This window comes from Lepidochelys kempii, chromosome 1, assembly GCF_965140265.1.
Source record: "Lepidochelys kempii isolate rLepKem1 chromosome 1, rLepKem1.hap2, whole genome shotgun sequence".
NCBI lineage: Eukaryota > Metazoa > Chordata > Testudines > Cheloniidae > Lepidochelys > Lepidochelys kempii.
In genome coordinates this window covers 288717031-288861209 of record NC_133256.1, presented here as the reverse complement: position 1 = coordinate 288861209, position 144179 = coordinate 288717031, and the positions used below count along the sequence as shown (strand labels likewise).

Here is a 144179-nt window from a genome sequence, read left to right as displayed (position 1 = left end):
TGGTGGATGGAATAGCACGTCCCCCTCATTTATTTTGTCCACTGTTTAGGCCTAAGATCTGACACCAATTTTGGTTCATTCATTTCAGGTTCCACGTGTTCTGTTTTTTACCAAGCATGATTTTAACATAGTCCTTGAATTATATCTGTGTGGCCTTTTTTGTTTGAACTAATTTAGTCAGTCTGCCTAGTTCTCTTGCACCTGTTTTACATTCATTACCGAAAACAACTTGACCTACTTTCCAGCAACATTTGTTACGATAGATTATTATAACATCTGAACTACCATATATATATATTTTTTTACAATTGAGCTTACAATTAGAGTAAATTTGTAGTCCCAGATGTTATAACACCTCCCTCTCTAGCATCATACCCCATCTGCCCCCATGTCCTATCTCCTCATCCAATCAGCCCCAGGATTTGCTCCCTGTTTTCCTAGCCCCGCCTCTTTCCCCCATATCCTCATTCCCCCACCACATCCTGAACTCCACCCCACTTATCTCCTGTGTTCCTGTCTCCTCCCAGATCCTGGCCCCCCTCATCACCTCATGTCCAGTCTCCAGTATTGTTGTCCTCATTGTTCCACCCATATATTGCATGGAGCCCCCTCCCTTCAGCCTCATGTCAGGGACACCACACACACAGGGTTGTGTGGTGCAGCCAGGGTTGTAGCCAGGTTTGGCAACATAGTTTGTTCCAGTCTGTGTGGTCCAGACTTTCCCTGGTGCCCTTATTTTCAAATTTTTCTCCTATGTGAAGGGCTTCACTCATAGACCCCCAGGCCTCAAAGTATAGGGGCTCCCCACCTTGCTGGGACTTTCACCCCCTGACTCCTGGTGCCTATGTTAAGGAACAGTTAATGCATGCAGGGTGCAGTGTTGTAGAACGGGGTGGCATACTGCGTTCTGCCTAGGGTGGCAGATTGTTTTGAGCAACCTGTGAAAACTGGGCCTTGGGATCCCCCTGTCAGGGAAACTCATTGATACTCAGGCATAGGCACCCACTTCTGCTGGCATTGGTGGGTGCTCAACCCCCATCTGCCCCTGACCCTGCCCTCATTCTGTCCCTGCCCTGCCCCTATTCCAACAAGTCCCCACCTCTTCCCTGTCTCCTCCCCCCCCATCCCTCCCAAGCTTGTTATGCCACAAAATAGCTGTTTTGTGGCGGTAGGCGCTGGGAGGTAGGAGGAGAAGCAGGGACGTGGTGCGCTCAGGGGAGGAGGCAGGGGTGAGGTGGGGCGGGGGGGGGGGGAGCTTGGCACCCACCAATTTTTCCCCATGGGTGTTCCAGCCCCAGAGCATCCACAGAGTCTGCACTTATGCACTCAGCACACCGCTGGGTGCTAGCACCCCCTATGTGGAGGGAAGCAGAAGTTCTATTGCCCCCCTCTTGGTGTCCTGCCTCTGCTCTGCTGAAGCTTCTCTCTCCTCTCCTCTACCCACCTGGCCCAGACCCACCTTGCTGTGCCCAGACTGCTCTGCTTCAGGGAAGGCAAGGAGGAGCCAGCTACCTTGACTGCATGGCCCTCTCTCCCTGCTGTGTGAAAGCAGAGCTTTACTGCAGCAGAACGTAGTGTAGGCAAGCAGCAGCAGCCCCTCCATTCTGAGCCCTTGCCCAGCTGCACCCTATGTCCTCAGTTAGGCCCCCACCCCAGTCATCCCTTAGCTTGCCCTGCCACAAATTCCACAGAGTTTGAGAACCTCTGCTGTTGAATAATGTCTTTTAGGGGTGAGGCCGGGGAAGAGAACCCACAGGCTCTCTGCCAGAAATCTTTGGGCCCCTACCTTCTGGGAAAACACTCCCAATCTAGTTATCTGAACTCTGAGTTTTCACTCACTCCCCTCTCCCTTGACACTGTAATTATGAAGACTGCTCAGTGCTGGTGTTCACCAAACCCTTGAGGTGCCAGTAATGTGCCAGGTGTACCACGACAAGGGTTGCCAATTTTGGTTGGATGTATTCCTGAAGATTTAATCCCATGACATCATCTTTAATTCCTGGAGACTCTAGGCCAATCCTGGAGGGTTAGCAACCCTAACATGACTCAGACAAGCACTGTAGGTGCTTATAGGCAGATAAGCCTTATAGGTGCTGCCCCTGGGGATCCCAATAACCACTCAGACACAGAGGTGAGTGAAAAGGGATTTTACTACTGCTGGCAGGAAAGAGGAAGGCTGCAAATACCCTTAAATACCCTTAAACAGCTACAGTTCGAAGTAAGCCATAGTGGTTCCTGGCTGGGCTTCTCAGGGCAGTGCAATCAAGAGTCAGGGCTGTTGAGGCCCAGTGCTCGGGGTGCCCACTCCAGTCTTTATGCAAGCAACAGTGTGCAGGTTTCCAGGCCAGGGACACTTAGTGGTGTGTCTCCTTGAGGCCCTGCTGCATGGGCACCTTGTCCCATTACTGCTGCTCCCCCATATGTCCCACACAGGCCTGCACCTGGCTGAAGGGTTGCCAACTCTCCAGGATTGTCCTGGAGTCTCCAGGTATAAGATAAATCCTTAATTAAAGCTTATGTCGTGTGATGGAACCTCCAGGAATACATCCAACCAAAATTGGTAACCCTACCTGGCTGTGATGTCTGGCAGTTGCAGCCTGTTCCACACGTGGCTCTGCCTACAGTTCCTGGGGGCTGTTCTCTGCATCTGGCTTCTTGGGGGCTCAGTATTAGCCCTGCTGTGGTTGCTTCCCAAAAGTGCCTCATCTCTTCCTGAGTCAGGGTCCTTCCTCCTAACTAGTCAAGGGAAAGGGAAGTGCAGTGGAAAGAAGGGCTGATGGGAAACGAGGGCTTGGTTATTTCCTGCATCAGGTCCTTTCTCCCTCCTGACCAGGAAGAAGTGGATGTGCAGTGGGGAGGGGTTTGACACTCATAGTCTTCTGCTTAGCAGGTTCATCACAGCACATTCCCATATCTCTTCTCCCAGTGCATTCCTCCTCCTTGACAAACTGGCACATGCTCTGTGCTCTCTCTGTGGGAACAAGCCAGAGCGGGCCTCACTTCCTCCTTATTCTGATTCAGAGCTGAGGTCAGGCTCCTTCTGACTCACAGCGTTCAGATTCCAAGGGATCTGCCCGCAACCATCCCTGTGGCTAAGGACTAGAAAAGTCTCTCTCTTCAGCAGCTCTTTAATCAGCCACTGGAATCACTGGTAAGTAATGTGAGGAACTTCCTCCTCCCATGAGGACTGAACATGTTGCTTTTGAAATGGTCCCAGCTCTTGCTGATTCAGAGAATTGACGAACTGGTGTTGGGAAGTGAGTGCAGGTTTCCTCCCTGACAGCACAGAGCGTTAGCGCTACTCCACCAACAGACTGAACGTGGTTAGGAAATATTTCCGATGACAGATTTGCCAAAAATTCTGGTTTGTTTTAAAGCTGTGCTTATACCACAATTACACAACTTGCCCCAAAGCAAAGAACTTAGGAGTCCCTCAGCTGAATAACACTTGCACCCAAAGTAAAGCCCTTTTATTTGGCTTTTGATTAATCTACCAAGATTCAGTGGGACTAATTACAGGACTACGAGCTGCATGTTGGGCTCATGTCCCTTAGGGGGGAGACAAAGTACATTAGGAAATATGGACATTTATTCTTCCAATTATAAATGCCTTTCACCCATTACAAATCATAGAATCATAGAATCATAGAATATCAGGGTTGGAAGGGACCCCAGAAGGTCATCTAGTCCAACCCCCTGCTCGAAGCAGGACCAATTCCCAGTTAAATCATCCCAGCCAGGGCTTTGTCAAGCCTGACCTTAAAAACCTCTAAGGAAGGAGATTCTACCACCTCCCTAGGTAACGCATTCCAGTGTTTCACCACCCTCTTAGTGAAAAAGTTTTTCCTAATATCCAATCTAAACCTCCCCCACTGCAACTTGAGACCATTACTCCTCGTTCTGTCATCTGCTACCATTGAGAACAGTCTAGAGCCATCCTCTTTGGAACCCCTTTCAGGTAGTTGAAAGCAGCTATCAAATCCCCCCTCATTCTTCTCTTCTGCAGGCTAAACAATCCCAGCTCCCTCAGCCTCTCCTCATAAGTCATGTGTTCTAGACCCCTAATCATTTTTGTTGCCCTTCGCTGGACTCTCTCCAATTTATCCACATCCTTCTTGTAGTGTGGGGCCCAAAACTGGACACAGTACTCCAGATGAGGCCTCACCAATGTCGAATAGAGGGGAACGATCACGTCCCTCGATCTGCTCGCTATGCCCCTACTTATACATCCCAAAATGCCATTGGCCTTCTTGGCAACAAGGGCACACTGCTGACTCATATCCAGCTTCTCGTCCACTGTCACCCCTAGGTCCTTTTCCGCAGAACTGCTGCCTAGCCATTCGGTCCCTAGTCTGTAGCGGTGCATTGGATTCTTCCATCCTAAGTGCAGGACCCTGCACTTATCCTTATTGAACCTCATCAGATTTCTTTTGGCCCAATCCTCCAATTTGTCCAATCTCCTGCCACAACCTCTTCTGGCAATTTTTGGGGAGGGGGGAGGGAGGGGAGAAAAGGGAGGGGGGTTGTATTGGCTGCAACCAATTTTTAAAAATCCTTGTTCAATCCAAAGTGGTTCATCAGGTTTGAAAGTGAATTTTCAACTTGCCAGGCGTGGGTTTGGAAAAAGTCTGCTGAATGTCATTTTTCCACAGTAGACGGTAGTCCAAAAGTTACATGGAATTTGGTATGGTTTAAATAGGCTTTTGAAATGTGAATGCGGAAATGAAGTTTTATTTATCTTTGCTGTGGGTGGCCTCTATGTTCTGGGGTACATTATTAGTAGTAAAACAATCTGAAGGTTGCTGTGCAGCCCCCATAAAATATATACACATGGAATTTATGTAACCCTTCTGCCAGGCTGTGTCAGCAGCAACAAGGGCTAGGTTCAATATCTGGGATCCTCTTAATATTACAAAAGGGAACCAGATTGAGACCCCACCCAGAAGTCCATGAAAACTAAACACCACCCAAGCACCTCTCAGAGGCAATGATTCCCCACTGGCAAACACTGAGTCTGTGTATAACAAAAAACATTTTATTAAAAGGGAGAGGGGAACTCAGTATTAATTTGGGAAAACACTGCAACAGCAATTCAAAACTATGCAAACCATAAGTAAACTCTTGCCCCGCAGTATCTTTGGTAGTGACCTGTGACTCGGTTTCACACTTTGCAGAGTGAAAGTCCTGTGGATGAATATCCCTTGAACACACCTCTCCCCTTTCCCTCTGCTGCACCCCAGGTTGTCTGAATTCAGCAAAGTCCCAGAATTCAGGGTTGCATTCACATGGGTTCAGCTCCCACTCCTGAAGGGGAGGAGGGGCACTGAAGAATGCTGCTAACCACTTTGCTACCACTTCTGCTTCTAGCTGTGATTATGTATTGTGAGGTTCCACCCCATCCCCATTCTTAGTGATTTCACCAGAAAGCAGGTAACCTCATTGCTACATCCTCTGCATTGCTTTTTACTGCACTGCTATCACCACACTGCAGGTAAGGGCCAGCTCTCTAGACATACTCATCTGTGATTTCAGCTCTTATAATCGCTGATTAGCAGAAACAAGGACACTAACTTGAATCTGGTTAGCTGTAGCTTTAAACACTGAAATAGAAGTATTAAATAGTATCTAGAACCCTTTAAACAGCCTCTAAACCAAAGTCTAGATCTTTACCTCTGAGTTCAGTTGAAGTTGGCATCACTACCCCCTGCTTAGCAAGTGAGGTGCAAGTTAGGGTGACCTCCCTTAATTAGGGCCTGCTAAGTACAGTTCTTTTGCCTCCAAAATAACATTTCCTTGCCCCTGAATTCAAGAATAAAGTGAATTTTAACTCAAAACAGCCAAAGCAGGTTGGCAAAGCAGGTTTGTCTGCTGATCACCTGCACAAAGTATGTGTGTCTCTGCAAATATGGTCTGCTCTTGAGGTCTTTCCCCAGTTCATCAAAAGATGGCAGGGGAGAGCTCATCTAGACCTTGGCTTTCAGTTTTACATTCATGGAAGTTCCACATGGAATAGGGGTTCTTTCATTAGCCATCTTAAGAATAAACAGATACTTGCTGTTAAACTTTAGGATGTTGTGCAATCAAGTTTACGTTAACTTCTTTTAGGTATAAACTAAGTTGTGACCAATGGTTTCCAAGGTACCATGAAGTCTTCATCTTCTTGTTTTTTACACGTGAACACCCATATGGAGTATTTTACAGTTTTAAAGCATAAAAAATGGTCTCATTCATCAGAGGCTATTTTGATTTTCATTTTACAATAAATCAATAGGCACATAGCTTTTTGCTGCCCTCATTCACAACTGAGAAACCTTTCATCAGCTTGACTGCTCTGATCTCATTACACTAAATATACTCAGGAGTAGCTAACAATTGTGAGATATATAATTTTATTATTTTAACTATAGTTTTTTCCCCTCTGGACTGAGCAGATTGGCTTCAGCAGCCAGAAAAGTCCCCTCTATCTCCTGAAAGTCCTACAGTACAAAGACCCACAAAAACAACTTGTAATGAGCAATCTTTACAAATAAAGCCAACCAAGTGGGTGCATGTTGTTTTCAGTTTCACTGAAAGTTTCACTGTTTTCAGTGCCACTGTGCCTGATATGCTCGCTTACTATGTTGAGCCAGCAACGGTGGCTATAAACCCCTTCTTCCCTGCCTCCCCCCCCACCCAAAAAAGGTAGAAGGTGGAAAGAAACAATGCTAACTGACAAAAAGAAGTAGCGCTCCCACCCTTCCAAAAAAGGAGAATTATTTTTGGTAGAAAGTAGTCACTGGCATTAACAGCATTTGTTTTTACATCATTGTTCAGCATTACTCTACACAAGGAAAACAGCTTCTGGATCTATGACAGACTAACAGCAACAGAGAAAGACCTTCCTCTGCCCTTCAGCAATAAGAATGTCCTGATCACACAGAATCTGATCACAATAAAAAAAAATCTGATCACCAAAAAAGATTTTTATGGTACAGGGACTGATTTGATTTTGACACAGCTGTGCAAGTGTCAAAATGTGGGATGTGCATTTGCCTAATTTGAAATAGAATTGAGCCTATTAAAGTTTGAATAATCTCTAGTTAGCTCATAATTCTCTCATATTCTGAATCCTCCTGATGTCTCTGTTGCTCTTATACACCCCTATTCCCTACCCCTGATTCTGCAAAGACTTAAGCATGAGACTAAACTGGGACACGTGTTTCATTAGCTTCAAAGTGAAAAAGTCTGCAGGATCTCTGTAGGATTGGGACCCACGTATTTCCTCCCATCCAAACAAGTACACGCTCTTCCAAGCCAAAAATTCAAGCAAAGGTTGAGGTTTATTACTCTACTCTTTTCACTGAAGAATGAGGTTGGTTTCAGGATAACTCATTTTAACTAAGTAGGACAGAAACCCGGTCCACAAATCACTGCCTACGGCGCCAGCATGTGGCTAACTGCACAATGGTTTGAGGAACACTCTGTGGCTCCTGTTGTCTCATTTTCAGGATGAGGCCACTTGAGCAATACTTTAATTTCCCACTAAACTTAATGTTTTTATGCTGAAGAGCACCTTTTGCTGGCTGCCAGACATGTTGTAAACCGATGACTCAAAGTGAGAGCAAAGGAAAAAGGTACAAAACAGAGAAACAACAATGTGTAAGTACCAACATGTCAAGTGCCTCCAGATTCAGGGGAACAATTTTTCTCCTTGCTTATACCTGTGCAATCACCCGAGGGCAGAATTTGACCCACTTTAGCTCCTGGGATTTTTACTGTTGCATTATGCCAAAACTGCCTGCCTTATTGGAATAGGGTCATGCTGGGTCTGCTGTTCAACAAAATACCCATGAACGAAGTCCTGACACCTCTGTCTTATTTCTGCTGATTGATTATTAGTCCTTAGATCAGGCACCATTGGACCTTATGGAAGGTCAGTTGTTAGGAAGTAGCTGACAGTGCCTGTGTCAGGCTGGGAAGAGGAAACAACTGGTATTTACTATTAAGTAAGAGCTGATTTTCACTCATTCCAAGTACTGATCATTGTCCTGTAGTGAGAGAAAGAAAGGAAAAAGCCTGCTACACTCTGGACTTTCTCCTTCTAATGGGAAACACTAAGGTCTGTTTTCCTAAACTTCAGCTATGCTGTAGCCATATGCCATCTAACTAGTCTGCTTGCTGTTGTAAATAGGAAATAAAAATAACCTCCTCTCTGTTTAGGGAAAAGTTGGCAAGACAGGGATTTGGGAAAAAAGAGAGCTTTCCTTCCTTTCATACTTTCATACTTTTCTTCCCCATCCATATGTTGCTCACATGCACATGTGCACCATGAAAGAAACACTTCCCACTCCAGTGAAGGAGCTGAAGTTAATTAGAAATCACCATGGACTTCTTACTTGTAGAGGGGAAGAACTGGAGCTCAGAGTCCTAACTTTTCTCTATATCCTCAGGATTTCTAAACATCCAAGCAAAGGATGGCAAGAAACCCCATTCTCTGCTATTAATTCTCCACAGGTCCCAAATCACTTCAAAGAAAGCAAAAAAAAATTACAGTTTCTGGATATCTCCTGGTCACAGATTGACTTTAGCATCTAACCTAACTGTATTATAACCTCAGGAACATTCAGTCCTGGTCCATAGACTGTGACAACCTATATTTATCATTGTCCTAAGCACTGTACGTGTACTGCCCCCAAGTAACTTACAATCTAAAGCCCTGACTAGGGTTGCCAACTTTCTAATCGCACAAAACCAAACCCTTTGCCCCGCCACCCACTCACTCTATCCCCCTCCCTCCCTCCCTCAGTCGCTTGCTCTCTCCCACCCTCACTCACTTTCACCTGGCTGGGGCAAGGAGTTGGGGTGCGAGAGGGTGTCAGGCTCCAGCTAGGGGTATGGGCTCCAGGGTGGGCCAGAAATGAGTGGGGCTGGGGCAGGTGGTTGGAGTATGGGGGGGACTCTGGCTGGAGGTTTGGGCTCTGCGGTGGAGCTGGGGATGAGGGGTTTGGTGTGCAGGAGGGGGTGTGGGCTCTGGGAAGGAGTTTGAGTGCGAGAGGGGGCTTGGGGCTGGGGCAGGGCAGTGGGATGTGGGAGGGCATGTGGAGTGCAGACTCCAGGAGGGAGCTCAAGGCTGGGGTAGGGGTTTGAGGTAAGGGAGGGGTGAGGAGTGTGGGCTCTGGGAGGCAGTTCTGACCTGGGACAGGGGGTTGGGGTGTGGGCTAAAGTCAGGCAGCGTTTAACTCAAGCAGCTCCCAGTCGGTGGCACGGCAGGGCTAAGGCAGGCTCCCTGCCTGTCCTGGCTCCACATGGCTCCTGGAAGCAGCCGGCATGTCTGGCTCCTAGGCGAAGGGGGCTCTGTGTGCTGCCGGCACCCACAGGTGCCATCTCTGCAGCTCTCATTGGCCACTGTTCTCAGCCAATGGGAGTTGCGGAGCTGGCACTCAGGGTAGGGACAGCGTCCAGAGCCCCTGTGGCCACCCCTGCCCTTAAGAGCCGGCCATGCCGGCCACCTCTGGGAGCCACAGGGAGCCTGCCTTAGCCCCGCTGTGTCGCCAACTGGACTTTTAGTGTCCCGGTAAGTGGTGCTGACTGGAACCACCAGGGTCTCTTTTTGACCAGGCATTCTGGTCGAAAACCAGATGCCTGGCAACCCTAGCCCTGACCATGCAACCATTTGGTCACAAAGGGACTACTTGCATGTGTAAAATTACATGTCTGTCACTTTTTGCAGTGTCAGAGCCTAAAAGAAAAGGAGTACTTGTGGCACCTTAGAGACTAACAAGTACTCCTTTTCTTTTTGTGAATACAGACTAACATGGCTGCTACTCTGAAACAGAGCCTAATAGGTAAGTCAGAGAATGTGAGAAAAGAAGTAATATTACCTCCTTATGCCTGGAGATCTACAGATTAAGTTCCTTGTCCAAAGTCACACGAGAAGGCTGTGACAGAGCCAGGAATCGCACTGGGCGTTTCTGAGTCCAGTGCCTTAACCACAAAGTCCGGTCTCCGTCTCCAGCAGGAATTGTGGCAGCATTTAATTTCCTGAAGAACTTAGTTCTTTTTAGCACACTTTCTCTTTTATAGCTTCTTCTCCATTCTCTGAGCAGATTAAATGTACTGTTCGGCCAACCTCTGGCAAGATTTTTGTGGTTCCTTCTTTTCATGTTAATGTAAAATTTATGTTGCGTAGCAAAGTCATCTTGGATATTTTCTTGTTGTGCTGCAAGGAAACTCACTCATTTTAACCTCTTAGCTCATATGATGATTTTTCTTTAGTTTTGGGGAAACGGCAAATCAGAAGTTTGTACCACTTTGTTCTCAAGGATTTTAGAATACTAACGTGTTTGGGATTTGGGACTTGCCATTGATAAGGAAAGAGTCACAAGGTTACAACCTAATATTCAAATTCTGCAAGCTTAATTGCAGATCTGTAAGTTGTCTCACTGAAGCCAATCAGACTACTTGCAGTATGTAAATTTGGGCATATACATAAGCCTTTGCTAGATTGGGGCCTGAAGCTATAAAGGAGGCATTAAATAGTATGATTTTAAAAAGTATACAACTTTTCTGCTCTTGCAAAATCTGCACAAAACCATAAAAGGAAACCTTTGACTTTACAAACACAAATTCATGTGTTTCAGCATTAAGGCAGTTGTGTTTCATGCTACACACAGACTCTAAGTTGTTGTGTAGACAGGGTCCCTTCCTGGGGTTTGGATTTATTGATACATCTCAAAATAACACAACATTGATGTCAGCCTAAGAAGCTTCCCCTAGGGTTTCTTTCAAAGACCTGTGGCTCAGAAAGCCACCACTTACTTTTCAAATGTGTTAGAACAAATTAGGCCCACATCCAACATGACTCCACCATAAGTAATTGCCTTCAATTTTTTTTATGCAGAATTCTAGTAGATGAGCTGAGGGTGACTCAGCAGACATTCAGGCACAATTTTAGGCATGTCTAGGCTACAGCCACACAGTGATGGCATTGCTGGTGCACTGCTGTAGCGTCATAGTGTAGATGCTTCTTACTTTGATGGAAGGGGTTTTTCTATTGAGGGAGTTAATCCACCTCTCAGAGGCAGTAGCTAGTTTGATGGAAGAATTCTTCCACCAACCTAGCCATGTCTAGGCCAGGGGTTAGGGCAACCTAACTACAGCTCTTGGGGCATGATATTTTTCATAGCCCTGAGTGGTATAGCTAGGTCGATCTAATTTTTAAGTGGAGATCAGGCCTGAATCGGCTACTCCTGTTAAAGGGATCACTTGGATACCACTGAAGACTTGCTTTTAAATTCTATTCTTCCTGTAATTCACTGGATCTTTTATATCTGTATTATTACCCTTTATTGTAAAGTGCAACTTTGTTTTTAGGCATGTAAATGTTTGAATGATTTTTCTTAAAATTGAATTTTTAGTCCCCATCTATAGTGATTTGTGGACTGAATTTTGTGTTGGTATGTTTCACTATTGATGTAAAATTATGGAAAACCAGAATAAAAAAGTTAACAAATTAATCTAACAAATAAGGGCTGCTTGGCAACACCTTCCATGTCATTATAGAATAAATATAGCTGTCTCTTAGGACACTTGTCCTCCTCATATACAGTCAAGAAAAATGTTGTTAGATCTATTCATGTCTTTTAGTAGACCGTTTGCTCTCTCTCCTAGTGAGTAAAGGGATCAGCCCATAAACTTTGTCAGTATTTTCTTTTACTTCATTATTAACTGCTGACACTCCTGTCTCCTCTGTGCTCTTGGGTCTCTTGAGCAAGTATTTGTGATTTCTTTAAAAAACTGTCTGCCTTTTTTGATCTGTTGCTGTCCTGTGTATTTCACAACTCCCTAATATGGATTTCATGTGCCTGATTAGCTGAAGCTATGATAGTTTAAAGCTTCCTGAAAACTGGTTAAATAGTCCGTGGTGAGAGCAGGTGACCCTGTCTTCCTAAGGCTAATGAGTCATTTCTAAGCATATATGGAAATACAGGCTGTTTCCTTCTAATGCATATCTTGATTCTTCTTTTTCTCCATTTTCTTTGTCCATTTCCCTGAATCTTTCTTTCCCTGCTTTGTGCTGTTTCAATCTCTGTCTTTCCTTCCTTGTCTTCCCAGATCACTCATCTCTTCCCACCATCTTATTCTTCTCTCTTGTAACCTAATCAGCACTCTCTCCCTTCTTTCTTATTACTCATCTACCCTAAAACTTTCTTTTTCTCTTCTCCCACCTCTGTTCCCTTTTTCCTGAGTAATGAACCCAGCAGCAAATCCCCAATTGCCAGGCATCCCACTAGGGGCGGTAACATCAGTTAAAGATGAGGCTTGTTTTAAAATGGCTGGACTAATCATTGCAGTGGGCCACACATTCTTAGCTGGAATCATTTGTGAGTAAATCTCAGTAACTCATAATCTGGCACTGAAATAAGCACTTTGTTTAGTCTAGAGCACTAAGCAAACTGGGCCCAACATCCTTTGCTTTCAAGCAGCAGTTGAGCCTTGTTGTATAACTGCAGTTTGCATGCCAGAGGGAGTGCATAGAGGTGCTACATAGATCAAAGTTGCATTCATTAGGGCTTGGCTGTATTAGCTTTAATTAGAAATGTAAGTTTAGAAGACAATACCTCATTTGTAAAATGGAGTGAAGCTAGAGCTTCACCACAGCCAAAAGCAACGTAGCTGCAGTATATTTCCTCCCTTAGTAGCAGTAACTAACCACACTTTTTACAAAAGAAGAAGAATGTAATTCTAAGTTAGCACAACATACTAAGTTATTTAGGTGAAGGTAAAGACAAAGAGAGACCATTCAAGGCTGATACTCTCTGTTTTTGTGTGCTCTGGGGGAGACATGAGGCAACAATGGCCACTAGTCTCAGTGAAAGATGGAATATTCACTTGTATTTTGAATTTCCTGGCTGTCCTCTGGCTCCTTTGCTTCCAAATACAATCAAGCTTGGGTCCCCACTCAAAAAATGTACCTTGACCCAACCTGCCTACCTCATCTCACTCTAGCCTTCTGTCGTAAATATAAAGGGAATGGTAACCACCTTTCTGTATACAGTGCTATAAAATCCCTCCTGGCCAGAGGCAAAACCCTTTCACCTGTAAAGGGTTAAGAAGAGGATAACCTCGCTGGCACCTGGCCCAAAATGACCAATGAGGAGACAAGATACTTTCAAATCTGGAGCGGAACGGGGGAGACAAAGGGTTCTGTCTGTCTGTGTGATGCTTTTGCTGGGAACAGATCAGAAATGCAAGCCTTCCAACCCCTGTTAGGTTAGTAAGTAATCTAGCTAGAAAATGCATTAGATTTTCTTTTGTTTAATGTCTGGTAAAATAAGCTGTGCTGGAGGGAATGTATATTTCTGTTTTTGTATCTTTTTGTAACTTAAGGTTTTGTGCAGAGGGATTCTCTATGTTTTGAATCTGATTACCCTGTAAGATATTTACCATCCTGATTTTACAGAGGTGATTCTTTTACCTTTTCTTTAATTAAATTCTTCTTTTAAGAACCTGATTGATTTTTCATTGTTCTTAAGATCCAAGGGTTTGGGTCTGTGTTCACCTGCACCAATTGGTGAGGATTCTTATCAAGCCTTCCCCAGGAAAGGGAGTGTAGGTCTTGGGGGGATATTTTGGGGGAAGACGTCTCCAAGTGGTCCCTTTCCCTGTTCTTTGTTTAAAACGCTTGGTGGTGGCAGCATGCTGTTCAAGGACAAGGCAAAGTTTGTACCTTGGGGAAGTTTTTAACCTAAGCTGGTAAGAATAAGCTGAGGGGGTCTTTCATGCAGGTCCCCACATCTGTACCCTAGAGTTCAGAGTGGGAAGGAACCTTGACACCTTCATCTCCAAACAAAGTGAATGTGCCATCTACCACAGTTGTCTCGAGTTCCTGTTCTACCATTCCAGCCTGGCTGGATCCCCTCCCATCTGGCTTCCTCCCTCTCCGCTTGGCTGCAACTGTTCTCATTAAGGTTTCCAGGAACCTGTTCCTGGGCATCCAGCTGAAGTCAGTGAGAGCCGTGGCTGCTCAGAACCTCTGAAAATCAGGCCCTAGGTCTCCACTGGCTTGCCTACATTGCACAATGTTACTGTGTTTGGACGCATCTGTGAACCATGGAATTAGATGACATGATTCTGACAATGAACACTGTAAAACTGGATGGATCGTGTTCAGCATTGTGGCAGCTGGTTGTGTGTTAATGCTAAAGTTGAGCACCAAAAAGGGAGGTACCCAGAACTAGAGGCTATTCTCTTCCATGAGAAATGAACCAATACAGTCCAAGAGCATAACTTTAGCTCAAGTCTACAAAAAAGAGTGAGTCCTCTTAAATTCCAGACATTTTTTTAGGTGCATGTACTGAGAAAGGTTGGATGATTTGGGTGGTAGAGATAGTAATTATGTATCCCAAAGTCTGTATCAATGCATGTTGTCATTTAAAAAAAAACCTGTGCTTCGCAGTAATGAGACCACAAGTCAAATTTTTACAGTATAGATACATATATTCTAGACTAAAATAGCAGTCACCGCAAACCACATGTTGACATTTTGCATATAACAGTGTGGTGTACTGTAGCTTTTACATTTTACTCCTTTTCGTCATCTTAAAGATACAGGTTCTCCACAAGTTATTTAAAAGGGACCGAGGAATGAGAGACAAATACAGAGAGAAAAAGAGGAACAACCTTGCACAATGGCAACTAGCACACTAAATCATTTGGCAACAGTAACCTTGAAGGAAAGCTGTGTGCTGGATAAGGGGTCAAGGAAATTCTAGACCTTCTGTACTGTGGTTATAAAGGATCCACATTAGTCATTTTCATTTGGAGGAAGAAAAATGTCCAGTCGCAGGCCTCCTGTACACATAAACATATACTGGTTTCATTAAAGTTGTATTTTTAAACTGATTTAGTTGAACCAGTGTAAAAAGTTGTGTGGACACATAAATATTTGGTTTAAACTTGATATATATCACTTTAGCTTACATTGGGAGATAAACTGATTGGTAAATTTATAAAAACAAGCTAAAGGGATATATATCAAGCTTAAATTGACAAGTGCCAATCAGAAAATTTGTCAACAGTTTTCAGTTGTAAAATACTGTTTGATTAAATTGATTTTTTTTCTCTAAGAATAAATCCTCATTCATAAATCTTTTCATACACATTGATGGATAATTTACTGCACCAATGTGTGTCTAATTTGACCAAATTAAAAGGTGGTGTGATTTGCTTATATTTTGGAACATAAATTTTCAAATTTAAATTTCCAATCCAAGGAGTTTTTTCAGTATCATATCACATAGTGTCTCTTAGTGGGTTTTACTGTTCAATTAAAAGTGTTTTCTTTTTGCAAATGGTTTATTTTGTGGGCTAGAGATATTTGTGTAACTCGGGCAATACAGAACTGAATTTTGTCTGAAGTAAAACACTCAGCCTAATAGTTTTGATAGTAAAATGAAACTTTCTAAAGGGTAGATCACAATGGGTGCTGGAAAAAGCTTTTTCTCCCCTCAGTAACACTCATATGCAGGCAGACTAAATCCTTTCACAGCATTCTTTACTCAGCTGTTTGATGTAGTTCCAGCAACTTCAAACACAGGAGCCATCCAAACTGCTTAAAGTCAAAATGGCTGAGATTCCACTTTCACGGGAACCCAGAATAGCAACAGTGCAGCCTGACGATCATTTTGTAGAACTGGAAGGGAACTGCTGGCTAACGAACTAGACAAGGACCTCCTTCACAAGCCCCCTTTCCAGCAACAGTACTTGAAGCACCTTTCATAGATCTTTAGTAAATCTGCTTCAAACAAACAAGAGAACTCCTGACCAATGTATGCCACTGCTGTGCCAAAAGGAAAATAATTGAAACAGGAGCACGGTGGAAAATATGCCCAGGAAAATTTGCAGATGATACAAAACTACTCAAGATAATTAAGTTCCAGGCAGACTACGAAGAGCTACAAAAGGATCTCACAAAACTGGGTGACTGGGCAACAAAATGGCAGATGAAATTTAATGTTGATAAATGCGAAGTAATGCACATTAGAAAATATAATCCTAACTATACATATACAATGATGGGGTATAAATTAGCTGTTACCACTCAAGAACGAGATCTTGGAGTCATTGTGGATAGTTCTCTGAAAGCATCCCCTCAATGTGCAGCAGCAGTCAAAAAAGCAAACAGAATGTTTGGAATCATCAAGAAAGGGATAGATAATAAGACAGAAAATATCACAGTGCCTCTATATAAATCCGTGGTATGCCCACATCTTGAATACTGCGTGCAGATGTGGTCACCCCAACTCAAAAAAGATATATTGAAATTGGAAAAGGTTCAGAAAAGGGCAACAAAAATGATTAGGGGTATAGAACGGCTTCTGTATGAGGAGAGATTAATAAGACTGGGACTTTTCAGCTTGGAAAAGAGGTGACTAAGGGGGGATATGATAGAGGTCTATAAAATCATGAGTAGTATAGAGAAAGTAAATAAGGAAGTGTTATCTACTCCTTCTCATAATACAAGATCAAGGGGCCACCAAATGTAATTAATAGGTAGCAGGTTTAAAACAAATAAAAGGAAGTATTTTTTCACACAACGCACCATCAACCTCTGGAACTCCTTGCCAGAGGGTGTTGTGAAGGCCAATACTATAACAGGGTTCAAAAGGGAGCTAGATAGATTCATGTAAGATAGGTCCATCAATGGCTATTAGCCAGGATGGGCAGGAATGGTGTTCCTAGCCTCTGTTTGCCAGAAGCTGGGATTGGGTGACAGGGGATGGATCACTTGATGATAACCTCTGTTCATTCCCTTTGAGGCACCTGCCATTGGCCACTGTCAGAGGACAGGATACTGGGCTTGATGGACCTTTGGTCTGACCCAGTATGGCCATTCTTATGTAAACCTCCACAATTCAGACCTCCTTGTAAAGAACCAGCATAGTTATGTCAGAATACTCAAGATTTTGCTAAGGCAGTATGTATTTTCATAGCAGTCCTAACACTTGCTGGCCTATGTGACTGTTCATAAGCCAGCGAGGATAGCTGAGCACTAGTATAACAGGGGTCGTGTACTATGGTCCCCTGACTGTGCACATATGACTACAGTACTAGCAGGACCAATAGAATCAGGCCCTCTGCCGATCCTTCCATATGAATTAACTCAGCCGGATGAGCAGGATTAGTAATGGCTGCATGGCAGAGAGTTCCAGAGTCTAGGTTCTGTCTGTGGGTCAACAGCGTCTCCATGGAATGCAGTTATTGTGGAGAGGTTAGGGTTTCAGCGAGACTGTTAGTTTCTCAGGTAGTGCTCCAGCCTATGGAAGGCTTTGAATATCAGAACAGAGGCCTGGAATTGCACTCTGTATTCAGTTGGGAGCCAGTGCTGAGAACTGAACAAAGAGGTAGCGTGTGCATGGCCACGGGGGTTGCTAAGGAGACAGGCTTTTCTGTTTCATACCAGCTGGAGCTTTTACAGGGTGCGTGGCTTCTTTCACCACAGCCAGGTCTGAGCACAACAGATGGAGCACGGCCTCCAGTTTGTGTGTGTGTGTGTGTGTGTGTGTGTGTGTGTGTGTGTGCACACGCACAGCTGTGGCTCTGAGTATCCAGTGACAGCGAGGAGGCCAAAAGGCTGGGGTCTGACTGAGTGATCTGAAAGCAGATGCCCTCAAAAGAGGGGGATGTTATGGAGAAGGTGAGCTCTTCAAAGCACTCTCCTCTACCCATCTGCATTGCCTCCATTCTTCCTGGGTTCAGTTTCATCCAGGTGCTGATTGCAGCCAGGCATTGAGAAAGCTGAAAGATGGCGCTGTTCACCTTACGTTGTCTGCCTGAGGAGGGGAGACATTCTGTAACTTTTTCAACACCCAAGCAGCTCTAGGTGTGGCACGAACACTGTCATCGGCCCGGCTGCAGGGTATCTTTGTGAGTCTCCGATAGCTGGCCATGTGCTCTGTGACCCACAGATATCTGTGCTGGAACTGGGGGTCCTGGGGGTGCTGCAGCACCCCCTGGGTTGAAGTGGTTTCCATCATATACAGGTTTTACAGTTTGGTTCAGTGACTCTCAGCACCCTTATATTCAAATTGTTCCAGTGCCAATGCCCACAGCCTCAGGAGCAAGCCCTTAGGCACTGAGCACTGAGCGCTATCCTATGGTATCTCATGCATAGTATATTTCCATGAGCACTTGCCCATTATGAAGAATGGAGGATCCCTTTACTAGGGCTTCCAGAAGTTCAGAGGTGTGATTACCCTCGCATGGTGCCTTTCATGGTGACAACAAAAGATTAACCCAGGAGTTCCTCACTTAGCCCCTATGGGCAGTCCAGTGCAAGGGTAAAATGTAGCTCTTCATTGGGCCTCTCCCCACAGCTCTCCCGATTCAAGCTGCAACTACAGCTGGCCCCTGCCGACAATGCCATGTGTTCTCAGCCTTCCAACTCCAGCTCCTTGGATGCCTCCTGCCCAACCTTTCTGTCCTAGCCACTACGAGGCTACTGCCTCCAGCCTGCTATGCTTGCTTTCCTGCAGCCTCTGGCACTTTCCAGAGGCTGTGGCTGGTCTTCTCTGACCTCAGGATATCCTTTCCTTCTCCTGTATGTTAGTGATTCCTTAATTGTCCTTTAGTGGCTGGCTGTTGAACTAGGTAACTGCCCTTCACTGGCTAGATTGTTTGTTAATATCCAGCTCAGCTGGTGTGGAGGGAAAGCACCCAATAATAAACCAGTAGTCTCCTTACAATACACTTCCACAAATCTGTTTAGCCACTAACTTTTCCCTATCATTTGTAATATTATTTTCTGCCAATTCTTATTCCATTTGCATTTATGGCATGACAGTATCTTTGTCAATACTTTCCCACTGCCTTCCAAAATCCCCTGCCTTTTCTTGGAGATGTAGTGCTCAGCTGCTGTTGGAGTTGGCAGTCTTTTCAATGGGATTAGTGTTTGAGGTAGCTTTGGACCAGTTTACATATGATTTTAGGACACTACAACTCATTTCAGTTCATATAGCCCAAGAACGAAGAATGATGGTCTTTCAGGAACACTTCATACTGTGTTGATCTGTCCTGTATTTTTTTTCTGAATAGTTTCATTTTATCCTCATTTAATCCATTTACCACTGATCTGTTTTGTGGTGTGCGCATACTCCAGGTCTCCATCTGGGGCTTGTTGCTTTTTAGTACCATACATACTACTCTAATACCCTGGCATGACTCTCTCGAAGATTTAGTTAAAGCTACGTAGCTGTCTAGCAGTACAAGGTCTGTTCAGTAAGATTGCTGGCTCTTTACACTGATACAAAGCCTTAGGGCTCAGTTGTGGCTTAAAGCAATGTCAGTGGGGTGCTGCCTAAGCTAGAGCTGCTGGAGCCATTTTGTGCCGCGTGCATGCTACTTCCAGGAGAGGAAGGGGTGTGAAGTCATTGTGTTTGCTTGTGTGCTGCTCGCCTCTCACCCCCTCCACCTCTCAGCCCTTTGGTTAGAACAGCTATCATGGAACAGCCCTGGAGCTTGAGGGAGTGTCATTGTACCTTCCCCTGCCCCACTCCCCAGGGTTGCATCAGGTGTCCGGGGGTTGCTGAGGGGGGAATGCTTTCTGCACTCTTTCTCCTTGCATCATCATTCAGTATCTTAGGGCTAGACACATTCATCATAAATCTTGAGTGCATTGCTTCCAGGCTCACAATAGTCTAGCAATATTTTCAGTGTTATGATTTGAGTTAATCAATTATAATAAAATTGTGTTTTTTGCTTCTTTATGTGACATCTGCACTAAGGACTACTGTTAATAGGCAGTTTCTTGTTTTGAGCAGCTAATTTAAAGTATTCCCTTGTGCTTTCCATTACAATTGTAATTGACCTTTAGGTAAAGATCCCCTTTACTAGGTGGCCAATTTTTCCTGGTCCCCAGGTGGTCACCACAAGCAGGCTTCACTGCCGTGAGACATACATCCAATAATCATGGAAAATTTAGCTCATGGGAATGGTAATAGAACATCAAGCCTTTTAATGAGCTCTTGGTTGTTAATTACATTCAGGACTAATCCAATTTCTTGGTGGACAGAAACAACCACCATAGCTGGCACCAGAGTTTGCAATCACAAGAGAATCCAAAACTTCATGGACACAAACAGAACTACCCCCTTCATCCTTAGTGCCTCTAGAGCTGGACTACGGTTGAGTGTAGGAGAAGATGAGGCAGCGTGCATTGCTACTGCTTGTGCTGAACGCTGTTGTGTGGAGAGAGGACTTCAGTCTCTGGAGCTAGCATTTGGCACCTTGCAAGAGAAAACAATTCCCTTTTAAAAGAAAAAGCCCAAATGCAAATTACACAAAACCACCAGTGAGTTTCACAATATCCAGTTTAAGATCTTGTACATTGCATGTGGTTAAACTGGACTCATTAAAGTTAAAATTGTTCAAAACAGTGCATTAATTTTGCTGCTCTTCTGACAGAGTTTGTGGTTCAACACTCTCACTTTCCAGGCTCCAGTGAAATGATTTATGTATAATTTAATGCCTTTCCGCTGCCACGTGGATGAGAGACCCCTTGAACAATCTGCCAAAAAATAAAGGCAGCGCTTGTCTAGAGTAGAACTGAGCTAGGACTGGGAAACCCAATTTGCCGAACTACACAGACACAATTATGTAGCCCACTCTGACCCAGTCTTGGTACCCAGAAGAATGGTTACATGTTTGTGATCTTCATACCCGCAAACATTTCACTTAGCACAAATTCAGCCATTCATTCTGAAATAAGCCCCTGAAAGAGTGCTCTGAATCAGAGCAATAGGGAGAGGCAGAGGCAATCTAGAGGCCAAATGATGTTTTATCTCAATCAGTTGGGGTTGAGTAGAGATCAATTACGTGGGGCATATTCACACACAAATCAGAATTAGTAGTTTTAGCAGGAACCACTGCTTAGACATACACTGTAAACTAGTGTAGATTGCTACTGTTACTGACTGTATATTTACTACTATTATCTTAAACTCACTCTGTAGGTAACAAATTAGATTTATGAAATAACAGAATTTGGAATTAGATAATACAGTGCAGTAGAACATAAACCCCACCGTTACATGTTCCCTTTTCAGTTTCTCAGTTTTCAACATCTGTAAGCCCAAAGTTTGAAGGAAAAGTTCTTGGGATGTTTAGTTATATCTTGAGCAATCCTCTTGTGCAATCTTTGTTTACTGTTTTGAGTTCCAGATTAAATAAAGACATGTATTCCTTGATGTGTTGGTTTCCTGACTGAAGTAGTAAACCCCTGTGCTCCTTTCTGGCTTCCAGTCCCTTTGCTCTCTGACTGTTTCTTGATTGCTGTCACTTCCCTTCAGATACTCGAAGACGCTGTCTCACTTTTGCTACGGCTCACTTCCTCATTTCTTAAGTCTGTTCCTTTGTACGGTTTCTCTTTTTATTTCCTTCACTTTTCATTCTTGCTTTACTTTTCTCACAGTTTTCTAACAATGTTTTTCTACCAATTTCTTAGACTACTTAGAGACTCTTTAGTTATTTAAACTCTTGTTTAGGAGACTAAGTTAAAGGAGACTTCCTTTAACGTCTCCTCTCTTTACCTTATACACTGTCTTTCTTCTTTCGGCACTGTCCCTTTTGTGGCCATCCCTACTGTTCATACCACCTGTCTTTCCCATCTTCCTTGAACTAAACTGTTACCAGGAATACAGCTGAAAGCGTGTCTCTCTCATGATGCAGCTCAGCCACCAAGGTCCCTATCCACTGGCTCCCCACTTACTGCGTCTCTTCTTTTCTGGGGCTGATTGCTGCTCTGCTTGTTATTGGCCTCTCCATCTATCCTCCAGTGCTGAGCAGCCTCCCTCCAGACTCCACCAGCCGTTTCTGCACTGCCTGTTTGGCCTGCTCGCAGCTGCGCTTTTGGGGGGAAAGTTGCTATCAGCTCTCCCTGCCTGCTGGTTTGTTTTCCCCCCAAAAACAGCCTGGGCTCAACTCACCCCACTTCAAATGCCCCAGAGCCCTTCGAGTTCTCCAGACCCATCCTCCAGAGCAGCTTTTGTGAGCTCCCCTTTTAAAATTAAAAATAAGTATTCTCGACATCATGAGGCTGCTTCTAAGCAGCAACTTGTGCTGGTTCCATTGCTTCTCAGACCCAACAGCCTCCAATACAGGTGGGGCATTTCAGCTGGGAAGAATTTGTGAGTGAAAGTGAGTTATTGGCTTCTAAATGGCTCTCAGTTCACACCTCTTCGTCTTAACCCTTTTTAATATTTTTTTCTCCTATGTTGGTCTTTAAACTGAAACAGATGCTGATGTTACAAATGTTGCAAACCCTTGTGATTTTATTGTGACTCTCTCAGTAGCTGACATTTCTCTTAAACCTCCAATTCCTAAAGTCAGATTATGTGAGAATCTCAGCTAAAAAGTACCTTTCTAGCACTTATTGTTGCAGAGAAATGCTTGAAAACTTAAGGGCTCAAAGAATGGGGGCGGGGGGGAAGGAAACCAAAGTTAATTTAAAAATCTTATGTTTTTTTGAGTGTTGTGACACTGGGTGTTTTATCCCAGGCCCACCGGCTCTCTAGGTGACATCCTTTGCTGCTGCATTGAACTGTTGTCCCTGACCAACAGCCTTACTGTTAAAAGACTACAGACTCATAGCTACCACATCCAAGGCCCCTAACTGGAGGGACATACAGCACGCTCATTGGGTACCGGGACTATATAAAACCCCCACCAGGGAGAGGAAGCTGTCTGAGCAACACACCAGTGCCTGCTGATTGCTGCCTCCAGACTGCCCTGCTTTGTTGCCTTGCCCGACTTCACCTCGCTGAGCCAGCCCCTTGGATTGGATCTTTCAGCTGCGGACCCCTCTGAGAACTATGACCATTGCCCAACACTGCCTCTGACACTGATTTACCTCCCAGCTACTCGATCAGCTGCATACACTTGACTACTGCTCTGGACTGCCCACTAGCTCACCTTGGCCACCAAGCATTACATTGGCACTGTCGGTATTGTTTGCCTTTTATCCCACAGCAGACTGGTTAACAAATGGACTGGTATACAAAAAACACATTAGGCTAACGTCAGCCACTAAGGAATTGCATCCACCTCTGCAGTGAACCATGACAGTGGTTTAACAGTGCACAGCGCTACTACCCAATGCTACATGAAAGGATAGAAGAGGAACAATACTGAAACCATACAGAGAATGTAGGTAATTTGAATATAATTGCCTTGGTTGGAATTTGGACAAAGGTACTGGAGTTATTCATAGGGTTTTGGTTTTTTGGTTTTTTTTTTTTTAAAGGCCAGGAGGCACCATTCTGATCATCTAGTCTGACCTCCTTTGTACACAGGCCATAGAACCTCCCCAGTAACTTCTGCATCACACACAACTTCTGTTTGAGCTATAGCATATCTTCTAGAAAGATATCCAGTCTTGATATAAAGACATAACTCACAGAGAATCCATCACATCCCTGGGTATGTTGTTCTAACGGTTAATTACCCTCAACATGTGCCTTAATTCTAGTTTGAATTTGTCTAGATTCAGTTTCCACCCATTGGATCTCATTATGCCTTTTTCTAATGAGCCATCTACTACCAGAGATCTCTTTCTGTAGGTACTGGAAAACCATGATCAAGTCACCTCTTAAACTTCTCTTGAACAAAGTAAATAGAGTGAGACAGTTTCTCACTGTTGTTCAGGTTTTCCAAACCTCACTTTGTTCTTGCTTCTCTTCTCTGAACCCTTTCTGATTAATTTTTTTTTACCTCCAACATTGGAGGCCAGAAGTGGACCTCTTCCTGGAAATAATGCAACACATCTTTAACTGCTTGTGTTTGGGATCTTTATTCTGTAAGCCATCAAAAAACTATCTACATCATCACAATATCATCTTCAGCACCGTATTTGGGGGAAATGGGGAGGGGTCAGTGCTAACTGAAAAGGAAGAGTGCCACCTATTGAATCATCACCACCACCACTTCTTTTTGCAGCAGCTCCGGGTATGTCTACACTCAGAGCTGGGGATGTGAGTCTCAGCTTGAGGAGACATACCCATGCTAACTCTCATCGAGCTACATGCTGGAAATAGAACAGATCAACGGCAGCATCAGGGCCGGATGTATTAGCTGCCCTGAGTACATGCCCATCAGAGTCACTACATGCATACGCAGGGTGACTAGCCTCTCCTGTTGCTTGCACTTCCACAGCTACACTCCATTTTTAGCACACTAGTTCAATGACAAGCTAGCACAGGTATGTCTCCTCAAGCTGGGAATCCTCAAAGTATCGACATACCCCAAGTGTACCAGCACGACTGCGTTAACCTGGTGAGATGTGGCAGGATCACCGCTCAATTCTAGGGCGTAACTAACAGAAGTTGAAAAGTAGCATGAAGTTTGACTGAAGATGCGGGGGCTCAGCAAAGATCCCTCCCAGTCTACAAAAAAGGTCTTGTAAAGGAGAGCGTTTGGGACCCGAAAACGTAAGTGTGTGGAGCAATAGTACACTAGCACTATAGCTGCAATTAATTCCACCTGCAATGCTCCACAGCATTTTTCAATACTGTGCACTTAAGTATTTGTTTAGTAATAACTTTATAGAAATGAAATAGCATTTACCTATTATTATTCTGCATAGGGAGAAGAAGCCTGAAGGGAAAATTTAATAAAGGATTAGGAGGTGGCATAACTAGGGTGATTGAGGCAATACATATTGTAGATAGCTTGCAAGGCTTTTAGTAGTTAGTGGATCCCTCTTCACCTGCTACCGCCCTTCATTTCAATGGGATATTTGCTGGCTTTAGTTTCAGAACCTATTCCAAGCTACCTGACTTGCCCAGAATCGTGCATTTTGTGTGTGAGGCAGAGTAAACATATTTTCTGATTACAACCAGCCTCTCTGCTTTTAATTATTTACTTCTGCCTTCTCTAATTAAAGAACCCAGAGGCCACATGAGGAAGAAATAACATTCATTATGAAAGCAAGCACATTTAAAAACAAATGTTGTGATGAAAGGTTATGGTTAAAGGTTCAGTGAAGCCAGTGTGTCTAGCATTATCTTTTTGCCCCTATTTTTAAACTCTTCCATGAAACATTGGCAATGAATATGCCACTACTATTTATTATACACTTAAGCCTCCACATAATGTTAAATTCAGCTGTTGTAAATCCACTTACAAAGTGAATACGTGTCTAAACATTTAATTAACCATATGCTCTTTTCAGGTATTTTCTACGCTTAATAGAGAGCTGCCTTTGAATTAGCTGTTTGCCTTGTTCATTTGCTACAAAGGAGATTGCTCCCTCTCAAGCAGAACAGACCCATCTGAGTGATCAAAAGCTATTTCAGTCAAAATACAAACCAACAAATTGTTTTCGTATTGTTCCTAAAATCCCTAAGGAAACATCACATTCAAGACATTCTTCAGGCCACGGTTGCTGTTCCTGTTGCCTGTGTGTGGTCTCAAGGTATTCAAACCAGTTGTGGTGCAGTGCACCAGCAGAGGGAAACATAGAGCTGTGTACACTGTTACTCCAGTCTGCAAAGGTTTCCCATAATATACTATCAACGGGGAACTTGGATTGAAGTAATTTTCATTCATGCACATAAGAGATTTTTTCATGTGTTTTGTTTTTTAAATGAACTACAGAAAAGGCGCAAATGGGCTCTTTACCATTTACCTTAAAGGTATCATTTTAATCTCAAAGCAAGAGAATTCAGGATTAAGGTTGAAATGCAGTTTGAACCCTATGTCCTTGATACATTAAGCCCTGATTCTGCAGCACTTATTCACATGATTGAACTCAATGGGACTGTTCCATGCAAAAGTGTTTGCAGGACCAGGGCCTTAGTGGCAATGACTGGGGGAAAGAGGGTGCTTACAGGAAAATCGCATAGAATATTAATAAGGATAAAACCAAGAGGAGTCTCTATAAATTTAATTGTTTTTCTATAGAAATTACTCATAAAGACCATAGAATTTAATAGGTGATATTCTTTCTATAATGGTTTTATTTTCTTAAACCATTCTCTATCGGGGATTTAAATCAATCACACTTTATATAAGATTCCATTGATAAAGGATACATAAATTTATTATATTTTTATAATAAATGTTTAATCAATTGTTTAAAAAATCCAACAGGTCAATAGATTGCCTTGTAATCAGGACTGTGCATATTCTGAGGTACAAGCGACTAAATTCTGCCACAAACATTGCTAAATTCCAGGGCAATGTTAACTTATTGTATCTCCATGGTATACCCTTCATTCCCACCCCCAAGTACACAAACAGGGCTATGGCTCCTAGCTGCAAATACTCGCTGATGTACGATTTGTCCATGATTATTATCAGTGGTGATTATTTTCGATGGTGGAGGCTTTTGCTGTGTTCACCAAACAGCCCAGCAACATGGGCTTCAGCAGTTATGACAATGTGTGGGTGACAAGCTCAAAATCTCTTTCCCTTTCCTTGTCATGTGTGCCAGGGAAGAACGACGCATGGAGTCAGCTTCAGGGGTTCATTTTCTCAACTCAGCAGGCTTTGGCTGCTACTCTATTCTCTAGCCAGCCTGTGTGCCCAGCCTCACTCCCTGACTCCAGCTTTATCACCATCCCTTTCCCCCTGCTTGCTCAGTTCTATAGAAAATAGAGGGAGCATGAACTTGTATTCTAATTCACTCACTCCTGTGGGGAAAGGTGCAGAGCAAGAGTCAGCAACAGCCTGCAGCAAAATAATACATTCTGCAGCAAAAAAGCTGAATTCTGCCACAGCATCACTGAGTCCATGGGGCCAAATGAGTTGAACTGGGCAGGTCACACCTCTCCGGCCATTGCTTTAGGCTCTGTGCAGATGCAGATGGGCATCACTCACTCAGTATATATCTTCAAGATAATTTTTGCAACCGTAAGTGCTAATTTTTTTTTTAAAGAAAATCTGAGATTCTGGAGCACAGTTCTGCAGCTGGGGTGAATTTTGTGGGAAATTTCACAGTTGCAGAATACATGTGGCCCTGTTTATAACCATCTATAGCACACACTATTGCAATCTCTTTACAACATCTATTAATCATTTATTAACCCTTATAGCAATCATCGCTAAATGGTTTATAAAATGTGACCTGTAAGTCTTGATTTTGGAGGAACAATAGTGACTCCATAGTTATCAGGTTCATTGGAAATTTAGTCAGAAGCATTACTTTGACCCTGCGTCTATCTTAGGCCCACCCACAGGCTCTAGTCTCTAAGGTGCCACAAGTACTCCTTTTCTTTTTGCGGATACAGACTAGCACGGCTGCAACTCTGAAACCTGTCAGATCAAAGAGTTTTTTTATATGCACAACTAAAATTGAAAGTAAGTTAGTCAGTTAAGTTTGGTGGATACTCTGAAGAGTCATCACACCATCCCTTCCCAGAATCCATCATTATCATACCACTGTCCATGGGGATGGCCTATGTATTTTTGTGGCTGGGTTAGTGAGCTTGATCCAGCTTCTCCTGATGGCAGAGGCAAAAAAGACCAAACTGAAAGGAGAATCAGCCCAAAGTGATTAGTACTGAAGTAGCAGCCTGTGAACGTTGAAACATAGCAGAGGTCTGATAATTTTTAGGTCTAACTAGGTCAACATTTCAGCTGCATTTCAAACCCAATTAATTCCTTTTGAAGAATAATCTTAGGAGGTGGGGCTTGATCAGCCGTGGGGCACCTTAGCAAGCATGTCAAATAAAAACCAAAGCAATAGACTGACCTGGTAGCAAAATCCTGGTCCTGAAAATTCTCATCTTAAATATGTAAATATAAAGAGAGAGAGAACATTTCTCCTTTGCATCATAGGCTGGTGCAAAGGCAATTCGCAATCAGGCTGAATCATGAGGAGCTTTAATATAACCTATCTTAAAATTGGCATCTTTGGGGGGAGGAAATGGTTGGGGCCCCATTCTCAAGGTGGTCTAGGAGTACCAGAAAGGAATAACTCTCTCTGAAGTAATGGTGGAGACTAACTCCTTGCAATACAACAGCTGCTGGATTTTGCAGTCTTGAAATGGAATTGAGAAACGAAGAATCAGTACATCCATAGCCATAAATATATTTCATAACTTTAATGTTTGAAGCCATAGCAATGAAATATTTGCCTTTTGTTATCTGTTAATTCCCAGGGCTGAAGACTAAACTTGGCAGATCATCAGTTACAAAAGGGAATAAGACATTAAGATAAACAGAAAAGGAGCAGCTGGAGAAGCCTGGCAGAGAACAATCCAGAGCATAGGATACAAGGTGTTCATGCAGTAGCCAAGTTCGTCCTGTAATATCTGGTAATCAGTTGTATGAGAACTGTAGGAAATGCCAGTCCAGTGCTTCGTCAATGCCATGTGTTAAGTTGCCATGTGGGAGAGTTCATTTTGGAAACAAGACTTGGGCAAATTTCCTGACTTCTGTGGATGATGAAAAACACTGAGCTCACTGGATGCGATGGTGCACTAAGTGTAAGCAGCATGGAGCTGCCTCTCAGAATGCCCCTTGCTGGTGGATTAATGGAACCACAGTGGCAACGGCTATGTGTGGTGATTGTTTGGTTCACTGGACAGGCATTCAGTAATACAAATGGAATGTGAAAGCTAAATAGAGTACATCAACACATGATGGGCCTAGTAATAATGGACAAAATATTTAATGTGTGATGAACACTTTTTGGACTTATTGCAGTTGCTGGTGGGAAGAGTTGGCAAGAATATAAATGAAATGGAAACTGCAGAGTTTAGAGTGACAGAAATACATTCAATGGTATATTGTGGACAGGAACAAAAAGTGTAATGAAACCATCAACTTCTTTGTTAGACCTGATTTGTTATCTTAATGAGGCCCCTTGACACCTTTCATGTCCCATTGAAAAAGCTTTGGGGTTTAACTTCAACTTTTGGTGAATTTGATCTAATAATGTTTACTTCATAGTGTAAACATCCCTGCGTTGTGATGCTAGCCCAGTAGTGCCTTGGGTCTGGAGAAGGAGTTCTACCACCAGAGTGTAGGTGGTGAGAGAGAGTCCAGTGTCATGATGGAAGGGCCAGTTTTCTCCTATCCATATTCCAGAGATAAATTTCAGGGCTCTAGGGTGATGCAATAAAGCAAACCTCAGCACACCATGATGCTTACATTTGGTAAACTTATAGAACCATAGAAGTGTAGGACCAGAAGGGACCTCAATAGGTCATAGAATCATAGAATATCAGGGTTGGAAGGGACCTCAGGAGGTCATCTAGTCCAACCCCCTGCTCAAAAGCAGGACCCATCCCCAATTAAATCATCCCAGCCAGGGCTTTGTCAAGCCTGACCTTAAAAACTTCTAAGGAAGGAGATTCCACCACCTCCCTAGGCAACGCATTCCAGTGTTTCACCACCCTCCTAGTGAAAAAGTTTTTCCTAATATCCAACCTAAACCTCCCCCACTGCAACTTGAGACCATTACTCCTTGTCCTGTCCTCTTCCACAACTGAGAATAGTCTAGAACCATCCTCTCTGGAACCACCTCTCAGGTAGTTGAAAGCAGCTATCAAATCCCCCCTCATTCTTCTCTTCCGCAGACTAAACAATCCCAGTTCCCTCAGCCTCTCCTAATAAGTCATGTGTTCCAGACCCCTAGTCATTTTTGTTGCCCTTCGCTGGACTCTTTCCAATTTATCCACATCCTTCTTGTAGTGTGGGGCCCAAAACTGGACACAGTACTCCAGATGAGGCCTCACCAATGTCGAATAGAGGGGGACGATCACGTCCCTTGATCTGCTCGCTATGCCCCTACTTATACATCCCAAAATGCCATTGGCCTTCTTGGCAACAAGGGCACACTGCTGACTCATATCCAGCTTCTCGTCCACAGTCACCCCTAGGTCCTTTTCCGCAGAACTGCTGCCTAGCCATTCGGTCCCTAGTCTGTAGCTGTGCATTGGGTTCTTCCGTCCTAAGTGCAGGACCCTGCACTTATCCTTATTGAACCTCATCAGATTTCTTTTGGCCCACCTAGTCCAGGTCACCTAGTCCAGTCCACCACACTCAAGGCAGGACTAAATAATAACTAGACCATTCCTGACAGGTGTTTGTCTAATCTGTTCTTATAAATTTCTGATGACAGAGATTCCACAACCTCTCTAGGCAATTTGTTCCAGTGCTTAATTACCCTGACAGTTAGGAAGTTTTTCCCAGTGTCCAACCTAAAATGCCCTTGCTGCAATTTAAGCCCATTGCTTCTTGTCCTATCCTCAGAGGTTAAGGAGAACAATTCCCGCCCCCTTCCTTGTAACAACCTTTTCTGTACTTGAAAAATGTTATAATGGTCCCGTCCCCCCCCCCGACTCTTCTCTTCTCCAGACTAAACAAACCCAATTTTTTCAATCTTTCCTCTTAGGCCATGTTTTCTGGACCTTTAATCATTTCTCTTGTTCCTTTCTGGACTTTCTCCAATTTGTCCCCATCTTTCCTGAAATGTAGTACCCAGAACTGGACAGAGTATTACAGTTGAGGCCTTATCAGCATGGAATAGAGTGGTAGAATTACTTCTGTCTTGCTTACAACACTCCTGCTGATATATCCTGGAATGATGTTTGCTTTTTTTGCAACAGTGTTACACTTTTGACTCATATTTAGCTTGTGATCCATTATAATCCCCAGATTCCTTTCTTCAGTACTCCTTCCTAGGCAGTCATTTCCCATTTTGTACATGTGCAATTGATTGGTCATACCCACAATTAGGCTAGTTCAAGGACTTTTTTTAACCATTTGTTCAGTCCCCAATAAACACCATCCAAGATGAGGTTGAAGTTTAACACTTTTTAGGAGCTTGAGATGAAGTCTAGATCTCATCTGGGGATCTTTTTACTGGTGGGGCTCTACCTGCGGTCTTTGGCACCAAGCATGGCAATTTGACCAACTACTTATTGAACTGTGTGAGTCCCTCCAATATGAAATTTTCCTGAAAGCTCAGGTGTTCTTTATTCCATGACAAACAGGTAAATAAACAGTAGAACCCTTGGAAGGACTTTTTAGAAATTGGTCCTTCCACCCATTTTGCCATGGTTATTTATGCCTCTTTCACCTCCAGGTTGGTCTACTGTTTTTTGCACTGCTTGAGGCTGTCCTTGAAGACTACCTGGAAAATTCAACTGGTGCACAATCTTTGCCACCACTTACCTTAGGGTACTTTCTGCAGACAATACATTGAACCCTGTGTTCCAGAAGCTTCACTGGCTTTCAATTTGAGTTCAGTTAATCAATAAAGCCCTTCATGGTTTGGCTCTCATGAATCTAGAAACTGTTTCTTCTTGTGTTTTACCTATGTAGTTGAGATCAGCTGGGAGGCTTATGGTTACCATACCTCAGTGTTTCCTTCTGGGAGTTGGGAAAAGGCATTTTCAGTGGAGAATTTTTGATTCTGCAATTTGTTCCTCCACTCTTGCTTTAATAACAACATCTAGCTCTTCCATAGCCTTTTTCATCAGTAGATCTCAAAGCACTTTACCAAGGAGGGCAGCACTAATTGGGAAATTGAGGCACGGAGTGGGGCAGTTACTTGGCCAAAATCACTCAACAGGCCAATGGCTTTGACAGAACTGGGGTCTGTTGATCTTCAAGACACGCAGAAGAGCCTGTTTTTTTCAGGCTACTTTGAGGGGGAAGGGAGAACTAGTTTTAGAGTGTTTTAAAGTTGACATTCGGTCACAATGAACTTTTCTATGTGTATTTTTAAATGATGTAAATGATTCCACCCAGAGGAGTAGGATAGGTGCATACTATAAATGGAGCAGAGTAATATATTCATAACAAGTCACTTTTAACCAAAACGTCATCTTTTAGTGATTGGACACAAATTGTTTAAAAGTTAGAAATTTCATTCCAAAATAATTGTGTGAAAAAATTCTTGCACTTTTCTTAGTATTTTGAACCAGGTTGATTGGTTGAGATTGGTCACATGGTATGGAGTGTGGTTTCCAGGTTGTTTTAGTCAGCCCCATGTGGCCAGATGAGATAGTGGGAGCCATTTTTTATTCCATTAACTGGAAGAAGGGGCAGCAGTGGAAGATGTGGAGAGCTGTTTTTAGTCCCTTAGAAGACCTTTCAACATCAGCCCTACTTTTGAGTCATCCTGAAGACACCATTTAGGAGGGTGATCTGTGGGAGGATTGAAGGAAGGTTGTTTTGGGAAAGAGGTCACATGGCCTGGTAGGCTCCTGCATAGTTTCATTTTAGAGCTAGTTAAATAATGTTCAAATTTTGAAATGCAAATGAAGCATCCACATTCTGAACTTTTGAGATTTTACCCTTCAATGGACTTGAGCTCTGTAGAGGTTGGTTTGTTGTGCACTCGTATAGGTCACTTGGCTATGGTGAGGCAGCTTTACATTGTGCTTTCATGTGCAATCTGGTTGTGTTATTACTGAGTTATATATATTGTCATAAGAACAAGTAAAATACATTGATGAAGTTGTAGCTGCCAAATATTGCTGACCTACGGACCATATTGTACCATTCTATGACTAATATTTTTTTTAAAAAAGCATAAGAAACAACAGCCATGTATTTTTGCCGACTCTTACCAGTCACATATCCTGAGAAGTTAGGGAAGCAGAAGCTGTGTGATTCTATTCACATATTATTTTAAGGCTTCTCGCTATGAGTGCCTCTTTTCAGTTGCTTACAACTTTGCCAAACTTTAATCATTTGGGCTGAAATTCTCCATGCTGGATGCATACCTCAGGCTGAAAATTTCAGGCAAAATGATTCAGCCATTTCTAAGAATAAGGCAAGGAAAAAAATGTTGTTTTGTTCAAGTTAAAAAATTCTGGTGACCTTTTCTTTGAGAAGTTCTAGCATCCCCTTGGAGCAGGGACATGAAATTTGGCAGGGAACGGCCTTTGTGTCAGTGATGTGCCTTTTGCTGGCCCCATGAAGATCTGCCCAAATCTGGCCAAGGTCTAAGCCTTTGAAAAAATTGCAGTTTGTACATATTCAGTAGAGACTTAGATTTTAACAGCTAAATTCCCCAAAGATTTGGTCTGCACTGAGCAGGACTTTCCCTGCAATTGTATCTCTGGGCTCCTGTGGACTGTCCCAGGTCTGGATCTGGGCACCTAAACTGAGGGCAGGGAGTCTGTGCCTCCTGTCCTCTCACTGATCACCTGCTGGATGCAGGCACCATGGAGGAGAAAGCTGCCAGATTGTAATACAGAGGGAACTCGAGGGCAATGGAAGGGGAAGGGACTGACAAACTAGTGGGAGCGGGAGAGGCTGTAGGAGGAGACAGATCTGATGAGGAGCTGGAGCGCAGACTCTTTATTGAGTGCGGGAGAGGTCATGTGGAAAAAGTAGTATGTAATACTGTATCATAATGAATATGAACAAGGGGAGCGAATTAAGGTTGCACTTTGGTCTGCAATTCTGTTATTTCCTAACTTTTAAGTACTTGACTTTGCAACTGTCAAGGTTCCTCCCCCACTCTGAACTCTAGGGTACAGATGTGGGGACCTGCATGAAAAACCTCCTAAGCTTATCTTTACCAGCTTAGGTCAAAACTTCCCCAAGGTACAAAATATTCCACCCGTTGTCCTTGGATTGGCCGCTACCACCACCAAACTAATACTGGTTACTGGGGAAGAGCTGTTTGGACGCGTCTTTCCCCACAAAATACTTCCCAAAACCTTGCACCCCACTTCCTGGGCAAGGTTTGGTAAAAAGCCTCACCAATTTGCCTAGGTCACTACAGACCCAGACCCTTGGATCTTAAGAACAATGAACAATCCTCCCAACACTTGCACCCCCCCTTTCCTGGGAAATGTTGGATAAAAAGCCTCACCAATTTGCATAGGTGACCACAGACCCAAACCCTTGGATCTGAGAACAATGAAAAAGCATTCAGTTTTCTTACAAGAAGACTTTTAATAAAAATAGAAGTAAATAGAAATAAAGAAATCCCCCCTGTAAAATCAGGATGGTAGATATCTTACAGGGTAATTAGATTAAAAAACATAGAGAACCCCTCTAGGCAAAACCTTAAGTTACAAAAAAGATACACAGACAGAAATAATTATTCTATTCAGCACAATTCTTTTCTCAGCCATTTAAAGAAATCATAATCTAACACATACCTAGCTAGATTACTTACTAAAAGTTCTAAGACTCCATTCCTGGTCTATCCCCAGCAGAAAACCAGCATATGACAGGCATACAGACCCTTTGTTTCTCTCCCTCCTCCTAGCTTTTGAAAGTATCTTGTCTCCTCATTGGTCATTTTGGTCAGGTGCCAGCGAGGTTACCTTTAGCTTCTTAACCCTTTACAGGTGAGAGGAGCTTTCCCCTGGCCAGGAGGGATTTCAAAGGGGTTTACCCTTCCCTTTATATTTATGACAGCAACATTAATAATCTTTTAATGTAGCTTTTTAGTGTGTATGTAATCCTTCTGCCAGGTGGAGTCAGCAGCGACAAGGGCCGGGTTCAAAACTAGGGGTTCCTTTTCAACAATACAATACAGAAACAGCTCGAGCCCCCACCCAGTAACCTGGGATAATTGCACACCTCCCCTTGGGTGCCTGTAAGAAGCAATACTTCCCTTTTCTGAGTGTAGAAAAGAAACTTTTAATAAAAAGGTGGAAAGTAACCCGGCATTAACTTGGGAAAGCACCACAAGCAGGATTCATGAGCATAAAACCATGAGCAAAACCCACACCCCAAAATACATTGGGCAGTCTCTTTTGCACCAGGTTCTTAAGTCCAGCAACCAAAAGTTCCTCCAGTGTGCCCCTCCCATCACTACACCTTATTCACAGTGATTGTCCTTGCTCAGTGAAGACCCAGAGTTCAGAGGTGCATCTGCGTGAATTCACCTGCCACCCTGGGCTAGGGGAAAAACCCCTTGCTTGCTCTGACATCGGCTGCTCTGCCGAGCGCTCCACACCCTCTGGGATGTCTTGTGGTCCCACCATTTCACACAGCTCTCCATGATTTTGTTGGTGGGGAAGCCTCACTGCTAATGCAGACTGGACTGTCTCTTTAATCAGAAATACTGTCACACAGCAAGTCTAATGCTTACACCTGGTTATGAGTGAGTTGCAGCTTGATTGGTGTGAAACAAATGATTCTCAATGGAGCCTTAATTAGCTCTGTAATTACACAGTGGAGCGGTCAAATGGTGTCTGGAGCCCTTAGGCAGGGCCCATCCTCAACTCCACTGAGCCTTGGCTACCTGTCCCCTCCCTAGCAACTGCAGTTCAGTTGAGAGTGAGTCTCTCAATCAGGTCATGCCAAGCACAGTTCTGCTGCCCTTGAGTCACACAACAAGGATAACAATGCTTTATTCCTCCTGCCCCAATAACTAAGTGATTTGTGATCCAATACCAGCCAAAAGTGAGCTTTTGGGCAAAACAGTCCCATGATGCTGCACACACAGGCAGAGTCAACAGCACCGTATTTGGTGGGAGACGGGGCCACGTCCCCAGCTTTTTAACATGAACATAGTCTGGAGAGCAGAGGCCGTGTTGTTCCCTCCCCTCCCCCCGCAAACTGCAAGCCTCAGGCAGGAATGGAGTAACGCCGACAGGGGCTGTGCTTTGTAGCAGGGGATCTGATCATCTTCCTCACTGCAAATGCAGCCCTGCCAGTGCTGCTTCAGTGTTTCTCAAGAGGGGGTCACAGGATGGGTTTTGGGGGGTCACAAGTGCAGGGCTGGCATTAGGGGGTGGCAAGCAGGGCAACTCTCTGAAGCACACATCCATAAGCACTGACTTTTATTTTTCATCAGGGGTACTCAACCCCGGCTCCACCTGAGGTCCTGACCCCACTCTGCCCCTTCCCCTGAGGTCCCTCTCTTTCTCAACCTCTTCCCAGATGCACTCTGCCCCCTCCCCTGAGGTTCCCACCGCTCGCTGCTCTCTACCCTCCCCCAAGCATCTCCCCTAGCCTCTGAACAGCTGATTGGTACTGCTGCAGATCAGCTGTGGCTGGTGGGTGTTGAATTTCTGTGGGTGCTTCAGCCCCAGAGCACCCATAGAATCGGTGCCTATGCCCACTCCACAGGGGGTCCCTTGAAGCTAAGTTACATGCTTCAGCCCCAGGCGGCAGGGTTCGGGCTTCAGACCCTTGAAAGGTACAGTAGTGGGGAAAAGGTTGAGAACCACTGCTCTAGTGCAAGGGTATGTCTACACTATGAAATTAGGTCGAATTTATAGAAGTCGTTTTTTTAGAAATCGGTTTTATATATTCGAGTGTGTGTGTCCCCACAGAAAATGCTCTAAGTGCATTAAGTGCATTAACTCGGCGGAGCGCTTCCACAGTACCGAGGCTAGAGTCGACTTCCGGAGCGTTGCACTGTGGGTAGCTATCCCACAGTTCCCGCAGTCTCCGCTGCCCATTGGAATTCTGGGTTGAGATCCCAATGCCTGATGGGGCTAAAACATTGTCGCGGGTGGTTCTGGATACATATTGTCAGGCCCCCGTTCCCTCCCTCCCTCTGTGAAAGCAAGGGAAGACAGTCGTTTCGTGCCTTTTTTCCTGAGTTACCTGCGCAGATGCCATACCACGGCAAGCATGGAGCCTGCTCAGCTCACGGTCACTGTATGTCTCCTGGGTGCTGGCAGACATGGTACTGCATTGCTACACAGCAGCAGCAACTCATTGCCTTGGGGCAGCAGACAGTGCAATAGAACCATCTTATGGTGAGCAGGCAGGTGTTATGGATTGCTAGCAGTCCTATTGCATCATCTTCTACTGGGCAGGCAAGAGATGAGGATGGCTAGCAGTCCTATTGTACCATCTTCTGCCGAGCAGCCATGAGATGTGGATGACATGCAGTCCTTCTGCACCGTCTGCTGCCAGCCAAAGATGTAAAAGATAGATGGAGTGGATCAAAACAAGAAATAGACCAGATTTGTTTTGTACTCATTTGCAAACCCCCCCCCCCCCGTCTAGGGGACTCATTCCTCTAGGTCACACTGCAGTCACTCACAGAGAAGGTGCAGTGAGGTAAATCTAGCCGTGTATCAATCAGAGGCCAGACTAACCTCCTTGTTCCAATAAGGACAATAACTTAGGTGCACCATTTCTTATTGGAACCCTCCGTGAAGTCCTGCCTGAAATACTCCTTGATGTAAAGACACCCCCTTTGTTGATTTTAGCTCCCTGTAAGCCAACCCTGTAAGCCATGTCGTCAGTTGCCCCTCCCTGTGTCAGAGCAACGGCAAACAATCGTGTATCTGAGTTGAGAGTGCTGTCCAGAGCAGTCACAATGGAGCACTCTGGGATGGCTCCCGGAGGCCAATACCGTCAAATTGTTTTCCACAGTACCCCAAATTCGACCCGGCAAGGCCGATTTAAGCGCTAATCCACTTGTCAGGGGTGGAGTAAGGAAATCGATTTTAAGAGCCCTTTAAGTCGAAATAAAGGGCTTCATCGTGTGGACAGGTGCAGGTTTACATCGATTTAAAGCGGCTAAATTCGACCTAAAGTCCTAGTGTAGACCAGGGCCTAGTAAACTTTATGCTGCAGTCCCTTTCTGTCTCCATGAGCTGTGGGATTTAGGGCAGTAGAGATGGTGAGGCTTTTAGAGCTGACAGAACAATTACAGCTAGCTAAAGATCTATTTCATTGCTGAATCACTGTAAGCTGATGTGAACTCAATCAGCATTGTTGAGCCCATGATATGGCAATTTGTACCTCACTTTCCTGTGGTACTGTGCTCTCTTGTGTGCGCTCTTTCTGGTGCTCATGGGCTGAACTGAATCCAAATGCCTCACTATGAAATACAGAGTCAAATCCGATTCCAGCTCCAAATTTCATGACTCTAGGCTGTACATATGGGTGTCTTATTAGAATTCAAGTGCCGGTTTGTGTTCATTGCTGCCCAGACACACAAGACACAGTGTCTGCCCCATGGAACTAACAATCCAGTGCAGACATAAACACAGCATCTAAGGCACTGCATAGGAATGTGTGTACCTTGGTAGGTATGCTAGAAATCACTGAAAAATCAAATCCCAAGAGATGGATTTGTGTGACTCCACCATGATCCTGGCCTCTGAAGACATATCTGGCGAAGGATTAAAGCACACTCTTTTATATCGATTATTTATACACACAGTAAAGGTTGATCCCAGCCAGAAATGTACAGTACTCTTTTTAAACTGAAGATTGTGATGTTTTATTTTAAAAAAATAAAGCCTGGGCTTTCTGAACTTCGGAAAGTCACAGAGGTAAGTAATAAATCTGCTCCAAACTGCACTCAAAGTGCCCTTTGGAAAACATGCAGTACTCTTAAACAACCCATTTGTTCTATGCATAATTTAGCTTTGCATAAGAAATTAGTTCTAAGGCACTGCAGGCATTTCACTGCTGACTGCACACTTTTAAAGTCCGCGCACAAATTCAGCAGCCCATGGCTTGTTAAAAGCCTTCCGGTATCTGATGATACAGTTAATTGGGATGGGCATAGCGCTGCGCACATTTTCAATTAGCATTCCATTTTCGTTTCTGTCTGAATATTTTGGCTGTGTTCTAAAGTTTGCATAAAGGTGTCTGGCACCGATGCCTACCCCCCCGAGAATAAGGAGTGTGCGATCAGCAGAGCTTGAACAAAATCTTACTGCTGAAAGCCACACGCAAATCTCTGGGCCGATAGATTAGCAGCCACTCTGACAGCAAAGGCTGCAATAAAAAAAAAAAAAAGACTTGTGACTCATTTCATTTTAAAACTTGTTCTTTTAACTCGTTGCCTTTTCATAATGGCCATAAAACTTTTTTTTAAAAATATCTTGCGGGGACAATTCCATTGCTTAAGAGGTTGTTGATGTTCTAACAATGTTCTTGAGGTTTGGCATTAGCCCAGCACAGCATGGCACATACCCTTTGGTGTCTCTTTGCCTAGCCAAATATGAAATTATACTAGCAGCATAACACCTTGGGGGTTTAACTCACAGCGCAGATCAAAGCTCTTCTAGCTGATGGAGCTGGGTTGAAATTTTTGCAAGAGTTGGGAAGAGTAAAATCTGAGACAACACAGTCAATCCAAGCAGAGCCTTGGAAATAAATGACACATTGACCCAGGGGGTGAAATTTCTCTCTGCTATAGCTCCATTAAAGTTAAAGGAGTTACACTGGGAATGGATGTGATCCTAGCTTTATAAATAGAGCCTGTAGGTAAGAATTTCTTCAGTACTGGACAAACACTATAGACTAGGGTAGCTTGAGAGGTGAAAGGGATGGGAGAAAACAAATCTATGCAGGAGAGACAAAGCAGCAGCAAATGACTAAATAGGAATAGCCGGAGTTACATTTCAGCTTGAATCCTACAGGCACAGGATCAGCTGGAACAGTTTTGGAGGTTTTATTACCTTCTTCGTAGCTCAGAATCCTTTATTCCTTGAAATGCAGCCAAAGCTGGAAAGAAAACAATGGGAAGACACACATACACAGTATGAACAAAATATACCAGGTTCTGGCAGACTGTCTCCTAATACCAGAAACAGCCTGAGCACACCTGTTGTAGATTGAGGTGCAGTCTCATTCTTTGCTATGATTGAAAGCTTAAGAAGGTTGCTTTGTGAGAGGCAATCAAATTATAGTGATAATTCACTTTTCTGACATAAACATTCTGCTCTGAGAGTGAGAGAAGGCCCAGTTTATCCTTGGTTTAACTCCGTTAGCTTCAAAGGAGTCACACCCGGATGAATTCAGCCCAATAAAATTAAAATAGACCAGAGGGACCAGAAAAAGATGAGACTATTAATAGAGGTTTAAAATTGCAAAACAAAATAACTACAGTAGAGCCTCAGAGTTACGAACACTTTGGGATTGGAGGTTGGGCATAACTCTGAAATGTCTGTAACTCTGAATACGTTATGGTTGTTCTTTCAAAAGTTTACAACTAAACATTGACTTAATGCAGCTGTGAAACTTTACTATGCAGAAGAAAAATGCTATTTTTAACCACCTTAATTTAAATGAAATGAGCACAGAAACTGTTTCCTTACCTTGTCAAATCTTTTCCTTTATTTTTTTAGTTGTTTATGTTTAACACAGTACTGCACTGTATCTGCTTGCTGTTTTGTCTCTGCTGCTGCCTGATTGGTATTTCTAGTTACAAATGAGGGGCGTGATTGACTGGTCAGTTCATAACTCTGGTGTTTGTAACTCTGAGGTTCTACTGTAATCACAAACTTTATTTAAAGTACAAATCATAGAATCATAGAATCATAGAATATCAGGGTTGGAAGGGACCCCAGAAGGTCATCTAGTCCAACCCCCTGCTCAAAGCAGGACCAATTCCCAGTTAAATCATCCCAGCCAGGGCTTTGTCAAGCCTGACCTTAAAAACCTCTAAGGAAGGAGATTCTACCACCTCCCTAGGTAACGCATTCCAGTGTTTCACCACCCTCTTAGTGAAAAAGTTTTTCCTAATATCCAATCTAAACCTCCCCCACTGCAACTTGAGACCATTACTCCTCGTTCTGTCATCTGCTACCATTGAGAACAGTCTAGAGCCATCCTCTTTGGAACCCCCTTTCAGGTAGTTGAAAGCAGCTATCAAATCCCCCCTCATTCTTCTCTTCTGCAGGCTAAACAATCCCAGCTCCCTCAGCCTCTCCTCATAACTCATGTGTTCCAGTCCCCTAATCATTTTTGTTGCCCTTCGCTGGACTCTCTCCAATTAAGCACATAGTCTTTGTTGTGAGTGGAATTCACCTTGTGCAGAGGGCCAGCACATGCCCTGTGCATCTCTTAAGCCCTATTTTAAGGGTTTAAGTGAATCTTAAGAGGTGCTATCTATCCACAATTGAGTTAGGACAGGAAAAGCAATTTTCGGACAGTGGGGGATTCTGTATCATATTGAAAAAGACAGTCAAGCAAAACTCACAAGTTTTGTTGAGATCACTTTGTATAGAATGTAGACATGTTAGGGCAACAGTATAAAATTTGTCACTTAGCCATCACCATACCATAGAAACAGGCAAGTGAGACTATTTTTTTAAAAAGGTACTAAAACAAAAGTTACAATATTAGTTCATCCCAGACTGAAGCATCAGTATTTTGGTTCCCCAGGGACGGTGATGCTAGCCTGTTATCTCATCTTTGCTTTGGGACTCCACAGAATGCTAATGCCAATGATCTATTTTTCTGCTTTGTCTCCTACTATAGGAGTTGAATGTTTTCACTGCTCTGATTTTATCTTCCCTGACGCTACCAAGGAGATACTAGGTTGCCCACTGTGAATAGGATAGTCTTGTTCAAAAGCGGGTGACTCAACCACCATTCCCGAGTTATAAACTACACAGTACTGGAGAGAGTGTCAAATAATCATTCATGGAACTCATACCACAAAGACAGAGAGCTGTGGGTGTCTGAGAGCCATTCAAACTCCTCCCACATATCTTGTTTCTATTTTGTTTCAAACTCTGAGCAGCCAGTATGACTGTAATGAGAGGAAGGGTGGCCCTGTGGGCAGGGGTGGCGAGTTGTATGGGCCCATGGTTCCCGGGCTCCAGCAATATTCAGGGCCCGGGGGCCCGGCTCCACCAATGTTTGGGGCCAGGTCTCTCCCCCGGCCCTGCCTGCCGCCCCCCCCCCACCTCCCCAGAGTGTCCCCCAGCCCCACTTGCTGCCCCCGCGCGCCTCCCCCGGGTCCTGGAGCGACCCCTGCCTCCCCCCTGTAGCTCCACGCTGGCTCTGCTCTGCTGGCTCCCGGCATGAACTGCCGCCGCAGGGTTCTAGTGCCCTCACATCCAGCTTGCCCTTCCCTGCCCCTGCCCCTGCCCTTCTGCCTCAGACCCTTCCTTTTGACGGCGGGACCCTTCACCAGCACAGGGCCCCCCCCGCCCACATTCACTACTCCTGCCCCACACTGGACAAGGGGCGCCCCATCTCCAGCCGCCAGTGAGGCTACAGTGAAGGGCAGCAGCAGGGGAGGAGGCGCACACGTGGTGGCAACCCCACCCCGGCACCCACCACAGAGGAGGCAAGGGGGCTTCCTGGACCTGAGAGGGGCCCTAGGAGCATGTGCAGTGACAATGGTGTGGGGTGAGTGTGCTGCTGGGGATGGGGGGCCCCCTCCCCCAGAGCTCACTGCTGCTGGTGGGGAGAGGTCTGAGGGGAGTCCTCCACTCTGGCCCCAGCCCCGGGGCAGCCTGCCTCCACCCCAAACTCATCCCCAGCCCTGCCCCACCCCAGAGCCTGCACCCCTAGCCAGAGCCCTCATCCCCCTGCACCCCAACCCTCTGCTCCAGCCCTGAGCCTCTCCAACACCCAAACCCCTCATCCCCAGCTGCAGACGGACCCCTCACCCCCCTGCACCCCAACCCTCTGCCCCAGCCCTGAGCCCCGTCCTGCATCATGAACCCCTCATCCCCAGCCCCACCACAACCCTCACCCCTGAACCCCCTCCCTCCGCACCCCCTCCCATCCCCAAACTCCATCCCAGAGCCCTCACCCCCACCCGCTGCCCCAGCCCGGAGCCTGCACCCAGCAACCAAACTCCCTCCCAGAGCCTGCACCCTGCACCCCTCCTGCACCCCAATCCCCTGCCCCAGCCCAGAGCCTGCAGCCCAGACCTCTACCCCCAACCCAAACTCCCTCCCAGAGCCTTAGGCAGGTGGGGGTGGGGGCAGAGTTGCGGGGGGAGCGGGTTCTGGGCACCACCAAAATTTCTACAAACCTGCCACCCCTGCCTGTGGGTAGGGTGTTGACTGGAGACTTGGGTTTGAGTCTCTACTTTGCCACAGACTTTGTGTTACCTTAGTTTGTCTGGGCCTTAATTCCCCATCTCTAAAATAGGGATAGAAGTACTTCCTTCTGTGACCTACCCTAGCACCCCCATATTTACCAGGTGATATGATTATGATATGTTTTATGCACAGTATGCCTTGTTAGGTATCATTCTAAAAGTCTTCATCTGTTAAACATTAATATCCTGTTGGATTGTACGTGCTGTCGTTGTATCTGAAGTTATGAATATTAAATATTGACTATGTACCATGATATAAATGTGTTTGCTCCTGGAGTGACACCCACAAGGCAGTTTGCATCCAGTCTAGCCAGCACATTGTGGATGAACCATTCAAAGTAATGGCCCATTAAGAAACACAATAGGCCATAGAAGAAGCTTATCCTCGCCGGATGGGCTTTCCTGGGGACACTTCAGCCAGTCTATGAATAATGGCTGCTAAGACTTCTTGAAGCATGCAAGGGTATGTGACTAGATCATGTAATATTGGACACTATCTTGTGCTTGTATTTTTCCACAAACTCTGCTGGGGACTTTGCTTGGAAGAATGAAATTTCCTCCACATGGAAGAAGCTATAAAAGGGACATCATCACAGGGCTTCACTCCCCCTACAACACAACACCTGGAAACACCTTAGGAACAAAGACTGAACTGGAGAAGGGGGTCTGAGGCGGGAAAGAAAGAATTCCAGCCTGTGTATGGAAGAGTAGTGGACTGTTTCTACCATCAGGGTGAGACACTACTTAATTCAAATCCTGTCTAGTTTATAGAACTTACATTGCAGTTTTGTTTTGTTTCTTAGGTAATCTACTTTCAGCTGTACATTTATTACTTATAATCTCTTAAAATCTATCTTTCTGTAGTTAATACATCTGTTTTATATTTTTTACCTAAAATAGTGTGTTGTTTGAAGTACAAAAGGGAAATCTGCTCAGGAACAGGGGCTGGTGCATTGTCCTCTCCACATCGGGGAACGGATGGACTGGGTAATAAATGTATACTTGTCAGGCTTTTGACCAGGACAAAATAGTATAGTTCTGAGGTCCTAGGCTGGGGAGCTGTGTGGGACTGGCTGGAGCCTCTCTATTGTTGGCTCATGAATAGCTAGTGAAAGCATTCATGTACCTGCAGCTGGGTGTGTCCCTGTTAGTGTATGGCTGTGTAAGTGCAAGTCCTGGAGAGGACTGCAGCTTGTCACAGTCTCACAGTGTGAGGGGGACCCAGACTGGTATGCCAGAGGGCTCAGCGGTACCCCAGTTCCAGGTTGCACCTCGGGGAAGTCCATCACACCTCCCTGCTCATAGGGGTGTTGTGAAGGTGAATATATCAAAGATACATTAAAGATATATTTGACAGTACTGGGGACCTATTAGTCCCTTAGATAAATGTGCTTTGCTGCTTAAAGCTTCCTAGTGTGGAGCTGTTGATTTGAAAATGAAATGGTTGAAATGCAGTAGCTCAGCCCTCTCCCAAACTTTGCCTGTTCCTCAAGAAATAAGATTTTTTGGTCTGCCCAGGAGGCTGGCTAAGATTTGTAAAGCTACCTGTGCCTTTTGGACACCTCATTGTTATTCATTTTAATGGCAGTTGTGTCCGAATATCTTAGGGAAACGCAACCATCTCTTGTAATTTTTTTGAATGCTAAGTCAATCCAGATTAGGTATCTATAGAACTTGGATCATTTCTCTTCCACACTTTAAAGATGGGGGCTATGGCAGCTAGAACACAAACACCTGCGTTAACTAGCTGTGTCTCTGACAGAGGAAAATAATTATTCATGGTCAGACATGCACCAGTTTGGTTAAAAATGGAAATAATTATACAGGAGTGAGCCTCATCTGCTGCTTTGCAGTTAATTTACAATCAGTTTGTGTAGGGTTTCCCTGAAGGCAACAGTGCAAAAAGGCACTGTACTCATAAGGATGAAAGTGTTTTTACAGCCCAGTGGCTATCTCTGGCCAAATGGACACATCTGTCTCTTAGCTCAGTATATTCTTGGATAGAGAAGATCAGACTCTTGATGAACAGCAGGGCATAACGGGATGATAATGCAGATGTTTTAAATATGAAGCAATTTACTGGAGACACCTTTTAGTGAATATCTCCCATTTTTCAATTTCCAAGACTGTATTGCAGGCCGAGATTTTGGAGTGGAGACATAAAGGTGTAAAGTTCCAAGGAAGTAGTAGCTTGAATCCCACATCACTGTTGTAAATGCACTAGCTTACATTTTTTGGCAATGCTACCAACTACAAATCTTTCCCAAATGTTATTAAAACATCGGTCCCTTTTTCTGAATGTATGTCTTAATTAATTCAGTTCTTTGGTGTTTTTTTAATTGATTTTCTCATACATGCACTTTCTACCCCCCAAAGATAATGGAAGAGATTTTTAATAATTTCTTGTCTACTGACAAAATTGTTTCCATCGCCCCAATAGAATTCTTCTATAGGGATTCCAGGTGATTTAGTGGAACTACTGGTGACAGACAAGCTGATAAGCTGCAGACTGCCGCTGCTAAATTTAGCCAACAAATGTCAGATATCTTTAAAAAAACAGGAGTACTTGTGGCACGTTAGCGACTAACAACTTTATTTGAGCATAAGCTTTCATGGGCTATAGCCCACTTCATCGATGCATAGAATGGAACATATAGCAAGAAGATATATATACATACAGAGAACATGAAAAGGTGGAAGTTGCCACACCAACTCTAAGAGGCTAATTAATTAAGATGAGCTATTATCAGCAGGAGATAAACCGGACAGTCTCTACGCAAAAGAATAAATGGACACAAATCTGACATCAGGAATCATAACGTTCAAAAACCAGTAAGAGAACACTTCAACCTCTCTGGTCACTCAGTAACAGACTTAAAGGTGGCAATTTTGCAACAGAAAAGCTTCAAGAACCGGCTCCAACAAAAACTGCTGAACTAGAATTAATTTGCAAACTTGATACCATTAACTTGAGCTTGAATAGAGACTGGGAGTGGCTGGGTCATTGCACAAATTGAATCTATTTCCCCATGTTAAGTATCCTCACACTTTCTTGTCAACTGTCTGAAATGGGCCATCTTGATTATCACTTCAAAAAATTTTTTCCTCCTGCTGATAATAGCTCATCTTAATTAATTAGCATCTTAGAGTTGGTATGGCAACTTCCACCTTTTCATGTTCTCTGTATGTATATATATCTTATTATATGTTCCATTCTATGCATCCAATGAAATGAGCTGTAGCCCATGAAAGCTTATGCTCTAATAAATTTATTAGTCTCTAAGGTGCCACAAATACTCCTGTTCTTTTTGCGGACACAGACTAACACGGCTGCTAGTCTGAAAGATAGCTTTTATTTTCCTTTGGGTTCCCAAAATCTCATAATTTTGATACATGGAAATGTTTTTGGATATGCACCATAGAAATCCTTCTAAAAAAACATTGCAGCCTCAGGTCTTAACTTTAAGAGGAAGTGTGTTATGGGCTGTATGAAATAGAATATGTCAGAGGCTGGCTTTGTGTTAATGTTGTCAAAGGTTATGCGTACATATTTGCATGTGAGTGATTTCTTTTAGTTAGGAACTATTTTGTGGTACTGTACACACACTGGACGACGTTGAGAACTTTTCTTGGGTAACAATCATGCTCCATTTATGGTGAATGACTTTTCCACTAGCACAAGGCACTGGTGAAATTCAAAAAAGGAGCACTTAATGCTTTGGGAGCAACAGCAAAAGTGTTTCAGTCTGAAGTAATAAGTGTTCATCATTTTTATGAACATAATTTATAGGAGCTCTTTAGCAACTGCACTGAAAATGCCCATGGCTGAAATGCCAGGATGGTTCTTTTGGTTAGTAGTAATTCAACACTTTTAAAATTCTCCTTTTCAAAAGCTGCACATCTGGGGAGGGCGGGGGGGGGGGGGGGGGAGTGGGGCCTGGCCATGGCCGTGTCATAAACAGCAGACTCACGTGTTCATTGCATTTACAGTTTCTTGCCCATTTCACCTGGGAATGCATCTATCATTCCAACCCTCTGGGCAGTTTTCAGATCACCACTTCTATATGAAAAATGGGCCTGTCACTAAAGTGTTCCCTTCATTCTCACAAACGTCACATTCCTACCACCCCCTTGCCCATAGATACATACATACCTCTAGCATTCGCCACCCACCCCCAGCTAAAGAGCAGGAAGTCAAAATTCAGTTTTAGACAACTGAACGTTTTAGGAGCCAGTGTCTTACAAACCAGCTGGGCTGGAACTGGTTGCATTAGTATCAATCTTTTAACTTTATTTTTAGGGTTCTTACTTAAGTGGCGCCCGTGCTTTGTACTGTGCAAGATGCAGGTAACGACATGAGGCCAGATTTGTAAAGGTGTTTCAGGTACCTAAAGATGCAGTAGCTGCCTAGTCGATTTTTTCCAAAAGCGCCCAGTTGGAATCAATAGGAGTTTGCCCTGGCCTCTTTTTAAACGCCTACCAAGCACCAATCTGCATCTTTAGGCAGCTAAGTAAATACCTTTGCAAATCTGGCCCATAAGCCTTGCCCCGATGAGATTACAACCTAAAACAGAGAAAAATACCCTGGGAGACTCAGCTGGCTTAGCATGCATGTCTGTATGAGGAGGTGATGGGGTGATGTTGACGTGAGGTTACAGTTGTGATCCCCACAGGACAAATGGATTTCCGCAGGGATCTGAGTCAAGCATTGGAGGCAGCTAGACACACTGGGTGACAGGTTATTCCATGCAAGAAAGGTGGCATGGACTGAAGAACTAGGACATGAGTGGGAGACTGGCATCACAGAAGTTAGGATGCGATGAGAGAAGCAGAGACGTAGGTGGGGGTTTGATTGGGCTGAGTCTTCAAGACATGGATGACATACTCAGCTGTGATTTGGCAGGCAAGGGGGGAGCTGCGGAGGGGGCTGAGGAGCGGGAGTAGTGTGTTTACTACCACTCATTTCTAATGCTGTGGTGCTTATTTGGCTTAGCCCTGGTACGTCACAAGATCCTGGACTTTGAAACTGCAGTAGCATTATCTATAGAAAGCTATTTTACATACTCTTTAGCTGTTTCTTTTATTTAGTAGTTTCTCTTCCTCTCAGGGCTGTGCAGCTGGACTTGTGGTGCAATGAAATCTGAATGTGTAGGTAGCAGGCTATGACAGATAGGGTCACTGGTTTGTTTTTTATTAAAGCTCTCGCAACTAGTTCTAAAACAGGTTTTCTGTCAAATGTGTGGAATATACCACATGCACAATGGCATGATGTGGAATGAAGGGTCTTATTTGTAATTGCTGGGGACGACCTGGTGAAATGTAGGAGTTGGAACTCGTTCCATCAACAGCTTTTTACCCTGTTATACCCTAACACAGTCTACGTACCATAGACGTTGTGTAGACAAGTGCAAAACCTAATAAAACCTTAAATCTGGACTTAAATTCTTTAATTAAACTTGCACAGAATAATTTTTTCACTATAGACTACTTAAATGAAGAGGAAAAAACATTTTAATTGTCTAGGTACTTTTCATGTTCCTTTAATCTGTACTTTTACAATTTCCATGGCAAGTTCATGAGTCAGGTGTGATACTAAACTCTCTCCTCTAAAACCTTATTTTTAGGCCCTGATGACCTTGCAGCAGCAACATATGCCCTGGGGTCACGAGGCTGTTAGCCATCTGTTGCAGCTTGTTCAGAATAGAGCAGCAGGGTTTAACCAATCATGGTGTCCTTTCCCTCTGCCTTCACACAAGTTATCTAAGACGTGAGGGACTGGCTTTAAACTGGTAGTGCTGATTGTTAAAGCACTGCTTATAAGTCCCGCTATAGGACCGCCTCCTAGAGCTTTGATCTGGTAGGAATTTGTGTTTGGACACCACTTGCCGCTCAGTCTTTCTTCACTTCGTTAAAAAAAGCCTCAGATCATTTCCCCAAAACATTCCCTCCCCCCGGGCAATGACCACTGTTGTGCTCGACATTATCACTTTCCTCTCCCACTCTACTTCCCATCTTTTGGTCTGTTTTGAATTTTAAGAGGGTGGCTTATGAAAAGCCCAGGACTGAATGGCAGCAGAGCCTGCACTCTGCTCTCACCCCCCACAGCTGGGCGCTCTAGCTCTGGCTGAGGCTAACACAGACTGGCAGGGCACTAGGGGAATTTTGTACTGTCTGTACCTCTTTCGTACAGTGGCCAGCTTTTTAAAAGGAACATTTATGTCACCACAGTCAGTAGCCTCCAGGAAGTGGGGAGGTCTTCCGGCTGCTCTGGAGCCAAGGCTGTATGCCATGGGGAGAGTTTGCCTTGCAGAGGAGTTTACAGATACATCCCTGTTCATAGCAGGATTACAGTCTAAGGGACTAGCCGGCAAGGAGTTCCGTCTGTGTTCCTGCAGCTAGAGGGTGGGTTGAGGTGTGCACACATGGCCATGTGCCTTTAGCGGCTCTCTGTTGCTGTTGAGAGCTCTGGCATCACATCAGCATGGTGGGGAAGTTCTTCTGCAGTGGGAACTGGAGTACTGCATCTTTTCCTATGCCCAGCTGCTCTGCTCTTTACCTTTATGCACATGAGGATAGCCATACTGGGTCAGACCAAAGGTCCATCTAGCCCAGTATCCTGTCTTCCAACAGTGGCCAGTGCCAGAGGCTTCAGAGGCAATGAACAGAACAGGGCAATTAGTGAGTCATCCATCCCCTGTTGTCCAGTCCCAGCTTCTACTAATCAGAGGTTTAGGGACACCTAGAGCATGGGGTTGCTTCGTTGACCATGGTGGCTAATAGCCATTGATCGATCTGTTCTCCATGAACTTATCTAATTCTTTTTTTAACACAGTTATACTTTTGGCCTTCACAACATCCCCTGGCAATGAGTTCCACAGGTTGACTGTGTGAAGCAGTACTTCCTTATGTTTGTGTGAAACCTGCTGCCTGGTTATTTCTTAGGGTGACCCCTGGTTATGTGAAGAGTAAATCACACTTCCTTATTCACTTTCTCCACACTGTTCATGATTTTTTACACCGCTGTGATAGCCCCCACTTAGTTGTCTCTTTTCTAATGTGAACAGTCCCAGTCTTTTTAATCTCGGTTCATAGGGAAGCTGTTTTATACCCCTAATTATTTTTGTTGCCCTTTCTGCACTGCTACTGTTGTACATGTTTTTTCTGTTCTCCATCTCCAGCAGGCTACACTCTGTGTCAAGAAGTGTGAAACTGATTTTTGACACCCTATATATTACTAGGCAGGAGGAGTTAACTCATGAAGACGGACAATAAATGGGCCTGATCCTACAGTCCTTACTCATCCATGTACAGGAGTGTTGCCTAAGTAAGAGCTGCTATAGTTCTTCCATCATGAATCAATCCCTCCTGTCTGTTAATCTTAGCCTCTAATGTACCGACATCTTTTTCAGACGTTCAGGTGCGCAGAACAAAGGCAGTACAGAGAGGTACTGTGCCTATGTTTCATATGATTCTGTATGTATACAGCCCCAAATGGCATTGTTTTGTAACTATCTCACATTGCAAGCTCTCTGATGAGCCAGGGGCATATAACGAGGCACCCATGTCTTGCTCACTTTTTGAGCACAACAGAATACGTGGGCCTAGTCTCTTAACAAAGAGGTGTCATCAGGGACGAACCATTTACTCATAAGTTGCCCATCCTAAAGGAAACTGAAGTACAAATTAAAGCTGCCCAAGTGTTTATATCCAGACCCTGTGCTTGCAAGGTAGAGCACTAATTATGATCCCAACAAGCTAAATCTGTATTGGTATTTCTATTCTACTGGGCCAGATCCCCATTTACACTAAGGCCCCTTTACGCTGCCAGCGTGATGCAAAGGGACCTTAATGTTAATGAGACTCACGCCCTATTGTTTTTATTAACACATGGATCTTTGGGACATGATCACGGCCTATGCGGTTAAGCTCTGTATACCACGCATGTGTGTGATGTAGAGAGGAAGGGAGAGAATAGATATCTGTTCATTTGTTTCCAATTTAAAACAAAAACACTATCCTGTAACCATAAACAAGGAGAGAAGCACATGGCAAACACAGTGATCTTAAACCCACTTCCCTGAGCAGCGTTTATACTTAGTTCCTGAAAATCCATGGCGTGTAGTAATTGCACGGACCAGTGTTCAGCATCCATAGTTTGCAGTGCAGGGAGATAACATGAACATTCTCTTGAGAGATCCTGTGAAATTATTGTGGAATCTGCCATTTGTTGCCATCTCCTCCTTTCCAAATGCAAAAATGTGCTCTTTTGAAGTATTTTTATAAGCCCCAGGGTAAAATACTATCTGTCAGGGATGATGTACCAATATCTGGGGAGGGGGAAATCAGTGAAAAAAGAAGAGTTGGGGTGATTTCTCTATTTTTTAGAAGTGGCATCCAACTGCCCTAGAGCTCACATCCCTTCAACATGTCACTAGTGAAATTATAACAGACCACGCCCTCAAAAAACTAAAGCAGCATCTTTATTTTGTACATAACCATCAGTATAAAAAGTTTATTACATAAGAGCTGTTTTGTTTACAATATATTATATTGCTTCAAGCCAATGCAAAAAGTTCATACATTATAGTTCTACTTTGTTTACAATATATTATATTGTTCAAATGACATAGTGTATATTTAATACAGAGCACTGCAAAATTGTTATGACCTACGATATTGTTGTATTGAGGTTTTTTTTAAATTAGGAAACTTTTTTGTAATTGTTCTAAGTACATGATAGTAACAATGCAAAACCAACCCTGACTGTTGCTTAGGCAAACTCTCTAATCATCAGACCAACCCAGGGCAGCTTCTACAAAATGCTTCACTTGGATATTGTTTCATTTTTGGAAAATATTTGCAGCTACATAATCAAAAAGGAAAGTTTAAACATTACTGAAATATAGTACAAAACACTGTCCAAAGCACTGAAACAAGAAGCCTATATAATCGTGCTAAAGAAGGATTTATAAAACTTAAAAGGAATAGTAAATATCAGCTCAGTGGTTTATAATGAAGCTAATAAAATTCAGGCCAGTAATCTTAACTGTAATGAACAGCATTTTAACATTCAACACATGAAAGGTTAATGAAGGCTATGAACTTTGTGTAACATAAAACGTTTCAGATGTTTGAGTTCACCAGATATAATTGGATTCGGGTGGAACATGCCTCTCTTCAGCCTTTTTAGGTGAAGGCGTGTGCTGTCTGTGCTTGGGGTCTGTCGGCCTCAGGGCACTCATAATGCTGGCTCCATACCCTGAAAAATTGAGAAAGAAACTACAAAAGCAGACTCCTGGTTCACTGTTAACATTTCAAACTAAAGAAGTTTTTCCCATGGGAATGTAGGGAATTTTAATACACATCACACAGGTCCCCACAGGAAAAAATGGGTGCCATAAGACAAAAAGTTAATCGCGACAGGATGCCGGCTCTCTGGCTTTTACCGTAAGGCTTCCTTATCACAGAATCACTGCACTACAAGTATACTTAGGGCTATGATACTGTGCTAGAGTCACACATGAACAACTCATGTTTGATGGACAGAGAGTCAAAGGCTGCCATTAGAGGTGAGCTTTAAAGTGGTATTATTGGTTTGCTGGGCATAAAAATCTCGGTGGAGAACGTGTGTTAATTATGTGCACTTTACTTCGTTTTAAAGCCAAATACAAAGAAAACGAGAATGGCAGCAACAAACACCCAGAAAAATAAATTAAGGATTTGAGATTCTTTGTTACTTTTTATCCCAGTTTCAGTATCAGTATCAGTGTTGTAACTGCAAAAAGAAAAGGAGTACTTGTGGCACCTTAAAGACTATCAAATTGATTAGAGTTGTAACTATTTGTTTACAGTTTCATTTACAAATCTAATTACAAAACCTCAAGAGGACATGACTTAAAAACTGAATTTCAGGTTTGCTTTATTTTTTTACCACTTCTCTTTAAGAATACTGTTGTACTGAGAAGCCATTTGTTCCAACTGCGCCTGTAACTTTTAAATCAGTGGTGCGAAAACTTTTCCTGTTGTGACCCGCCCCCCCTTACCAGTAATGGAATCTGTCCATGCCCCCTCCTCCATTACAGCACAGCTGGCTCAGCAGAGGAGCTTGGGCTGAAGGCATAGCATGGGGCTGAACTGGGGATGAAGGAGGATGTGAAACTACAGGCGGAGCTGGCCTGGGGGCAGAGCAGGGCTGGGTGGTGCTCCCTCCCCGCCTTCTGTGGGGGCTGGCCCGGGCCCTGCTCTCCACCCCTCTGAACGTTCCTCAGCACTCCCTAGGGGGTGTGCCCCACAGTTTGGGGACCACAGGTTTAAATTGTGGGGATTATTTTAATCTTTGTTTTATAGCCATTGACTTTCACAGCCAATGAAGTCACCCCGGAAGTAGCTACATTTTTTCTTTCTTTGAAATTAAACGTGAGTCTGACTGAGAGATACTTGGTTTTATTTGCAGAGTAAAATGAACTCAAGCACAAAGGGCCCTATGCACAGGGCCGCCCAGAGGATTCAGGGGGCCTGGTGTCTTTGGTGGAGGGGTCCTTCTGCTCCAGGTCTTCAGGGCAATTTGGCACCCCCCCGCCACCGAATTGCTGCCGAAGACCCAGAGCGGAAGACGTGGCGGCAGGTCCTTCACTCTGGGTTTGTTCGGCGGCACTGAAGGACCTGCTGCCGAAAACTCTCGTGGGGGCCCGGGGCAAATTGCCCCACTTACCCCACCCCACCCCCCCAGGCGGCCCTTCTTATGCATAGCTTCAGTAAGTTCTACTTAGGCTCGTAATACAGAGGTGAATTCTACCCAGGTGGCCCCCCCGATGACTGCAAAAGGTGTTTTGCCTAACTAAGAACTGCAGGACTACTGCCAGTCTTTAAACCAACGTATTTATTAACGAGGACTTCAAAGCCCTTGGAGCCGACACTAATGTGCGAATACAGAATCCTTGTACCATGCAGGCATGGTACACATTTTGTGCTGCTCTGGGAGCAGTAAAATGTACGTGTATTGACAATGCAAAAATGCTCCCTTGCTAGCTGGTAGGTTAACTTTACAGATGTGTTACAAAAAGATGGCATTAAAATGGATATTGATTTCCAGATACTTGATTTTTAGCTATACTGTGTCTGTTGTACGTGTTGAAGAATTTATTCTTTTGTCGGTGAATGGCATAGTTAGGGAAACAAATATACAATCCGACATCTTCTAAACTGATTCCCAAAGCCTTAATTTTAAACCATAACTCATTCCTGTCAGAGTATGTTTTTGCTTTATAAAAACACTCAGTTATTCTCGGATACATTTTAACATGCACACCTTTCTCTACCCAATGGATCACAGACATAGATTCATAGATATTTAGGTCAGAAGGGACCATTATGATCATCTAGTCAACATTATTTACAATTATTTTAGTTCAATTTGTACTATCATGTACAATGTCTGATGAATTTATTAAGCATATGGCATTAAAAATAAATTGTTCTGAAATTTTCATTTTTACTATATAATAATAAGGAGCAGCTTATACTCGTAACAAATATGCTAATTTTTTCTCTGCCACTTTTCAAATTAACTACTGATAGCAAACTAATAATGTTTACAGCAAACGTATATCTTATGAATGGTTGTATCAAAAAGCTTTCAATACTTCAATTTGTTACTGTTATAGTACTGTGTTTTATGATGTGTAAGGCTGAATTGGAATTTGTCACCTGGATCTAAATTGCTATTTCAAGTCATTTTATAACTTCTTGTTATTGGGAATAGAGTGTATATTAAATATGGAGATCTTGAGGATAAATTCATTCCTGGTTTAACTCCACTGAAGTCATCAGTTGCCTACACGTTGCACTAGGTGTCAAATGGATCAGCAAGCGGAAAACAATTAAATTATCATTTTCAACAAATGTAACATTGAGATCAACACATTTTGGAACCGTTAAGTCTGGTGTAAAAAAAAAAAAAAGTCAATTAACACCCCTACACACACCTAAATTTTAACCTGCTTTAAAGTTGGCTGAAAATTGGAGGGAAGATTTTGCCAAAACTTTGTCTATTTCTCTGAAATTTTGAAAAAATCCAATCAGCTCTAAACCCCTATGTAATATATTTTTATTTACAGAAATGTCTATCCAATGTTCTGAAAGCCTGATCCAAAGCCCCACTGATGTCAATGGGAATCATGTTGTTAGAGTATAATGTGTGCACAGCAGATAGAGCAGGGCGCACTTTCCAAGATTCTCATTGACTTCAGTGGGGTTTGAATCAGTCTCACCGCATGGGCAGAACATAAATTAGGTCACCTAGAAATTTTCTCTGTACCAAATTTTAGAATTCCCAATAGGCAAAAAAGTGAGGTTAATCACTGTAGAGTAGTTTTGAATTGTTTTATTCCTTTTTTGTAATTAATATACAGTTCAACAAAAAGTTTAAGTATTGAAAATGTTTGGGATAATTATTTTTATGCATACATTTAAAAAAAATTAAAGGATTATTAACTAAGGAGAGTGTTTTGTTTCTAGTGATTGTGTAGTAGCTTTGAGCCAGCCATTTATAGATGCAAGATGATCTGTGAAAAGCTCCGGTATGGATTCTCAGAGCTTTGTTCTCACTTACTTTTGTTGCAATGTCTTCCATGCCAGCCTTCTTTGCATTGACATTTGTTAGGTTCCACACAGGTTCCATATGATCCACAACCAGGTTCACAGACAGCTGTAATCAAGTGAGAACATGAATTCAACGTCCTTACATTTCACTCTGAGATAAAGTTATAGTTGCTTTCCCTGCTATTCTTTAGAATGTTAGTTTTGGCATGGCCAAGGCCGCTAGCAGTAAATCTATATTTTAAATTGACTGTGCAGAATTCTGAAAATAACTTGCCCCACTACTGAAATAAGGCCTTATTTAACTCCCTTATGTTGGTGCAAATCAGGAGTAACTCTATTGAAGTCAATGAAGACAGTAAGGGAGAGAAGAATCAGGCCCATAATATTTACATTCATGAAAAGGTAGATTTTCAGTGGTATTTTGAAATACCATAGAATTGAAATGTTATTATCCAGAAACACTTGCTTATTATACTGATGTGTTACTGCTTTAAAGAAACTCATACTATTGAAAGGTTTGGTGGTGGTTTTTTAGAAGTTTTGTTTTACAACCACCCCCATAACTTCAATAAATGAAGCATGTCCACAAAGTAAATTAACCTGAGCTACCCTGGCAACACATAGTTAGTGCTGATGTTGAGTAATAAGATACTGTATTGCTATCACAATGATCTTATAACAAGGATTGATTGAGTAGAGTTAGTACTTACGCTTTGAACACAGATCTCCTTGGTAACCTTTGGAGCACTTACATTTATTTTTACCAGTACATTTACCTCCATTTCTACACGGCTGTTGGCATTTGCCTAGAAATAGGAAACATGAAAACAATGGCCTTAGTACTCCACTTATACAAAAATAATTACAGGGAGAGGGAGGAAGATAACTGTTTTAAAAACACACTTTGTGTTTGAAATATTCATTGGCTCATATTGTTAAAAAGTCTTGTGTGTACGCAGTAGATCCTGTAGGGGGGCACTTTCTTATGGGCATGGGAAGTCTAGTTTTCCAAAGATTTATATGCATGCTTAAGCAGCTTGAAAATTGGGCTAGAACTGGGCATGGCCTCTGAGTGTCTACACAGACTTTGGCTACACTCATAGCACTGGGATTTTGAAGAGGGAATTCAGTGTGCCCTCTATGAGTACTGCCCATTTCTCTGTACCATCCTAGGGCAGCTTCAGCATAGTGTCACTGTCATCATTTTTCAGCTAGCTGCAAGGAATATGACCTCAGGGTCCAGGCAGCTGAGCACAAATGGAAGAAAGAGGGGAGGGATGTTAGGGCTTTCCTTAACAACAGGATGCTCCAGAACTGAACAAATGTTGCAAGTATTTGCAGGAAATAAATAGGTTGGCTGGGCCTGTCACCTTACAGTCAGAACCCTGTGTGCTCTGTAGATGCTGTAGAATTTGCTGCAGGATCCATTCCATGCTGCAATTTACTGCTCCAGAAACCAAGCTTTCGTTTAAAAAATGGTTCTAGCTTTCATGGTTGTGAAGAAAAGCTTGAAAATGTGAACTGAATGTAACCAAGGCAGTGACATCTACCTGAGTCTGCAGACAGCCTGAAACTTGAGTTAAAATAGCCATGAAGACATGGCACCCTGACTTTTAACTTAGGCTTTAACACAAGCTGCTAACCCATCGGGCAGCCTGGGTTGCACTTGAGTTGTTAACCTAAGTTAAAAGCTGAGTTGCCATGTTTTCATTGCTATTTTAACCTAAATTAGCCAGCACGGGTTAGCTAATCCAAGTGAAGAACACACCCTTTTTTGCAGTGTAGACATACCTGCAGATTAACTGTGGGCTAAAATGTCTTCTTGGAATGGAACAAAAGCTAAATGCTATGTGCTGTGCTATGCACAGATCTGTTAGTGGAAGAGAAAGTAAGATTGGGAAATGGAAAAAGAACAGCTCAGCTGGTGCAAGGAGGAGAAGAAATAAAAAAGAAAATTACTACTCGCCCGTCTCAGACTGAAACAGTAATTAGAGACAATGTATAACTACAGTAAGAAGAAACCCGAAGGACTTGGAGAATGCTTGTTAGTATTGCAAATTACGGTTAGTACATTTCCCACGAGTTTTAGAGAGGGACTCAGCTATTAAAGGATCTCTCAAAATGTTTAAACAATATAAAGGGGGGGGGGACCCACTCTGCAATCCTCTGAAGATGGCTTTCTGCCTAATGCAAAGGTTTTCTTCCCCTGTTTATTCTGAAACCTCCATGACTGAATGTAGCTGGCTCTGGATCTAAGGAAATGGAATGAGATTTGTTTCTCCTCTGATGTTAGAAGCCTGGTCTAGCATTTCTTTTTAGTCTCCCACTGTTGCACTAGTACTGGTGCAGTGCAGTCAGCCTGGCAGCAGCCATCGGCATTTCAACAGCCATGGCCCTGATCCCAGAAAGACCTAGGCATGTGCATAACTCTACTTGCTCCTAACTGAAGTCAATGAATTTTCAAGTTAGTTCTTAACATGTTTTGATCCTTTTTTCTTTATATAGGAATTGATTTACTACCTGGATTTCCATCTAAGTCAATGGGACTACTCATGTGAGTAAACCTGCATGTGTACCTAAGTCTCTGCAGGAGTAGGGCCCATCTCACCTACACCTGCCCTGGGTAAGGTTAAATGACACTGTGGTTAAAAATTCCAGAGGCTGGTCTACACTAGAGTTGCTCTTGCGGCTACCAGTGGTCCAGATGCACTAATGATAGTGCACCAGAAGGAGATTAAGAGAAGGGCTAGTTTCATCACAACCTTAAAGGAGCAAGCAAGATACACTTTTAAAACAAAAAAAGGAATGAAGACTGAGGAGTGTCCTACTTGTGATTCGTCTTTCAGGTAGATCCAGATTTGGCAGGTGCCTTGCTATATAACTTGAATATTGTGCTTTTAGAAAGACCTATTTTTTTTTAAGATGTTGCCACAGCAATGACAGATTACATGAGATCTGATTTCCAGCCTACAAGCGGGAGGTTTTAGAATACAGAGGAATTTAGTTTCTTATACCATGTTAGTGTCGGTTTAAATGGAATAGCTTTATTTACACGTTCTATACTACGGCTCAGTATATGAATTACAAAATAAAACATAAGCCACTGACAAAAAGTATGAACTGCTCACACTTTGGGTCAAGCTTGGATTATATTCATGTGATAAATTCCATCAAGGTCAATCTTTTCTCAAATGAGGGAAGGAAGGAGAGAGTGCCAAGGTGTCACATTCAGACTTGATGTAAGCAGATGCAAATGCAGTGGAAATCAATGGAGTTGTACCTGCTTACACAGCTCTGAGTTTGGCCCATAAAATTAGAATGAGAGGAAAGACACTTATACCATAACAGTGTTGAAAGACCACTTGTTCATTTGGGTAACAATAATAAAACTTCATGCTTCCCACTGACTTTGATTTTAATGAGATAAAAGCTGCTAGAAAACAATCTGTACAGCATATAAAGATAGAAGAATGTTTTGTAGATTACCCCGCCTATCTACATGCGAATACTGTGCCAAATTTAAGTCTTAACACATTCTGATTCTTTTTTCATTGTATAGTAATTGACTTATTACTATCTTCTGTTACTGCACTGTTTGCTGGACCTTATTTCCATCTGTATATTGAGATGATGAGTTAAATTTCACGTCTGTTGGAGATCTACTGATTTGCTTGTCTGTCTATACTGATGTTAAGCATTCAAAGAAAAAAAATCTTACAAATATAAGGCCAAACTCTATTCCCCTAACTCATGTGCATAGTTCCAATGAAGTCATTGAGATTACCTGCATGAGTAAGGCAAGAAAGATGCAGCACTGAATGTTGTTAGAAGGATACAATGCAAAAAGTATAAGCTGTGTGTATGTTTTCAAAACCAAAACCCTGGCACTCCATCCCAGCATGGGTCGCTACTAAATTAATCTAATTTAACAGAGCTGTGAGAAAACTCTTATCTTAGGCTAAGCTAATGTTTGACAGCTGGTGTCCCAGTTTTGTCCCAGGCTAGCTGCTCTCCACCTGCACCTTTACACAGAACAGTTAAATTGACTAAAGACTGAAATATTTTGAACGGCTTTGATGCTAAACATCTGAAAACAGCAAGTCTATTGATGTTTGTGACAAGAAGTTTTCAAGCTGCCATGTGAATGTAACTTAATACTTTCAACTGAAGCTGACACCCCGTACAGTCCTATGTCCCTTTCCCCCAATACCAATTAATATTTCAAGCTCCATACTCTGCTTTTAGAATCTAGAGGCTCAGTTCTAATCTCACATGAAGGAGTGTAAATTGCTGTAGACCTGGCACATGCATATGGTGTTGACTGAGCGCTCATGTAACAAGAGTTGCTGCTAAACTCATGGATTTGTTTGAAAAAACAAACAAACAGAAAACGAGATGATCAAACAATGAATTGATACTCATCAGCTGTGAAGATCGCAAACACAGGCCTGGCTCACTCTTAGAGGGTTTGAGAACCCCAGCAGTTTGAGAACCCCAGCTGCCAGTCAGCACAGAAATGTGTCACTTGATCTTCCAGCTACTGTAACCGGAATAATCTTGGTTTAAGTGAAACAATGTAAAGCTGAGACTCACTAATTTCACAACGGTTTCCCTCGAGTCCTGAAGGACAAATGCATTTTCCTAGATAGAAGCAGGTTCCTCCATTAAAACAGGTTGTTGTGCAGTTAGCTGAAGGACATAAAACAAAAAATTAAATTATATGTCTAATGTAAAATTATTTCTACTCTAACCACTTTTTACCGATGAAGCACTTGTCTGAGAGGTTGGAGACCCCCGTTCAAATCCCTTATCATCATCAGGCAGAGTGGGAATTGAACCAGGGTGTCTCACATCAGAAGTGAGTATCCTAAACACTAGGCTAAGGATTATAACTGAGGTCATCTCTGTTTTGTGTAGAGGTAGATGTGCTCAGATCATGCCTGCCTGACAGGGCCCTGCAGGTGAGATAGGTGGGGAATGCTTAGGTAGTGCTTGGCATGAGAGAGGCATTTGGATGCCTGCCCAAAGCAGCAGTGCGTGCACTCAGTCGCAGAAACCTAGACACCTAGGGAACTTTTACAGCAAATGTTTAGATGTCTGGTGAGTCGGGGTGTCTACAGGGCTAGGAGGCAGCTGAGCAGCAGTTTGTGGATCACAGTGGTACCTAAATCTAGGGTTTAGGCATCTAAGAACCTTTGGGGATCTGGGCCAAACTCCTTTACTAAGGACTAAATACATACCAAGCCAAATGGATTCTGTAAGCACAAGGGACTATAATGGCATATCTATCTGCAGAATGTGGATCTAAAACGCTTCCTTTAAAACATGACTTTGTTACAAAGCTCATTGAAGACCTAATGAATTTACTAACTGAACATTTTGTATAGTTTTGTGTTCTTACACCTTCTGTGTAATGGACTATTCAGATACATTTCAGTAGGAAACTTTGTATTTTTTAAATATCCAGCATTTCTGGGACTGTGAACGTCATACTTCCTTTACTGTTTTTTATTGATACACTAACGTCATTATAACAAAAAATATTAAATGGAGTAAGTTACTTATTTTTTAATCTGTCTGGATGCAACAAGTTAATGCATCAACCTTTCATCTAAGAAAACCAAGGTCCAAATCCTTCACTTCCCTTCCCCCAAGTCACAAATGAAAATGAATTTGCTGGCCACTCCCATGGTCCTTCAGTGAGCCAACTAAGGAGGTAATGGTTGTGTACATTATATATTATTCATTTTGTGTACATGAGTGTTCAAAAGTGAATGTAAGCTGCACCTACCATCTGCTGGCTTATACATGTGTAATTTGCACTACAATGAAAGTCACGTCTGAGTTTTGGCCATGTTTGTTCGTATCTTAACATTAGCACGATCATGTGAAGAGGCCCAGGAATGAAGTAGCAGATATGTACTAGGCTGGATATAAAGTGCTGTAGTCATAAAATTCTGTTAATATTGTGATGTGGAGGATGTAGATAGACACAGAAAGTATCACAGGTGTACATATAAGGTCAGACAACATAAACAAATGTCTGAGGGGACACTAGCATACATAGTTCTCGTCAGGATCTCTGCAGCACTGTACCATACAGCCAAGAATACCTTATGACTAGGGTCCTACCAAATTTGCGGCCATGAAAAATGCATCACAGACCATGAAATCTGGTCTCCCCCCATAGAAATTGGTCTTTTGTGTACTTTTACCCATGGGGGTGGGTATAATAGGCCAGGGGAGGCTCTGCCTCTCCTGGCACTGCCATGGCTGCTGGACCACTAGTTGCAGGGTTTTGGGGGGGAAGTTTTTTTATTTATTATGCCCCAGGCAAGTTCCGGGTGGCTGAGGAGGTAGTAGGTGCTATTCAGAGTCTCAGTTTCATCAGTCATCTCCCTGGACTCCAGAGAGATGACTGATGAACCCAGCAAGCTGAGTAGCAACTACTGCCCCCTCAGCCACCCCAGAACCTGCACGGGGCAAATCAAAAGCTTCTTCTGGACCAGAGATGCTTTTCCTTGGGCAGCTTGGAGCCTGGGAGGGGAGGTGCAGTACGGCTGCAGCTCGTCCAAGACTCCTCTGGGCAGCGGGAAGGGGGGCTCGGGGCTTTGGGTGGCCCAGGGCTCCAGCCGTTGGGGGGGGGGGCGTTTGTGGGTGGAAGGGGCAGAGCTGGGGTTAGGCTCCCCAAAGGAGGGCGCCACATGCCGCCCATGCTTTTACCCTATACTACACAGATTTTATGGGGGAGACCACTGTTTCTCAAATTGGGGGTCCTGACCCAAAAGGGAGTTGTGAGGGGGCAGTCACAAGGTTATTTTAGGGGGGTTGCGGTATTGCTGCCCTTATCTGCGCTGCCTTCAGAGCTGGGCGGCTGGAGAGCAGCAGCTGATGGCCGGGCACCCAGCTCTGAAGGCAGCGCCCTGCCAGCAGCAGCGCAGAAGTAAAGGTGGCAATACCACACCATGTCACCCTTACTTCTGCACTGCTGCCTTCTGAGCTGGGTGGCCGGAGAGTGGCGGCTGCTGACTGAGGGCCCAGCTCTGCAGTCAGCAGCACAGAAGTAAGGGTGGCAATACCATACCAGGCCATCCTTACTTCTGCGCTGCTGCTGGAGGTGGCTCTGCCTTCAGAGCTGGGCTCCCGGCCAGCGGCCGCCGCCCTCCAGCTGCCCAGCTCTGTAGCAGCAGTGCAGAAGTAAGGGTAGCAGTACCACAACCCTGCTACAATAACCTTGCGACACCACCGCCCCCCAACTCCTTTTTGGGTCAGGATCCCTACAATTACAACACCGTGACATTTCAGATTTAAATAGCTGAAATCTTGACATTTATGATTTTTAAAATCCTGTGGCCATGAAACTGACCAAAATGAACCATGGGACAGGGAGCATAAAGGTAGCAGCAGCTGGTGGATTACAATTCAACTGCTTTTTATTCTATACTGTTACCTTTATCACAGTTGACGCCATAGAATCCAGGAGGGCAGATGCACAAATCAGGTGTGACACAGAGACCACCATTCATGCAGCGGGATGCACACAGAGCTAATTTGATGAGAGTGAAAGAGAACAAAATGCTGGCATGAGGGAGAGATGACCACGCCAAAATTTGCGACAGGATTTTATATAACAAATATTTTAAAAAATCAGTAATAAGCACGAATAGTAGTTTTCAAACAACACTTTTCCTCCTTCTGCTGAGTATAACAAGTCAGCTTTGCAACATAAAATAGCTAATGCGGAAAGATGTTTCATAATTATGCTTATAGATTATAGTGGTTGAAATAACACTACAAGAAATTGAAGATGGACTTTAGTGTTCGTCTTACTTAATCTGAACACTGAGAGCAAAAATTGTCCCTTATCCCGATTATTCCCAAACTGAGGACTGAAAATAGCCAATTTGGACTCACTGAAATATTTCAGTTGTGTGGGTATGGAATTGGTCAGGGGTTCAGTTCTTTGTACCTATGGATCTTGGGACATCTGTCAAGGCCAGGGCCATCGGTACAGCAGTCCTGTGCCTCCACGTTGCCTTGAAGCTCCCACAGCAGCTTGGCTTTTTCAGGTGGTGTGCTCTCATACAGCCTCCCCAGCTACTGTTGCTACCCCACCCAGCCCTTGAGGAGGAATGTCAGGGAGCAGAGTTTTACTTCATGGTTGGCCAGTATTAACTTACCCAGGGAATGCCTGCAAGGCTGAGTGAGAGATGTCTTGTGACTGGCTTCTGCCCTCTACTGAGACTCTACAGAGCACCCATGCAAGGGCCTTCCCCAGGGTTGGGAAGAAGGAGGAAGCATGTACAAGAGCTAGTGTACTCATCATCTAATCCACAGTCCCATCCCTCTCACTGCCCAAATGAGCTATTATTGGCTCCCCTTCACTTATGGAAAGAGAAGGGAGAATCTACCCAAAAACATTTTCCCTCTCCATTGTCAGTCTGCTTGAGACACAGCTGTGGCATCCTAATTAGATACTAACTTCAGATAACAAATGCAAAACAACAAGAACACTATTCTTGATTTTCCAGCTAGTCTTCATTAGCAGAAGAATTCCATTTAATCTCTTGCCAGACGGATTGTTTGTGATTAAGTGTCTCTTAATTGTTGGTCAATTTCATGTTTAATATATCCTTTAGAGAGCAGATATTTTTCTTTAGAAGTTGGCATTTTCATTAAGCAATTCATGTTTTCATTAGCTCTGGGGTCATAAACGATAATTTTCTTGTGTTTGGATTTAATATTTTACAGATATCTAGCAACATGAGAGAGCCTCAAGGAAAGGCCATTTACGCTATTGAGAGAGAGAGAGATTTCAGTGCGGTGACTGCTCTTTTTCAGAAGGACTGTAGTAAAGAAAACAACTGAGGGTATTTTTAAAGTTACCTTTCTCACAATGAGGCCCATAAAATCCATCTGGACATTCACAGACATGCCTTTCATTGCAAAAACCTCCATTTCTGCACCTGCCTGGACATTCAGCTTCATGAAAAACAAGAACATTGTTAATCAGATATTACATACTTCAGTTAGCACTCCACTTTCAACAGCATCGATACAGTCTATTGACAGAAGTGCAAAAATAACTGGATAGCAACTTTTATTGAGGTGAGTATCAAGATTTAACGAACAGAGCCGTAAATGCTGACTGAGATGGAAGCTCAGGTAAAAATCACTCTCTTTGTTAATCTACAAATACAGGTTGCATCATATGATCGACTGCACTCTTGAAAGTACCTGTGATAGTGTTCTGCCACTCTGTGCTGGTCAACAGACTAATGAATAATGTGGCCTGTCTGCAAAACCCACTATCTTAAACTGCCTGGAATAGGTAGCCAATACAGATCCTGGAGCACTGGTGTCATGCTCCTAGTTAGATATACTGTTTACCTAGCAGACTCATCTTCAGTTTTTTGGCTTGATTTAAGGTGTGACCCGAGGCAGAGTGCATTACATTACTCTACTGTTGGATGTGTACGAACTGAAAGACTCAATCTCCACACTGCGCAAAGATGAAGGGGAGGACGCATTCCTGCCCACTGATCCCATATCATCATTCAACCGTTAGTCACATCCCAAATCTCTACCCAACAGTGACTAAGGCATTTGACAACAGTGGAAGAGAAACATATCTGGGCATCATCAGCATTCTAAAAAACATGACAGCCCATGCCTCTTCACTATCAACTGCCCCATATCCACATTGAACAAGAGGTGGGAGAAATTGGAACCCTATGGAACCCCTCCCCCGAAATGAACCCTCAGGGCAAAAGAGCAATTGGTCCAAAACACCTGCTGAGATCTCTCAGACAAAAACAAAGGTACTGAGTGGCAGCCATGTCTACTTCCACTGGAGCAAGCCAATAGCACCTCATGAGCAGTGGTACCAAAATCAGCATCTAGCTCTAACAGTATCTGTCTGGTCATCTACTATTCATCCATCACCAGGAGGGAATTATCTACCAACCTCTTTGCCAAACCTTGTTCTGTAACCAAAATGGCAAAGTTCAAAGAGCTCTGAGGTAGACAGATAATCTGAGAATCGCCTCGCCACAATATTTTAAATCAAGATTAGAAGATGAGCTTCTTGACAGTAATTGGCTAGATTGTTCGTATCAAGTGAATTGTTTGTGTGTAATAATCATAAAACAGCTTCCTTAATTGACAATGTCTGTCAACAATGGCCCCAATTCTTCTCTATTTTTGTCTTTACCAGAAAGTGGTACAATGCATCAGGCTGATGCTGGAAAGATGTACCACCAACCATTGATGCAATCCAACTCCTGCATGGAATTAAGTTGAGTCCAAAGTTTAAATATTTGCAGTGTTTACAGATAATATTTTTCTTTTGCTGCAAACTGTAGAATGTAGAATGTTTGTAAATTTAGATGCGCCAGCTTGCATGGGGCAATTCTGCAGGCCACAGATATTACAAACTGTAATTCACACTAATTCTCCCACCCACAATTTTAGTCAGTTGGTATGTGTAATCATCTGAAAGTATACAGATTAACTCTTAAACAAATTTCTCTACAGAAATCATAAGAGATGGCTAAACAGAACTACAAGCAAATATGGCAAGCTGTCATGATTATTAATCATTTTCTGCCTTGGGTTACATCTCTACAATCCCTTTGAAGTCAATAGGGTACCATGGGTAAACCTGAGAATAGAGACAATGGAACAAATTCTGCTTCGAAAGGCTCTGTATGTTGTGCAGAAGTGAAGTTCTGGACCACCAGACAAAAGCAAGTGAACTGGAACTGGAGAAGAAGAAAAGGTAAAGACTGAGATTCACTTATATAAGCTGCAAATATAGGAAGCAAAATGTATTGCTATAAACGTAAAGCTATCTGAAGCAGTAGTAATAAACATAAAGACATTTTGTTTTAGTTTGTTCCAGTGCTGTACTCTAGGATCCTTTCTGGAAATGTACTTCCCTTTGTGCCCAAATGCAGAGCTGCTATTCATTACAGAAAATGCGTGCTTAAATAAATGCCATTTCAAATAGAAAAATGGAAAAATATTATTTTTTGTGTGACCATCTCTTAGCCACTACAAAGCCTCCCCTTACCACAAAATTGCTCCCTGGCTTTTCCTACTTCCTCTAGCCATGGGCTGGCCAGGAATAGCTGAAAACCATGATCGAGGGCCAGGCAACAGGGAATATGAGCCTCATGGCTGCATGACAAGCTTCATTGTTTCCTCTTTTCTTTCCATGGAGGACTTTAAAAACACAACCAAACCAAAAAACTTTTCTGAACCAACCTACCAGGGAGAACATCTCCATCTCTCCCTACAGCCGTCACAAAATGCTGCTATGTCCTTAAATTAAGCACAAAAATGAGAGGCTCACCCTCAGATCACTGCATATGGGCTGAAAGACACTGGCATGATAGAACTCCTCTCTTGCATGCCCCTGGAGTTTGGAGACTTGCCCCTGCAATGTGCCCTTCTCCCATAGGCTCAGTGAGTGAAGGACCAAAATGATCATTCAACCTCAATCCACTGGGCCAACCTAAAGCTAAAACTGCATCTCTGCAAATTGATGGCGATAATAGTAAATGGTAGCACATAAAATATGGCTTGGATGAAAGCTGGATGGGCTAGAGAGAGTTCCAAACTCATAGAAAGAAGTATTTCCCCAAAATACATATAGGTTGGAGCCTTACAGTCTCTATCAGGCAGGTCACTACTACACTTCATCCAAACTTTATTAAAAACTTAATAGCTTTAAGTAGAAATAAAAATTAAAAGTTCTAAAATGCTTCTGAACACTGCTGTATTTGCATCAAACACAGACACTGCTCTGTGTGTGTGTGTATATAAGACTTGCATTTTAAATCCCATTAAGCTTCCCATCTTCCTCTCTGCCTATTTCTTGCCCATCCCCACCCCCATTTTCTCTCAGCTAATTGGCAGAAGTGAGGCTTCAAAGGAGAAGGCCACCTCTTCTCTGCTGTTAAGCAATTGTGGGGTTTCAAAGAATAAACAGCTTTTGCTCCTGCTGCTTGTTCTTTGAAGCCCTGCCATTGCCAATTAGTTAGGAGAAAAGGGGGTGGGGAAGTAAATGGGAGACAAGGAAAGAAGACGTAAGGGAGTTAATAACAATCTCACTCGCTGTATACAAACTGTGTCGTGTTAATTTGATACAACTTCAGACAATATCTGATAACTGCACAATCTTGGAAGCTAATCTTTTAAACGTTTTCTGTAGCCTCAAAATTTGTGTCAAAAACACTCTCCAAAAAAACTATTAACTTTGGGTTAATGTTTCATAAGTGTATTTACATTGTTTCCACCCCAAATAAATGACTTCTAAGGGTGATACACTCCTGGGTGCCCTGTTGTCAGCCAATATAACTTTTGATTACATTTTCGTCAGTACACCCCAGGCGTGTGTATATTGGCTGATAAGCAAAAACCTTGAACTCAGAAAGGGCTCAATTCTGCCTCCCTTAGTCACAAAGTAGTATTTTAATATGCAAATGACCCTACTGAAATGAAATGTTTGACCTCCATAGTAAGGTACTTACTCAATATGAGTAAGGTACTTACTCAATATGAGTAAGAGTGGGAGAATTTGCACAGCAGTGATGTCCATTCAAATATCTCTGTGTACTTTACAAATATTAACTAAGCCTCATGGCACCGCTGTGATGTAGGTGAGTTGTGTTATATCCATTTTATAGACAGCTGTACTGAGAAACAGAGAGGTGACAGACAACATTTTCCAAAGTGGTCACTGACTTTGGCTATGTCAACTTTTGGATGCCCAGTTTGGGATTTCCAGAGGTTTGAGCAACTGCAGTTCTCACTGACTTCAAATGGAGTTGAAGGTACTCAGCACTTCTGAAAATGAGGCCCAAGTTGGAGACCCAAAAATCAGGGTACCCCAACTTAGCAGCCACTTTTGAAAACATTAGCCTATCTATATCAGTGGTCTGTGGAGAGCAGGTTGGTGACATGGTGCTAATTCTCCTTGTTTCCACCTGGTGAATCACATTAATAAGAAACTTAAAACTTTACTAATATTTGTTTCCCCTGGGAGCCATTTCTATAGTCACACAGAGATGCTGTGTGATTATGAATGGGAAGAGATGTGTCATCAAGACGATCTTTCTTGTGAGATGTAGTTCAAACTATGAAAAAAGTTTAAGAACTCTTTGGCCTAAACTGCCAGCAAATCCATGGCAGAGCCAGAACAACAACCTATGAATGGTGACTCTCGCTTCAATCTGTGTAACCCCAATATTGCTGTTATGTGTGTCTGTATTGGAAATGAGACTTGAGCAATTTAACCAACACAGACTAATGCTGTCAGATCACCATGGCTTACCTTGCTGACATGTTTTAAAGAAGATGGCATTTTGGGGTGTTTGGAGAATTACATTGCCTTCTGAATTCATTATGATCACAGTAACTTCAAACGCCGCTACTCCATCTTGTTTTCCAAGGCATGGAAATCCAACCTGAACGACTAAAAAGAAAAAAAATATATAAATATTTAAACCTTAATATATTGTAACCCCACGATAGTCTTCAAACCATGATTTGAGGACTCCAGTAACTCAGCCAGAGGTTAGGGGTTTATTACAGGAGTGGGTGGGTGAGATTCTGTGGCCCGCAGTGTGCAGAAAGGCAGACTAGATGATCCCAATGGTCCCCTGTGGCCTTAAAGTCTATGAGTCTAAGACATTACATCTCTCTGATATCTGTTATTTGTGAAAACTAGCAGGTACAGACTATGTTGATAACACTCAGACAAAACCACTTCTACTTGTACTCCAAAGTAGTTAGTCTTGTAAAGCAGACTAGGGGTAACATTTTCAACAGTACCTAACTGACTTCTGTGCCTAACTTACTCTCATTTTTCAGAAGTGACGTAGGCACAGATTCTCAGAAGTATTTAGGTTCCTAATTCCCATTAATTTAAATGGGAGTTAAGTGCCTAAATACCTAGGGCCATGTCTACATTGAAACTGGGATCAAGTCTCCCAGCCCAGGTAGACAGACTCGCACTAGCAGGGCTTGAAATAGTGCCCTAAAAATAGCCATGTGAACATTACAACTCTTGGCACCTGAGCTCAGAACCAGGGGGTTAGGAGAGTTTGAGAATCCGAACTGCTGCCCAAGCTGCAACCTCCACAGTGCTATTTTTAGTGGGCTAGCTCTAGTCCCACTGGTGCGAGTCTGTCTCCATGAGCTGGGAGACTCACTCTCAGCTGCAGTGTAGATGTGCCCTAAGACCTATTGAGACTCAGGCTCCTAAGTAACTTTTTAAAATGGGATTTACTCCCTTTTGAAAATTTTATCCTAGATATAGTCTGTTCTTATGGACACTGCCATTGATATTTAAATAAATAATATTTAAATAACTGTCTTTAATAAAAGCTTGTTATGTGAAGTGATGGAAGGATAGCACACTTAGTAAATAAGATAACCAATGAAAATATTTTAAAGACTAGAGAGACACCACTTTGACAGAACTCCTTGAGTGTCCTAAATGTGATGGATAGTTGGAGATTTTCACACTCTTCTTGGAGGGCCAACATTTTTGAACTACAAAGAGTCTAAGTAAGTAATTAAAGGCAGTAAATCTGCAGTATTTTAATGAGGAGGAAGGCCTGGTATCCCAGAGCCTTGGAATGAAGTTATGCGATTGTCACAACTGATCTTAAATAATCTTCAGATGAATCGATTATCTCCTCTCTTCATGATTGGCTCCTCCTTGCTCCTTTATAAATTGGATACAGCTATCTGTGATTATTCACTCATTTCCCCTAAATTTGGTCTGAGACTTCAGAGCAAAATATTGAGCTAATAGCTTTGTATTTTGTTTGTTTTAAATTGGTTGCCATAAACATTTTTTTGTAAATAATAGGTGGGCAATTTTTGTTGTTTGTTGTGTTACTTCTATATACCATAAAGAGTCTCAAATGCAAGTTGTGTATATAATATAAAAATACACACAGTTTATTACTAAAACTTATTCTGCATCTGACAGATCTACCATAGCTGAGGGACTGTTAACATTTTCATTATACAATCTGTTTTTACTTTTATATTGACCTCTTTAAAAGACTATTTAAAAAAACAGATAGCCCTGCAGTAAGTGGAAAACTCATGCTGTGGATTAAAAACAGTTTAACTGCAGTGAATAATTTAAATATTAGTGAACATTTGCTTCTCTCAGTGCAAAGTGTAGTAAATAATGCAGTGCTCAAGAGAATGGTATTAGGAAAAATGTCATTTAATGTTTTATCTTAAGTAATAGCTTAGAGAAAAGTAGAGGTGAAATTTGGTGATGCCACTATGGGCCAAAGCTTGGATCCATTATTAATGACAAATCTCCTGTTGAGTTGAATGGAATCAAGATTTGATCCTAAATTACTTCAGCCTGTGGATTTAAATAAATAGATTCATAGAGTTTAATGCCAGAAGGTAGCATTGGACTATCTAGCCTGACCTCCCGTTTATCACAGAACATTAAATTTCACCCAGTTACTGCCTGTTAAGTGGTTTGATTAAGGCATAACTTCTGTTTGGCTAAAGCATATCTTCCAGAAAGGCTCCAGTTTTACTTGAAGGTATCAAGAGATGGAAAATCCACCTTTTCCCTTGGTAGTTTGTTCCTATAGCTAACTACCCTCACTGTAAAAATCTTTCCCTAGTTCCTAATATGAATGTCTGGCTTCAGCTTGAAGCCATTAGTTCTTGTTATGACTTTCTCTGCTAGTTTAAAGAGCCCTTTAGAACCCGGTATTATCTCTCTGTGACGATACTTATGCAATGTAATCAGGTCACCTCTCAATCTTCTTGTTGATAAACTAAAGAAATGGAACTCTTTAAGTCTCTCACTGTGAGGCATTTTCTCCAACCCTTGATTCATTTTATTTCGTGAGACTGTGTGTAATGATGCCAACATCTTAGGAGCCGAATGTGTAGTAGCCATGAGATTTTGGGCTGGGATTTTCAAAACAGCCTAAGGGAGTTAGACCCCAACTTCTTTGAATTTCAATGAGATTTGGGCAGCTAATTCCCTTACACTCCTTTGGAAATCTTGGCCTCAATTGATTTCAACAAGAATCATCTTGCTAAACCCCCACTCTGTTTGGCTGAAGTAGCAGCTAATCTTCACCTACCTTACTTCCTTCTCACCTGCCTCCCTCTGCTCTGCTATTTCTCTCTGCTCTTCCCCCCTCTCTTGTGCCTACTAAGATTGAGAGGCACCAGAGAGAAATCAGCCTATCTTTAGTGCCCTTTTCTGCTTCTCCCTCTTAACATAATCTACTACAATCCTTTTTGGCTGAATTGCTGTAAAAATTTTACTTTAAAAATATTATTAAAATTTGGCTTTTAATAATAATTTCATTGTTTGTTGACACACACAGCTACAGAAAACTGATTCAGTGACACCTAATTTGCCCACATTATATCAGATTTGTAGAAGTAATTCACAATACACACAACAGACATATAAATTAGCAAATTAAGAGCAGACAACTGAACATTACTTTATAGGATGCATTTATTTAGCCAGGGCTTAGCTAATTTAGATCTGCTTGCAAACTTCATTTAAAAAACCCTTCATACTAGCAGCTCACTGTTAATTACTGTACATGCTGCCAAACTGATTAGTAATCACTGTTAAATATCACATGCATTGTAGCACCAAGCATGACTTAACTATGGCTTACTATACAGTGCATATACTAAGTACAATTATGTGTCTGCACATGCTCACCATATATAAACACGGTTTACAGGTCCATATTAGTCTTGGAACTCACTTATCCGAACTACAAATAAGTTAAAATCATGTTCATATTAGTGAGACCTCCAATCATGATAGTTACTAGTGCTCTTTATTGAACTATGAAAGTTCATCCCTGGTAACCTTACAACAGTGCAGCATAGCTCTTCATGAAGATAGTCAGAGCTGATCATTTGATTCAGCCTTTCAAAATGTTTAAGAATCAGTGAGGCAACCCAGTTTATGTATCAATGATGCAGACTGGCAGAGCCTTCTGCATATTTCACCTCATTTTTAATGTAAAACTGTTTATTATACAAAGTAATTTTACAGAAACAGCCCTGCAGTTTGTACTTTATTGGTACTTTTGAGATGATAGAAGGCAAACACTTTAATAATCATTAAAGATCAGGAGCTTTTGTGTTATCAGACAATTTGATAAACTGATACAAAGGGTGCTCAGTATAAGCACAAAAATGCATGTCACAGATACATACAAATCAAAAATTACCTTCATGTTTAATAAGAACATGGCACCACTTATGCTTATTTTGCACCTTTTTATATCAGTTTCTTTACTTATGTGTGTGTTAAACTTGGGTGTAATCTCTTTGTTTTACAAGTGATTATACTGCAGTAATTATGGTACAGTAGGTTACAACACTCTGCTGTTCATCAAAATATAGTTTTCAATGTAGCTCACTCAATACATAGCACATGCTGATATGAGTTACTTATGTTACATTCCAGACGCCATGGAAAGGCCATATTGCTGTCAACATGACATCACTTTAACACCACTATCGTTTTCAAAATACTGTAAACTGAAGATTAACTACAAATATTCTAAATGTATACTACAAAAAATAGCCAGAACCAGTCAAAGGCATTTTGCTGCCCTATGTAAACTTCAGTGTGTGCCTTACGTCCTGCCATAAACTCTCAGGCCATTCTCTCTCACTTGGCTCCATTTCTTACTATGCCCCTGCCATGATGAGGCCTTCCCTCTCCCCATTTCTTTCCCTCCTTTTTCTGAGATCTGTCTCCCTCTCACCAATTCCCTTCTCCCTTTCTCTGCTCCACTTAGCACTCTCTGCTGTTGGGAGATGTCAAAGTTCTGCTCCTTTAAACAGGCAGCTACTTAGTCCCAGATCCTCAAAGGTATTTAGGCACCTAACTCCCAGTGAAATGAAAGTACCGCCAGTCATAATAATGTTGTTTTAACCAAGAAAAAGCTGTGTTTTATCCAGAAGTAAAATCTTAAATTACCCAAGAGTGTTATCAGTTTTAAAAATATTTTTTTAAATGTGCATTAATGATTTTGCTTAGTTTCTCTTCTTCTTTCCCCAGAAAGGCATTGGTTTATCCCAAAGCTCTGCTTCATATGTTTCCCGTATTTGTTTCTTTAGGCTCTGCCTTTTCCATGCATTGAAAAATAGACTTTGGGCTAATCTTTCAGAGGTCCTTGAACACTTTTTGGACCATCACTGATGTATGGTCCAATTATGTTAGTTGCCTAATAGTAACTTCAATGAATAGGGCGATAAAGGATATCATTGTGGGCAAGATTGTGGCATGGTCTAGCTACAGTTTTTGTACTACTATAGCTATGTTGGTGAGGGTTGTGATTTTTTTTAACTGAATAGTTGTATCAGTGCAACCCATATTGTGAATGCAGTTATACCGGTACGAAGGTGCTTACATCAGTTTAGCCTGAATTTACTATACTGGCAAAACTATGTCCACGCTAAGAGGACTGTAAAGCTTTAACTATACCAGTATAGTTAAACAGCACAACTTTTTTGTGTAGACAGTCCACCGTGGGTGGATGCTACTTGCTACATCAAAGTAAAAACTTTCAGTGCCAGCCTCCACTAAGATTTTACGTTGAGATTGCCATCTTGAGGTTAGCTATCTCAATTTAAAAACACAATTATTTTTTGCAGTGAAGACATAGTGTGAGCAGTACCTTATTCCAAAAGTATTCCTATTGATTTCAATGATACTATCATTGGGTGAGGTACTACTCAGCATGAGTAAGGATATCAGAATCTGACTCTAGGTGGTCAAGTCTGGCATATACTTGCTGGGGATAGGGAAAAAAAGGTGTAATCTCTTTGGTCTGCAGACTAGAAAAAGAGGTGAAGTTAGATTGGGGTTACCGAAGAAATATTAACTTCATACAATTTAACAGCACTGCAGTACGCAAGTGAAGTCAGTCAACTATAGGATGATAGGCTGACTTATCTCAATAACACTGCCCACTTACTGGAAGGCTCTTCCAGTTTTGCTGGTGTTTTAAGATGCACCTTATCCTACAAGAACTTTGGAATATCATGTTTGTTTCATGTACCTCTGCACAGAGTAGGTTGACCAGACAGCAAATTTGAAAAATCGAGATGGGGGTGGGGGTAATAGGAGCCTATATAAAAAAAAGACCCAAAAATCAGGCCTGTCCCTATAAAATTGGGACATCTGGTCACCCTAGCACAGACACAAGGAATCTAATTTACCACTAGAGCTGGTAATTATTTTCAATCTAAAAGAATTGATCAAAGAATGCACTTTTCCAATCTTAAAATTTAATTGATTTTTTTTTATTTTTATCTTTTATTAATATTGAATTGACAACACCATCAAAATGTTTCCTTTATTGCCTTTCACTTTCAAAATAGGCAAATTAAAACCTTTTTTTTTTTTTTTTATAATTTTAACTTTTTTTTTTACAAAAATTCCACAATGTGACTAAGTTGAAAAAAGGGGGAAATCCCTGTTTTCTCCTCCATTTTCCCGTTTCTTTGACTTTTTTTGTTTTTTGCTACTGTATAAGTTATAATTGGTCATCTTAGTCCTTTAGTGAGTTAAACAAAACCAAAATTAAAAATAATTTTTGAAAATTAAAAAGCAAAAATTCTGCTCAATTTTTATAATCATGAAAATTTTTGAAAAACAAAGTCAGTCTGTTTTAATGTTTTTGTCTACTGTACACTCACTTTGCACAGATCTAAAATGACCATATGAAGTAAAATGCAGTAAAATTAGTTCCGATATGCACTTATAATGTCCACATACTTTAAGCATTGACTATTATTTCACTACTACTACTATTACCCAGATGTTGTCAACTAAGAGGAAATAATAATGCCTTCATAAAAATTTTGAACTGCAGTAATGCTTCATATAAATGAATTTTATGTATCAAACTTTGGACCAACTCCTGCTAGCCTACTTCCATGAATAGGAGTAACAAGATTTGGCTCAAAGAAGAAAAATAACTAAAAGGGGCTGTTCATTAGATTTTTAGTAATGTAGTAAGGTAAAGTGATTTCATATTATTTACATGGAACAAGTGTTCAGCATTATAACAAACATTTCCTTGATGCTAAAATTTACAGTACAATTTATGATATGGTATTTACCCTTTTAACAACTTGCTTTAGAATGTATTGTTTTCCAGAAACATTATATTTATAACATGAACAACACAAACCTGATGCTTTGTGAGGAACTGTTCCAAGTAGGGGGATATTTATGGTTGGATCAGCCATTATGCCTTTATCCAGTGAGCGCAAGGACAGGAACTCATAAAAGTACTCAGCCTACAACAAAATGCATTGAAAGTAAATGTTTGTTAATTGCAGTCACTGGAGCAACTATTCAGCATATAGTCCAAAGTGGAACAACAGCACACTTTCAACTTTCACACCATATTTTTTTTTTAAAAAAATGTGTCTTTGTTTAAACATAATATTCAACGGGACAAATATTCATCTGAAAATTGGCATAGGACAAACCTTTAAGCTTGAGGCAGCCCAATCGCAAGGAAAGTTGCATACTTCCTTTTGCTGCACTTTGAAAGGAAGTGAATAAATATCCTAGTGGGGCTAATCTACATTCTGCAGGCAAAGCCGATATAGCTATAGCGGCATATCTATATTGGAAGAGCTCCCTAGTTCAGACTCAGCGTACGCTGACAGAATTCTTACTGCGTCTACACTGGCGCTTTGGCTGGCATAGCTATGTCTGCTAGGGGGTGTGGTTTTCTCACACACATTTCATAGTTATGCTGACAACATTTTACAGGGTAGACCTGGCCATGGTAATCACATTTTACATAACTAGCACCTTTCATTCCAAGGGATCACAAAGTGCTGTACAAACGATGGGCTAATTCTTGAAGTCCTTTCTCAGGAAAAACTCGGACTGAAGTCCTGATACAGCCACTTAGCTCCACTGCGGCAGCACAAAGAGGCCATAAAGCTGCCCTAATTGGACAGCTGGGGATTCCCCCACAAAGCTGGATTTACACCATATTCTACTGGCCTCCACAGTAGAGAGGGTGTGTTGTGGGTGTGCCCAGTAGGAGCTGGCCTGGATGGAGTACTGCTCTGCACTGCTGTCCATGCCACCTTAATTCACGCTCTTGTGCATATGCATTATGATGGTGTTTTTAATTATATGATCACATACTATTCTCTCTACAGGACACCTGCCTCATTCAGTGAATGGGCAGTCATTCAATATTTATTTATATCTTCCTCATTCAATGTGTGACCCCAACCTTATTTACCGTACACCATTCAAGCCCTACACTGAACACAGAATTAGTAATTTCCTCCTGGGTGTTTCAGTGGTGCCCTCACCACAGTATGTGAGTGCATCAAACATTAATGAATTTATTTTCATACACCATCCCTGTTTCGCAGCTAGGGAACTGAGGCACAGAGCGATTAAAGCAAAGGTGTCAAAAGTGCCCACTCATTTTGGGTGCCTAATTTGTGAGGCCTAAAACCTGATTTTTCAAAGTAGATAACATGATATAGTGCTCTACATGTTCAAAACACAGCTTCCATTGACTTCAGTGGCACCTGTGAATGCTCAGTCACTCTGCAACTCTTGCCCCCAGAAAATGGGCATCCAGAAAATCCCAGCACCACACAAGAACTCTGGGCCAATTAATGGGAATTAGATGCCTAACCTGTTTAGATGCTTTTGAATATCCAGATACCCACCTATTTGCATCTTTAGGCACCTAGGCAGGGATCTACAAAGGTACTTAGGGACCTAAGTCCCCTTTTTAGGCACCATTGATTCACAAAACTTCTGCTTGGCTGCCAGTGAAGCCTGTAGGTGCCTATACTTCCTTGGCACCCAAGTTTTGTAGGAAGAGCTCCCTGGGCGCCTACATATCTGCCTCTGGGCACACACATTATTGCCTCTCTCCAGGTGTCTGGACACCTGTCTCCCACATAAGCCTCAGTGCAATTCATGAACTGGAGGAAGATAGGCATTCTTCTGCCTAACTTGCCTGCAGGACCCAATCGGGTAGGCATGCTTAGAGGTCACCTAACTCTACACAAAATGAGAGTTGGGAGGAAAGGAAGAACTCCCTGATAACCATTGGGCAGAAGGTTAGGCTACTCACAAGGCATGTGGGAGCTCACCGCTTCAAGTCCCCCCTCTCCCTGATGATGAGAAGGGATTTGAGTAGGGATCTGCCATCTCTCAAGTGAATTTCCTAATCACTGTGCTATACAATCACTCACTCTTTCTCTGGTCCAATTAATATTTAATTATTCAATTATTACTTAAAAGGGAAAAATTTCTGTAGGAGAGATTGAAGGAGACACACATCAGAATATCCCAGAGTCCAGGCGTTAACACACTAACCTGACAGGCTGAGTGTGACCATGTAATTATTCCCTTTTTGGATCCAGGTCCTACATACCTTAGAAAAATCTGTCCCACTGTGGCAGAGGAGGGACATAATCCAATTCTTAAGGGCACCATTCAATTGCCTTAACCATGAGACTGTCCTTTCTCTCCCTGGAGTCCCCTCCCTCATTCACTAAATCCCTTCAACTTCTGCAACAAATGCACAGGTGTCATAAAAATAAAGGGAAGGGTAACCACCTTTCTGTATACAGTGCTATAAAATCCCTCCTGGCCAGAGGCAGAACCCATTCACCAGTAAAGGGTTAAGAAGCTAAGATAACCTCGCTGGCACCTGGCCAAAATGACCAATGAGGAGACAATATACTTTCAAAGCCGGAGAGGGGGAGAAACAAAGGGTCTGTCTATCTATGTGATGCTTTTGCCGGGAACAAATCAGGAATGCAGAGTCAGAACTTCTGTAAAGTTAGTAAGTAATCTAGCTAGAAATGCATTAGATTTCCTTTTGTTTAATGACTGGTAAAATACGCTGTGCTGAATGGAATGTATATTCCTAAAAAGAAAAGGAGTACTTGTGGCACCTTAGAGACTAACCAGTTTATTTGAGCATAAGCTTTCGTGAGCATCGGTTGCATCCGATGAAGTGAGCTGTAGTCTCTAAGATGCCACAAGTACTCCCTTTCTTTTTGCAAATACAGACTAACACGGCTGTTACTCTGAAACCATGTATATTCCTGTTTTTGTGTCTTTTTGTAACTTAAGGTTTTGCCTAGAGGGATTCTCTATGTTTTGAATCTGATTACCTTGTAAGGTATTTACCATCCTGATTTTACAGAGGTGATTCTTTTACCTTTTCTTTAATTAAAATTCTTCTTTTAAGAACCTGATTGATTTTTCATTGTTCTTAAGATCCAAGGGTTTGGGTCTGTGTTCACCTATACAAATTGGTGAAAATTATTATCAAGCCTTCCCCAGGAAAGGGGGTGTAGGGCTTGGGGGGATATTTTGGGGAAAGACGTCTCCAAATGGGCTCTTTCCCTGTTCTTTGTTTAACACGCTTGGTGGTGGCAGCATAGGGTTCAAGGACAAGGCAAAGTTTGTACCTTGGGGAAGGTTTTAACCTAAGCTGGTAAGAAAAAGCTTCGGGGGTCTTTCATGCACGTACCCACATCTGTACCCTAGAGTTCAGAGTGGGGAAGGAAACTTGACATGGTGGCAGAGCGATGGGATCATTCTGAGATTTTTTTGGGGATCATTTTGAGATTTTTTTAGATCATTTTGAACCAGAAGCACAGCGGGATTTTAAAAGGTTTTGTAAAAGAGGATTGCAGCTGTAAATTCTGTGTCTCTGTGTGGGGGACAGAGCAGCAGGCATAACAAAGGGATTCTTCTTTTTTGAGCTGGAGTTTTCTCTACCTAAAGGCAGGGTAGTTAACCTCCTGCAGGGAAATTCACAAGTTTTTCACAGACCTGAAGAGGTTGTTTTTTTAAGCTCAGAGCAGCTAGAGGGTTTTCTGTCTATCTGCCTGGAGACAGAGGTGTTAATTGTTTTTTTTTTTTTAAAGGATTTTTCTGTAGGCTGAGAATAGCTATCAGAGAACATAGGTATCACATTACAGCACAGCAAAATTTTACAAGCCAGGTTTTTTGGTTTTATTTTGTGGTTTTCTTTCTAACTCTCGGATGTAAAGTTAGTTTAAAAACAGAGAGGCTAGGATGTCAGAAACCAAGGCACAACACAAACTGGAGTTAACCAGACTGAAGGCAGTGAAAGAGGCAGAAAAAGCCCAAGAGGCTGCCCATAGGAGAGCTATGGAGGCAAAGGAAAAAGAACTGGAGGCAAGGGAAAAAGAACTGGAGGAGAAGGAAAAAGAGAGGAAGCATGCACAGGAGATGGAGAAGGCAAAGGCTCAGCAGAATATACCAGATAACTCTAATAATCCTTACCCAACAATCCACAAATGGGAGCGACTATGTCCATAGTATAATGAATCCAGTGATATTGCTGAATATTTTCGCACCTTTGAGAGACTGTGCACACTCCATAAAATTCCTGAAGCTCAAAAGATAACCACATTGGTCACAAAATTGCCTGGAAGGGCTCTGGACGTATTCAATAAGATGCCTATTGATGAGGCTTCTAACTATAATAAATTAAAGGATTTGGTTTTAAAGCAATTTCAAGTTACACCTGAAACTTAGAGAGTAAAATTTAGAGCCCTTAAGAGAGGACCTGGACTAAGTAATGTGGCTTATATAAACCAGATGAAGGATCTGTTAGATAAATGGGTCAAAGGAAGGGGTGTAACTAGCTTTGAAGGAATGTGTGATTTGATGACTCAGGAGCAATTCCTGAATATGTCCAAGGAGGATACAAAACAGTGTTTATGGGATAAGAAAATGGACTCAGCAGAAAGTCTTGCTTCTTATGCTGATCAATACGAGCAGTCCCAGACCGCCAGAGAGGCAGGGCAAACCGGAACAAAACGGGTGGAGGGAGGAGAGAGAAACAACCCTGGTCACAGTTGGAGTGGATACCAGAAGGGACAACCTCAGACCACACCCTACTACCGGGGGCAGCCCAAGGCTGCAGCTACACCCCAAGGAACACTCCAGACACCTTATCATCCTGCCACACCATTCTCCAGCAACCCACCTTGCCCCAGTGATCTGTCAGCTGGACGATGTTTTAAATGTAACGAGCCGGGACATGTAAAGGCCAAGAACCCCAACAGATTACAGTTCCTTGCACCGGAATCACACCAGAGGTCCTCGGGCCCAGATACCTCCCAGACACCCTCGGAACGGAGGGAAACTGTGAATGTGGGTGGGAAGAAGTTCACCGCGTGGAGGGACACAGGAGCACAAGTGTCGGCTATCCATGCTTCCTTAGTGGACCCCAATTTAATCGACCCAGAGGTCCAAGTGACGATTCAACCCTTCAAGTCAAACTCTTTTGACTTGCCTACAGCCAAGTTGCCGGTCCAGTACAAGGGCTGGGTCAGGAACATGGACTTTTGCAGTCTATGATGGTTATCCCATCCCCATGCTGTTGGGGGAAGACTTGGCCAATCATGTGAAGCTAGCCAAGAGGGTGGGAATGGTCACCCGCAGCCAGGCTAAACAAGCTGTCACACCTAGCTCTATTTCGGAAACTTCTACCAGGACCTGGTCAGAGGTGATGGAACCAGACCCCATGCCAACGTCCGCAAAAGCAGTAGTGGATCCAGTCCCAGAGACCCAGACAGAGCCAGCCCCCGAACTGAAACTGGCAAAGCAACCAGCACCAGAACCATTGCCAGCACTGAGTCCAGCGCTTGCAACCCCAACACCAGAGGGCCCACCGAACCTGCACCAGGAGCAGCCGATAACCCTACGCAAGAGGCTCAGCCGGAGCCTGAATCCCAACATAGTGCACCAGCGGAGAGCGGTTCACAGTCAACAGAACCAGCCCCATCACCTGCATCGCTTCCAGAGGGACCAAGCTTAGGTCCACAATCCAATGAGGAACTGATGTCTCCAGCATCAAGGGAACAGTTCCAAATGGAACAGGAAGCAGATGAAAGCCTCCAGAGAGCTTGGACGGCGGCATGGAGCAACCCACCGCCTCTCAGCTTTTCTAATCGATCCAGGTTTGTTGTATAAAGAGGACTTTTATACAAGGAAACTCTTTCTGGTAGACACCAGGAAGACTGGCATCCTCAGAGACAGTTGGTAGTTCCAACTAAGTACCGGGTAAAGCTATTAAGCTTAGCCCATGATCATCCTAGTGGCCATGCTGGGGTGAACAGAACCAAAGACGATTTGGGAAAGTCATTCCAGTGGGAGGGAATGGGCAAGGATGTTTCTACCTATGTCCGGTCTTGTGAGGTGTGCCAGAGAGTGGGAAAACCACAAGACCAGGTCAAAGCCCCTCTCCAACCACTCCCCATCATTGCAGTTCCATTTCAGCAAGTAGCTGTGGGTATTCTAGGTCCTTTTCCAAAAAAGACACCCAGAGGAAAGCAGTACATACTGACTTTCATGAATTTTGCCACCTGATGGCCGGAAGCAGTAGCTCTAAGCAACACCAGGGCTAAAAGTGTGTGCCAGGCACTAGCAGACATTTTTGCCAGGGTAGGTTGGCCCTCTGACATCCTCACAGATGCAGGAACTAATTTCCTGGCAGGAACTATGGAAGCTCATGGGGTGAATCACTTGGTTACCACTCCTTACTACCATCAAACAAATGGCCTGGTGGAGAAGTTTAATGGAACTTTGGGGGCCATGATATGTAAATTTGTAAATGAGCATTTCAATGATTGGGACCTAGTGCTGCAGCAGTTGCTTTTTGCCTACAGAGCTGTACCACATCCCAGTTTAGGGTTTTCACCATTTGAACTTGTATATGGCCGCAAGGTTAAGGGGCCATTACAGTTGGTGAAGCAACAATGGGAGGGGTTTACACCTTCTCCAGGAACTAACATTCTGGACGTTGTAACCAACCTACAAAACACCCTCTGAACCTCTTTAGCCCTTGCTAAAGAAAACCTACAGGATGCTCAAAAAGAGCAAAAAGCCTGATATGATAAACATGCCAGAGAGCATTCCTTCAGAGTAGGGGACCAGGTCATGGTCTTAAAGGCACTCCAGGCCCATAAAAAGGAAGCGTCATGGGAAGGGCCATTCACGGTCCAAGAGTGCCTGGGAGCTGTTAATTATCTCATAGCATTTCCCACCTCCAACCAAAAGCCTAAGGTATACCATATTAATTCTCTAAAGCCCTTTTATTCCAGAGAATTAAAGGTTTGTCAGTTTACAGCCCAGGGAGGAGATGACGCTGAGTGGCCTGAAGGTGTCTACTACGAAGGGAAAAGTGCTGGTCGCGTGGATGAGGTGTTTCTCTCCATGACCCTTGGGCGTATGCAGCGACAGCAGATCAAGGAGCTGTGCACTAGCTACGCACCGACATTCTCAGCCACCGCAGGACTGACTGAACGGGCATACCACTCCATTGACACAGGTATTGCTCATCCAATTAAAGCCCAACCTTACCGGGTGTCTCCTGAAGCTAAAACTGCTACAGAATGGGAGATCCAGGGTATGCTACAGATGGGTGTAATCCGCCTCTATGGCAGTGCATGGGCCTCCCCAGTGGTTCTAGTTCCCAAACCAGATGGGGAGATATTTTTTTGCGTGGACTACCATAAGCTAAATGCTGTAACTCGCCCGAACAACTATCCAATGCCATGCACAGATGAACTATTGGAGAAACTGGGACAGGCCCAGTTCATCTCTACCTTGGATTTAACCAAGGAGTACTGGCACATACCGCTAGATGAATCTGCCAAGGAAAGGTCAGCCTTCTCTACATATGTCAGGCTGTATGAATTTAATGTGCTCTCTTTCGGGCTACGGAATGCACCCGCCACCTTCCAAAGACTTGTAGATGGTCTCCTAGCAGGATTAGGAGAATATGCAGTCGCCTACCTTGATGATGTGGCCATATTTTCGGATTCCTGGGCAGAACGCCTGGAACATCTACAAAAAGTCTTTGAGCGCATAAGGGAGGCAGGACTAACTGTTAAGGCTAAGAAGTGTCAAATAGGCCTCAACAGAGTGACTTACCTTGGACACCAGGTGGGTCAAGGAACTATCAACCCCCTACAGGCCAAAGTGGATGCTATCCAAAAGTGGCCTGTCCCAAAGTCAAAGAAACAGGTCCAATCGTTCTTTGGCTTGGCCGGATATTACAGGTGATTTGCACCGCAATACAGCCAAATCGCTGCCCCACTGACAGACCTAACCAAAAAGAAACAGCCAAATGCCATTCAGTGGACTGAAGAGTGTCAGAAGGCCTTTAACCAGCTTAAAGTGACACTCATGTCTGACCCTGTGCTAAGGGCCCCAGACTTTGACAAACCGTTCCTAGTAACCACAGATGCATCTGAGCGTGGTGTGGGAGCAGTTTTAATGCAGGAAGGACCGGATCAAGAATTCCACCCTGTGGTGTTTCTCAGCAAGAAGCTGTCTGAGAGGGAAAGCAGCTGGTCAGTCAGTGAAAAAGAATGTTACGCCATTGTCTACGCTCTGGAAAAGCTACGCCCATATGTTTGGGGACGGCGTTTCCACCTGCAAACCGACCATGCTGCGCTACAGTGGCTTCATACTGCCACGGGAAACAACACAGAAAACTTATTCCGTGGAGTTTAGCTCTCCAAGATTTTGATTTCGACATACAACACATCGCAGGAGCTTCTAACAAAGTGGCTGATGTACTCTCCCGTGAAAGTTTCCCAGAATCAACTGGTTAAAATCGTCCTTGAGATGTGAAAAATATTGTTAGTCTTTATATACTTGGTAGTATATTTAGAGGTGCATGTGTCTTATTAACTCTGTTTTTATCTAGAGCTCCAGGAAGAAATCACAGCCAGCGTTTCTCCCTATCTGTGATTTGGGGGGGGGCGTGTCATAAACATAAAGGGAAGGGTAAACACCTTTAAATCCCTCCTGGCCAGAGGAAAAACCCTTTCACCTGTAAAGGGTTAAGAAGCTAAGGTAACCTCGCTGGCACCTGACCAAAATGACCAATGAGGAGACAAGATACTTTCAAAGCTGGAGGGGGGGGGGGAAACAAAGACTTCTCTCTGTCTGTGTGATGCTTCTGCTGGGACCAGAGCAGGAACGCAGGTCAGAATGCCTGTAAAGAGTTAGTAAGCAATCTAGTTAGATATGCGTTAGATTCTGTTTTGTTTAAATGGCTGATAAAATAAGTTGTGCTGAATGGAATGTATATTCCTGTTTTTGTGTCTTTTTGTAACTTAAGGTTTTGCCTAGAGGGATTCTCTGTGTTTTGAATCTGATTACCCTGTAAGGTATTTACCATCTTGATTTTACAGAGGTGATTCTTTTACTTTTTCTTTGATTAAAATTCTTCTTTTAAGAACCTGATTGCTTTTCATTGTTCTTAAGATCCAAGGGTTTGGGTCTGTGTTCACCTATGCAAATTGCTGAGGATTTTTATCAAGCCTTCCCCAGGAAAGGGGGTGTAGTGCTTGGGGGGATTTTGGAGGGGTAGACGTTTCCAAGTGGGCACTTCCCCTGTTGTTATTGTTAGACACTTTGGTGGTGGCAGCATTTAACCTAAGCTGGTAAGAATAAGCTAGTAAGAATAAGCTTAGGGGGTCTTTCATGCAGGTCCCCACATCTGTACCCAAGAGCTCGGAGTGGGGAAGGAACCTTGACAGCATGTCACTCACAACAGAGGGGGGACTTCCTTCCCGGACCAGAAGATCACTGTAAGGGAAGGCAAAATGCCCATTTTGATCCTGGGAGATGCTGTCTACCCCTTAATGCCTTGGCTTATGAAGCCATTCATGGGGCACCTTGACAGCAGCAAGGAGCGGTTCAACAACAGGCTGAGCAAGTGCAGAATCACTGTTGAGTGTGCTTTTGGATGTTTAAAGGCCCGCTGGCACTGCCTATATGGGAGGCTGGACCTGGCTGATGACAATATTCCTATGCTTATAGCCGCATGCTGTACGCTTCATAACATTTGTGAAGGGAAGCGGGAAAGCTTCACTCAGGGCTGGACCGCTGGGGCTCAGCACTAGGAGGCTGGATATGAGCAGCCAGAGACCAGGGCTATTAGAGGGGAGCAGCGCAGGACCATAAGGATCAGGGATGCCTTGAGGCAGCAATCTGAAGCTAAAAGCCGCTAATATCTGTTGCTATGCTCAGGAATGCAGTGCTTGTAATGCTAGGAGGGGATTGTGATTGGTGCAGACGATGCACTATGAAGGTTTAAGAAAACTGCCTGCTGGTGCAAGAGAACCGTTCTGATCTGAGACATCAGAGCCTGGATGGATATGACTGGGAAATGAATGACACGGTGTCTCATGGCCACAGGCTTCTGAACCCGGTACTCTGATTGAGACAGGCTTCTGTGGAGGTTGGTATCTAAGGCCTTGTCTACACTGGCAAGTTTCTGCGCAGTAAAGCAGCTTTCTGCATTGTAACTCCTGAGGTGTACACCCTGCCAAGCCACTTAGTGCGCAGAAACTGCACAGCTGCAGCACTGTAAAAAAAAAAAAAAAAAAATCACCCCAACGAAAGGCATACAGCTTTCTCCACTGGGGCTACAGCACCACAGCGCTACGATTGGCCTCCAGGAGGTGTCCCACAACTCCTGTTCTCGCCTCTCTGTTCATTGGTTTGAACTCTACTGCCCTGCCCTTGGGTGACCAACTGTGAGTGCCACCCCTTAAATTCCTTGGGAATTTTCAAAGTCCCCTTCCTGTTTGCTCAGTGATGTATGCAGTGGTCTCAGCATATCTTTCCACATGGCCAGGCCTGCTCCACGCACCAGGCGATCCCCTGCTTGGAGCAATGCCGAGCTACTGGACCTCATCGGCATTTGGGGAGAGGAGGCTGTCCAGTCCCAGCTGCGCTCCAGCTGTAGGAATTATGATACCTATGGACAGATTTCACATTGCATGACAGAAAAGGGCCATGACCGGGACACACTGCAGTGCAGGGTCAACATGAAGGAGCTGTGGAACACCAACCATGAGGCGTGGGAGGCAAACTGCCGCTCTGGTGCTGCACCCACGAACTGCCAGTTCTACAAAGAGCTGGACGTGATACTCGGTGGTGAACCCACCTCCACTGCGAAGGCCACTGTGGATACTTCGGTGGCTTGTGTGCCAGTTGAGAGTGGACTGAGCCAGGAGGAGGAAATCTTGGATGAGGATGTGGAAGGGGAGGGGGACCCAGAGGCAAAGGATGACTTGGAGGTCAGAGATGCATGCAGCCGGGAGCTCTTCTCTACCCTGGAAGAGGCTAGCCAGTCACAGCTGTTGGAGCTTGGAGAAGTGCAAACAGGAGAGGAGGCCCCTGGTAAGTGGCTTTGATTTTGGGAATCATTTTGGGAATCAGTGAAGCGAGTTGTTTGGGGCAGGAGGATTGAAGAAAGCAAGCTTGTGTCTGTATGATGTTCGTACCACCACATGCCTAGTCTGAGCAGCGGAATGGGGTGTTGATTGACTCCCTCATTTCACGGGAATCTGCCTCAGAGATCTCCACGAAACTCTCATGGAGATACTGGGCAATCCACTGACGCAGGTTCTTTGGCAATCCACTGCCGCAGGTTCTTTGGCAGAGCTGCTTTGTTTCTTGCCCCATTAAGGGTAACTTTCCCACACTGCTCTGCCATCATGAGGGGAGAGACCATTGCTGCACACAGGCGAGCTGCATAAGGGCCAGGGCGGAAGCCTCAATCTTGGAGAAGACCCTCCCTTGATTCCCTGCTCACCCTCAGCAAAAAGATATCTTCCATAATGAACACAGCTTGTGGAAAATGTGGGGACAGTAATGATTATAAAGCCCCCCTTACAGTGCTGGCTGTCCAGAAGAGTCACGTGCCCAGTGTATGGAAAAGTCCTGGAACACTGATTTCCCCTGCCCCTGCAGTTACTCACCATTTTGGGGGTCTTGTGGCTCATGTATGCTTGCCTGGGGTCAGCCAGTTAGTGATAGGTATATGAACAGTGGCTGTGTTTTAAATCACTGAATCAGCGGGTCTGTGTGTTGCAAACAATACTGCTTCTGTCAAATGTTGCATTTTGGCTTCACAGAGATGACCTTGGGAGCCCAGCCTCCCTCTTCGTTATCGCCAGCTGAACGGCTGCACAGAATTAGAAAGCGCCCAGGAAGAACTAAAGAGGACTTCCTGCGTGATGTCATGATGCACTCCGTAGCTGAAAAACAAGAACTGAAGGAGTGGCAGAACAGCGAGAAGAGGGACCGAAAGGAGAATGTGGCGCGCCAGAACGAAGCCACGGAGCGGTTCTTAAAAGTTATGGAGCGTCAAGCGGACACGCTCCAGGCACTGCTAGCACTGCAAACCGAGCAGCTCCGCGCCCGCCCTCCCCTGCAGCCGCTGTCGCTAAACTCTTTCCCATTCGCCCCACAAACACCGCCAACACACTCTTATAAATCTCCTGTTTCCAGTCTGTACCCGCTGCATTCCACTCCTCCCCCGTCACAGTCCAGCCCTGCGGACTCCCAGTACCCACTGCACTCAATGCCCCTCCCTCTGCAGTTTAGCCCTGCACTGTACTCCACAGGAGAAGGTTGTATATGATACCTGGACATACACAAATCTTTAACCGTCCTGGGACCCCACCTCCTCTCGGGACCCTCCCTTCCCTCATCCCCCTGAGTGGTGATGTGTTATTTTGTTTGTCTCTCTCCTCCGGTTGTTGTTTTTTAATAAAATTGTTTTGGTTTGAAAACAATCTTTATTCCATTACTTGAAAGCAAACAGAGCCCTGCAAAGCAACAGGCAATTTTCTTAAACCTTCATAGTGCATCGTCTGCACCAATCACAATCCCCTCCTAGCATTACAAGCACTGCATTCCTGAGCATAGCAACAGATATTAGCGGCTTTTAGCTTCAGATTGCTGCCTCAAGGCATCCCTGATCCTTATGGCCTTGCGCTGCTCCCCTCTAATAGCCCTGGTCTCTGGCTGCTCATATCCAGCCTCCTAGTGCTGAGCCCCAGCGGTCCAGCCCTGAGTGAAGCTTTCCCGCTTCCCTTCACAAATGTTATGAAGCGTACAGCATGCGGCTATAAGCATAGGAATATTGTCATCAGCCAGGTCCAGCCTCCCATATAGGCAGTGCCAGCGGGCCTTTAAACATCCAAAAGCACACTCAACAGTGATTCTGCACTTGCTCAGCCTGTTGTTGAACCGCTCCTTGCTGCTGTCAAGGTGCCCCATGAATGGCTTCATAAGCCACGGCATTAAGGGGTAGACAGCATCTCCCAGGATCAAAATGGGCATTTCGCCTTCCCTTACAGTGATCTTCTGGTCCGGGAAGGAAGTCCCTGCTTGCAGCTTCCTGCACAGGCCAGTGTTCCAACAGACGTGTACGTCATGCACCTTTCTGGACCAGCCTGCATTAATGTCTATGAAACACCTACAATGATCCACAAGCGCCTGGAGAACCATTGAGAAATACCCCTTGCAATTAATGTACTCAGTGGCTAGGTGGTCTGGTGCTAGAATTGGAATATGCATGCCATCTATTGACCCTCTGCAGTTAGGGGAGCCCATTTGTGCAAAGCCATCCACAATGTCACGCACATTGCCCAGAGTCACAGTCTTTCAGAGCAGGATGTGATTAATGGCCCTGCACACTTCCATCAACGCGAATCCAACGGTCAACTTTCCCACGCCGAACTGGTTAGCGACCGATCTGTAGCAGTCTGGAGTAGCTGGCTTCCAGAGTGCAGTCGCCACGCACTTCTCCAGTGACAGGGCAGCTCTCATTCTCGTGTCCTTGTGCCGCGCGGCTGGGGCGAGCTCATCACACAGTCCCATGAACGTGGCTTTCCTCATCTGAAAGTTTTGCAGCCACTGCTAGTCATCCCAGATGTGCATGACCATGTGATCCCACCACTCAGTGCTTGTTTCCTGAGCCCAAGAGCAGCGTTCCACTGTGGTCAGCACCTCCGTGAACGCCACAAGCAATCTTGTGTTGTAGCTACTACACGGGATGAGATCAATGTCGAATTGCTCTTGCCTTTGCCGTTTAAGGAATAACTCCACTGCCACTCACGACATGTTAAAGAGAGCGAGCAGCATATTGGTCAACAGTGCAGGATCCATCTTCCATGAAGCACAGCTTTTTAGATCCACGTTTGTGATGTAGGATCTCCAAAGAGAGTCTTGTGGTGTAGGTAAAAATAAGTGACCTGATTTTTTTGCCTTTTGCACCTAGGTAACTTCATGGATTTACCCTGGTGTGTGAGGGAGGAATCAGACTCAGAGTTGTATGCAAGATGCTGGCTCCTCAGATGGCACTGCCTGAAGCAGGCAGAACTTGTGCCTGTTTAGGAAATGTACATTCCGTATTCCAGGCAGCATAAGAACAACTCCTCCCCTTGAGCGTCCCCAGCTATGTAGCCACGTGGCTACCATATATTAGGCTTATTTTTCAGATAAATGAAAAATCCAAATCCACAATCTCGCACCCAGACATGTGGGATCTGATTCTTCACTAGTTTAGAGCATTATAGATTGAGAATAACTTCAATGAAGTCAATAGGGTTCCACTTGTGCATAGAAAGTATACGTGAGAGTAGAATCAGGCCTTCTGTAAGGAACGTTTAGCGGTCAGAAATGACTGAAGGGATTACCCTGATTCATAAATGCCATTTTTTAAAATTCCCAGATTATTCCTCAAAAAGGGCTTCAGAACATCAAAGGATCCCAATTACTTACACACAATGTGTGTGTGTATGTGGGGGGGGGGGATATATCATTTAAAGGAGTGTGACATCTCTCTCAAAAAAAAAATGAGAAACCTTTCCCTGTTGTATGTGCATGACACTGAACTGAAAGGTGTGTTGCATGTTGGTGGTCTAGCTGACAATCATGCCATGTGCTGTGTAATCCTTTGTTGCAAAGTGTTGCAGTACAGATTGGACAGGTATACTATATTACTGGGTTACGCGCATTTGGAGACTGAAAAAGGTATGGCGGGAGCTTTGCAGTGAGGAAATCCACCAGTCAGGCTATGCCTTTTCTGAGCTGTGAAGCTGCTATGGTGCATAGGAGAGGACCTCTCTCTTGTGCATTTGATCCGAGGAACGTGTGCACTAGTAAGTCCAGTGTGCCTTAAGTGTCATTTAAAATGGTGCATACAGTAAAGTGGCTCCCTCATGTGGATTCTATAAAATGTACCAGAGAATGGATCATTCGAGTACATGTTAGGAGCTCTATTGTTGAGAAGGGTACTATACACCTTACTCTATTTGAGTTTATTGTAAAGTTGTGCAGGACTCTCCTGAAGACCTTCCAAAGTGTGCAAAAAATGGGCTCCTTCCTGTGGACTTCCTACTGTGGGTGGGAGAAGAGCACTCCATAGTCCAAACCCTAGTACACAGATGATCTGTAGTGCTGCCTTTTTGCAGTCACTCCTGCTGCTTCGGGGCTGCCAAAATCCACACACATGCTGCACCCCCCAAATACACACACATCCTTGTCCTCCTTAGCCTATGCATTATCTATTGTGTATTCCTCCCACTCAATGTAGAAAGTCTGAAATACGATTGTAAGCTGTGCATTCCAGGGGCCTGGCTTTTCTGCTTGTTCTGCCAAGTGTCTACCACACTTTTGACACTATAAAAGTCATTAGTTAATTATCTCTATTCTGGTAGTGCCCAGAGGCCCCAATCAGGAAGCAGGGCACCATTGTGCTAGGCCCTGTACACATCATAATGAAAAGATGGTCTTTGCCCAACAAAGCCTACAATCCAAGTTAACTGAATAGGATGACAGAAAATCTTTTAATACCATGTATAGTGCTAAAAAAGAAAACCCTTCAACCATGTGGGATCAGTACTTTGAAATTTGCAAAAAAATCTGTATCCGTATCAGTATTTGACAGCAAATGTTGCATCCAATATTGATGTACATTAGGCCCAACTAATAAACATGCCTGGAGTTGCACAGTGCAGCATTAACAATACAGTTACTCAAGTATAATGCCTCCCCCCCCCGCCCCCCGGGGGAAAGGTGGGACACATCTTTGCATGTTTCAGTCTCCTATTTCAGGTTGGAGGGTGTTTTCTTGACTGAAAGTCTGCAATCTAAAAAACTAAACCAGAGATTTATAAGGCTCATATAGAGGATGGTACATCTACTGATACAGGACACATTTTTTGTGTTGAAAATACTCCTGCCACTACCAGTTCCCACATTTCAAAATATGGAGTTAATCACACAACATGGATAACTAGCACATCTACAATAACACCAGACTGTAGTTATGGGAATGTGGACCCTTTTAGCTTAAGATACTTTGTAAGAGTATAAGAAACTAACTTCTAGAGCAGAAGTGAAGAGATAATTATATTTCATTTTGTTATTCGGCTTTCAGATGCAGAGATCAAATTCTGCTCTGTGGTAAGTAGGTACAACTCCCATTGTAACTGGCTGAATCTGGTCCCCGAACGCTCTCTTCAAAAAGAAAGATGAATGGGAACAAACTGTTCTTTGACTCATGTAAAATACCTCCTCAGTATTTCATTATTTCAGTTTATTACCAAGCTGTTAAATAACTGCTCATGTTGTCAGAAGATTCTCACAGTGCATTTATGACCTTTTCATAATTTGCCATTTAATTAATTTAATTAATTTAATAAATTTACAGAATTTGGTTACATGTTACCGGAGAAACTATTTCGCTGTCCAGAAAAAGAGCTGTCAGCATTTCCTTTCAAAGATCTCTTTTCAAAGTTCAACACTTTAAATGCTTTAAAAATTGGAGTTTTAGAAATGAATAAAAATGTAATTTTATCTGTGTAGGCATACCATAATATGAGTGCCTGAGTTGACATCAGGTCTATGAATTATAAGATATACATGATTGCAAATGATTGGCAGGGCAAGTAAAAATGGTCAGTTAACTAAACAAGATATTCACATAGATACAACACAATTGTGAGTTACATCAAGGGGTAGTATAATGCTCAAAGGGAACCAACGAGTGAAGCTTGAGTGGTTTGTGATGTCATGAAGTCCTATAATTTATATTCACAAGACAGGTGGTGCAGTGTAAGCTTCTGCATTCTCTCACAACCCTGACCAGAAAGGGAGGACTCTAGTAATGAAAGGGTACATGAAGGAAGGATCACAGACTGCAATCACAGAAATTTGATCATGCTCACCTAATCCTAACAGATGTGCTCTAGGCAAATCTAGAAGAAGGCCAAAAAACACTCAACCCCCACCCCCCCAAAACAAAAAACACAAAACACAGCCCTACACAAACCAAAACCCAGGGTGGAAAATTCTTTCCCCATTCCAGATTTGGCTATCTGGTGCTTGTGAGCACAGAGCATCCATAGGTAAACAACTTGCAGGCATAAGTGAATTATTTCCATCCTCGGAGAGATCCCAGAGTGTGATGCTGGGCAACTGTTCATCCTCCTTGAGGGCCCTCATGTGGGATCTTGCATATCTTGTCACTCACGTCTATTCAATGTCAGACCATATGGGGAAACAGACTTTAGGAGGAAGTGACATCAGCGTACCGATCTCTTTTTTCACCAAACTTAATTTTTAATTTTATTTCCCAGTGCCTGGCTCAGCAAGAGACCTGAATGAATATGAACTAGCTGAGAATCAAACTTGAAAAGACCAGACCAACATTTACTGAACTTTTAAAAGGAATTGGCTCAGGTGGTGTCTGTACCGTTATTGAAAGTGTCCAGCATGCTTGAATTTTGCCTAAATGGTTTGCAATCTAAGATTCCTGTTCGATACGTCACTACTCCTAGATTTTCAGGTAGTGATGGTAGTCCATGGTGCATTTCATCTTCTACAACTGACCAAAAGTTTGTGTGACCTCTCCAGTTATCTATGCCTTTGTCACCTTTAGACAGACTACTGTTGTGCACTCTAGTTAGAGCTATTTTTGATGGTCACTCAAAATTGTCATCTGGTCCAGAATGTACCTGCCCACTTCCAGAGATGAGCGGGTCATTATAAGCACATAATACCAGTGCTCAAATCTCTGAATTGGCTCCCTGTTCTCTTTAAAAGCCCTTAATAGTCTCCAAACTAATAGACATAGCCAACGGTAGTACTTGAGGGTGGTTGGAATTCTCTAGCTAATGATTTCTGTGGTTGAACTCTCAGGCCTGGTAGCAGGTCTTCTCATTAGAGAGCCCCCGTTTGGGGAATGTGTTGCCTTTGGCCAGAATTTGAATTTGTCAGGCTTGATGTCAGGCTTATTTATTTCCTTTAGCATTTGGTTGTTTTTTTTTTTAAACTTTAGAGTTAGTTGTTTATCTCAGCGAATGGTTATTCTGTGAATGTTTGCTAGAAACAGTCAAGAAAGTGGTATTTTTAGTTTTAATGTTATAATTTATTATGGGTAGCATATATACATTTTATCTTTTTAATATGTTTTTTCTAATTAGAGCGCTCAGCAGCTATGGCAGTAAGTGCTAGAGAAATCAATAAATAATTGTCCGTTTCCCCCTCTCCCCCACATATCCTAGTAAGTTGGATTCTACCAGTACCTCCAGAGACAAAAGTCCAAATGGCGAGTATCATATGGGTTTAAAAACGACCAAACAAAACAAAGTAAACTTTCACATTTAACCTATACTTGGGATGGGGTGAGGGGAGAGATCAGAAGCGTCCACATGTTTTCTTGTTGCTTAGTTGAAACAGGTCTTTACCCAAGTCTTTGTGATTCCATTTTTCGTGTTTAAACACTTCAATAAGATTCACTACAACAGCCTCTTCTCCAAGCTAAATAGACTGTGGAAATTTAACTCCCACAACGATCTTTTGATGAGCTTAGTAGCTCTTCTCTGAAACATCTCCACAAAGTATATATTATGGAATTAAATATTTACCCAAAATTGGGTGCAGCAGTCTTAGGCTTAAATTGCCGCAAGGGAGATTTAGGTTAGATATTAGGAAAAACCTCCTAATTGTAAGGTTAGTGGGACCCCCTCACCATGGAATTATACAATGGCATAACTTTGCTTGTTTTGTTTATGATACTCCTTCAGATGCACCCTTCGATTAGCTTCTTTGCTGCAAATGAATGAGGCATTTCCATATTCATACTACCGATAACTTGAATCCTTATGTTTTTCACTGATATAATGTGGGTGCAAACCTGGCTTGAAAACCATACTCAGAGAGCAGTTATCAACAGTTCACAATCTAACTGGAAGGGCATATCGAGTGGTTCTATTCAATATCTTCATCAATGATTTGGATAATGGCCTTGAGAATACACTTGTAAAGTTTGTAGATGATACCAACCTGGAAGTTGCAAGCACTTTGAGGGACAGGATTAGAATTCAAAACGATCCTGACAATCTGGAGAAATGGTCTGAATTAAACAGGATCAAATTCAATAAGGACAAATGCAAAGTACTACACTTAGGAAGGACTACTCAATTGCATAAATACAAAATGGGAAATGACTGCCTAGAAAGGAGCACTGTAGAAAAAGGATCTGGGGGTTATAGTGGATCACAAACTCAATATGAGTCAACAATGTAATACTGTTGCAACAACAACAACAAAAAGCAAACATCATTCTGGAATGTACTAGCAGGAATGTTGTAGCAAAATATGGGAAGTAACTCTTCCACTCCTCTCAGCACTGATGAGGCCTCAACTGGAGTACTGTGTCGAGTTCTGGGCACCAGAAAGATCTGGACAAATTGGAGAAAATCCAGAGGAGAGCAACAAAAATGATTAAAGGTCTAGAAAACATGACCTATGAGGAAAGATTGAAAAAATTGAGTTTGTTTAGTCTGGAGAAGAGAAGACTGGGGGCGACCATCTATGATCACAGTTCAATGTACAGACTGGTTGGCAGGTAAATTTCCTGCCTGCTTTAAGACACGGTCCACATGCCTCTTTTTCCTTGGAGTATGACTCGTTAACAAACTAAACTGTAAGATAACAAAAGTCCATTCCAAGTCTTCTCTTCAGGCTTCGCTGCTTGCAGGGGCCTACTTCAGTGTTGTTCAGTCCACACCTCTGGTCCTCTCTGTCTCAGACCCAACACTTCCTTATCACTTCAGCCCACTTCCTTACCAGTTCCTCTTTTTATATTCTTTTCCTATTCCTTTCACTGTCTATATATCTATATATAATAGTGTGACTTCCATTTTGAAGGATCTAAAAGCACTTTACAAAATGAAATATAAATTATGTTCTTGTCACAAGGTGATACTAGCCCTTTCAGAAGCTGACCCCAATTAGATTTATGAGAGGGCATCTGGGTCCTAGAGGAATGAGACTGGGAGAAGAGAGACCAGGAGACTGAGAGGAGCCAGAGACAGGAAGCAGCAGGTGAGAGCTGGCAAGAGTGGCTTGGGAGAGAGCTACAGGAGACCTAGCAGAAAGAGCTGAGTCCTGAGGAGAGCTGGAACAGAACTGCTGGTGAGAACTGACCAAAGCTGGGACCCCGATTGTGGGGTGGTCTTTGGAGTGGAACACCGCAGGGAGACGTGGGGTGAAGACCTGAGAGGAGGAGGCCCATAACAAGGGGTTAGTCCTAGTGAGGGGTTCCTTGAACAGTGGTAGGACTCAGAGGTAGAGAAGCCTCAGTAGTGGAACACTGTGGGAAGATCTATTGCAGGAGACCCGACTTGATTTTGCTATGTGCTCTGAAGACTAACAGATTCAGGCTCTGTCTGATCAATTGCAAGACACAGTTTGAGTGTCAGAGGCCCTTCAGAGAGAACATCCTGCCAGTAGCATCTTCCTCTTTAAACCAGGGGACTGTCAGTTCAAGCACCTCAGCTAGCAAGGTACTGCATGAAGAGAGAAGGATCTCAAACCACAGGGATTTATAGAGTCAGACTTCTACTGCTTTATGAAACTAGCTGAACCCGGCTCACCATGCCAGTCCCTCTCTCCAGCACTCCCATCCAGTCACCAGCCGTGGGTCCTCAGCCCTCATATTTATGTACACTAAATTACAAAAAGGAAATTCAGACACACAAAACCGTTAGCTCAGTTGTCTCAAGTGCAATTTCCCACAAAAACACAAACACTAAAAGGAAGGAAGTTGTAAGTTAAGGTAACAACTGCATTCACTACTGAAACCAGTCTTCAGTTATTAGCCCATCACTATCATGATGGTGCTGGTACCCAGCAATAAAACCAAGTAATACCCACTATAACATACTCACTTTCTGTACAACAGTACTATGGTGCACACATCAAGGAACTGAACTTAACCCACACGGTAATGCACCACTTTCTAGTACTACCTCATTAAGTAATGTAATCACCATGCCAGTTCCCAGGACAAATTATTATCTGAGAATGACAAACTTGGCATCTGCACAAACCAAATGGAGAAAAAATACAAAGCTGCCGATCACATACGCAGAGTAACTTATCAAAAACATAATCAACTTCTATTTACCCTATGACTTTTGAAAAAGTCCGATCAACTGTGTAATATGCAGCACCAAGCCAAACCATCCCCTAATACTGGTGAAATGTACACATACACATTGTTTCAGATGTCTATTTATAATGTCATACAACAAAACACATTTAGAGGTCTGAGGTAAGTTTGGGCAATGCAATGTGATTTTTCAGTACTTGGAGTGCATTGTTGGCGATAGTATGGTTGAATTTAAGGGTTTTAATTCTCTACTATGTCCGGGCTGTACTCAGATGTAACGGTGAGTGGTTGCTGCAGCAAGCCATTTGTGGTTCCCTGGACCTTGGTGAGCCACTATCAGCAGAAGCTAGTGCAGCAAGGGCCCTACAGTGATTTCTGTGACTAGCAACCCTTACACCAGCAGAGGATCAGGCATAGAGGAGCTTGGCTCCACTACGCCCCAACTCCATACCCAACGTGTCCTCTCCTCCCCAGGTTTAAGTTCATTTTGTGCTGCATTCTTGGTGTACCAAAGAATCTACTCAAATTGTGTTAGAGGGCATACGTGTTTTGAAACCAGGGAGTTACACTGCTGTTAAGGTGGTATAACGCAACGGAGAATCAGGCCCCCGATGTTGGTGTCTTCAGTAACTTAGACTTTCCAGAAGCAGATGATCTTCAAACCATGGGCTTGATTCTCCTCTCACCCTCACTGTTTTTACATCAGTATAACTGCATTTCTTTCCATAGAGTTATTCCTGATTGTCACAAGTGTAGGTGTAACACCGACAGACCCCAGTCATCAGCGGGTGGGATTGAACCTGGGGCCTCTGGAGCTTAGTGCATGAGCCTCTACTGCATGAGCTAAAGCCAACCGGCTGTTAGTTAAGGCTGTAGAGCAAACTCATTTTATCTCTCTCATTTTATCAGTGCCACTAGATGGGACAGAACACCACACCCAGGAGGTGTGCAGGTTACATAGGCAAGATCAGAATCAGGCCCCAGGTCATCTTCCAGCTTTTTTCACTTCAGTGTAGGGCCCCACAAAAGTTAGGCCCCACTTCGGTATGGCCCTTCTTTCAAGCTTGGCTCACCCTCTGAGCTGGAACTGAAACCCAACTTCCTTTGCCTCAGATCCATTTCCAGTTGCCCCACAAACCATTTTTCCTGTCTTCAGCCAACTACCCATTCCAGAACTTCCACTCCTCAAAGTCTAGCTATACAGGAATGCTCTGCAGGGAGTACCCAGCAACTCCTGAGGTCATCTCCAGAATATCCCAGTGGTTTACGGACCAGCTATAGCATATGCACATCACAAAACCCACCACTGTACTGGCATTGATTCCCCCACCCCCATACCTTGTTGGTAGTCTTAGAAACAAAACCAAGGATTGAAGGGGCATAAAGAATGAATTGCAAGAGGTGCTCCCTCTAGAACACAGCTGAACCAGGTCAGCAGGGGAAAGTGAGGAAGTTCACATTATTATATTGTGTACACTGTACTGTACTATTATGTGGCTAAACACAAGATTAGTGCTCCAGGCTGTCAATCTAAAAGGATAAACTTAAAAAAAAGAACATCAGTATGGTTATGGTTTCCCTGAAGAGAATCAGGAAATACGAGTTTGATCCTATAAGGAGCTGGGTGCCCTTAACTCCCATTGATGCCAGCAGTGTACATTCTGTGGGGGAGGAGACAATTCAGCATTTCGTAGGAGACACTCTGCACATTGCAGAATTGGGCCCTATAAAAGCATCACCCCAAAAATTAACATCAGTAGATCTTCCTCAGACTAACTACAGAAATAAAATAAGGCGTCCTTCACTAACCCAATGGGATTTTCTACCTCCAAAAAAGAATGTCTACATGAAATTTGTATCCTCACCCTGATTTGTATAATAGGCAGGAAACGTAACAGACTTTATGTGATCTTTCAAATCCACTTAAAGCATGGAAGTGGTAGATAACAGTTGCGTAGAATGGTGAAAACATTTTTCAAACTACTGTAAAAAGAAAACTCAGGTGGCTTTGAAAACTCATTACTCCTAACTAAGGTAGGCACAACATTAGAAATAAAACTGACCGAATGTAATGTAAACATTGTTAATATGACCTAATATTTTATCATTTCAAAAAATGTAGGTCAAATAACAGATCTATGCATAGCCTATGTGAGAATGGGGCCCCAGGTATGTGTTTTAAATGTACATAAGATGCTTTGATAGGAATACTGTCAACACAAATTTGATCTGAAATTTAAATATTACAAAAATAAAATTTGCGCAATGCCTAGGGCCAAAACAAATGTTTTAATGCATTGATTGTTTTTACTGGAAACAATTCTTATTATACAAATCATTCCATTGCACTGTTTGCAACCCTAACTTTACAGCATTCAGAACCTAAAAGGGAAACTGATTATAAACCAATGTGAAATTGATATAATTCATTTTCCAAGTTGAGAGCACTGTAAAAATAAATAAACACAATAAGTAGTGAAAAGTAAATTGGGGTCTAAAATTCAAAGGTGTAGTTAGTAACCTAAGGAGAGATCTGTTTTTTTTCCAGTATATCATTTTAAAGTTTGGTGTCCCTTTAATTCCAGTGTTTGTCAACAGCTAGTTCTGTAAAAACATTGAAAGTTTTATTACTTCCGCTTTTTTATTCAAAGCACATCTCTGTTTTGCTTTTAGAAATATTTGTAAAGAAAAGAATAAGCACTGAAAATTCCAGTGAAGGGTTTATTTTCCACAACTTTACACTGCTGTGTAAAAAGTGTAATTGTGTAGTTTACATACATGCCATGTAAATTACTATGGAAACCAGATGTAGCTTATAAGGTGCCTTGTAAGTCATTTCTACTGAGCAATAAAGCCTTTTTTTTTTTTTTAGCTAAACTTTGAGAGACTTACTGCTGTTTTCTATCAGCAGATAGAACAGATGGCTGGCACATGCATGCTTTACTAAATGAAGTGGGATCTCTATAGTATTACTCTTTGATCCCTGGTGGCATGTCTACAACACCAAGATGCAAAATACCACAGCAGAATAGAATCTAAATATTAAAGGTTTGGAGCTGTGCTTTTGATACAAAACCCCTCTTTTTAAAAATCATGCCCACAGTATGTAAACATATTCACATTTCACATTGAAATTGTGGTACAGAGGTCAGAAAACAAGGTATTTCCTCTGTTTGCTGACATGAAACCACAGTGAAGGTACTACTGTAAATCCCAAGAGTCCAAAGTTTTGCAACCACATTTATCATAACTTCCAAAACAGTCATAATTGCATTAGAAAAAAATGTGACCTGTACACCTTAGGTCATTTTAGAAATAATAAAAATTGCTGCTGTAATTGCTATGTACAAATGAGGTGTCTATGTATGTTCAGAGATTCCTCTGAAATACTATTTGAACTGAAATCCACCATCTTTTGTTTTTCCTTTATTTTATCAGTGGTTTTGTAATATTTAAATGTGTTTCTCCCATTATGCCAATAATAGTATATAAAAAGGAGTCTATTCACCTTCCTGAGGGAGGGAGGAAGCACCTAAATCTTTTAACATAGTCACATGTTTTCTTATTCCTTCATTCTGAGCCAGATTCTGATCTCAGTCACACAAGTATAAATATAAAGTAATTCCAATGAAGTGGGTTCAGTTATTTTTGGATTTACCCCCATGTCGATGAGATCAGAATCAGCCTCTCTGAGTTGTAATTTTATCTCCTTTCCTAACCCTCCTTTTGCAAAACAGAAGGTATGTTGAAAAACATCATAGAGTGACATGCTCCCCAACTCGCCATACAGACTGGACACTGCTGCTGCAACATTCACAGTTACTGGTAACTGTTGGAGCAAAAAAACCCAACTTGTTTTTGATCTTGACTCTTCTTCTGCCCACTGAATTAATCAGACACTTATTTTGTTTTTATGATCCACTACTTACCGCCCATTCACTGACAAAGCCTTTGCTTTATGTTGATTCTGATCCTGCAAACACTCACATCTATGCTTAATTTTACTACCAAAGCAGTCCCGCTGAAATCAGGGGGACTACACCCATTAGTAGAGTTAAGCATATGCATACGTGTTTGAAGGTTTGGAGCCTATATCCCCCTCATATATTGCTAAATACTGCTGAAGTGCTATTACCAACTGCATGCTCTAGGACTTTCCTCAAGTGGGCAAACTAAAACATGTTGCAGCATAAATTAGCACACTCGGGACTATTTTTCTCCAAATTAGGAAGGCTCTGCACACACATCCCCCAACATCGAGAAGAGAATAGACCCACAAGTCACTTATACCTTGTTTTGCAAAAATCTGCGGGACATAAAAATGAAGCAACACCAGTGACTTCTAGTGGTTACACAGATGTATGCAATGTATAATATTATCCAGTGGGAACTTTTTTTTTTTTAAACACAGAACATCTGTACAACATTCTGAAGTACAATTTTTCTGCACATAAAACTACAGCTGTTATGAAGTTTACACAGCATAGGTAATACTGGGTGGAATTTTAATAAATAAGGTCCCTATCCTTCGATGGACTGAGCAGCTTAGTACCTGTGGCTCCTCTTGACCTCACTGGGTATTGAGGGTACTCACAACCTTCAAGTATCAGACTCTTAATTTAGTTCTCCCTCCCACAAAATTTGCCATAATTTTTGAAGTCCCTTATTTCCAATGAGTTGCTCAAGAATTAAAAGAAACAAACATTTTTCATTTATTAATGAAAATAACTTTAACAGTTCCTACATAAAAGAGATTTTTTTTCCCATATAGAAATAACAGAAATGTCCAACTGCAAAGATCACAATATTATAACTAGGGCATTTACATTTAGTATCTTTGTTCATCACTTCTAAACCAATTTACACAATTTATTGTGTAAACCAATAACCAATTTATTGTTCATTTCAATAAGTAATTAAGGTCTGACGGGAAGCTGACCTACCCAGCCATGCAGGACTATGAGGGGTTTCCAGACTCCAGGGCAGATTCTCCACTGCCCTGCACCTTGTGTCATCATTACAGCTGTGCAAAGTAGACATAAAACACTTCCATTCTAATGTGTTAGTGTTTTACACCCACATTGCATAGGTGTAAATTGGAATGCAAGCTGCATGGTAGCAGAGAATTGGCTCAAACAGTTGACGCTCCTGGGACATAGGAGCTGCACAATAGTGTATGTATGGTTTCTAAGATCTGCTAGATCTGCAGGGGGACTAGCACATATTAGAAACCATGCATATGGTACTGTGTAGTTCATATGTCCCAGGAACTCTGGAACTCCCCAAGACCTCCTGCATAGCTCTGAGGCAAAACCATCTGGGTATAAGGACCACGAGAAGTCCAAAGACACATCATGGAATACATGTAGCTGCAGTTCTGGCAAGTAGAGGACCATGATGTGCTAATGAACAGCTATTAGATAAGAGGCAGTCTACTATTTATGGTTAATATATTTTTCTGAATAGCAAGAGTACTGGTATTTTTTTCTTGTCAGTGTTATCAAAAAGCTAAGGAAATTCTCAGACAAAAACTAAGGCTGAGTAAAGGTTTCAAACACAAAGTACTTACGTGGAGTGTGCAAGGGACATTTGTAAAAGCACTTACATTTAAAATAAAAAGAAAACATTTGAAAATGTGAATTTAAAGTAACAACTTTTTTCAAATGTTGGAAAAATGGAGTTCTGTTACCACAAACAACTTTAATTTTGTCCTTTTAGCATTGCCATTAAGTTAAATTAGGTGCATGTACATGTTATTTCAAAATTATTATTCTTATTTATTTGTTTTACCATAGCGCCTAAGAACCCTAGTCATGGACCAGGACCCCAGTGTGCTAGACGCAATACAGTGCTAATTAATATCGGTGCTTTGATTATGGACCGTCAAGATCTAGGGCAATCTTATTCTGGCTCCAACCCCTTTACACCAGGTAAAAACAGTATATAGAGATTGTCAAAAAGCCCTGGTTCCCACCAGGGGAAGATATCCTTAGCACAGAAACTGTGGAAGACAGACGTAAGGCTGGCCTCCAAGAACCTACTGGTACAGGAAGGGCATGTTGGGGATGGGCCACAACACACACTACTGTGGAGATTCCAGGGAGCACTGCAGAACCAGAGGGCAATCCAGAGAGGCTGCCAGAACTTAGACACGCTCCCCAGGCAGTTATACCAGGGGCCTCGCCAGCCCCTGGAACAGCCCAGGATTGGGAAGACATGAAGCTGGCTTAAAGTCATCATAGTCACTTCTGTCTGGCCTATGAGTTAGAACTCCTCACCTAATCTGCACTGATACATCATGTTTAAATATCCACAGCACTTGAAACAAACAGCTCAGATATACATACTCTGTATGCACAGGATGGAGGTGGATAGGGGCAGTTAGTTGTAAGTGGTTACTAAACAGGATTATATGTTTTCCACCAAATGAATAGCCTATGTTATTTTTAGCATTTATTTGACTCATGACTGAAAGCTAACACTTCTTTAGAAACAGGAGTGAGGCAGAGTTAAGGTTTTTTATAGTACTTTAGCTCCATATATTATTTTTTCCAATCATTTTTGTTTTACCTTACCTTAAAAATTCCAGAATTAAGGTTTGTGTTTTTAAAACATCAACATTTTTCTCCTTAAATAATTGCTATGTCTTATGCTTAACTAAATCCTTCCATTCATCTTAATTTTTTTACCTGAAGTATGTAATAATCAACTATGCCAATCGGTTTCTGTAGAAATTAAACTCCTTCTATAGTTCTGATCTGATTTTGACATGGGAGATATTCAAATAGCATTTCTGTGTAGATGTACAGCCATTGAAAGTGTAGATTAATTATTTTTTTAATTTTAAAATATTTAAGCATGTCAAAGCAGTTTTAACTAATATGATTTCAGTAATAAATTAAAGAGGAAGAGGAATGATTTATTGAGCAGCTTTGTCACAGTTCAAATGGGATTTGATCCTGCAAGGTGGTGAATACTCTGACCCCAATCCAGTAGAGATGTTAAACACATGCTTAACTTTAAGCACGTGAGCAGTGCCATGCATTTCAAATGTTACAATCACAGCTTCCAACAAACTGGTCACTGGGTTGCAGAAGAGGGGACTTAGAGCAGAAAAGAAAAAAGAGGAGAGGGAAAAGGACTTGGGTTCTCTCTAATGTTTCAGTCCCACTACCCAGTAAGACATTTGTCCCCCATGGACATCAGTACAATCTTGTGTGTCCTAGGACATGTTAACTACAGCTAGTTACTTAAATAGCACTCTGTGGTATAACTTTTGTTTTCTATATAACTATAGATACAAACAGAACTCCTGTGACCTCAGTCCCCATACAAGTGACTTTGCTTCTCTGTGCCTCAGTCCTCCTCTGTAAAATGGGGATGAAAGCACTTCCCTACCTCACAGGAGTGTTGTGACGATGAATATATTAAAGAGCACAAAGCATTCAGATACTATGGTAATGGGGCAATATAAGTACCTAACATAGATAGAAGGGTATGACAGCTGCTGTAAGAGATTTCCTGAATCATAAATGATCATTTTGCAAAAAAATGTTTCTAACCAATTGAAAACTCGCATAGTTATAAAGTTGACCAAACTATAACCAAAATATTCACTGAATATTTTGAAAAGTACATGATTTTTTACTGAGTATTCTCTTGTATAAAATGCATAGACTGCTTTTTTTTTTAAAAAAAGTTGTTTTATTTAGAATTCTTTTCTGTTAAGCTGAATATGTTTCCGTATCCATGATAACCTTAGATCAACACGATGCAGTGTTATGCAAATTTTACATATTTATCAGTCTTTCAAACTGTGAATGAAAGTATGTCATACCTTCTTATCTTTTCAGTAAAAAAAATGTGATAGAGAATTGTGGGCTCAATAGATTGCAACATTGCATAGTTTTGCCATTATACTTTGTAGAAATAGATCTAGGCAACACAGCTCCCATTTTAACACAACTATGCATATTGAAACAGCGTGTGTGTGTTTAATAAATGAGTCATAGTGGAGCTCCATATGCTAAAACCTTATGCTTTTTAAAAAAATAAAATAACAAAATTGTATCCACATTATGGACTGTTGGGCTGTAAAATTTCATTTAAGGCTAGCTAATGTCTTCCTCATGAGCTTGTGTTGTCTAACCATGCTCATCTTGTTGGTTCTTTTATCCTTAGTTTATCAGCAAAGAAAGCATACCCTCCTTCTTAAAATCCCATTTTAAAATTTACTTCTTCCAAGAATTTTCCTTATGATAATTTCCACATCAATAATGTGTCCACAGCCCTTCCATGTTACCCCATGTTTTATGTTGTCTGAATTAAATTATAAACTCTTTGGGTTAGGGACAGTGTTTCATTCTGACTTTTTTTTTTTTTAACATGATACATTTTCCATGCTAGATAAATAATTCCTATAACAGGTGATTCTAAATCAAGGGTTCATTCTTTACTGTCTTTTTGGCACATATCAGAAATAGTTTGCTAAAATATTCTAAAAACTAAATATTTGCCTCTGCTGAACATATTTCAAGAGGGTTTTTTTTTCTTCTTCCAAGCTCAGTCTGTACCTACCCTTCCTGTTGCTTGCCAGGTAAAATTCATAGAGTGGATATTGACTGGAATAGCTGGCATCCTCTGCTGGGCTTTTCTGAAATCATGAGTGAATGGGGCCATTTTCCCCTCTGAAACAATCAGAATATCCTCTTCAAAGCCTGTAAAATAAAAATATACAGACTAGAAAAAGAGGGAAATGAAGCAGGATTCTCATGTATGATGAAAACCATTTACTGTAGAGAATGTTTATTCTCGCTATCACCTACTTCTTGGGAAGACTAACCACTGGGATAAACTTTCCCTTATCCTGGGATAAACTTTCCCTTTCAATACTGTTTGAACCACCTAAAGTTTCCACTGGCACTTCGGTGTTCACGGATAAACCACAGAGCTCAAGTGCATCTTTCTGGAGGGCGACGCCTTGCAGCAGGAGCCCCACTAGTACAGGTTAACAAACTGCTTGGAGAAGTTTCAGAGTAGCAGCCGTGTCAGTCTGTATCCGCAAAAAGAAAAGGAGGACTTGTGGCACCTTAGAGACTAACCCATTTATTTGAGCATGAGCTTTCCTGAGCTACGGCTCACTCACTGAAGCCTCTAAGCAGGGCGATTTCACGGGGCTGGAAAACACGTTGCTGAAGCACCTCCAGGGAGCCACTGACTGGAGCAAAGAGCCGGTGCTCATGCGAGGGGCGTAGAGCCCCAACTTACCTATCAGGACTCTGGCTTGATGAGCCTCAATCCACATGTAGAGAGTGTCCTCTTGCCGCTGCGCTGCCCGCGCCGGCGGAGCCCAGAGGCTCAGGATGCTGCAGAGCCCGAGCGCCGAGCAGAGGGCGCTCGGACCGGCCATGCTGCCGCTGCCGCTGCCGCTGCCGCTCCGAAAGGCGCCGGGCGCTCCCTCGCGCTGCCGTGCCCTGGCCCTCGCCCTGGCCCGCGCGCACACGCCGCGGCTCTCCGCGCCGACTGGCTCCGGCAGCGCCGGGCGGGCTGCCTGGCTGGCCGCGGGGGGTGGGCTCGCCCGCTGGCAGCCGCGAGCGGGGCTGGGAGTCGGGCTGAGCGCGGCTGCGGGGGGACGTGCCTGGGGCAAGGCACCGGCACCCAGCGCTGCCGCGGAGCCCCGCTAGGAGGCGCCGGGAGCAGGGAAGCGAGGCCGGGCTGGCCGCGCGGCTCCGCCAGAGGGGGCCGGAGGAGCCCGCCGGGTCCCGCCCTTGCTCGCCCTCGCTTCCCGGTGCTCGGCAGGGAGGCGAGGGGAGACGTGGGGAAGGAGCTGGGTGCCGGCGTGGAGCGGGTGTGGGAGGCGCAGGTGGGGGAGGATCTGGGGATGGAGGCGCAGGTGGGAGAAACTGGGGAGGGGGGGTCCAGGGAGACTTAGGTGGGGGATCAGTGGCAGGTAGATACCTGGGTGGGGTGAGTAGAGGGGCTAATGGAGGGGTGGGTGTATTGAGTGCTGGGCCTGGGGTGAGTATAAAGGTAATGGAGCAGGAGGGGTGTGTGGGGGACAGTGGGTGGGGCTGAGCACAGGGGGTGATGGAGCAGGAGGGGTGTGTGGGGGACAGTGGGTGGGGCTGAGCACAGGGGGTGATGGAGCAGGAGGGGTGTGTGGGGGACAGTGGGTGGGGCTGAGCACAGGGGGTGATGGAGCAGGAGGGGTGTGTGGGGGACAGTGGGTGGGGCTGAGCACAGGGGGTGATGGAGCAGGAGGGGTGTGTGGGGGACAGTGGGTGGGGCTGAGCACAGGGGGTGATGGAGCAGGAGGGGTGTGTGGGGGACAGTGGGTGGGGGTGAGCACAGGGGGTGATGGAGCAGGAGGGGTGTGTGGGGGACAGTGGGTGGGGGTGAGCACAGGGGGTGATGGAGCAGGAGGGGTGTGTGGGGGACAGTGGGTGGGGCTGAGCACAGGGGGTGATGGAGCAGGAGGGGTGTGTGGGGGACAGTGGGTGGGGGTGAGCACAGGGGGTGATGGAGCAGGAGGGGTGTGTGGGGGACAGTGGGTGGGGGTGAGCACAGGGGGTGATGGAGCAGGAGGGGTGTGTGGGGGACAGTGGGTGGGGGTGAGCACAGGGGGTGATGGAGCAGGAGGGGTGTGTGGGGGACAGTGGGTGGGGCTGAGCACAGGGGGTGATGGAGCAGGAGGGGTGTGTGGGGGACAGTGGGTGGGGGTGAGCACAGGGGGTGATGGAGCAGGAGGGGTGTGTGGGGGACAGTGGGTGGGGCTGAGCACAGGGGGTGATGGAGCAGGAGGGGTGTGTGGGGGACAGTGGGTGGGGGTGAGCACAGGGGGTGATGGAGCAGGAGGGGTGTGTGGGGGACAGTGGGTGGGGGTGAGCACAGGGGGTGATGGAGCAGGAGGGGTGTGTGGGGGACAGTGGGTGGGGCTGAGCACAGGGGGTGATGGAGCAGGAGGGGTGTGTGGGGGACAGTGGGTGGGGCTGAGCACAGGGGGTGATGGAGCAGGAGGGGTGTGTGGGGGACAGTGGGTGGGGGTGAGCACAGGGGGTGATGGAGCAGGAGGGGTGTGTGGGGGACAGTGGGTGGGGGTGAGCACAGGGGGTGATGGAGCAGGAGGGGTGTGTGGGGGACAGTGGGTGGGGGTGAGCACAGGGGGTGATGGAGCAGGAGGGGTGTGTGGGGGACAGTGGGTGGGGGTGAGCACAGGGGGTGATGGAGCAGGAGGGGTGTGTGGGGGACAGTGGGTGGGGCTGAGCACAGGGGGTGATGGAGCAGGAGGGGTGTGTGGGGGACAGTGGGTGGGGCTGAGCACAGGGGGTGATGGAGCAGGAGGGGTGTGTGGGGGACAGTGGGTGGGGCTGAGCACAGGGGGTGATGGAGCAGGAGGGGTGTGTGGGGGACAGTGGGTGGGGGTGAGCACAGGGGGTGATGGAGCAGGAGGGGTGTGTGGGGGACAGTGGGTGGGGGTGAGCACAGGGGGTGATGGAGCAGGAGGGGTGTGTGGGGGACAGTGGGTGGGGCTGAGCACAGGGGGTGATGGAGCAGGAGGGGTGTGTGGGGGACAGTGGGTGGGGGTGAGCACAGGGGGTGATGGAGCAGGAGGGGTGTGTGGGGGACAGTGGGTGGGGGTGAGCACAGGGGGTGATGGAGCAGGAGGGGTGTGTGGGGGACAGTGGGTGGGGGTGAGCACAGGGGGTGATGGAGCAGGAGGGGTGTGTGGGGGACAGTGGGTGGGGCTGAGCACAGGGGGTGATGGAGCAGGAGGGGTGTGTGGGGGACAGTGGGTGGGGCTGAGCACAGGGGGTGATGGAGCAGGAGGGGTGTGTGGGGGACAGTGGGTGGGGGTGAGCACAGGGGGTGATGGAGCAGGAGGGGTGTGTGGGGGACAGTGGGTGGGGCTGAGCACAGGGGGTGATGGAGCAGGAGGGGTGTGTGGGGGACAGTGGGTGGGGGTGAGCACAGGGGGTGATGGAGCAGGAGGGGTGTGTGGGGGACAGTGGGTGGGGGTGAGCACAGGGGGTGATGGAGCAGGAGGGGTGTGTGGGGGACAGTGGGTGGGGGTGAGCACAGGGGGTGATGGAGCAGGAGGGGTGTGTGGGGGACAGTGGGTGGGGGTGAGCACAGGGGGTGATGGAGCAGGAGGGGTGTGTGGGGGACAGTGGGTGGGGGTGAGCACAGGGGGTGATGGAGCAGGAGGGGTGTGTGGGGGACAGTGGGTGGGGGTGAGCACAGGGGGTGATGGAGCAGGAGGGGTGTGTGGGGGACAGTGGGTGGGGGTGAGCACAGGGGGTGATGGAGCAGGAGGGGTGTGTGGGGGACAGTGGGTGGGGGTGAGCACAGGGGGTGATGGAGCAGGAGGGGTGTGTGGGGGACAGTGGGTGGGGGTGAGCACAGGGGGTGATGGAGCAGGAGGGGTGTGTGGGGGACAGTGGGTGGGGGTGAGCACAGGGGGTGATGGAGCAGGAGGGGTGTGTGGGGGACAGTGGGTGGGGGTGAGCACAGGGGGTGATGGAGCAGGAGGGGTGTGTGGGGGACAGTGGGTGGGGGTGAGCACAGGGGGTGATGGAGCAGGAGGGGTGTGTGGGGGACAGTGGGTGGGGGTGAGCACAGGGGGTGATGGAGCAGGAGGGGTGTGTGGGGGACAGTGGGTGGGGCTGAGCACAGGGGGTGATGGAGCAGGAGGGGTGTGTGGGGGACAGTGGGTGGGGGTGAGCACAGGGGGTGATGGAGCAGGAGGGGTGTGTGGGGGACAGTGGGTGGGGCTGAGCACAGGGGGTGATGGAGCAGGAGGGGTGTGTGGGGGACAGTGGGTGGGGGTGAGCACAGGGGGTGATGGAGCAGGAGGGGTGTGTGGGGGACAGTGGGTGGGGCTGAGCACAGGGGGTGATGGAGCAGGAGGGGTGTGTGGGGGACAGTGGGTGGGGGTGAGCACAGGGGTGATGGAGCAGGAGGGGTGTGTGGGGGACAGTGGGTGGGGGTGAGCACAGGGGGTGATGGAGCAGGAGGGGTGTGTGGGGGACAGTGGGTGGGGGTGAGCACAGGGGGTGATGGAGCAGGAGGGGTGTGTGGGGGACAGTGGGTGGGGCTGAGCACAGGGGTGATGGAGCAGGAGGGGTGTGTGGGGGACAGTGGGTGGGGGTGAGCACAGGGGGTGATGGAGCAGGAGGGGTGTGTGGGGGACAGTGGGTGGGGCTGAGCACAGGGGGTGATGGAGCAGGAGGGGTGTGTGGGGGACAGTGGGTGGGGGTGAGCACAGGGGGTGATGGAGCAGGAGGGGTGTGTGGGGGACAGTGGGTGGGGGTGAGCACAGGGGGTGATGGAGCAGGAGGGGTGTGTGGGGGACAGTGGGTGGGGGTGAGCACAGGGGGTGATGGAGCAGGAGGGGTGTGTGGGGGACAGTGGGTGGGGCTGAGCACAGGGGGTGATGGAGCAGGAGGGGTGTGTGGGGGACAGTGGGTGGGGGTGAGCACAGGGGGTGATGGAGCAGGAGGGGTGTGTGGGGGACAGTGGGTGGGGCTGAGCACAGGGGGTGATGGAGCAGGAGGGTGTGTGGGGGACAGTGGGTGGGGGTGAGCACAGGGGGTGATGGAGCAGGAGGGGTGTGTGGGGGACAGTGGGTGGGGGTGAGCACAGGGGGTGATGGAGCAGGAGGGGTGTGTGGGGGACAGTGGGTGGGGGTGAGCACAGGGGGTGATGGAGCAGGAGGGGTGTGTGGGGGACAGTGGGTGGGGGTGAGCACAGGGGGTGATGGAGCAGGAGGGGTGTGTGGGGGACAGTGGGTGGGGGCTGAGCACAGGGGGTGATGGAGCAGGAGGGGTGTGTGGGGGACAGTGGGTGGGGGTGAGCACAGGGGGTGATGGAGCAGGAGGGGTGTGTGGGGGACAGTGGGTGGGGTGAGCACAGGGGGTGATGGAGCAGGAGGGGTGTGTGGGGGACAGTGGGTGGGGGTGAGCACAGGGGGTGATGGAGCAGGAGGGGTGTGTGGGGGACAGTGGGTGGGGGTGAGCACAGGGGGTGATGGAGCAGGAGGGGTGTGTGGGGGACAGTGGGTGGGGGTGAGCACAGGGGGTGATGGAGCAGGAGGGGTGTGTGGGGGACAGTGGGTGGGGGTGAGCACAGGGGGTGATGGAGCAGGAGGGGTGTGTGGGGGACAGTGGGTGGGGGTGAGCACAGGGGGTGATGGAGCAGGAGGGGTGTGTGGGGGACAGTGGGTGGGGGTGAGCACAGGGGGTGATGGAGCAGGAGGGGTGTGTGGGGGACAGTGGGTGGGGGTGAGCACAGGGGGTGATGGAGCAGGAGGGGTGTGTGGGGGACAGTGGGTGGGGGTGAGCACAGGGGGTGATGGAGCAGGAGGGGTGTGTGGGGGACAGTGGGTGGGGCTGAGCACAGGGGGTGATGGAGCAGGAGGGGTGTGTGGGGGACAGTGGGTGGGGGTGAGCACAGGGGGTGATGGAGCAGGAGGGGTGTGTGGGGGACAGTGGGTGGGGGCTGAGCACAGGGGGTGATGGAGCAGGAGGGGTGTGTGGGGGACAGTGGGTGGGGGTGAGCACAGGGGGTGATGGAGCAGGAGGGGTGTGTGGGGGACAGTGGGTGGGGGTGAGCACAGGGGGTGATGGAGCAGGAGGGGTGTGTGGGGGACAGTGGGTGGGGGTGAGCACAGGGGGTGATGGAGCAGGAGGGGTGTGTGGGGGACAGTGGGTGGGGGTGAGCACAGGGGGTGATGGAGCAGGAGGGGTGTGTGGGGGACAGTGGGTGGGGCTGAGCACAGGGGGTGATGGAGCAGGAGGGGTGTGTGGGGGACAGTGGGTGGGGCTGAGCACAGGGGGTGATGGAGCAGGAGGGGTGTGTGGGGGACAGTGGGTGGGGGTGAGCACAGGGGGTGATGGAGCAGGAGGGGTGTGGTGTATTGAGGACACAGGCTGGGGGTGAGTACCGGGGGGATAATGGAGCAGGAGGGGTGTGTGGGGGACAGTGGGTGGGGGTGAGCACAGGGGGTGATGGAGCAGGAGGGGTGTGTGGGGGACAGTGGGTGGGGCTGAGCACAGGGGGTGATGGAGCAGGAGGGGTGTGTGGGGGACAGTGGGTGGGGGTGAGCACAGGGGGTGATGGAGCAGGAGGGGTGTGTGGGGGACAGTGGGTGGGGGTGAGCACAGGGGGTGATGGAGCAGGAGGGGTGTGTGGGGGACAGTGGGTGGGGGTGAGCACAGGGGGTGATGGAGCAGGAGGGGTGTGTGGGGGACAGTGGGTGGGGGTGAGCACAGGGGGTGATGGAGCAGGAGGGGTGTGTGGGGGACAGTGGGTGGGGGTGAGCACAGGGGGTGATGGAGCAGGAGGGGTGTGTGGGGGACAGTGGGTGGGGCTGAGCACAGGGGGTGATGGAGCAGGAGGGGTGTGTGGGGGACAGTGGGTGGGGGTGAGCACAGGGGGTGATGGAGCAGGAGGGGTGTGTGGGGGACAGTGGGTGGGGGTGAGCACAGGGGGTGATGGAGCAGGAGGGGTGTGTGGGGGACAGTGGGTGGGGCTGAGCACAGGGGGTGATGGAGCAGGAGGGGTGTGTGGGGGACAGTGGGTGGGGGTGAGCACAGGGGGTGATGGAGCAGGAGGGGTGTGTGGGGGACAGTGGGTGGGGGTGAGCACAGGGGGTGATGGAGCAGGAGGGGTGTGTGGGGGACAGTGGGTGGGGGTGAGCACAGGGGGTGATGGAGCAGGAGGGGTGTGTGGGGGACAGTGGGTGGGGGTGAGCACAGGGGGTGATGGAGCAGGAGGGGTGTGTGGGGGACAGTGGGTGGGGGTGAGCACAGGGGGTGATGGAGCAGGAGGGGTGTGTGGGGGACAGTGGGTGGGGGTGAGCACAGGGGGTGATGGAGCAGGAGGGGTGTGTGGGGGACAGTGGGTGGGGCTGAGCACAGGGGGTGATGGAGCAGGAGGGGTGTGTGGGGGACAGTGGGTGGGGGTGAGCACAGGGGGTGATGGAGCAGGAGGGGTGTGTGGGGGACAGTGGGTGGGGGTGAGCACAGGGGGTGATGGAGCAGGAGGGGTGTGTGGGGGGACAGTGGGTGGGGCTGAGCACAGGGGGTGATGGAGCAGGAGGGGTGTGTGGGGGACAGTGGGTGGGGGTGAGCACAGGGGGTGATGGAGCAGGAGGGGTGTGTGTATTGAGGACACAGGCTGGGGGTGAGTACCGGGGGGATAATGGAGCAGGAGGGGTGTGTGGGGGACAGTGGGTGGGGGTGAGCACAGGGGGTGATGGAGCAGGAGGGGTGTGTGGGGGACAGTGGGTGGGGCTGAGCACAGGGGGTGATGGAGCAGGAGGGGTGTGTGGGGGACAGTGGGTGGGGGTGAGCACAGGGGGTGATGGAGCAGGAGGGGTGTGTGGGGGACAGTGGGTGGGGCTGAGCACAGGGGGTGATGGAGCAGGAGGGGTGTGTGGGGGACAGTGGGTGGGGGTGAGCACAGGGGGTGATGGAGCAGGAGGGGTGTGTGGGGGACAGTGGGTGGGGGTGAGCACAGGGGGTGATGGAGCAGGAGGGGTGTGTGGGGGACAGTGGGTGGGGGTGAGCACAGGGGGTGATGGAGCAGGAGGGGTGTGTGGGGGACAGTGGGTGGGGGTGAGCACAGGGGGTGATGGAGCAGGAGGGGTGTGTGGGGGACAGTGGGTGGGGCTGAGCACAGGGGGTGATGGAGCAGGAGGGGTGTGTGGGGGACAGTGGGTGGGGGTGAGCACAGGGGGTGATGGAGCAGGAGGGGTGTGTGGGGGACAGTGGGTGGGGCTGAGCACAGGGGGTGATGGAGCAGGAGGGGTGTGTGGGGGACAGTGGGTGGGGGGTGAGCACAGGGGGTGATGGAGCAGGAGGGGTGTGTGGGGGACAGTGGGTGGGGGTGAGCACAGGGGGTGATGGAGCAGGAGGGGTGTGTGGGGGACAGTGGGTGGGGGTGAGCACAGGGGGTGATGGAGCAGGAGGGGTGTGTGGGGGACAGTGGGTGGGGGTGAGCACAGGGGTGATGGAGCAGGAGGGGTGTGTGTGGGGGACAGTGGGTGGGGGTGAGCACAGGGGGTGATGGAGCAGGAGGGGTGTGTGGGGGACAGTGGGTGGGGCTGAGCACAGGGGGTGATGGAGCAGGAGGGGTGTGTGGGGGACAGTGGGTGGGGGTGAGCACAGGGGGTGATGGAGCAGGAGGGGTGTGTGGGGGACAGTGGGTGGGGCTGAGCACAGGGGGTGATGGAGCAGGAGGGGTGTGTGGGGGACAGTGGGTGGGGGTGAGCACAGGGGGTGATGGAGCAGGAGGGGTGTGTGGGGGACAGTGGGTGGGGCTGAGCACAGGGGGTGATGGAGCAGGAGGGGTGTGTGGGGGACAGTGGGTGGGGGTGAGCACAGGGGGTGATGGAGCAGGAGGGGTGTGTGGGGGACAGTGGGTGGGGGTGAGCACAGGGGGTGATGGAGCAGGAGGGGTGTGTGGGGGACAGTGGGTGGGGGTGAGCACAGGGGGTGATGGAGCAGGAGGGGTGTGTGGGGGACAGTGGGTGGGGGTGAGCACAGGGGGTGATGGAGCAGGAGGGGTGTGTGGGGGACAGTGGGTGGGGGTGAGCACAGGGGGTGATGGAGCAGGAGGGGTGTGTGGGGGACAGTGGGTGGGGCTGAGCACAGGGGGTGATGGAGCAGGAGGGGTGTGTGGGGGACAGTGGGTGGGGGTGAGCACAGGGGGTGATGGAGCAGGAGGGGTGTGTGGGGGACAGTGGGTGGGGCTGAGCACAGGGGGTGATGGAGCAGGAGGGGTGTGTGGGGGGACAGTGGGTGGGGGTGAGCACAGGGGGTGATGGAGCAGGAGGGGTGTGTGGGGGACAGTGGGTGGGGCTGAGCACAGGGGGTGATGGAGCAGGAGGGGTGTGTGGGGGGACAGTGGGTGGGGGTGAGCACAGGGGGTGATGGAGCAGGAGGGGTGTGTGGGGGACAGTGGGTGGGGCTGAGCACAGGGGGTGATGGAGCAGGAGGGGTGTGTGGGGGACAGTGGGTGGGGGTGAGCACAGGGGGTGATGGAGCAGGAGGGGTGTGTGGGGGACAGTGGGTGGGGGTGAGCACAGGGGGTGATGGAGCAGGAGGGGTGTGTGGGGGACAGTGGGTGGGGGTGAGCACAGGGGGTGATGGAGCAGGAGGGGTGTGTGGGGGACAGTGGGTGGGGGTGAGCACAGGGGGTGATGGAGCAGGAGGGGTGTGTGGGGGACAGTGGGTGGGGCTGAGCACAGGGGGTGATGGAGCAGGAGGGGTGTGTGGGGGACAGTGGGTGGGGCTGAGCACAGGGGGTGATGGAGCAGGAGGGGTGTGTGGGGGACAGTGGGTGGGGGTGAGCACAGGGGGTGATGGAGCAGGAGGGGTGTGTGTGTATTGAGGACACAGGCTGGGGGTGAGTACCGGGGGGATAATGGAGCAGGAGGGGTGTGTGGGGACAGTGGGTGGGGGTGAGCACAGGGGGTGATGGAGCAGGAGGGGTGTGTGGGGGACAGTGGGTGGGGCTGAGCACAGGGGGTGATGGAGCAGGAGGGGTGTGTGGGGGACAGTGGGTGGGGGTGAGCACAGGGGGTGATGGAGCAGGAGGGGTGTGTGGGGGACAGTGGGTGGGGGTGAGCACAGGGGGTGATGGAGCAGGAGGGGTGTGTGGGGGACAGTGGGTGGGGGTGAGCACAGGGGGTGATGGAGCAGGAGGGGTGTGTGGGGGACAGTGGGTGGGGCTGAGCACAGGGGGTGATGGAGCAGGAGGGGTGTGTGGGGGACAGTGGGTGGGGGTGAGCACAGGGGGTGATGGAGCAGGAGGGGTGTGTGTGTATTGAGGACACAGGCTGGGGGTGAGTACCGGGGGGATAATGGAGCAGGAGGGGTGTGTGGGGGACAGTGGGTGGGGGTGAGCACAGGGGGTGATGGAGCAGGAGGGGTGTGTGGGGGACAGTGGGTGGGGGTGAGCACAGGGGGTGATGGAGCAGGAGGGGTGTGTGGGGGACAGTGGGTGGGGCTGAGCACAGGGGGTGATGGAGCAGGAGGGGTGTGTGGGGGACAGTGGGTGGGGGTGAGCACAGGGGGTGATGGAGCAGGAGGGGTGTGTGGGGGACAGTGGGTGGGGCTGAGCACAGGGGGTGATGGAGCAGGAGGGGTGTGTGGGGGACAGTGGGTGGGGGTGAGCACAGGGGTGATGGAGCAGGAGGGGTGTGTGGGGGACAGTGGGTGGGGCTGAGCACAGGGGGTGATGGAGCAGGAGGGGTGTGTGGGGGACAGTGGGTGGGGTGAGCACAGGGGGTGATGGAGCAGGAGGGGTGTGTGGGGGACAGTGGGTGGGGCTGAGCACAGGGGGTGATGGAGCAGGAGGGGTGTGTGGGGGACAGTGGGTGGGGCTGAGCACAGGGGGTGATGGAGCAGGAGGGGTGTGTGGGGGACAGTGGGTGGGGGTGAGCACAGGGGTGATGGAGCAGGAGGGGTGTGTGTGTATTGAGGACACAGGCTGGGGGTGAGTACCGGGGGGATAATGGAGCAGGAGGGGTGTGTGAGACACGGGGCAGGGTGAGCACAGGGGGTAACAGAACAGGATGGGGTGTATTGAAGACTGGGGGCAAGGGTGAGTACAGGGGGTAATGGAGCAGGTGGAGAGTGAGTGGACACAGGGCGGGTGAGTACAGGGAATAATGGAGCAGGGTGGAGTGTTCAGGGGACATGGTGGGGATGAGTACAGGGAGTAATGGAGTGGGTGGGGTGTGGAGGGGACACAGGGTGGGGATGAGTACAGGGGGTAATGGAGCAGGCGCATAGGGGCTGGAACACCTGTACAAGATTTAGAGTTTGGTTGAATGGCTCTCAGCACCCACACTATACAAATTGTTCCAGCACCCCTGAGCAGGTGTGTTGGAAACACGGCTTAATGATCTCTGTACAGCGAGGTGTGTGGTGGAGCGAGTTGCCCTTTCTTAGCACATGGTGGTACGCTGCTGGGGTCAGTGTTGAGGTACACACTGCCCAGTGTTCATTCAGTGTGTGTTCTAGGACACACCATCTAACCCTGTGTCTTTGTGCAAGGCTCCCAGTCCCTCTGGCTCCCGGGACTTGTAGTGAGTGAGTGGACACTGGGTGAGGTGGCTGGGGTTAGTGAAAGGTCCTGTACACACAGAAGCTGCTGCAGCCCAGGCTGCCTCCTGGCTTGTGGCTCAGCCTTACCCAAATCGTATTTACCAACAGTGCACCATGTAGTTTCATCTGACGTTGAAGTTTCCCCACCACTTTGTTTCCGTAACCCCTTTTTTAGCAAAGTACAGTAGCACGTGCCCTACCTAGCCCTTCCTTCAAGAGGACTTTGCTCTGCGGGCTAAAGACAAAGAATGATGCAGTTTACAAATATTTTAAATAATCAGTCCTCTGATACCAGCAGCCCTTTGCTTTACCAACTGACACCTACTCTGCATGCATTTGATTGTGGCTTTACTCAACCTGTACCCTGGAAGCCAATTTGCACTGCTACCTCCTACAGTGCCTACCCCCTTTAAAGTCAGTGGGGTTCTGCACATGCCCATTATTAGTGCCTTTGGTCATAAGGAATTTAGGGCAGGCATTTTGTCTCATGCACCTGGAAAGTGTGGTGTGCATTTATGATGCTATATATTATCAAATTTTTATAATTTGCATTGCAGTAGTACTTAAAAGTCCCTTGTTAATAAGATAAATATAATTAAAATAGGCAATTCTGAAAAATCATGACTCCTTGCAATAAGGAATTTTCTAAATGCACATTGACAATACACTAAATTTAGGTTTAGTATTGGAGAAATGGGAACCAAACGACATGTGTGTGCAATTGGGCAGCGCCAGTGGCACGTGGGCCTTCAGCAGAGCCGTGTGCTCCAGTGAACCTTTCCCTGAACCCAACAAAGGCAAAGTGCCAGCTTGCTATAGCAGCCTTCTAACTACATAAGCTAGTGACTTGTGAGTACAAGCATTACAGGGTTTTCTTTGCTTTGGCATACGGATGCATTGGTGAATCTGGGACAAATACCACTAAGGAGCAATCAAGCTCTATCTTGCACTTGGACAAATGATATAGTGTAATGGATGCTTTTTGAAAATATCAAAGTAATGTTGCAATTTACATAGAAATCATAACTAACAGACAAACTAAATACAGCAGGTCAAAAATTTCTATTAAAATGTTTTAAATGAAAAACAGACTTTTTAAACCAATTTTTCACAGAATACTTTTTTCCCTAATGTTTTTGTTTTGTTGTGGGTTTTTTAATGAAAAGCTGAAAGCCAAACATTTTGGTTTTCAAGAGTTAGAAACTGACCTTTGGGGGAAAGGGAAGGGTTGTTTGTTGTAAAAAAAAAAAAAAGGTTTCCAGATATAATTTTTAAAAAATATTATCAAAAATATTCTTGGAAAATACTATTTTCCAGCCAGGTTTATAATTATGATTAAACATACTTTCAAAACTCAGTTCTTAGTATCATGGAAAGCAATGACAAATCAGATGTGCATCAAGACAGAGCTTTACAAGAATGACATATTGTGTATCAGCTGGTGCAAATACTCTGCAAAAAAAAAGACATTGTATTCATTTGTCTTTATGTGTGGAATATGTATATTGATATCTGGATTAATAATATTAATTTTTTTAAAGAGTTTTGCTTTAGAATGGCAACCAACCTGTAATTTATAGGAGACTAGGAGGAAACTTTCTCTGGGGGAAGATTATCCCATAAGTGCCTACTGTGGTATTTCTTTCATCATTTGTGACACATTTGATCCTGGAATAGAAAGAGCACTGCTCTAATCCAGTATGGTAGTTCCAATGTATATTTCCTACCTTATTTCTGTAATTTTGACTGAATGTCTTTTAAATTTGTCAGAATATATTCAGTATACTATTTATTACATCTCAGAATTACCCATACAAGTATATTTGGTTTTTAAAAACAGAAACTAATAGATGTACTCTTACTCTGAATTTTCCATGGTTTTACATTTTTGCTTGAAGATGCTTTCAGAATAAAGGTGAATAAACTAAATGCAGCATTATAGTTCACCATAATTTTAATGTTGGCCTGCTTTAAAACTACTCTATATGTTTTTAGAATATTTAATCTTAATTTTCACAAATTATGACCATTGACATCCAAGGATTTTGTAAAATAACCGAAGCATGGATAGTATTCCTCTCCCCTTCTTTTGCACCTACCATTTTAACAGGATTTTGTAATAACAAAAGCTCTCAGTGCAAGGAGGCCCTCTACAGGCTGAGGACTGAATCTTCTTCCAAAAGTTTAGTGAAGGATAACAAACACATCAAATCATGACAAAACAAAACAAAAATCATTTTTATTGGGGGTTTCTGGAAGATGGTTATATTCTCTTTAGCAGCAGAAACTTTTCATACTGTTTTTTTTAACAATGGTGACAGTAGCCCACTGGCGTCTGAGCATGGCTTCTCCTTTTTGTGTCTGACCCCAGCTAGACAGCCCCAGAAGTTCCATTTTTTTCTGTTTATTTTCCTTGTACACAGCTATGTTACCATCCTACTCCTTTGGCCTGGAAAGCTGAAAATCTGTCTTCCCTGAACCCAGTGCCAATAGCATTCTTTGAAGAAGGTGTTCATGCAAAAAACAGCCTTCGTTTTTCTTTAAACGCCAAATCAGACAGCTAAAGAATAACCCCTCCATGGCTGTGGTTTTTCAGGAATCTTTTCCACAATCAGCATGGTGATACATATACAGCCATTATTTGACTATATTGGGGGACAGTAAGTGTTTCTGGGGGGACCAGAAGGAGGGGCCAGCTGGCACAAGTTAGAGCAGCACCCCTCCACAATCCCCCACATAACCAGGTCACAGAGATCTTTTGAATCTTCTATAGCTTAACACCAACATCGTGAATTGCACCAAGAAACTTACTGAAAGCCACTGCAGATCCTAAAACAGTGGTATAATGTGCTCCCAACATGAAAGTCCGATTAGTGAGCAGATAGCTGCATACTGCACTAGTTTAAGTTTCTCAGTAGTCTCAAGGTATTGAGTGCCTTACAGTAATCTGCAGCAGTGGCTCTTAACCTTTCCAGACTACTGTACCCCTTTCAGGAGGCTGATTTGTCTTGCGTACCCCAAGATTTACATCACTTAAAAACTACTTGCTTACAAAATCAGACATAAAAATACAAGTGTCAGAGCACACTATTACTGAAAAATTGCTCACTTTCTTATTTTTACCATATATTATAAAATCAGTCAATTAGAATATAAATACTGTATTTACATTTCAGTGTATAGTATATAGAGCAGTATAAACAAGTCATTGCCTGTATGAAATTTTAGTTGGTACTGACTTCGCTAGTGCTTTCTACGTAGCCTGTTGTAAAACAAGGCAAATATCTAGATGAGTTGATGTACCCCTTGAAAGACCTCTGCATACCCCTGGTTGAGAACCACTGATCTACTGTCTTGAGACGACAAAGGTGTGGAAAATTGTGGTAAAGTACACATAAAAAGCAAAACAAAAAACAAAAAAACCAACCCAATTCTCACCACATGCAGGTGAAAAAAGTGCCCTTAGCTACAGCACCCAAGAGCAGCCCAGGATGTAACAGCACAACTAAGTTGCTTACCAGTGTTACAAATTGTGGGTACATTCATTTGGTGGGGGTGCTAATATAAGTTTTGTCAGTTCTTCCATCTGTTGATATATGTTACATGGCACTGTCCAAAAAGACAGTGAATAGATGCCAATTCAGTGTTTCCGTTCTGGCATAGTTCTAAGCACTATACTAGTTACGCTTCTCCAGCAAGAATCTAATTATCCCTCTTAAAACTTGTTAAAACATGAGACCTGGTACTTTATGGATCACTCCTTCAGCGATTAAATAGGACTTAATTCCAACAGATAACCCTGTAAATATCTTTCAACAAGTGTGGAGCAAGAACTGTTGGCTTTAGGGAGACAAGCTTTCTAATAGAATATTGTAGGTGTCATATGAATTTGCCAAAGTAAGCAATTATAATTCAGGAGGCAGCACAGCACTCGCAACAGCCTACATCTATGATGAGTTCTATTAACTAATCTGTTAAGGATATAGGCAGACTGAAGATAAACTCAGATGCTGTACTCTCTCAAATAGCAATACAATGTGTGGCATCCTCTCTCCCTGAGCCTGTGGGGAAGGGTTATCTCAATAAAAATCAATATTCTGCCTAGGCTCCTCTACATTCCAAGCAGTCTAGCTGTATAATCCCTCCATTTTAGAAAATATAATAATATCATTTAAAAGACTCAAAATCCCCAAGGGGATCCCAGACCTACAAAATTGTTATGATGTTCTCATCATGTCAGAGATATCAAACCATTTCCAGCATTCTAATACCTTTATACACACATGGGTGGAAATTGAATGTGTATTAATGTAGCCAATTTTCCCTGCGGGTCCACTCAGTTTCTCTTTTTCTCCAGTGGAGAAAAACAAGTCGGCTGCATGAAGGGTCTGGGCTATCCTAGCAAAGAGGTATCAATTTCATCCTTGCCATCATGCAAGAGCATCTATTTGGGGCAATCCAGACTTGCAGATTGAGAACAAACCTATAATTTGGAGCACTGGCTGAGCAGGGGGATCATATGGATTTCTTAATTAGTCAGTGATGAGCACTTTGGCCCTTTCTAATGCTAAAGTAATATTCTGACCTGCAGCTGTCAGTGAAGTGGCAGTACATAAAACTGAAGGCATGTCTATGCAGCCCTGAAGTTTAGGTAATTACTGTGAACTCAGAACCTTTATGTTCATACCTCAGTGCCCACATGGGGGAGTTACAGCTCAGCTCTTTGGTGCACACTGCTATTCACACCCAGAAGGTCTGAACTACAGGGCAATATAGATAGACATGCCTAGGGCTTAAATTCTCATAGAGTATTTCCCAGAGCTCCTCTATTATCCCCTTCCCCCCCAACATCATGAAAACTGCAGGGCAGTTGAAAATATTTACCAGAGTTCTGCTCCAGACAGCTCCAGCTGAATTTAAGCACTGGACATGCCCTTAGACCAGGGGTCGGCAACCTTTCAGAAGTGGTATGCCAAGTCTTCATTTATTCACTTTAAGGTTTCGCGTAAATAAAACCTTATATTTATATAAATAATGTAATACATTTTAATGATTTTAGAAGGTCTCTATAAGTCTATATTTTATATAACTAAACTATTGTCCTATGTAACGTAAACAAGGTTTTCAAAATGTTTAAGAAGCTTCATTTAAAATTAAATTAAAATGCTGATCTTATGCCACCGGCCTGCTCAGCCCGCTGCTGGCCTGGGATTCAGTTCACCTAGGTCGGCAGCGGGCTGAGTGGGGCCTGCGGCTGGGACCCTGGTTGGCAAGGGGCCAGCAGCCAGAACCTCAGACTGGCAGTGGGCTGAGCAGGGCTGGCGGCCGGGACCCCAGACTAGCAGTGGGCTGAGCGGCTCAGCCTGCTGCCACTCAGCCCGCTGCCAGTCTGGGGTTCTGTCCACCGGCTCCTGCCAGCCAGGGTCCCGGCTGCCGGCCCTGCTCAGCCCGCTGCCGGTCTGGGATCCCGGCCCTGCCCACATAGAGTGGGTACCTACCTTCTTCCTGGTTCTAGCCCATTCTCTTCCTCTCTCTCTGCACTGAGCTGAGGGTGGGAGTGCACTGAGCACAGGGCTGGGGATGAAGGAGCAGGCTGGGGGTTGGGGTGTAGGGTCTGGCCAGGAGCTAGAATGAGGGAAGGGGCTTAGGGTTGGGGCAGGAGGTTTGGGTGTGGAGCATTTACCTGGGAAGCTCCCATTTGGTGCAAGGGGTGCAGGTGGGAATGTGGGTGATGCAAGAGTCAGGGCATGGGGTGTGGGGGGCAGGGGGTTTGGGGGGGTGCTGGAGTCAGGGCTGGGGTCGTGGGGGGTGCAGGGGTCAGGGCAGGAGGCTGGGGTATGTGGAAGGTGCAGGGGTCCGGGCAGAGGGCTGGGGGTGTGTAAGGGGGGTGCAGGGGTCCGGGCAGAGGGCTGGGGGTGTGTGAGTGGGGTGCAGGGGTCAGGGCAGAGGGCTGAGGGTGTGGGCTAGGGTCCTGGGGTTGCTCCCAGCCCCCTGCCCAGAGCGGCTCATGGCAGGGGGCTGGAGGGGATATGCCCTGATTCCACCCCCTTCCCCAAGGCCCCGTTCCCACCTCTTCTCCGCCTCCTCCCCAGAGCAGCAAGCGGCTCCCTTGCAAGGGCCATCAGCTGATCCGAGGCAGGGAGGGAGAGGAGGAGGGGCAGGAACCCAGCATGCTGGGGGAAGAGGTGGGGGAGAGGGAAGCTTGCTTGCCCTGCAGCAGCAGCCGGCAGGACCAAGCTTCTTCACCCTGTCCCTGCTGGGGGGCGGAGAAGAGCAGGTCGAGGTGGGCAGGAATTTTAATGGCATGCTACTGCCTGCCGGGGTCCCGGCCTGGGTTCGTCAGCTGGCTGAGTGGGGCTGGCGGCCGGGACCTGGCAGGCAGCAGCATGCCATTAAAAATTGGCTCGCGTGCCGTCTTTGGCCCTCGTGCCATAGATTGCCGACCCCTGCCTTAGACCCTTGCTAATATAGTGATTTGGTCTGGATTCCCCAGATTCCCTGTTAGAAGCCCCAGAACTACTGGGACCTTAGAAATATTTCATAAACTCTTCAGGCCCATGTCCACAATGTCTACTTTGTTAAGGAAGAGGAACTCCATTTGTCTGGCGTTCTCTGTGAAAGCATGGGATGGGATTTATCAAAGCCCTTTAAAGAATCCCAGTGGCAGAGCATATTATGTAATATTAACAATGCTTCTGTGCATCTGAGGTTATGCTTGATACAGCAAGAGATTTTATTCAAAATGCATTGGACACCACTGAGGTTGCACAAAATAAAAGGCCTTTATCCTCTCATGTTTGTTGGCCCTGTACCAAAGAAAAAGGAACTCTGATGCATATGCTATGGGACTGTCCAACAGGCAGACATCTGTGGAAAAAGGTGGACACAAAAGTTAAAATAGTGCTCAGCTTTAGCAGCCAAACCTCAATCCAAAATTCTTTCCTATTTACCTACTAAGCTGGGTTTAACACCGTGTGAAGGAGCAGAGAAACTGCTGCCTCGCACAGCAGGGGTTAAAGAAAACTGGTAGATTCAGGCAGCCCCGCCCTGCTACCCATGCAGCCAATGCCATGCCTGGAGGGGGGGAAAAAGAAGGGAGCCTGGCTCAGTCAGGTACTGACTTGTGAGGAGGCAGGAGCTCGCAGTTTGCCTGCCTGAAGGGATGGAGCAGCAACCTGCCAGCCAATGCAGCCACTGGAGACAAGTAAGCCTTCCTCTTGCTCAGGGGAGCCTGCAGATAAGCCTCAACTGTGTGGTAATTAGACTAGAGGGGCCATGCCCCAAACTAATGAGATTTTAATAGGAAGTAGCCCAGCGAAAGAGCCCTTGAAGGCTCTATCACAAGTGGTGGAGAATATGGACAACGCCCTAGTCCCTGCTGAAGGGGATTTTTTTAAAAAAGAGAGGGAGAGCCCAAAATAACAAAAGGAAAAAAACATGAATGGAGATGGAACAGCTGCTGAAGTGGATGACCAAACATAACGCTTACCATAAAGAGCAACAGAAGCAGCTTCTGCAGCGGATGGTGACGTAGCAGCAACAATTAGTTCGCGAATTTGCAGCCCGGCAGCAGCAGCTGGTTCAGCAAGTGGCCTCCATTTTGCAACCCAGTGCTCCAGCAGAGTTGACTAACTCTGCCCCATCAGACTTGCCACGATGGGGCCTGATGATGATCCTGAGGCTTTTTTAGAAAGTTTTGAGCAGGTGGCCATGGTAGCCCGGTGGCCCCGAGACCAATGGGCTGCAGTGTTGGCCCTGTATTTAATCGGGGTACCACAGACCACATATCGTGCTTTAGACCCCGTCACCGCCCCAAGTTAAGGCAGTCATCCTTGACACCCTAGAGATCTCTGAGGAGACGTTTCGTCGACACTTCCGGGGGGAGCAGTACCCATCGGCTAGGCTCCCTGTAAGCTGCACAGCCGCGCAGCAGGCTATTTAGGGCTGCACAGGTCCCCCGGCCTGGCCCCTCTGGAGCTGCTGGGGAGGGGAGACCTTCCTCTGGACCAGTTGGGCCCAGCCCGGCCGGAGCTGCGAGAGGTGCCACTCCACACCAGCCCAGGTGCTACTGTGGGGAGAGAGAACTGTGGGGAGTCCTCTCTCCCTGCTGTAGCCCTGGGGCAGTCAGCACCCCAAACCCCTCATCCCCAGCCCCACCCCAGAGCATGCACCCCTAGCCAGAGCCCTCACCCCCCCACACCCAAACCCTCTGCCATAGCCCTGAGCCCCCTCCAGCACCTGAGAACCCACACCCCCTGCCCCACCCCAAAGCCTGTACCCCCACACCCCAACCCTCTGCTCCAGCCCTGAGCCCCCACCCACACCGCAATCCCGTCATCCCTGACCCCACCCCGGAATGTGCACCCCTAGTCAGAGCCCTCACCCCCCCACACCCAAAACCTCTGCCCTAGCCCTGAGCCCCCCCCACACCCAGAAGCCACACCCCCTGCCCCACCCCAAAGCCTGCACCCCCACACCCCAACCCTCTGCTCCAGCCCTGAGCCCCCACCCACACCGCAATCCCGTCATCCCTGACCCCACCCCGGAATGTGCACCCCTAGTCAGAGCCCTCACCCCCCCACACCGAAACCCTCTGCCCTAGCCCTGAGCCCCCCCCACACCCAGAAGCCCCACCCCAAAGCCTGCACCCCCACACCCAAACCCTCTGCTCCAGCCCTGAGCCCCTCCCTAACTCCAATCCCCTCATCCCCGACCCCACCCCAGAGCCTGCATTCCCCAGCCGGAGCCCTCACCCCCCGCACCCTGCCTTTGCCCAGAGTCCCCTCCCACACTCCAAACCCCTCAGCCCCAACCCATGACATGAATTTTGTTATGTGCACCAATATGGAGATGATTCTGCAGATGGGTGGAAAAAATTAGAGGGAACACTGCCCACCGGGAGCCCGACCACACGTGGTTGCCCAGAAGCTGCAGGACTCATGCTGGAGATGGCTCAAACCTGAAGAGAAGATGGGAGTGCAGTTGGTTCTGCTGGAGCAATTTGTCCAGATCCTGCCCCCTGGGGGAAGAGAATGTGTGTTGCGGCACCATCCTGAAACCATGACGGATGCCATCCAGCTCACTGAGAATTACCTAACTGCCAAGTCTCCTGTGATGTCACCCTCCCCCAGGGATCATCTGGGATCAAGAGCCCTGTGCTGTCAAAGGATGGAAGCACCTGTGGACCCTGGATCCTTAAGGAATATAGACATGCCCCCCCACCCCGTACCAGAGCCCCAGAGGGCTCGAGGGCAAAGAGGCGCTAGGGTCCCCTACCCCAGAGACCTAGTACCATTTACTCATACTCTAGTTCGAGACACCACGGGCCCACCAAAGGCACATCAAGGAGCCTTCCCTGGCCCGGGACTTGGGGAGGCCTGTGGGGACCAGAACAACCGAGTACCTAGACAGGAAACTCCACGCATCACCCAAGATCAGGGTCGGTGTTTCATGTGTGGCCATTCTGGGCACTGGTCCAGAGACTGTTCTTATATGGAATGTAGCTTTTGGAAGATCTGCACTCTGTGGACACGAGCATGCCAAGGGGACCCAGCCAAACTGACCATCCTGCTGCAGGTAAATGGGAGAGAAGTGATGGGGCTGGTAGATTTGGGGAGTGCCCAGACCCTTGTACAAAGTGCAGTTGTTCCTAATCCAGGCCCAGTTCAGGGCACCGTCATGTTACACTATATGCATGGAAACGTGAGGGCCTACCCCCGCACAGAAGTGACTTTAAAGGTGGGGAGACAGGAAGATCCCCTGATGGTCGGTCTTGCCCTGATGCTTGCCTACCCAGTTATTTTAGGCAGGGACTGGAGCTACTTTGGAGAATTGTTAACCAAGCTGGTGGGAATCCCTTCCGATGGCCAGGGGGCCCTACCTCCAGCCACAGGACGACCTGAAGTGGCAAGCCTTGCAAGTGTGCAGGAGGTTACAGACCCTGGTGAAGGGACATCCTGGTCTTCAGTTCCAATCCAGCCAGATCAGGCCCCCTCCCAGCTGGAAGGGGAGCCCACCCTCAGACCTGAATTGGAGATTCTGACTCTCCTGCTGGACTTTGTGGGAGAGCAACAGGCTGACGACACACTGAGTCGAGCATATGCCCAGCTGGCAGTGGTAAATGAGGCGACCGTTGAACCCCATCAAGTGGGACAGTTCCCACATTTTGAGATTCAGGGTGACCATCTATACTGCTTAGAGAAAGACCTGCAGACCGAAGAGATTCGACATTCGCTCTTGGAGCTCGGCCTCTAACAGAAGGAGTTTATGCAACCCGCCGCTGGGCACCTTGAGAGGGAAAAGACATTAGCTCGGATTCTGGCCTGGTTCTTTTGGCCAGGGATCTACAGAGAGGTGGTGGATTTCTGTGCCTCCTGCCCAGAGTGCCAGCTCACTGCACCTTGGCCAGCTGAGAAAACCCCTTTGATCCCTCTCCTGCTTATGGGCTTATCTGCTTTGAGTGGATTGGAGTTGACATAGTCAGCCCTCTGGAGAGGAGTGCTACCGGATACTGGTTCATTCTCATTATAGTAGACTATGTGGCCCGGTATTCTGGAGCCGTGCTCTTATGTTCTCTGAATGCCAAAAGGGTGGCAATGGAACTTATGAATACCTTTGCCCAAGTCACGGTGCCCTGGGAAATCTTGATAGATCAAGGAACAAACTTTATGTACCAGACGATCAAGCAATTCTGCCGTTTACTAAAAATCAAGACTCTACAAACAGCTGTATACCACCCCCAAACAGACAGCCTGGTAGAACGCTTTAACAGAACCCTATAAGCTCTGAAGATTTGTCCTGGTGGGTGTCCGACATTGGGACCAGCTACTCCCTCCTCTCCTGTTTGCGGTCCGGGAGGTTCCCCAGTCTTCCACTGGCTTCTCACCATTTGAGGTTTTATATGGGAGGCATCCCTAAGGGATTTTTGGACCTCATTTGAGAAACGTGGGAGGGGCAACCATCCCAAGCCACCAGTGTGGTATAGTATGTCTTGAGCCTGCAAGAGAAACTTGAGGCTGTAGGCTCATTTGCCAGGGAGAACCTCCTACATGCCCAAGAAACACAACAAGCTGCCTACAATAAACGGACCTGCTTTTGGGAGTTTCAGCCTGGTGGTAGGATTCTGTTGTTGCTGCCCAGCTCAGAGTCAAAGCTCCTAGCCCGCTGATAGGGGTGATCTGACGTGTGGGAATTGGTGAACTATGAAATCAAGCAACCCAACAAATGTACGGTACAACAAATCTACCATGTGAACCTTTTAAAATAGTGGAAAGCCCAGGAAGGCTTACTAATAGCTCCCTACCTACCACAGCCTGAACTAAGCCTGCTTGGGGAGGCTTCAATTGCAGGAGTGGTCAAGACTGGGGACAACTTTGCCCCAGAACACAGAAGTCAGGCGCAGCAAGTAATCACTGCCTTCTCTTCCATTCTTTTGACCCGACCAGGGCAGACTCACCTGATAACCCATCATATTCAGATGGTACCAGGAGTTAAGGTCAGAGAAAGCCCTTGGTCCCTTCCCCAGAAACTGAGAGACCATGAAACAGGAACTCCTGTCAATGCTAGTGTTAGGGGTGACTGAGGAGTCTTTCAGTGACTGGAAAAGCCCCGTGGTACTGGTCCCTAAGCCCAATGGAAGTACCTGCTTTGCATTGACGTCTGCAAGGTCAACGCCATATCAAAGTTTGATGCATACCTGATGCCACATGTGGATGAGCTGCTCGACCAGCTAGGAAAGGCAGAGTACATCACCACTCTGGACTTAACAAAGGGATATTGGCAGATCCCCCTTACACCCAAGTCCAGGGGAAAGACAGCTTTCTCCACCCCCTTCGGGTTTTTCCAGTTCCACACCATGCCCTTCAGTTTGCATGGGGCCCCTGCCACATTTCAGCAACTAATGGACCACATTCTCCACCCGCATAGCCAGTATGCAGCTGCCTACCTAGAGGACGTGGTGGTTTATAGTCGCGACTGACAGAACCATTTAGAACATGTGACCACAGTGCTATAGTCCCTCAAGGAGGCCGGCCTGATGGCAAACCCTGCTAAATGTCACCTCAGGAAGGATGAGACCACCTACCCCGGGTACACGTTGGGAAAGAGCACAGTCCGACCCCTGTTTAGCAAAGTCCAGGCCCTCTAGCTGTGCCCTCCTCCTTCCTCAAAAAAGCAAGTACACCGGTTTCTAGGACTGGCTGGTTACTACCACCACTTTATCCCAGGGTTCTCGTCCATTGCGGCCCTCCTTTCTGATCTCCTCAAGAATGAGAGTCCTAAAAGGATCCAGTGGACCAGAGCCTGTGAGGAGGTTTTTCAAACTCTGAAAGCCCAGCTCTGTCAGGAACCCAAATTGTATAGCCCTGACTTTACCAAGGAGTTCTTGTTACAGACGGACACGTCGGACATCGGCCTAAGAACTGTTCTGTCCCAGGTAGGGGGAGACAATGAACACTCCATCCTATACATTAGCAGAAAGCTGTTCCGAGGGAGAAAGCCTACTCTGTAATCAAGAAAGAACCCTTGGCGGTAAAATGGGCTATGGAGTTGCTCCATTATTATCTTGTGGGCACACACTTCACCCTAGTCACTGACCATGTTCCTCTCTGCTGGCTGCATGCCATGAAGAGAGCATGGCTCAGTCAGGCGCTGACTGGCGAGGAGGCAGGAGCTCACTGTTTGCCTGCCTAAAGGGACGGAGCACCAACCTGCCAGACAATGCAGCCACTGGAGACAAGTAAGCCTTCCCCTTGCACAGGGGAGCCTGCAGATAAGCCCCAACTGCAGAGTAACTGGACTAGAGGGGCCACGCCCCAAACGAATGAGACTTTAGGAGGAAGTTGCCCAGGGAAAGAGCCCATTGAAGGCTCTATCACACACCGTCACAATGACTTTGGTTCTTGAGGATTGCAATGATCCCCAAGTGGATTTTTTTATTTTACAAAAGTGGAACAGTAAGTTTATGACCAGAATAGAGCAGTGGTATTCAGATCTTTCCGAGTTAGCAGCCAAAGGAAGAATAGGTTATTACCTTAGAGAACAATTACATTCATTTGAAGAAATTTGGACTCTGTTTCTAGATACATTTGGATAAAAATGTTGAGATGGCTCAGAGAATGCCAGATTTCCATTCCACCTAAGCCCTCCTCTCCCTGTCCATATATATCTTCTCCTACTTCTCACCCCATTGTGTTATGTCTATAGAGTATTGTCTGGCATTGCAGCTTTGGCAAGTAGTAAAATTGTGAAATTCCATAATTCTATTGTGAAGAGAGTGGGATTTGAAGACCTACAAGCTGTAAGTCATTCACCTTTCTGTATTTTGTTTCTTTATGGAAATCAATAAAAAAATTAATCATAAAAATGATATAAGCAATTAAACTTTGATGGATTTCCTAAGAAGCATGCCAATTTAATTTCTAAAATCTCTGGTTCTGATGCAGCTACAAAACTACAGCTATTCATCATTTTTCAGATTTTACTACCAATACGCTTTTCCATTATATTTTAGGGCACAGGAACAAGAGCGTTTTTAATTAAAAAACACTTTTTTTTTATAGTGCCAGAAAAATGCAGGCAATTTTATACCTGAAAAGGAATTAAAAATTAAGTGAAGGAGTAAAATTTTCTTTATTAAACAGTTCAAGAGATGCTAAAAAAGGCATCCATCCCAGAGATGTTATAAAGTGAGATTCATTTCTCTGTCACTATCACTTAAATGGTTTTCTTAGTATTTGCCAATGGCTGGTGTCATTTTGAGTACCCCAGAATGCTGTATCGTACATCAATTCCTAGAAATTTACCTAACTAATTATTAAAACTGATAGGATCAGAACCAAAAGCCATACCTTTATAACCTCTGAATAAGGGATACAGTAACCAGATTTCTCTCTGCAGGTATTAATAAAATCAGACAGTGTCTACCAAGGATATTTCTCTATAGATAGACAGAAATATACAGAGCGTACTCTATAGAATGGAGAGTGGGTCCATATACACTTGACCTATACTGGCTGTACGAGACCTGAATGGGTATGTTTACTGTGTATTTGAATTCCACTGGGATTAAGATGTGACTAATATTAGTGTAGAGATTGCCTTGCTCCATTGCAGAGTCCTTTGGTTACCTGAGGGTACGTCTACACTCCATGAGCCACAGCTGCAGCAACACTGCTGTAGTGTAGACACTTCTTACAGCTACAGAAGGGGTTTCTCTGTTGCTGTAGTAAATCCACCCCTCTCAAGAAGCAGTAGCTAGGTCAATGGAAGAATTCTTATCAGGGTTTAGGTCAGCTTAACTACACCTTTCAGGGATGTGAATCTTTCACCCCTGAACGATGTAGTTAGGTCGACCCAAGTTTTAGGTGTAGACCAGGCCTGAGTTCCTCAGTATAGTAGTGTTGGAATGAGACTGCGCTGGAGGTTACTAGCTGTGCTCTTTGATCTCTTTGATGACCACCTTGGGATGTCTGAAAGATTTGAACACTACATCCAGCTGGGGATATGGTAACCCAGGAGGTGACTGGTTGCCAGGTCCCCTTGATCAGTGTCGTAGGAGGAGAGGAGGCATGAAAAGAGTGTACAGTAGGCACAACCCTGGACTGAGATGCTTAATTTGGATCCCGCTGCTTTCACCTGATATTGCCTTTCAGGTGCACAGCTGATCTTGTTCTTTGCTTCCTGCTTTGTAAGTAAAGTTTGGTGGCTAATAAAGTAGTTGCTGTCCCTCACTTAATTAAGGAGGAGTCTTCTGATTTGAGGGTGGCATATTTAAAAGCACTCAGCAGTGGCCTAAATTTGAGTCAGGGGTAACACTTCTGTTGACTTCACTAGGAACAGAGGTAGGCCAGTTTCAATAGGACTACTCAAGTGATTAAAGTTAAGCACATGCTTAAGTGCTTCACTGGACTGGGACCAGAGTATTCAGCACTAGAGCTGAATGGAAAATGGTTCCACTAAAGTTTTTCCATTGGAAAATGCAGTTATGTCAAAATCAAGAGGCTTTGGAGAAAAAATAAAAGAAGTTTCAACAATGTCAGGACATCCCATTTCACCATAATCTTTCAATTTTGTTTTGAAACAATTTGTCATTTTGAATCTTTTAAATTCTCTTCTATTATGTATTATAGCATAAAAAATTCAAAATCTAAACAAAATGTTTTGATTGATCACAGACATTTTCAGAATTCTTTTGCAGAGAATTTTGAAATGTGTGGGTTCTTTCTGGTTCAAAAGGAAGCCAAATTTCAAAAGTCCCAAAATTCTTTGCAAAATGGAATTTCCATCCTCTGCCCAGTTCTACTCAACAGCTTGAATGATGGAGCCCCATTTACTGAGGACTTACCATACTGAGCCCTTAATTCTAATCAGAACCTCTGGGCACTATTGTAATGTAACTAAATAGTAATTATGCATAGGACATGTGGGACAAGTCACATGGACTAAATTATAGAATTTATGTGAACTAAATATGTTTTTAATTTTGTTGTGAATAAGGCCATTAAATACAACAGTTATGCTATATTTCTCTATGTAAAATACCAAACTATTCAGTGCCGGTGTCAAATGGGTTGATTGTTTCGGTCCCCTTCTTAGTGGACAAGTGTCCACATTTCAAAAATCAAAGTCGCAATTTATATGATCACCTATATTAACAGTCTCAGTAGAGGGGCCAAGAACGGCATGGGAATGGAGATTAATTTATCTTCTATACTAGTGTACCTCAACCTTTTTGATACCAGGGCCTGGCTTGCTGCCTTTCTACACTTCAGGGGGATCTCAGGGACTGGCACTGGTCCAGAGACTGGTCGTTCAGAAACACAGTTCTATACCATTTACAGTGATTCTTCCAAAACAAACTTGAGGCACAGTAGGTTGTGATATTTGGAATTTTGCAAGAGCCATAGCTGCAATCAAGGTCCTTTGCCTTTTGCAGCTAGCTGGAGTAAACCTGCAACGAGGCCCCCTAGTTGATGTTCACTCTGGTGCCACCAACTGGAAATTCTGCAACCTCTTCAGGTAGACTCAAAAAAGGATGTTTCTATTTAATTAAATATGAAAATGGATAATACAATTCGTAATACAATACCATACCCCGCTATTGAATTGTTTATTTTACTATTGCAGAACTTTCTATTGATGACACATAACTGGAATGTGGGAAGTGTCGGGGGGAAATCAGAATTTTGGCAGCTGGGTAGCCGACATTTGGAGCTTTTGGCACACAGGAAGGCACAGAGGACAGTTCAGGAGTATAGAATAAGAACATTAGCTGGATGTTTCTACTGAAACAATTCAAAGTGAAATGGCCAACAGTGTTGATATTTATACAGGTGTAACAAGCCTGAACTGTGTAGTATGGAGACAGAGTCTGCAGGAAGACCACCAGCTTATGCAAGAAAGGCCCGGAGCAGACACAGGGAGTGATTGTCTCTATGGCAGTCAGAGTTGGCACGATTTCCCCTTCCAGAGGCATTGGCCCTACTTGGCCAAATTGAAGGATTTTTCAGCTGCTGTCTCCAGAGAGTCAAGGCAGGGGAAGGGGTTGAGGGCTATAGCTGTTAGCAGTGGTAATCCTGAGGGAAAGGCTGCAGGATAGCAGGCTCCTGGGGAGGCTGGCTGCAGTTTGGTGAAGTGAGCCGACAGTTGTAACTGTGGGTGAGCAGCTCCCTTTTTTTTTTTTTTTTTTAATGCTACTTCCAGGGCTTGTCCCGAGGTGCCAGACAGCTGTAGATAAAAGAAGCTAATTTGTTCTTCATCCTGTAAGTGATCTCCTTATGCCCGATTTCTCCAGTTCTGAGCCCAGTCATCGAACCTGGAACTCCCCTTGGTCAAAGTGCACCTTGCCCCCTGGCATCCCTAACCTCACCCTGGACAGAAGTGGGGTAACAGCACCATATTTAGGTTTCAGATTTAACAACCCATCAAGATGAATAGCACAGTTCACATCTCTTATAGGAATATTATAGTTTAGACTCATTTCACATTTAGAGTAGGTGTTCTTTACAATCCTAAAGGTTATCAACCTAATTTTAAAATATTGAGAAATCTTAGATTCTGGAGCACAGTTCTGTGGCAGGGAGTGAATGCACTGCAAATTCCTCAGCTGCATAATTGTGTAATATACAGGGCCCTGCCCATTATACAGAGAACTTCTATTTTCAGTACTGTTAGTGTCATGCTTTTCTAAAGGATTAAAGGCAATGTAAACAAAATAAAAACCACCATACATGGACCTTAATCTGTAGTAATCTTCAGTGCAATAGGCTATTTTTACACAAATTTAGAAAACTTGTTTGTTTCAACTTTCTCAGAACTTGATTTTCAAATCTTCAGTTCATCAGACTGTATGAAAAGTAAATCCCAATAAAACAAGCGGAAACTATAATTCTATTCTTTAAAAAGCTAAAATTAACTTTATATAGTACTACCTTGAATGTAATTTACTACATCTAGGTTTACTTATATTTACAATCAGACTAGCAAATTTGTCCATACATTTTCAAAGTAGAATGCAGGGATTTAACTACACAGTTCCTGGAGGAGTCATAAATCTAATTAATCATACTTGAAAATATAGGGGCAAGGATAAAACAATTCTTGTGAGAGAATTTGCCTTTATTTGAAGTTTGAATTTATGAAGATTCCATAGTGCTGCAGGCTGTTTTGTAGTTAATATGTGAAACAATGTCATTTCCTCTGGGCTCATTTTGCTACTGCAGTGTTTAACAGCTGACTGCACATGCAACCTGGACTGTGGGACCACTGAGCCCTCCGGCCCACCAAGCTGGGGTATCCCTCTCACACTGTGATGCTGTGTCAAGACACAACCCCCTGGCAGGTACTGCACCTACAGACATCCACAGGCAGGGATTCACCCAGCTGAGTTACATGAATGATCTCTCAGCCACTCATGAGAGTTAATTGGCCCATATGGGAGTGTGGGGTAGTCACCCCATCAATAGGGAGGCTCCAGCCAATTCCCCCCCAGCTCCAGCCCTACACCCGAGAATTGTACCTTCTTGCACTGGTCAGAAGCCTGCCCAGTATAAGTTTATTACCCAGTTTGCCCCCTCCCTCGATCTGGGGAGGACACACACTATCCTTTATAAACTGAGCTGAGATTTCCCAAGCACTTCAACCAAAACACATTGTTTTAGGTAAAATATAAAACAGATATATTAACGATGGAAAGATAGATTTTAAGTGATTATAAGTAGCAGGCATGGAAATCAGAGTTGGTTACTTAAGAAACAAAAATAAATTCACGATCTGAGTTCTACAAACTAAACAGGATTTGAATGAAGAAATGTCTCACCCTGACAGATGGTACAAACAGGTGACAGATCTTCAATACACAGGCTGGAACTGCTTTCCAGCCTGAGTCCACCCTCCCGCAATTCAAAGTCTTTATCCTCCAGACGTGTTTTCAGGTGTTGAACTGTGGGGAGAGTGAGGTCAAGTGATGATGCACTTCCTCTCTTTTATAGTTTCTTCCAGCTTGATGGAAAGATCTATATTTGTAATGTGACAGTCTGTCCCCATTGGTCGAGCAGTCTTCATTGTCTACGTGTTCTCTCTGAGAAGTCTCCATTGTATACAGTTCCTGGGATAGCGGATTCTTTCCTTGATGGGTGTTGATGAGCCATTAACCACTGTCTGGCAACTCCATTGTTGTACCTGAAAGGCTGGTTGTGGGTGTTCCCAACTTCACAATATATTTCAGTAACACACCCATAGCAAAATTTCATAGCTTCACATACAATTGTAGCACATACAATCAAAGAGGACAGTAATGTTCAACAGATGAAGACTTTTTGCCTCAAGGCATACGTTTTGTACAAAACATATCCTAATTATATGACAGTGGTGAATATGGGGGTTCCAGGGTGCCACGCTGAGGTACAGAGTGTCACAACATTAGACAGGAACATAAGAATTGCAATACTGGTTCAGAATCATGGTCCATTCAGTCAAGTGTCCTGTCTCTCACAGTGGCCAGAATTAGAAATTCAGAAGAAGATGTAAGAACCCCAGAGTGGGGAGATGTGGGTTTATCTGCTCCCAGCCCCGATATTAGGTCTTGTCCTGATTTCTAGCATTTAGAGATTTGGAGTTAGGCTTAAATCTGGAAGCATGTGCAATATCTCTTCCAAACATTTTTATTAATTATAACGCTGGATATTCTTGAAATCCATATGAGTCCAGTCTCTTTTTGAATCTTAAGTTCTTGGTCTCAGTGACTTCTTTTGGCAATGAGCTCCACCGTTCAATTGTACAGTGTGTGGAAAAGAGGGTGTTTCCATTTTTAATTTCCCAGCTATATTTTCATTGAATATCTCTTGTTCTCGTCTCTGACCCATTCATTTTATGTATGTTTATCATGTCCCCTCTTATTTGTCTCCCTTCTAAGGCAAACAGTTCCAATCTTTTCAATCTTTCTTCATATGAGAGTTTTTCAAAGCCCTTAATCATTCTTGTTGTCCTTTTCTGGACACTCTCTAGTTCTGTGATATCATTATTGAGATGGAGGTAACCAGTACTACACACAGTATTCTAGATGAAGCCACTCTGTCAGTTTGTATCATGATATTGTAATATTTTCAGTATTATTCTCCATCCCATTCCTGTTCAATCTAATATTTTGTTTGCTTTTTTGATTGCAGCTGCATATTGAGCAGAGGTTTTCATTGAGCTATCTAGAGAGATGTCAAGGTCTCTTGTTTGAATTGATATAGCTAACTTAGAACCCTGTAAGTTGCACATGTAATTTAACTTTTTCCCTCCAATGTTCATTACTGTGCATTTGTTAACATTTAACCAGTATCAACAGGCTGTAACATTGCAAAGGTTCAGGCAATTGAAATATACTCTGCATTTAAGTTAACTGGGGAGATGATTGTGACCTAATTTCACCATCATAGTGAGCAAATTTGATACATATTGCTCACTGGAAAAAAATGAAGCATGTAAGGTAATTTGCTGCTGAATGTAGCAGCTCAAAGGTGTTTGATGATTGTAATCACACACTTAAGATTAAAAGCTCAATATTGTAATGATGGGGTCATGCAAGCTTCTTTGATAACAAACCAAAGGGTCACTGACTTGCACAGTGTCATGGGGCACACCTCTCTGTCTCTGCGTGCCGCCCCTCTTGCAGCCTCAGGAACTGCAGCATCCTCTTAATGGCTCAGCCCTCTGGCCATGTCACTACCCGTGTTCCTCCCTTCCAGGGGAGGTTTAGCTCCTCAATAGTCCTCGGCGGTCTTCCTGCACAGTGCCTCTGTGCCACTCACCCAATGGCTAGTAGGGGAACCCAGACCCACCCTCTTCTCTGGATTCCAGCCCAGGGATCCTCAGCTCAACAGTCTGGGCCTTCTCTCTCTTGGCTCACTGCTCTGTCCTGGCCTGCTTCCTACTACAGGTTCCCCTTGGAACCTACCACTTCCCAAAGCCTCCTCCCAGGGAGAGCCTGCAGTGCAGTACCCACCCACTCCTCCCTTTCTCCTGGGAGTGTCTACCTTTTCCAAGCAGCCCCTTCACCTTTCAGCTCCTGGGCTTTATAGGCCCCACCTATTCCTGACCCACTGAGCATCCTTAATCAGCTGCCTACTGGGTTAATTGGACCATCTGGCCTGCATTCAACCCTGCAGGATGAGTGTGGGGTGGTCACCCCATCACACACAGCAATAAGGTTTGGGAGTACTTTCAGTACTTATACCGTGAAAATTAAAACTTTTAATTTTAATTAATGCAGTTCTGGTCTCCCATGTTTAAGAAAGATGAATTCAAACTGGAACAGGTACAGAGAAGGGCTACGAGGATGATCCGAGGAATGGAAAACTTGTCTTATGAAAGGAGACTCAGGGAGCTTGGCTTGTTTAGCCTAACTAAAAGAAGGTTGAGGGGAGATATGATTGCTCTCTATAAATATATCAGAGGGATAAATACCAGAGAGGGAGAGGAATTATTTAAACTCAATACCAATGTGGACACAAGAACAAATGGATATAAACTGGCCACTAGGAAATTTAGATTAGAAATTAGACGAAGGTTTCTAACCATCAGAGGAGTGAAGTTTTGGAATAGCCTTCCGAGGGAAGTAGTGGGGGCAAAAGATCTATCTTGCTTTAAGATTAAACTCGATAAGTTTATGGAGGAGATGGTATGATGGGATAACATGGTTTTGGTAATTAAATATTCATGGTAAATAGGCCCAATGGCCTGTGATGGGTTTTTAGATGGGGTAAGATCCAAGTTACCCGGGAAAGAATTTTCTGTAGTATCTGGCTGATGAATCTTGCCCATATGCTCAGGGTTTAGCTGATCGCCATATTTGGGGTCGGGAAGGAATTTTCCTCCAGGGCAGATTGGAAGGCCCTGGAGGTTTTTCGCCTTCCTCTGTAGCATGGGGCACGGGTCACTTGCTGGAGGATTCTCTGCTCCTTGAGGTCTTCAAACTACAATTTGAGGACTTCAATAGCACAGATATAGGTGTGAGGTCTTTTTTAGGAGTGGTGGGTGAAATTCTGTGGCCTGCATTGTGCAGGAGGTCAGACTAGATGATCATAATGGTCCCTTCTGACCTAAATATCTATGAATCTATGAAAAAAAAAAACTTAAAAATATAATTAAAATCCCTTCGAGAAGTAATAGACAAATCGCATCATAATATTTTACAAAGGTGCTGCGAGAGTCTAGCCAATGCTTGAAAAGCCAATTGTAGGGACGCTGCCATAGGAGCAGAAAAGTAGAGTTCAGGTTGCACATTCAGCAGCGAGAAAGGTGGAAAAGAATGGACAGGGAAAAGATTGCAACTGCTATGTCATGAAACAATACTTAACTATGGTAAAGTATATGCTAACTGCAAAGGAAAAAAAATAACTTTGGACCATATGTTCTGCTCTGGCATAAAACTGCATGGAAGAGAACAAAATAATCCAAAAATTATGTGGCTTTTGAAGTGCAGCTGCTGGGCTGTATTCTCCTCCCCACTTTCCTGTGGAACCAGTGGGGATGCAGAACAGCCAGGGTGCAGGGCCATGAACATGAATAGAGGCCAGGGATTCATGCAATTAAATCCAGGGTTTCCCATGAATCCAGGCCAGACACATGGGATGAAATCCTAACCTCACTGAAATCAATGGCAAAACTCCCTTTGATTTCTGAGGGGGCCAGGATTCCCCCCATGGAGTTTGTCTCCTTGTGCATCTTCCAGGCTTCCCATCCCTCAAAATGACAGCACAGATAGCTATTAGCATGCTGCCATTGTCTTCTAGGCCATAGATTGTATTTTGTAATTCCTCTAGTGGAAGTCAGAAAATGTGGAAGAGCAATTATTGCTGCTTCCAGCAAGTCTGATTAATTTCTGGTTTTACATAGCCATTAGCCTGTCTGAGGGGTGGCATGCTGACCTGCTGTCAGCTCCTCCCTTCCTATTCCTGGCTAATCCTCCTTTTCCCACACAATTTAATGGTCAAATTTTTCCAGAAGGGAAAGTGTAGTGGCCTTTCTGTTTGATGTGAGTCTCCTTTAGCTATTTCTTTGGGTTTTCTGCTCTCCCCACCATGTGGACAGAGATAGGGGTGTTATACAGATGTAGGGAAGATGTGTCTTTTAGGAGACACGTCTGAGGTACATTTTATAGACAATGCTGATAACACATAGGTGATATTATATGTGAAGTAGATAAAGAAGCCCACCAACATGCTGCAATATAAGAGAAGCCACACAAAATAGATAAATTAGAAACAAAAGGACTATACCACTATAAAGGGACCCACAAGCCTCCCAAAATGAGACACTGGAGCAGGAGACAGCCTTCCAGGGAGGGGTTTAAATGGAAGAGTTGGGCTCAGTTGAAAGGGAGCAGGCAGACAGAGTAGATATGGCACTCTCACTGTGGGAGAGAAGTCTGTCTATGGCCAGGAACTGGGGAAAGACGGCACCTAGCAGATCTCCTGGAGGAATGGGAGCGTTTGTTGTTTCCTACTTGATGTGGACTTTGAGGCCCCAGCAGGGGTAGAACTGTAAGTGACCTAGCGGGAGGGTTAAGTCTCTGCCATCCAGAAGTGGAGGCTGGGCAGAGCAGCAGAAGGGTACTTGGGGGAAACTGAGAGTGAGTGGCTGCTGCACCTCACAGTGCTGCAAGATGGCACTCTAGTAAGGACATGCTATAGCAACCATGCTGTAATTGGCACAAGAGTCATAGTACAGCTGGATAGAGAAGCAAAAGTGAACACATTGGGGGAATCAGGAGGAATAAAACTATGCCAAACTTCACAAAGAAATAATGAAATCTACAATCCTAGCCATTTGAGTTCTATGCATCCAGCCACCAGTAATTTCCTGGTATAGAAACTCCAATTTTTCTGACCGCTTGTCCTACTGTTGGGTGTCATCTTTTGTTTTCTGCCTCCAGCTTATCTTGTGTGTGCTAAACTTCAATTCCCCTATAAGAGGGAATTAAATGTTTTCACTGTACAACCTCCAGCTGCCCTAGCACCTTTACTAAGGAACAGTGTGATTACTGTCAGGACCACCAGAATGGGTCTGTCCTGCACTTGGAGGTGGATGCAGCAAATTGGAGCAGCTGGAGACAAAGGGAGAAGGAACTGACACATACAGGGCGCATGTGGAGAATCAGGGTTGAAGGAAAAGCTGTCAAGCATGCAGGGTTACTAGGATGAGGTGGAAAGTAAGGTGGCTTAGTACATTCAGGGATCATGGGGGATCTGAGCAGCAGAAGGCAGTGAGGTGCATAGCATTAAGTGTACTATAAATTCTAGAATGTATAGTATTACTATTGTTACGTGTTCACTGAATGGTACATCTTAGAATTATTTCAGTAAAACTGAAAATCCTGGGAAGATTAATTTGCAATCAGTCAACAGAGCTGCAGAATCACTACATAATTCAGTACAGGTTTGCTATAGAACTCAGGCACCTTACTGAAAAATGTAGGGTTAGTGTACTGCCTATAACAGGCAGCTGATTGAGATGCAAAGATTACATTGCTTAAAAAGGGAACATTAACTCTTTGTAACACTGTCACTTGGAGAAGGAGTCTTTGCTAAGAAACCAGGTCCACTTTTTTATTTAAAACAAACAAACAAACAAAAAAACAACAACAAAACAGTGCCAGACAGAGAGCATACAAGAGCTGTCTGCTTTGCAATCAAATTAAACCACAGAGACAGCAATTTCTTCGCACTTCTGATGGTATTTTAATGTTGTCCTTTGGGGCAGGTAATACTGCATAAACCATGACGTTTAACAACATGCTGTCTGTAAAGTGAATACTGGTGGCCTTGACAGTAATTACAGAAAGAATTAAACAGGCTGGTTATACAAAGTGTAAACCCAGTAAGAAGCTCATAGACTAAGTGGATTCAGTGGAGGGAAGTGATGGGATATTCAGAATATGTATGGACCCCCAGAGATCCATCCATTATAAAAATATAATACCAGATCACTACCAGATGAGGGGGGAGGGGGAGAAAATGTGAGATGGCAGCAGAGTTGATGTATCACATGGAAGTTAGAGCTAGCTAATGAAAGTGCTCAAATGTATACATTTGACACATCTTTGGCACTGTTTGTTTGGGATGTGTTCATCTCCAGCAAATTCCACCAAGCAACTGCAAATAAATTTAGAGGGGTCCAAATTTCCACTGCTGATGTGGTGATCTGAGACAATACCTTCCATTAACATGACATCAGCACAGGGAATGGGACTCACCAGGAAGAAATGCTAATTTGCTGCATAGTAAACCACTTTGTAGGGAGCGAAACAAAGGTAATGGGTGCTAGAGCCCGGCTTAAGTAAAATGCAGCTAGTACAGGAAGTGCTCAAAGCCAAAGGATTAGAGCCAAAGAGTCAATGAAATATCATAGGGACAAATTAGTACCTTGTCTAGCAGCTACAAGAGTTCCTGTTGGGGCATTAACACAAAATAATCGAGTGGTCATGGGATCTACCTCATGAGGCATGGAAGCAACTGGAGCACTGGGGTTAAAGAACAAGTGTGTGCAGCATATATAGTCCTTAAAAAAGCTAGAATAGCCGCACATGAATCTAAAGATGGATTAAAGGAGCACAAAACTGGGGCTAGAAAGGTGTGGGCCACCCTATGGACCTTTTTGTGGCCAGCTGTAGCACTGCAGGGGAGCCCCACCTTGCTTTCCCTCAACCGGGTGTGAAAAATCCACTTGCACAGATCAGAGCAATGAGAAGCACAGTAAGCTAATCAATAGAAGTATATCTCCTTTAATGGAGCCCTGGGGAAGGAGTATGTGGAATAACAGTTCTAAGGCCCTTTTCCTCAGGACCTGGGTTCAGAGCTCCCAAACTCAAAGTCTCTGTGGATGATCAGGCTAGCCTCATACTGCTGGAGAGAGATCACCACCCTCCTCTGGCTTCAGTCTCCTCTCTCGTACTCAGAGGCCTGTTCCTGTTTGAATAGTTCAGCCTTAGGGCAGAGTAGGGAGATTCTTTGATTCTCCCCAGACTGTTCTGGTTATGACCTCCTGGCTGAGCCTTAAAGGGGTAGTAAACTCCCTCAGAGCGTGAAGAGGAAGGGCGTTGATAAAGCTATGTTCTAAATCAAGACATATTTTGGTCTAGTTTAGTGTTTGTGCTTTTTATTGTATTGTATCTTGGTTTTATTGATATGGCTCAGCATTCTCAGTGCAACAGCAGAGGCTTGAAGGCACTTTAGAAATAAATTTGGTAAAAAACATTAACATCTGTCATGTGTTTTGTCTGTAATTTAGTGTTTTGTTTCGGTAGGGTTTTATTTGGGGGTTGGTTTTGTTTGGTTTGTTTGTTTTTTAATGTACATGAGGCCACGGGTTTGTGTTAGAGAAGGTGAAGTTGAAGAAGTGCCTTGCATCTGGAGTGGAAAGTGGTGAAGTCTGTGATGGTCCTAAATTTCTGTGGTACTTTGTTCCACAGTCTCTGACTGGCTGGCAAGAAAGGGATCTGCCTGTCTTTACAGTAGACAGTTCCATTGTGCCTGAGGTGTGGAGTTGTCAACCGTGGTCTTCATCAGAGAGCTTTAGTTGATCTTTTAGAGAGGCTCAGACCACTGAGCACCTTCAAGATAAGGACCAAGAATTTAACTTGTGGCTTGTCTACACAGAGACAAAGGATATGCCCACCCAGCATAGTAAGCCTAGATCTGCGGGACATGCACCTGTGCAGACCTGTTGTTTCCAAGCCTCCACACCCCATTGGAAACCTGGGCCTTACAACTGCACTACACAGACCTGAGCTAGAACTTCAGCCTCTCTGGGCATATACCATCATATCCCAGTGTTCCCAGTGCCCTTGCCCGGTGTTGCCATTCTAGGGCTTGGTTCATAGTGCACTGTGGAAGAACTTGTCTCTCTGCCCTGTGTGAGTTGACCAGAGGTGTTGTGGGGTTTTAGTCTGCAGTACATCCAACTGAGCCATTTTGTGTCCTCACACTGCCAGCAGCTAGAGCCATCAACATGGATCCCAACCTGCTGGAAGAACTTCTCCACTTCAGAGTCTTATTTCAGGAAACATGCAGAATATCTGCAAGAGGCTGCTGAACATTTCAGCAGCAGTTTTTGACCTGCCAAAGGCATCTCTCAGAGGAGGATTCTGACATGTCAGCACAACCCAGCTGATGCCACTCATACCTGTTACCTTAGCCACAGATTCCCCTTATGTAGACCAGCATTTCTGGAGCAGGGGCACAAGCATACAGTGAAGGGATCACATTGTCATGTGGACCTGGCATGACCGACAATGGGTTCAGAACTTCTGCATGAAAAAGCAGACATTCTTAGAGGTTTGTGATCAGCTTGTCCCAACCCTCCAGTGCCCCAACACCTCATGTGTCATTAGAAGTGGGTCACAATAACCACCTAGAAGCTGGCTATCCTAGACTGCTACAGGTCCATGGTTTGGAGTTGACAAATCAACTTTGGGGGTTGTAATGGCAGGTTTATGATGTGATTAGGACTGTAATGTACCCAAAGATGGGGGGCATTACAAATGTTCCTGAAATAATTGCTGGCTTCAAAAGATCAGCTTTCCAAACTTTGCTGGGGCCATTGATGCAACTCATGTGCCTATAGCTTGCTCTCTGTAAGGAGCACATGAGTCCATAAACTGGAAAGGCTATTATTCCACCATTATACAGGCCCTAGTTGACCCCGGGGCACATTCATGGACACTAATATGGCATGCACTGGCAGCGTGTATTATGTCAGGGTGTTCTGCAGATTGAGACTTCATCTTCATGGAGAGGCTGGGACATTATGTCACTGAATTACATTGTTATAAATATAATATATATATACTGTTCCTGCTGTTATTCCAGGGAA

General features: G+C 45.2%; 1 protein-coding gene across 2 annotated transcripts; it reads right to left on the bottom strand.

Annotated features, from left to right (window-relative positions):
- Positions 1 to 51278: 51278 nt before the first annotated feature.
- On the bottom strand, positions 51279 to 106220 carry WIF1 (WNT inhibitory factor 1). Of its 2 annotated transcripts, none has more exons than XM_073331486.1 (10): positions 105976 to 106132; positions 105286 to 105425; positions 75574 to 75682; positions 68667 to 68807; positions 64214 to 64309; positions 62778 to 62873; positions 59921 to 60016; positions 56104 to 56133; positions 55338 to 55433; positions 51279 to 51986 (listed from the first exon to the last, which is right to left on the bottom strand). In XM_073331486.1, exons 1-10 carry the CDS (start codon positions 106115 to 106117, stop codon positions 51865 to 51867), a joined length of 1068 nt encoding a protein of 355 aa, XP_073187587.1. In that variant the 5' UTR covers positions 106118 to 106132; the 3' UTR covers positions 51279 to 51864. The 2 variants fall into 2 exon arrangements, with proteins under 2 accessions (XP_073187587.1, XP_073187595.1); XM_073331494.1 differs by having other exon boundaries at positions 51281 to 51986; positions 56038 to 56133; positions 105976 to 106220.
- Positions 106221 to 144179: the final 37959 nt, after the last annotated feature.

Bases quoted from the DNA above. Each gene is read 5' to 3' on its own strand.
- WIF1 (XM_073331494.1), bottom strand. From the start codon at position 106,117: ATGGCCGGTCCGAGCGCCCTCTGCTCGGCGCTCGGGCTCTGCAGCATC. The intron at 105,426-105,975 runs GTAAGTTGGGGC...TTTATTTTACAG, and splicing joins TCAAGCCAGAGTCCTGATAG to GCTTTGAAGAGGATATTCTG. The intron at 60,017-62,777 runs GTAACAGTATAG...TATGTCCTTCAG, and splicing joins TGGCGTCAACTGTGATAAAG to CTAACTGCACAACAACCTGT.